This window comes from Papio anubis, chromosome 9, assembly GCF_008728515.1.
Source record: "Papio anubis isolate 15944 chromosome 9, Panubis1.0, whole genome shotgun sequence".
In the NCBI taxonomy this organism is placed as follows: domain Eukaryota; kingdom Metazoa; phylum Chordata; class Mammalia; order Primates; family Cercopithecidae; genus Papio; species Papio anubis.
Window position 1 is genome coordinate 15489897 of NC_044984.1, and position 144179 is coordinate 15634075.

The 144179-nt window shown below is 36.5% G+C and overlaps 1 protein-coding gene, 1 long non-coding RNA gene and 1 pseudogene across 11 annotated transcripts in view; 2 read left to right on the forward strand and 1 right to left on the reverse strand.

The window, feature by feature from the left end:
• The first annotated feature begins 32415 nt into the window (after window positions 1-32415).
• On the forward strand, window positions 32416-81682 carry LOC103875644. 2 transcript variants are annotated; one of them, XR_001892524.3, is made up of 3 exons: window positions 32416-32764; window positions 70988-71174; window positions 81190-81682. It is a non-coding gene; the product is annotated as an uncharacterized LOC103875644 (long non-coding RNA). The 2 variants fall into 2 exon arrangements; XR_002515568.2 differs by lacking the exon at window positions 32416-32764 and adding an exon at window positions 52054-52807.
• Window positions 77435-79662, forward strand: LOC101024604 (annotated as a pseudogene).
• A 29427-nt stretch (window positions 81683-111109) lies between the features above and the next one.
• The window catches only part of LMO3 (LIM domain only 3), a 62491-nt gene continuing 29421 nt past the window's right edge, over window positions 111110-144179 (reverse strand). For all 9 annotated transcript variants that reach the window (XM_021922088.2, XM_021922087.2, XM_021922083.2 and 6 more), the window contains 2 exons: window positions 122757-122882; window positions 111110-114272 (listed from right to left, as the gene is read on the reverse strand). In XM_021922088.2, the coding sequence (XP_021777780.1) occupies window positions 114167-114272; window positions 122757-122882 (232 nt within the window). In that variant the 3' untranslated portion in view covers window positions 111110-114166. The remainder of the gene's footprint in view (window positions 114273-122756; window positions 122883-144179) is intronic.

A 144179-nucleotide genomic window follows, 5' to 3' on the forward strand; every position in this document is an offset into this window, starting at 1 on the left:
GAAAGAACATAAACAATGAAAGGTGAAGGAGAAGCGACATTTTTAGTTCACTTAACCTGGTAGGTTTGTGTAACTCTTTCATTGCTAATTTTAAATTTATCTGAAATTCTTTTAAAAATTTATCTCATAAGAATATTCATCTTTTAAACAAGGAGTTTATTTTTTTAAAACATTCATTTCATGTTTATTGAACAACTGCTATATGCCAATGTACCAGGCATTCTTCTAGGACCTGGGATACATCTAACATAAAAACATTTCACAGCACATTCTTGTTATTTATTCTTAACTTTATTTTGATTTTATTTCTTTATCTCACTTAAATGTACAAATGAAGCATAAAAAGAGAAAAGAAAAAATACAAATGAATGTATATTGATATGGCCCAGGTACATTAATGAATTATTCACAATTTCCCCAGATTTCTACTTACAGCTTACAGCCAGCACTTCTGCAGTATTAGTACTAAGCATTTTCTTTTTCATTGATTCCAGGAAAATATGCCTAAAACAAATGTGCACTTCTAATTTTATCATCTAAACTTGATTTTCTTCAATTCATGGCTGAAAGATACATCATTTCAATCAAATTATTGCTATGAATTTTTATTTATTTACATTGAAAACACTTCTATCAAATAACTTTTTCTTTGTCATCATTCTGAGTATTCACAGAAGAAAATTTTCATCCATTCAACATTCAACAAATATTTATTGATCTTCTCTTACATGCTGAGTGCTAGAGATAGGGTAATAAAAAGACAAGATGTATAATCAAATCAGAGCTATAATTCTAAAAGTTGTGAAAAGACTTGTAACCCTAGACTTCTAAGAAGATTAATAAGTGACAAACAATGCAGGCTCAAGTGTAGAAAATTAAAAGTTATACATGATTGTGTTGTTTACTAGCTTATAATAAAATATAGAATCTAATGTTGTCTTGTACTTAGTGACATTATTCCTTCAGATGCTACCCTAGGGATATTTCAGAATAGCCTTGAATTTTCAATAGCCCCTGAGTCATAAGATCTATGTAGGAAAATTCAAAATATGGAGTCTGTATGATATCTTTTAAAGAAGTTATTTCCACCCTGCTGCAAATACACACACACATACATAACACCTTCTTAAAATGGACCTGATGGTTTCTTGGTTCCGCTAAAATTATTTGAGCTTCTAATCAGTGTAACTATAAACTCTGAGTTCCCAAAGTCTGGGAACTCAGCCTCTTTCAATAAGAAAAAGGCATTTCGAATAGAACAAGCAATTTGCTCTTCTTGATATTTGCACTGAAGAAATGATGACCAATAAGAAGAAATCTATCAAATGTTTACTCAGTGTTTACAATATAAAAAGCACTCTTGTAGGTACTGTGCGTGATAAAACAGACAAGGCAGGCCCTGTCCTCAAGCATTTTATTATCTAGTTAGGCAAGCTGTGATATATGATGTGCCTCATTCAGAGGAGGTTTTCCAGAAAAACTTGATCAAAGAGCTGAAACAGGGTGTTCTTACAGGATAGGTACTCTTCATACTCTTAAGTTCATTGAGGGAAGGAAATACATTGCATACGTCTTTCTATTTCCCTGTTGCAGAGAACAGTGCTTGGCACTCAATAGAAACTCAACAGATATTTTCTAACTAAGCCTAATAAAACAGCAAAGGAAAAACATTAAAAGGAAGTATTTCAGGAAAATATGTGAATAAATAAAAGATAATGATAACAATTATTGTTAAAGCTCACATTTATTAGTTGCTGTTTTAAGTTTTTGAATGTATTGGCTTATTTAACTTTCACAGGGGCCTTATTGAAATAACTGCTATCATGATGCCAATGGTGTACAGAAGGAGAAACAAAGGCATAAAAAAGTTAACTACCTTGTCCGCAGTCATGCAGCTAGCTAGTAGCTGAGGCAGGGCTTAATCCCAGGAAATCTGGCTTCAGCATCTATGCTCTTAACCGGTCCGCAATAATGTTTCTCAAAGCACTGTGACTAATAAAAAAAGATACGACATGATCATTGCCTTCAAAGAGCTTAAACAGTAACTGGAGAAAATTGTGTAAGTTCTGGCCATTTAAGTAGCCAAGTAGTAATAAAAACGTTAAAATTAAAGCTGTTGCCACTAATCTTGAAATGAAGAGCAAGGGCATAAATGATCCAATTAGAGAAAGACAAGATGACTGAAGCCTGGATTACTCTGGGGAGACTTGCTGGAGGAAGAGGAACTCACATTAGTCCTGGGAATATTGGTAAGATGAGAACAGTCAGAAAGAAAGCATATTCCGAATAGAAGAAATGCTATGAACTAAAGGAGGGTGACTCTAATCAACAAAAGGTTATGCTCTGGAGAAAATTTATAGACCAGATTGTCAGGAATAATGCTTCTCTATTGAGAATATTGGTTCTTTGTCAAAAAAGAAAGACTGAAGCATATGGTAGAGGGGCCTGACTGAGAAGCTGAAACTTTGGCCTTTCTTGATTTTTCAGATCTAGTGGCACTTGAATCTTTGGCACGACAAGGAGCCCCTGTACCCAGGGTTCAGTGGCTTCCAAGAATTATTCCCAGAATAAACCTCAACATTCTGCAGTCTTATCTTCATGGGTGCTGGCCCAAGTGGCTTTTCAAGTTCTTCATACTCTATTGACCTCGGACTTCTCAGCCCGAGGAAAACAGCTTCCTCTTCCTCCTGGCCGTCCTCCAAGACATACCATTCTCTTCTCTCCTTGTCCAGGGTGCTTAGCATGGTCGCTTCCAAAAGCTTATGCATTTTCAAAAGAAAATGGAAACATCTTTCTATGCTGTTGCAAACGTGCTCTGAGGTAAGATATCACAAAGACTCTTTGGAAAACAGGAACAAGTGACTGCAGGAATGACAGAAAGTGAAACAGAATAAATGAAAATTAACCCCTCACAGATGTACTTATTCACACATTTTATCATAAGGTGACTTGTTGGCAGTCACATAAAAAGTAGAAAAGAAACATAACAACTCTGAATCAAATATTTTAAAGCATCCCTGGGTATGTTTCCTGTAAGTCTCAGATTATCCACACAGGGTTCACGTAGTTTTAAGAACAGTTGGCATGCCTGGGTTTACCTGTGTGGGACAGTAAATTTTTTTTAAAACAGCTTTTGCCTGCTCTTGGAAGACAATATTATGTTAAATATAGTGCAGTGCTCCACAGCTTGTAAAATCAACTACGTGGCACAAATCTGAAGACGTCTTCAAAAGATACATGGCAAGAAAGGTATGTTGTCGGCTTTAGTCATTCTTGCCATTTCTCTTACAAAATTTCACTATAGTGGCTGGACATGTGCAACCCACATTCTGTCTGGCCTTAATGTGATTTTTCTATGAAAGGAGAGGAGGACAAAAGGAAAAACAAAATATGCTTTGCAATGAAAAATGCAACCCTTGGCCACTGGGATAAAATTACTTTGACAGTGGGGGAGTTATTTTCTTCCTTCGAAGAACAATGTTTGATGTTCCAACTAGACTCTATGGTAATGAAGCTCATGATTTGGGAGCTGAATCAGATTCGAATTTAGGAAAGGGGTTTCAGACATTGCTTAGCAGGGTGATTTTGGGGGTTAACATATGAGTAGAGATTATATTATATCTCATCTGCCCTGTGTTTGTTGGACCGAGCTTCTATGACCTATTCCTGATGGTTGCTCCTAGAAAGATATTTAAATTCTGTAGTAATTCTTCCTTATAAAATCTGTGACATTCTAATAGCTAGAAAATGTTTAAATCTTGTCTGGTTTCTGCTTCATTTCCTTCTTTATGTTGATTTCTTCATTTCTTCCTATTTATCTCTTTTGTGCATCACACATATTTCACTGTAAACTCGATTTTTGTGTGTGAAAGGCCACAACTAACTGTTTGCATGTCTTATCTTTGCCCTAGAGAGTAGTAACTCACAAATGAGTTGGCTGCACCTACTGTACATAAAACAGCAACATCACTTTGATCTCTGCCTTAATGTGCTAGGTTTAGATTACTTTGTGAGCAAAGGGGGTGAAAGGTGGCAAGATACTATTTTAACTAACTACTGGGGGCAGTATTTATTCATGGTGCAGATTTTTAATGGGAAAGATGGAACATGAAAGCCTGTCAAATGTACAGCTCAAAGAGTCTGACAACACAGAATATTTTATAGATGAAAGGTGAAGAATCTCCAACTTCTTAGTGTAATATAAATTGTATGGGAAAAGTAAGACATGTAAAGAAAGCCAGACAGAAAACTATCTACATTCTGTTATGATTGCATAGAACCCTGTCACAAAACCAGAGGACTATTTTAGAGTTGCATTCATTGGATACAAAGTACGACATGGGGAACATTAAAAATGTAGACTTTTAGAAAGATTCTCATTGCATTTATAATTAATGTAATATTGTTTTATTAAGAATAGGTATTTCAGGAAGTATCTATTCCAATGTGGTAAGAAAATGGAAACCCGGAAAAAAATGTATCAGGAAAATATCTTCTATGTTTGGAGTAGTGGCTTTATCTTGAACTTCCAGACTCTAACTATGTTTAATTCAAAGGTTGCTTGAAAATTGTGCCCTTACCTTTGTTGAGGTCTTCAGCTGTTCTTTCTTGATTCACCATAGCCTTGCCCTAGAGCATTGATTTTCAATCTTTCTTTTTGTCCCCAAACACTGGCAGTGCCTGATATACTCCTGTCACTTATAGTGGCTCCTTATGATAATATTTCTCAAAGAGGAGGGGTAGAAGGTGAACCTGAGAACTTTTAGAGTAACTTATGTGTTTTAAAGAACTCTCCAAGCTAATTTTGATGTACCCACAATTTTCCAACATGGATCTAGGAATCATTACTGTTAAATTATTTAGCCCTTTGTAATCTGGCCATAACCTGCTTCATTAATGAAATCAGCCATTAGAAACCTTACTTATATTTTCTGTATATTATTTCATCTATTTGGAATATCAAGTCCCACCCCACCTGCCCTTAACTCCCTCTCCAGCACTCTTCTATTTCATTTTAACATCAAAGCTCAAAATTGGTTCATCAGCAAAGCCTTTTCCATCAGCTCCCAGAAAATGTAGTTGTTTTCACCCTGGATATTTCCACAGCAACATTAAAATGACTCTGGAGGTGCATTTGTGGTGTGATGTTCTAACTTTTCTGGTTAAATAGCTGTCTTCTTAACCATTAGACTGGGGGTTAGGATATTTATTCATCTTTGTAATTCCTAATTTTAATATAGTAGAAGTTCAGATACAATGGTGAACACATTGTAAGTGATGAATAAATGATTGCTTGTATGCATGTGTATTTTTCATGTTATATTAAGAAATGTGTTCACACACACACATGCACACACACACAGTAAAGCATATAAACCTTGGGTATAGACTTCAATAATTTTTATATTTGGATACTCCATGTGACAGCCACGCAATAATTCCAACTTCTTAGAGGTTTCCTCATGCTCCTGCCTAGCCAATACCTTCTTCCTGCCACTAGAGGTAACTTCTATTCTGATTTTCTTGGAATAAATTAGTTTTGCTGGTCCTGAACTCCATTTGGACTCTATAAATGGAGTCACATAGCATTTATTCTTTTTTATCTAACTCAACGTAATGTTTTTGAGATGCATGTATCAGTACTTCATTCTTTTGCATTCTGGTGTAGAATTCCATTGCACAAATATGCCATAATTTATTTATCCATTCTCTTCTTCATGAACACAAAAGCTATTCAGTTTTCAATGATTAGGAATAAGTTACTACCAATATTTGTGTACTTATTATTGTTTGTGGACTTTTACATTATTTTTTCTTGAGTATATACCTAAGCATTGGACTGTTGAGTTATATAATTGGTTTTTATTTACTAAAAGTGGCTGGGCCAATTTGTATACTCAAAAGCTAAATGTGAGAGTTCTAGCTTCTCCATATCATCACCAAAAATTGTTATTGTTTGCCACAATTTTTAGCCATTCTGGTGGTTATATAGTAGTATCTCATTATAGATTGAATTTGCTTTAATAAATAATAATGTTCAGCAAATTAGTCATTATTAGCTATATGGATATCATCTTTTGCAAATCATCTCTTTAATTCTTTTGCATACTTTTACATTTTTCCTACTAATTTGTTGGAAATCTATATATTTGGATACAATTCCTTTGACACTTGTATAAACTACACATATATATTTTCTCAGGTTTGCCTTTCTTTCTCTTTTAAAATTTACTTTAGTTTTTAGAGCAGTTTTAGATTCACGGCAAAATTGAGTGGAAGATAAACAGATTTCTCATATACACCCTACTCCCACCCAGGCATAGCCTCCCCTGCTATCAACATCCTACACCTGAATGATACATTTGTTACAATCTATGAATCTCCAACGACAGGTCCTTATCACCCAAAGTCTACAGTTTACAGTGGGATTCACTCTTGGTGGTGTATAGTCTATGGGTTTTGACAAATGTGTAATGATATCTATTCACTATTATGGTATAGTAAATAATAGTTTTGCCACTTAAAAAATCCTCTGTGCTCTGCCTATTCATATCTGCCCCTCCCATTGCTAGCAACCATTGATTTTTTACTGTCTCCATGGTTTTGTTGTTTCCAGGATGTCATATAGTTGAAATCACACAGTATGTAGACTTTTCAAATCAGCTTCTTTCACTTAGTGGTATGCATATAAGTGTCCTCCGTGTCTTTTCATGGCTTGATAGCTCATTTCTTTTTAGTGCTGAACAATACTCCGTTTTCTTGGTATATCATCACAGTTCATTTATCTGTTCACCTACTGAAGAACGTTTTGGTTTATTCCAAGTTCTGGCAATCGTGAATAATCCTGCTTTAAATATCCATACGCAAGTTTTTGTGTAAACATAAGTTTTCAACTCCTTTGGGAGAAGGATTGCAGGATCAGATCATAAGGGTGTCTTTAGCATTGTTAGAAACTGCTAAACTGTCTTGCAAAGTGGCTGTACCATTTAGCATCTCCACCAGCAATGGTGGAGCTCCTATTGCTCCACATCCCCAGCAGCATTTGGTGCTGTCGGTGTTCTGGATTTTGGGCACTCTATTAAGTGTGTGGTGGAATTTCGTTGTTTTTGAAGTTTGCATTTCTCAGATAACACATAATATGGAGCACCTTTTCATATACTTATTTTCCATCTCTCTTTTTTCCTTGGTAAGGTGTCCATTCAGATCTTTTGCCCATTTTTTTTATAGGGTTGTTCATTTTCTTATTGTTGAGCTTTAAGTTTTCATTGTATCTTTTGGAAAACAGTTTGTTACTAGATGTATCTTTTGCAAATATTTTCTCACAGAGCATGGCTTGTCTTTTCATTCTCTTAACTCTGTCTTTCATAGAGCAGAAGTTTTCAATTTTAATGAAGTTTGGATTACCAATTATTTCTTTCATGAATTGTGCCTTTCGTGTTGTATCTAAAATGCCATCACCATACCCAAGGTCATCTAGATTGTCTCCTATGTTATCTTCTAGGAGGTTTACAGCTTTGTGGTTTGCATTTACATCTGTGACCAATTTTCATTTTTTTGTGTGTGTGAAGGATTTAAGGTCTTTGTCTTTATTTATTTATGTTTTGCATGTGGATGTCCATTTGTTCCAGAACTTTGTGTCGAAAAGACTATATTTTCTCTATGTATTGCCTTTGCTCTTTTATTAAAGATCAGCTGGGATCTGGGCTCTTTATTCTGTTCCACTGATCTACTTGTCTGTTCTTTTACCAATACCACAATATCTTGACTATTGTAGCTTTATAATAAGTCTTGAAGTAGGGTAGTGTCAGTCCTCTGACTTTGTTCTTCTCTTTCAATGCTGTGTTGGCTATTCTGGGTCTGCCTTATTGATTCTTCTTTTGGTCTGTTTGTTTTTATCAGTTATTGGGACAATTGAGTTAAAATACTATAGTGTTTTATACACATCAATTAAATCAATTTGATGTGTCATATTGTTGTAATCTTTTATATCCTTACTGATTTTTTACTTGCTTATACACCCAGTTACTGAGAAAAGTGTGTTAAAATGTCCAATTGTAACTACATATATGTCTGTCTATTTTAGTTTTGTTAATTCTTGCTTTATACATTCTGAAACTATACTATTAGAGCCATACAAGTTTAAGGTTATATATCTTCTTGTTTATGACCCTTTTATCTCTATGACATGTCTCTTTCTTGTGCTACTTCTTGCCTTCGATGAAATTATGTCCAATATTAATTTAGCAATTGCATCTTTCTTATGCTAAGTATTTACTTAGAATGTCTTTTTTCAATTATTTTCAGCTTACCTTATATTTATGTTTAAAGTATGTTTTTTGAAAATAGCATATAATTTGACCTTTTAAAATATATCTAAATCTTGTGTTTTAGTAGGAATGTTTAGTCAGTTTACATATAATGTAATTATGACATAGTTAGGTATAGGTCTAAAATCTCACTTTTTGTTTTTTATCATCCCATCTGCTCATTCTTCCTTAATTTTTTTCCTGCTCTGTTGTGTTAGTTAAATATTTTTGTTTCTTTATTTTATCTCCTCTATTAGCTCTTTTTTTTAAATTATAACTTTTAGTATCATTGTTTTGTGGTTACTCTTGAAATTCTTAACTTATTACAGTATACATTAAATTAGTATTTTTATAACATCGTAAACAATGCAAACTGTTTCTACTAGTTGTACTCCATTGAATATCTCTCATCGTTTTGTTTGTTGTTCATTTTACTATTATTTCATGCATTTAATTATAAGGGAAGAAAATAACTCCCAAAATGTTACAATTGTGACTCTAATTGGCCAACAGTCTCATATGTATCCATATATTTGTCCATTCCAGAGCACTTTATTTCTCTTGGTCTCTATTCTTTCATCTTGAATTATTTTAATCGTTACACCTGTGAATTAGACATTCTGCAAACCCACAGATAATCGTACTGACTGAAGCTCTGCAGGCAGAATTCAAATCCATAACAAGAAAAGCGTCACCGCCCTTTTAAGATAGGAGGATCCAAAAGTTGTAAACTTGCCACTAAATGGTTGTATTCTCCCTGAGAAACAGAGCTATAGTTTGTGTCTGTGTTGTCATTGGCTGATCGGTCAGATAGCAACAGCCAGATTAGCCTTAGTGAGTAGTATTCCATGACGTTGAGCTCATACTCTCAATATCTGCCACTCTGATCAATCCTTGTTTGCTCATTGGACCAGCACTGAAGTGGATGATAACAAAGGTTGACGTGTCAATTGGCTGATTTTTTTTTTTCTACTTGGTTTTTTAGTGCATCTTCCATGGTTGGAGGTTTCTGTGGGTATTAAGTTATAAAGATCTTTATACTTTATACCAAATCTTATATATCCACATACATGCCTTTACTCCAGACCACTTTGTCTCTGATCTTTCAATCCACTTTCATCGTCCCTTGATCAGCTGGCCAAGCCTTTTGTCTCTGCCCATGAATTCATTACATATCCTCAACTCAGAATAATTTTTCTTTTGCCAAAGTGTGCATAGACATAAGCAGCTCAGAAAGCTTCACTTATTGGGAAGATTTTTTGTCTCAACAATATCTTTCAAAGTAACCCCTATGCGTGACTTCTATACAGACATCATCATTTTCAGCTTATCCTCACACACCAAGTCAATCCATCCATAATCCAAGCTTGGACTTTTTCTTCCCTCCTTCAGCTGGTTATATAGAATGTTTCACATGGCCATAGGCTTAAGCTGAATTGGGAGTGCTGGTACAACAGTAGTGAGTGACACATGGTTTGGACAACCTGCTCATGCAATTTACTTATGTCTTTTGTTCCTGCTTAGGGTACATAATTCCAATTTATCATGGATTGCTGCAGGGCCCACCTGACTTTATGACTTGATGAGTCTAACAGAAGTGAGCTCATGGGCAGTTTCAGACAGACTCATGGTTAAGCCATGGGTCCAAGTAGCATATTAGAAGCTGTTTTTCTAAGGACATGTAGTGTTTTGTTTTGTGTAGATGGCATGGCTTTCCCAAGTGACTTGAATTGTGATTTTTCCCACTGAGACTTGTCATAAACTCCATACTGTATTTTTTTAACACTGCTGAAACCTCCACAGTCATAAGGCTTGCTTGATTTTGAGTAGAAAACTGCAGGGATTTTTTGTACAGCATCCGGGGCTTGCTATATAGCCCTTTTCTGCTCTAGGCCCCATCCGAGATCAGCTCACTAAGTCACATACTTTATTAGGACAGAGCAATGTTCTTAGGTGTGGAATGTGTTTTGTCTCTAAAATCCAAAAGGGTTACTAAGGATTGTAATTCCTTCACTGTGGCAGGGGATGTAAGATATAGCAATTAGCCTTTTGCTTTGGTGAGATTGTACTGGCATATCCCTTATGTTAGGCACTAGACACTGCTGAGCTGATAGGTCCTTGAAGAGATAATTTATCTTCTACCCTCCAGGTCTCATGTGCTTTACCAAATCCTCCAGCATGCTAACTGTCTCTCGTTCACCTTGCATTCTAAGAATGACAAGATGTTGTTAATGCAATTGACCAATGTGATCTTCTATGTAAAATCCAGACCTCTTTATATTTATGAGAAAAAGTAGGAGAGTTAACGCAGCTCTCGGGCAAAACTGTTGATGTATATTGTCCATTCCACGTAAATGAAAACTATTTTGGTCCTCTTTCTTGATTAACATAGTGAAGAATTCATTTGCTATATCAATGCTCCCATGCCAGGTACCTGAGGTCATTTTATTCTGTTCTCACAAAGATGTTACAGTCACATGGCAGCTATAATTAGGGCTACTACTTGTTTGAATTGGTGGTAACCTGAAGTTATTCCCCCAGGATCTATCTAGTTTGGGCAAGGACTACTTATGGCAGGATACACCAAACCTGAAATCTTTAAGGATGACACTAATATCCTTTATATCCTCAGAAGTATAATATTAGCTTCAATTTACTAACTTGGCATAGGTATTAGTTTCAGATCTTTCTACTCGGTCTACTCTTTCTAACTTTTACCTCCACATGCCAAGGTAATAATGTGAAAGTTACCCTAATTGCCATGTATGTCAAAACCAATTACACATTTGGGATTTGGGGAACTCACCAACGTATGGTTTTGTGGACCTAGTGGAACCACTTAATCCAGTCTGACCAGAGCACCATTTACTTTATACGCCCTCTGTGTGACTCCACTCTAACTTTGACATTTTGGGTCTCCAAATATCAATATCAAATTAGTGCCCATGTCTAAATGACCAATAGCAATATCTGGATGTTCTGCTTTGCCCAGCGATAATTATCCAAACTAATAGCTAGAGGTCCAGTTGCAGAGTGACTAAGGAAATTATTTCAATATATGTTTGTCCAGGTGTTGCAGTCTCTTCTTCTGGGGATATAGTCATCTTTTCACTTAACAGGTTATAGGTCTGAAACCTCCAGGAAATGGAGAAATGCCCTTGACTTTTTAAAATCAAGGTAGCCATCTTCAGCCTCTTGAGGAGTCATTCCTGCATTCTTTTGACTATATAACTTAAGGATATGTTTTGGCTGTTCATTTTTTTTGTATTTAGAGATGCTGCATTCTATTAACTATCTCCACAACTCCCAGAAAATCATGTCTCCTTCCTTATCACTCCAACCTTACCAGTCCTGTATTAATTGAGACTCCCATGCCCCTGCTGGTTAAATGCTGCTACCTAGCCTTTATTGATTCCAGTTGTTCTGTGGCAAACAAAATCTCTGTGACAGCCCCTCCTATCATCCATTGTGGCTTGGGGAACAGAGCCACCACTGAACTTCTTGTTGATTCTGGTGTCCCTGAGCCTTGTACACTCCTGATGGCCTTCTTAAATGGTACTTCCTCTAGGCCTTCCCAGGGAACAATATAATCCTCTGTGGGTCTTCTAACCTCACATCATATAGTCTTTCCAGCATGCCTATTCCCTTAAGCCTCTCTATTCCTTTCTCCACAGTCTGCCATAGCAACTCAAGTAATGCAACTTTACTCAGCATGGACCATCACTTTCTCCAGACTTCTAAGAGATGCCATAGCAGAAAATTTATGCCTTTCCCTGCGGTCCTTGTCAAGTGTTAAATCCCATGTTCTGATATCCTAAGAGAATGGCTCTAAGTCAATAAATTCTCCTTTATCTAATTTCATGTCCTGCCTCCTTGATCAAAACTCTTAAAACCACTTGTTTATCCAAATATGCTGGCTCTTTCCCAAATACGCTGGCTAATCATTGAAGCTCTTTTGGGAGTATAGTCTCTTTCCTCACCACTCAGGTCTGGTATAACCTTGAGTCGCTTTTGATATAATTTAACCCAAATTTGGGGCCTGACATTCAGGAGATGAGATGAGGGAAAATCCTGAAGGTGACCCTGTTGCCTTGTGGGAGAGAGGACTCTGCAGTGTTATCCCACATGCAAGAAGGGTAGCTGTGAAAAAGGAAGGATGCACTATCTCTGCAGGATCTAAGGATTTGGAAAACTTCAGAGAACCCAAATTTTTGGGTGAATAGGTGCATCTGACTGATCTCATATGTCGAGATGCCAGGGATTCCTAACAAGAGCCCCAAGCCTGGCATAATAGATTTGACTTAGTTGAACATTCTATATACTTTCACAGTAGCTGCTTTCAGCCAGGCATCCTGGAGGCTCTCCTGGCACTTGTGCAGCTCAGATATGCAAGGTCCTGGTGGAAGATTATGGTGCTCACCATGGGCCTCCCCTTTTTCATGGGCTGTAGGCCTCAGTTGCTATCTAAAGCCTACAAAGGGTTCCTTTATATTTTTTCCAGATTTTCTAATTTCTTATGGTGAAAACTTAATTTCAAAACTAGTAACTGTATCAAGGTCTCAATAAATGATTGCTGAATAAATAAATTTGTTGCATTTGAGATGCATCTGGACATCTGGTATGTCCTGATGAATACACTGAGTAGGCATTGGGAGTCACCTATATATAGTACTAGTTGAAAGACACTGTACAAGTTGTCACGATATCCAATGAAGCTTATAAAAAGGCCAAAAAAAGAAAAATGTTAAACATTTTAAATTTTAAAATGAGAGAAGAGCAATATTGAAAGGACAATGAATGAGACAATTCAGAAAAGACAAAAAAAGAAGAAAAGTAAATATTTTATTAAACATTCTCTATTGTGCTTCAAATTAACAAATACTTGCTGAATTTCTCCTATAATTTGTATAATTAACAAGGAAGAGATTGTATGGATTTGAGGGTGAGTCAAGAATTAGGGTTCAATGAGGAAGAATTTTTGAAAGAGTGGAAGTGTTGGGTTTCAGACTAACTGGTTAAAACATAAAACAGGATAGATCTGGAGGATAGGGTTAATTCAGCCATCAGCTAAGCAAGGGCAGGCTTAAGACTTTGCTGCTATGATGCACATGAGAATATCAATTCAAAAAATATCAGGGTAGAAGAAAAACAGTAATGATTCCAGGATTTTTATAGTGATGGAGATTTGGGGCAAAAATATGGTTGAAAGCAAATTCAGAAGACTTGTCTGGAGGTGGCATTTCTCCGTAAACACACTTTTAAAATTTAAAGTCTGTGTTATAGATAAATAAAAATAATCAGATTGATGATTTCAAACACATGTTGGCTGACTCTATTCTTATTGACATAATTATAGTAATTGTTGAAATTGGGATGGTTTTGGGAAGTAGAGGATTTTGGAGGACCTTTATTTCTCTCCAACTCCACCCCAAGCTATCCATATCCTGCAAATGCAATGCATGACTGTGTTAATGAAAGAGGAGGCTGGGAGATTCCACATGAAAGAGTGAAGTAGGAAACATTATCCCAGTTGGCCTGAAAGGCATATATTTACTTTAAGAGATATCATTTATAAGAAGAAAGGGGGCAGGTTAGATGTTTAAAAGTTGAGCTAACTATGACAAGAATAGTCCATAAAAATACTGGTAATTTCAATCCTAATGAAACAGGAAGAATAATGGTGCTGTGCAGTCTTAATTGAACTCTATGTAACTTTAGTTGTTGTATTAGGCCATTCTTTTGCATTGCCATAAAGAAACACCTGAGGCTAGGCAGTCTGTAAAGAAAAGAGGTTTAATTGGCTCACAGTTCTGCAGCCTGTACAGGAAGCATGTTGCCAGCATTTGCTTCTAGTGAGGATCTCAGAGGACTTACAATCATGGCAGAATGTAAATGGGAGGTCAGCGTATCGCATGGCAAGAGCAGAGCAAGAGAGAGAGAGTAGAGAGGTGCCATACACTTTTAAACAACCCTATCTCAAGTGAACCCACTAATCACCAAGGGGATGGTGCTAAATCATTCATGAAGGATCTGCCCCATAACCCAAACACTTCCCACCAGGCCCCACCTCCAACACTGGGCATTACATTTGAACATTTAAGACAGGACACACGCTCAAACCATATCAGTTGTTAAGGTGAGTATACATTAATACATGTCGAGGTGGATATGCTTCATAATTAGTGAAAGGTGTACAATTGGATGAAGAAAAATCCATGGCCATCTGTCTCTCTGTGACATAATAAATGCTCCATGTAATTGTTCATCAAAATAGAGTGGCAATAAGCAAGATCAACTATATTATGATGCCAATAGGGGACCCTGTGGCTTTGTGATAAAATTGTACTCGTTTATTCAAATTTTGCCCCAAAAGAACCATGTAATTAGCTCCATTAATAAACAATTGAGTCCTTCCACTCATCCATCTAGCCCTCCATTCTTCCACTCTCCCATTTAGCACCATTCACCTTCATTCTTCATTAGTTAACAGTGAGAATACTCAAAAGGCAAAAAGCTCTGCAGTTTTCTCTCCACCTCATTGGAATTGTGGGAACTTTTATTGAGTGGTGAGGGTTAGGGTAATGAAACTTGGAAAACTGCCATCCTAGGATCCCTCTGTGCTACCAATATGCAAATAATTTAATAGTAATGCAGTCAAGAGTTCCCTGAGTAAAGACTCTCCATTTTCATCACTGTTGGTAAGTGCCAAGAGGGACAGATGAGAATAAGTTATAGCCACATTGTGACACGTAATAAATCTTCCAAAAGAGGTTTACGCGTACTCAGCTCTTTGGCTTTTATCCTGTGTATGAGACTTCTGTTTGCTTTGCATCTAAGCAACAGAAAATAATCAGCTGCTAAGAACTTAATTATTGGTTGCACGGATAACCCTTAGGGTGTCTGTGTCCAGTCACTTGGGTCTCCTTCTACATCTCTCATCACATAAAGCAAAATGCTTCCCTGAGTTCCTGCCTCTCTGGAAAGCATGGTGGTTCATTTCTCTTTCAAGAGGAAGACAAAGGGCTGCTGAAACAACAAAATACAATGAAATCGCTGTTCCTTGGGAAAATTAGCCACTAATAGTTCTTGATGACTGAAACAAAGGAAGAGTCCTAGGGCTAGAAATCACTCAAGAGCAGAGCCTTGATAACAGTCAGAAGCTGAGAGGTAGAAAGTGTAAGGAATTCTAGGGAGAGGAGTGAGAAAATACTGTAACAGGCTTGCAAAATCCAACTCAGAATCACACTAGTGTATTAATGAGACAAGTTAAACCAGTCACACTCCCACCTCTTAACCAAACTGTTAACACAATTTAACACACTTTCAAAGGGGCACCCCTAGGATGTGCTAATGAAGTCACTTTCTTCCCAGCATGAGTGAATGGGCTTTTCCCTCTTTGTTGAGCTCTGTTTGATCAGGAAGACAAAATATTCAACTATCTTGTGAATCTAGGAGGTGGTTAGGATGGTTTTCAAATATATGTATTCCGTGTGTGTGTGTGTGTGTGTGTGTGTGTGTGTATTTGTGTGTGTCTGACACACGGAAACTGAGACATAAAGGACCACATCTATAGCTCAAAGTTGGTGGTTATCTGAATTTGAATTGGTTTTCTGCTTCAGCTTTTCCCTACTGTTATTTAAATGCTGTGAGATTAATAAATACTGTTTAGGAATTTTCTCTTTTAGGATTATAAGTAACCTGGAAAAATAACAATAACTGAAATGCTCTGTGATTTGTAAGCAGTCAACAGATGTATAAGTATCATTTTAGTTTTCAAAATTACATTGTAAATTGTTTGAATTGGACTTTGAAACAATTTTTCTTTTAACAATAGGTTAAAATAGGTGGTGGATACATTCTAGAAACTTGTATCTTAAAGCAATCAAGCAATTTAATTATTTTCAGTATAACTTCAAAATTAAAGCAATCTCCGAATAGGTATTGTTTCACTTAGATAGCTCCAAAGACAAAAACTAGGTCCCATGAGGCTAAAACAGAGGTATGCATAGGGGGGTTTATTTTTACTGTCCTTTAAACTGTCCACATACAATATTATATACGTGCAAAGATATACAAAATACACTTTTTATGTATTACATATTTCAAAATAAAAAGGAATTCTCAAAAAGACTGTGTTCCATAGCAGAAATCTTAAAATACATTGAGTAGAGGAAATGCATTTAACATTCTTAAAAGTTTCTTGAAAGATTTTATTGAAAAACTGACCATTATTCTAGTTGACAACAGTTATATGAATTAAAAAAAAAAGACAACCTGTAAAAAACAAAAAAGGTCTTTTAACTAAACTATCTGATATACAGATCACTACCTATATTTTTTTATGAGCATCTAAATTTTGGTGGAAAAGGTTTTAAAATTTCTTATTGCTCTTATAAACCTTTGTGGTTATCTGACAATGATTCATGTAATATTATTGCATAGCTGACTTTGGCAGTTACCCAGTACACCATGTTAACATATTTCAATAAGTAATCAATTTGGTTTTCCAGTACCCTGATTTAATACAGGTTTCATTATTCGCCTAGTATTTATTTTTTAGGCATGTTGTCCATCTTAGTCTAGGACTGCCCTTTTTGCATTAGCCATTTTAGGATAAAATACTTAATAAGATTTGCATTTAAAAAATGAACTTGAGGAACTGGACCCCCTCCAGCCAGAGCAAGTAATTATGTCATTTGTATTGCAAAGCAGGAGTGGCTATGAAGCAATGGTATACTTTTTTAAAGATTGATAACCTTAAGCAGTATTATATTACGCATAAAATGGCAGGTCTGACAGAGGAACTAAACGTGGGCAGTGTATAAAATTCTGAGAACTGTAGAGAGTTGCAAAGTCTTTACTTTGTCTTTCTATAAGACAGTCAATTAGAATGAACTGATTATGGCCAATATCCTTATTTCCTATACCATCTGTTTCATATATTGGTCTTGTCCTAAGAGAACCCTAAGTTTTTTGTAGATAGCAAGATTGCCACATCATATACTAGTGGATGCTCTCAAATTCACTTCTTTGTATTCAGAGGCTCAAATTAGATTGTGTCTATAGGAAGTGGCCAAATAAAATGGAAACTGTTTAGTTGCCATCATGATCACCCTATCCAACAAACTGAAATTTTCCATTGCTGATAAGAACTCATAGCTGGGCAATATTATTACTACTAAAGAATATAACAGATAACTTGTATTGAGCAGCCCAAAACTGTTTGAGATACTTGTATTGAGATACTCAAAACTATGTTCCAAGCACTGTGTTAAGTATCTGACAGTATTTATCCCATTAATCCTCACAACAACCTTGCAAGGTTGGTATTATTAGTCAAGATACCCAGTCTAGTTTAACTTTAGAAGTGATGTTTTTAATTACTATGGTAAATTTATTTAAGCTAAAAAATGTTTTAAAAAATGTTCTGAAGATAGATTCCAAACAGAAGCATCCATGAGTACGTTTCAGTGAATTACAGGAAATTAAAATGTTCTGACCTTAAACTGGGATCTTTTAAACTAATAGCAGTCCCAGTGGTTTTTAGAGGAAGGTTTTATAAAAAGATGTGCCTACATATACACCATGGAATACTATGCAGCCATAAAAAAGGACGAGTTCATGTCCTTTGTAAGGACATGGATGCAGCTGGAAACCATCATTCTCAGCAAACTATCGCAAGAACAGAAAACCAAACACCGCATGTTCTCACTCATAGGTGGGAATTGAACAATGAGAACACCTGGACACAGGAAGAGGAACATCACACACCGGGGCCTGTTGTGGGGTGTGGGGAGTGGGGAGGGATAGCATTAGGAGATACACCTAATGTAAATGACGAGTTAATGGGTGCAGCACACCAACATTGCACATGTATCCATATGTAACACACCTGCACGTTGTGTACATGTACCCTAGAACATGAAGTATCATAAAAAAAAATATAAAGATGTGCCTAAATTACCAATCACGGTCTTTCTTTAGGATAAAAAGATACATGCCAGGCTGTTTTTCAGGCATTGGACAACATATATTTTCTTAAATTTGATTAAAGTGTTTCCAGCCTTAATGTATCAGGGTTCACATCCTCATGAAGGAAAACACTAAAAGAAACGCAAAGCGATTGAGAAAAGTAGTCTTATAAGAAAAACAAAATTCCACAGAGGCAACAAGCCAGTGTGATATGAACCAAGAACACTGACGGGGAAAACTACTTTTCCCATGAGCTCAGTAAACCCATTTAGGGAGCTGTTAAAAACTGAGAGAGGCAATGTGGAGATAGCAACATCCTTTTAGACTTCAAAGAGAAGAAAATGTATTTAGGACCTTCCTGACATGGAAAGCTGTTAAATTCTGAAGCTTTTCCGTAACATTTATTCTCAATTTGAGACTCTAATGTTCAGTAATTGGATTCCATGTTTAATTGTTCCACATTTCAATCAACAGTCTACTGAAAACAAGAACTCAATCAAATGAATATTCTGGTAATGTTCTTTACATTATTTATGCATACGTACAAATACATAAATATGTATATACATTTATATAATAAAGAAAACTCAGCAATTTTAGTTAACTATGAAATAAGGTATATCATTTCTTAGGGCTGCTGTAACAAAGTATTATAGAATTGTTAGTTTAACAGAAACTCTGAAAGTTCTGGAAGATAAATGTTGAGATCAAGGTGTTGACAGAATTGGTTTCTTCTGAGGACAGTGAGGAAGTGTCTGTTCCATGCCTCTCCCCTGGCTGCTGGTGGTTTGCCAACAATCTTTGATGTTCCTTGACTTGTAGAAGCTTACCCCCATCTCTGCCTTCATCTTCGCCTGGCATTTTCCCCGTGTGTGTGTGTCTCCAAATTCCCTCCTTATAAGCGCATCAGTCATAGTGAATCAGGGACCTACGCAGCTCCAGAATGACCTCATGTTAACATTATATCTGCAACAAGTCATATTTCCAAGTAAGATTACCTTCTGACATGAGAGTTAGGACTTCAACATGTAGATTTTGGGGAGGACAAAATTCAACACAAAACATAAGGTCAACTTTGAAAGAAAAGGGATGTTTAACATAGAAAGTTAGAGTTGGTAGGAACTTTAGAAACCTATGTGACTTTCAGATGGGAATGTCCCAGCCCAGAGGAATCAGGTGACTTACCCGCTGATCACACAGCCAGTGGCAGAGCTAGGACCGGAATTCAGATTCCTAAGTGCAAACACAATACGCTTCCCACCACCTAGCTTTCAGCTCACTGATAATAGGGTACTTGTATAAATGATTTCATTTAGGAACTCTTTTTTCCTGGTAGGCAAATTACATTGTTAAATGAGATTTTAAGGTTTGGACTACATATTTCACATACTTTATGGGGAAATTCTGGATGCTTCTCAAGAACAAATATGTTAAATTATTAAAAAATAAGAATTTAATTTCTCTTTATTTCTTCTCTTTCTAGTGATCCTTAAATAATGAGGGTATTACGCAAAATGCTCTACTTGTACTATTTCCATTTATCTTTATTGAAATCTTAGAGAGTGGGTCTCATTATTCCCATTTTAAAGATGAGGAAGAAGAGAAAGATGTCAAATAAGTCTACCAAAGTCATCCAATAATAAGTTACATAGCTAGGATTCAGACTGGTTTATTTGACCGTAAAGTCTTTTTCCTTTCAACTGTGACAAGCTGTTTCACATTTTTGATTTCTGACATCACAGAATAACCTGTAGAAATGTAGAGGAAGAAGAAGTCAGAGATAAATCATTTTAGACATAATATTTCTACTGGAAAATATGTCAAGCATGTGAGTAGAAATGTTCCTGAGGTAGGGGTGGATAAAGGGAAAATTCAAGGCATCAAAATTGAACTGTCAATGAAACCTGTAATTAATGTAAAAAAATCATCAGTAAGTTTAAGAAGACAAAAAAAAAAAAAAAAAAAAAAAAAAAGTGGGGGGAAGGAGGTGCGAAGATCTGAGGAGAACCAGGGCAGGACAGTGTCAGATATCTCACATTAAGAAGAAAGTGAAGGAAGAGAGGCTATTGAACTAAATTGTGTACTGGAAACAAACCTTCCTCATTTTGTATCATTAGTACCTACTGTGCATTAAATAATTAACAAATATGTGTAGAAATGAACACTTTGGAATTGACAGTAGAAAACATTTTTAATAGAATTTTGAGGACAATGATAGAATGTAAGTCTATCAAATATGCCTAGTTTTCATAATAGTCTACCTACTGGTTTGAAAAATAATAGGCAGCATTAATTGAGCATATGCTATGTTTCAGGCTGTTCTAAATAGTTTGTAGGCAACATTGCATTACATTCTCTCAACAAATGGATGATATGAGTACTATTTTGATCTCCATTTATAAATGAAGAAAATGAGGTTTAGAAGCCACACAGTAAGGGGCCCACTAGATTATTAGGAGCAATCACTCTTAACCACTGATTTCACCAAGGAAGAAGAAATGTTATAAGAAGGAATTTAGTTCACTATTTTTTTTTTCACCTAGCACAGCACTTGGCAGGTATTTAATAAATGTTGGATAAAGTTTTAAGTTATGTTTTATTAAGGATTGGGTCCATGGAGATGCAGAATAGCACAGGGGAGTCTTCAGAGGATAAAGTAGATGATGCTAAAGAATGAAAAGAAACAGCAGAATCAAGAAGCCTCATCAAGTGAAAAATAGTCTGCGCCTGAGCATGGATAGACAAGGCAACTTTGTGTGAGAAATACTTCATTGTCTATTGCTATGGTTCATCACATCTCGAATTTCAGAAATCTGTGCAAGAAAGTTACATTTATAATGGCCATGAAACCCAAGAAAAAATTCCTTATTCCTAAAGTTTATGTTTTGCAATCACCTGTTTCAAAGAGGTTCAAATATGAATCATACTGTTAATAGTGTAAAACTATAAAATTTTCAACAGTAAGTTATTGAAAGTAGACGATGCGAGAATTACTTAGGAGTGTGTGTGTACGTGTGTGTGTAGGAAGAGTCATATTGAACTATTAAATGCAAAAATATTTTTGTTAAAATTGTTGGTTGCTAAAATATATATGCAATTGCCTTGATATAGTTGAGCAAGTGTCCACTTTCTATTTCAAATATAGGTACATGTTTATTTAATATTTATTGAGTTTCTATTACATGCCTGATATCGTGCCAGGCTCTGGGATGTCTCTATAATTTTAAAATAAAAAAATTAAAAACCTGCTAGTTACAGTTTGTTAAACTTTTTGTTTATAAACCCTGGATATATTTAGTGTCCCTATTTTTCCCCAATTGGAGAAAGTCGGTATCTAATTCTTGTAAATGAATATAAATTATTGTCAAATATTTTCTGAATGTTAGATAAAATACATTGTAGCCCCAAACCATCATTTATAATATTAATCATTAGTTGTCAGAAGCTGAATAAAAAATACAATTTATCTTAATTTTTGAAAAAAAAAATTTTAAATCTTAATTTAATTTTAAAATAGCTATATCATTAGGTCACAAAAATATTCTATCCAAGTACATAACATACCCTCTCAGACAATGGGCTTAACTCATGGACTGAATTAAAAGTAAGATAGGAATATGACAAACTTACTTAAGGAACATCAGTAGTTATTTCTACCATAAGTGTCTTTTTCAGTCACTACTATTCCAACAGAGGTTGAGGGCTCAGGAACATTAATCTAATTCAGATTTTGGAAATATTATAAATTAACACACAAACTGAGTCACCTCCCCTACATACTCCTTAGTTTATATTCTCTAACTCATAAAAAGCATCATCAACATTTGGGCTTTTTTAAAATGGCAACCTCAAGCTATTCTGAAGTCCTCATCCTTATTCTCTCGTCAGCCTATCAAATGTGAAACTCTGTCAATTCAGCTTCTGAAAACTGATAACCTGCATTTGTTTCTCCACTTCTTCATTAATTTGAATGTTCACCCTCTAACCCGGGCTAATGCAGAGTCACTAACAGCTGTCCCTCTCTCTGGTTCACTCTGTTCCTTCCAGTCCCTCCTGACTGCACACATGTCCTAAACCTGACTTGTCATTCCTTGCATAAAGGCATTTTAAGTTCCTCTACTGTTCAAAGAATTTGGACCATCCTTTTAACAGAATTCATATGGAGAGACTCATGGTTTCTGCGTGGGTCTTCTCATATCCAGGCATTAATAAAATAAATGACATCAGTTTAACTAAATATTTTACTACAAAATTCTTACTAATGCATACTTATTAAATATTTAGAATTACTCCAATTACAGTCCTAAACTCCTTTAGCAATATATATGTACATAAACATGTACGTTACATATATATGTATACATTTACATTTGATTTTGTTTTGAGAAACGGGAGTGTGCTCTAAATCGTCGTATTAATTCAAAGTTGGTCATCTTATTAGGCTGCAAAAAATGAGGCCTAAATACCCTAGTTTATAATTCAGCAAAGTGCTTGGAGGAGGCACAGTAGGAATGATGAATGGTAAAGATGGGATTATTACTCAAGTCTCATTTGTGACAGTTGACTTCCGTGATATTTATCTCACATTTTTCTTTTTGGCTGTGTGTGTGAGTGTAATACACTTTATATATTAGCATTGGTCCATCTATTATTATATTGGCAGCAGGAGATTTTCATTGATTAGTTTCTCTCTATTTGCTTTTTTCTTTCTCTAAACCTTCATGCTGTAATGCAGAAGATTTATTTTCAATGATTTATTAAAATGTAATTCTAAGGTGACTCCTTATCAAGGAAGTAATCTACAGGCTATCTTTGTTTAAACTTGCAACCTGCTTTGTCAAGGAAAACTGCCTATGAAATTTTCATTATAATAGACAGCTTTTCATAATGAATGAAAAACAGCTATTATGATTGAAAACAAATTGCTCTGAAACATATTCTTTGAAACAATGTGCTGCTTAATTGTATTTTGGAGGAGGGGGAGGTGAAGGCAATTCTATTTAATTGGTTACATTTTTCAGTTCTATAAATTAATTTGCACTACCCAATATCACTTAATTTTTCCCTAGGAAAGCTTTTGCTTGCCCTAGCAATATTATAACTGCTAATTCAATTACACTGAAATTGTTTAATAGAAAATATAATTGCTTATTCATACAGAATACCCATTAAAGAAGTGCAAAAGCGTGAACCCGAGGGTTACTGCATATTAATACGTTGGGAATAAAGATGGGAATGTTGTGCAGAGAAGGTGCCAGCTGATCTTTAATTGTTCATCACCTGCCTCCAAAATAATATGAATGGACCCAAACTAAATGACCACTCATTACAAGTTTCAATTTAGGAGCTTGGCTGGGGTCAGCAGATTGCTTATGCTGATCGCAATGATTTGAAGTTGTGATTACCATAAGCAATTTAAATTTTATTGATCTCTCCTTCTGAAAGTTGTAATTGAGCATAGATGTTGGACCCACAGCTCTCCAAACTAAATTGTACTCTGAAGCCCTTGCTGGATTCCTGCAAGAATCAATAAGCAGTCAGTCACATTAACAATGAAATAGGTCCATTAACATACGATGCTATTGGTGAAACTTTATTTAGGAAGGGTGTTAGTTCACTTCATTGTTTTATCAATGAATCTCGCCTGTACAAGGAAAAGTATTGCTTTAATATGTGTAATAAGCTTGTATGAAAATGAAATTATATATTATAAACATGTGGAATATCAGTAGGTAGGCAGTTGAGTCCTTATATGAACGTCATTGTGATTCATATCATCATTTTACTGTAAACAGAGGTTTCATATGACTGGAATTGCAGCTTGCCTGCTGCAGTGCTTTGCAGTTATTCGGAATTTTTATTCTTCTTTATTAGATACAAGCTTTCCCTCCATCAAGGTTAAGTACATCTTGAAGTCTCCATGTTCAGTGGTAAGTAGTGGCTTGTTAGGAAAGCTGTATGGCCTATCCTGCTGAGCTGAGAGCAGGGAATTCTTACAGAAATCTAAGTAGTTCCAAGCAATCTGAGGCAGAATTTCATACCCAGAGCACTACTGAGCCTTGTTAACAACTCTGGCCTACCTACAATCTTCAAATTAGAAAATGCTTAAAACGATAAAAGTCTATTAAAACTTTAAGATAAACAGGACATTGGGAATAAGATTTGTCCATTTTGAAGGCGATTAAAGACATTATTCTGTTTATTTTTCTAAATTTAATCAATTATTATTTGCTTCTTCCATTCACTTTCTTTCTACTTCCTAATAGAATGATGGATAGTAAACTCTTGACGATTCCCAACCTCCTGGCAATTTTAAATCTCAAGAAGTGTGGGGATAATAATATCATCACCTAAGAAACTTGCTGCTAATACCACAAGCTTCGAAGTCCCTAAATGACCTACGGCATGGGATTCTTTACCTTGGTACAATGTGGTGACCTTCTTGCAGAGTGGAAAAGGTTTAGGAGAAGATTCAGAGGAAGTCGTAGAATAAATGAGTGAAGTGGATGTTGAACACATTAAGAGAGAGACAAAATAGAGGTGATAAAGTAATAGAAACAACAACAAAGACTACAGAGTAGAGTGCTTTGCAGACAATTAAGTTAAGAGGATAATGGTTTATTTCAATAAATTGGAATATTGGAAGAGAATGCCCAAAGGAAAAAAAAAAGCACATCATAACATCATTGACCTTGTTCAAACACAGGCTGCCTAGGTTACTTATGGCATTAAAGATGCAAATTATTATTAATCCACAGATACCCTGAACACTAAGGGGATTTAAATTAACTATTTTTCTGCAGTTGACTTATATAATTATTCTATATTACTTAACTTCTAGATTTTATCAGGCTCACTAAGGTACATCATTCCAAACAGTTTATCAGACATGCACCCAGAATGGTTTTCCAAGTACTTCTTATGCTAACACGTGCCTACCAAAGAAGATCCTTCATGACTCTTTGATGTTTTAAAGCATTCAATTTATTATCCAGTCAATATTTTATCTTGGCACCAACGATATAAAAACTCTCTAGGAAAAATAGGTTCTTTGGGTAAGAGATTCTGTTTCCAAATAAGCATGAGAAGGGGTTCGAACCCATGAGGAAAAAACATTTCAACTCTCCTTGAAAAACACATGGGCTTTTCTTGCTTTCCAATTATTAGCAAAAAACAGAATATTAATACATGTCTCAATTAGCTCACAGGAACATTGACAGAATAATTGAAACAACCTGTACCCAGAACAACTGCCCAAAACAACGGGTTGTTTTTGGTGGTTATGACCTGAAAGGCACCATTATCGTCTTTATCATGTATTATCCCCAACCACCTTTGAATCTTACTTGGTTTACCAAGATGATTAGTTGGCTTACAGTAGCTATTTCTAACAATACAATATTACACTGAATTCCAGATATACCTTGTTTCATGTGATTTGAGGATATATGAGAAGCCTGTTTTCCCAAGGTCTCATCACCTACAGATAATCTCACTCTGAGGCTATGGATCTGAACAGCTGGAATAAAAACCTGTGACCAACAATCACACACTTTATGTTAATTAGCTCCCCATCTCACCTTAGATACTCTTTCATTATTAAAAATACATTTTCAGAAAATTGGGATACTGTATCTAGATACTCTTTCATTATTAAAAATACATTTTCAGAAAATTGGGATACTGGATCTACATATGTAGACATGAATATGTATAATTTCCTAGGTGTTTGGAGCTTTTGCAAGCATTTTGCATCAGTTAAATTTTTAAACTTCCAACTAACCTTCGGAGGAACAGGGTGAATATATTATCTCTAAACAGATGAGAAAGTTCTAGCAAAAAGTTGACTTTTATAAGGTTACAATAAGTCAATAGGGACCTTCCAGTTCTTGATCCATTAATATAATCTACAGAGTACAGCATTTGCTGTCATGTGTAACACTAGCAAGTACATAAAATAAATAATACATCAATGAACTCTGTTATAAGGCTTTATGAAACCCGTCTTTTTAGAATGTATAAATGCATTAATATTAGGGTTCATTAAAAGACACACTTTACCCAAAGAAAAACTAGGAAAAACCTTTGTTGAAAGTACAAACTACAAAATTTCGGAAATCACATTTTTTGCTGAGATAATGGAAAGAAACCTGGCAGAAGTTGTTCTAGATGCAGATTCAAATCAATTGTTTAGTTAATTATTAGATAAGATTATCTTGATTTGATCTTCATTTAGTGGCAGGGTAAGCATCATCTTTTTGTAAGGTAGAAAACTGAGATGCAAAGAAAAGGAAAGTGGTAACTTTCCCAAGATCACGTGATGGGTAACTATAAACTAGAAATAATACTCAGATCTTCTAGCTACAGATTTGGTGCTGTTTCTACTACATTTTAGGAAAGGGTGATGATATTTTATTCCTCTTATGGTAAAGCTTTGCTACTCTTTAACTTCCTTTGTGACTGATAACTTTGGCATATCTGATATACTGCTATAGACTAACATATATGTCTTCTTTGTTCTCTCCCACCCTTTCTCTCTCCCAAAGATCTTCTAATTTAAAACTTAAAGGGTAGTTGAGCAACACTTCATTTTTACTTGTACAATATATTTTTCAATGTTATGTTGTTTCTTAAAAAACTAAGCAAAAGGAAAGGCAGAAAATTAAGAGACTAACACTGCTTACCTCTTCCCTTACCTTACCTCAATGCCTAGTTTTCTCTTTTTAGAGATGAGGTTTTCTCTGTCAACCTAGAGTGCAGTGGTGCCATCATGGCTCAGCTCACTGTGGCCTCAAACTCCTGGGCTCAAGCCATCCTCCTGCCTCAGCCTCCCAGATAGCTAGGATTACAGGTGTGCATAACCATGTCCAGCTTCAGTTTTTTCTTAAGAGAAAGAGATTGGCAATAATTTTTAAAAGACTGGTGGGGGACATTTATTGTGAGGTGGTATATGCTCTGGGGGTGGGGGGAGGGAGAGCATCGGGAAGAATAGCTAATGGATGCTGGGCTTAATACCTAGGTGATAGGATGATCTGTGCGCTAAAACACCATGGCACACGTTTACCTCTGCAGCAAACCTGCACATCCGGCATATGTTCCCGTAACTTAAAATAAAAGTTGAGGAGAAGGAAGAAAAAAAGAAATAAGTGAGGCAGAGTTTTTTTAAGCAGAAAATATATTTTGCTCTTAAAAATAGATTCTACTTTGATCCTTTGGTCTATATGAAGACTGAGGCTTTACATTTGCTTCCACATTTTCTACCCTACATAGTGTGAAAAGAAGGCACAAGACACTCACTAATAAGCCTGTTTTGTTGTCTAAGTACAGCTCATCTTTGCTTCTGCCTCTTTATCAATACTGCCACAACATATTTGAAAAGAAAGATGACTTTAATGTTAAATGCTTTTTTGAATTTCAAAGTATCTTCTCTCTGATGATACGAAGTCATAATGTATACAACTGGCTATCACATCATCATCTTTGGAGGCCACAGGGCATGGTTATTAAGAAGCATATTTGGACTCAGTCGGCCTGGGTTTGAATGGCAGTTTCATTACTCATTGGCTATTGAAATGTGAGCCAGTTACTTGACTGTTATACTTCATCTGTGAAGTGGGTATACAAAGACTTTATAAGTCATGAGAATTATGTAAAATAATTTACATAAAAGATTCTTTTTAACAGATCCTGCACACAGTGAATGATCAACCACAGTTATTATGAAACACTAAATGTAGCAGGAACACAAAGTAACATTTATTTCATTACATTTCCCCGCCATTGCCATATTATCTAATGCTGAACATGGGCAAAACTTCCAAGCTTCATCTTTCTTTTCTCTGGCTGGTAGCAACTACAGAAAAAATTTTCTGTTGATTTTCTTCCTTTGAAAGGAATGGGTAGTTTTTGTGATTTCTTTCACCCTCACTGTGATTTAGTTTCAGATAATAATATAATTGAAAAATTTAAATCTAAGAGCCTATAATACATAATTGGCCATGGGCTGTGTGTGTTTTGCCAAAGGGCAAGTGTCACGTTCAACCAACAAGCTCTTAATTGTTGAAATCACAGAATAAAGCAAAATAGCCTTTTAGAACCATGTAGTAGTCCCTGGATTCCTATGCAAAGGTACTCACCTATATTACTATAACCAGTAACATCACAGTTTCAGTGACTTAACATAATAGACACATGTTTCCTCTTCAAGTGACAGTGAGCTCAATGTTCCTGAATGGCATGAGGCTTCATGTAATGATTCTGATAACTGAGATGCTTCCATCTCGTGGCTCCTCCATGCCCTAGGGCTTCATAGTCCTTTGCAATGCTTGTAACAAGCTTAAATAAATTTTTCAATAACTTCTACACATAACACCAGGGAAACTCTGAAAAACAAAGCCCTTTTGATTCCCCTCTGACTGCTTTCTACGGGCCCTCATTTCCCCTTGTGCACACATTTTTTACCTGACACAGTAGTGTGCCGTGTTGTTTATACTTGGAATAACACACTAGAAATACTGTACTTCTGTACCAACACTGTCTCTGAGAAGAGAAGTGTGTATGACCAGCCACTTCTCCAGATGTAACCTAGGTGTGAAACTAAAAGCCTTCTTTATTGACTTAAATTTCAGTAATGGCAAGAGGAGGGATCGTGGTATGGTTTGTGCTTATACAGGTCGTGGTATGGTTTGTGCTTGTACAGGTTCTCAGTTAACATATAGCTAATAACTCTTATTTTTCTTACGTTTTGGACTGTTTAGGCCTATCTGGATGTAAGAATGAAAATTCATTTAGTGGAAATACTTGCATATGTGTAAAGACCTAAATGGTGGTTCATTCAAGAAAATTAATCTGTGTAATAAACTGATTACTACAGCCATAAGATTTTCTTAAAGATACAACATTTCTGATATCTGCTCACATTCATTGGCAACTAGTCCCATGGCTGTATTGAACCTCGAAGGAGGCTGGCAAGCATAGTGTAACTTTGTGCCCTAGAAAGAGAAGAAATGGATTTGTGATTTGTGAAAGGGTCGGGATCTTCACCCCACCATCCCTCTCATAGGATTCTGAAATGTTTAAATAGCTGGTGAGGTCAAGGCTACTAATTCTGATGAAAAGTGAAGGATTCTACTGTGTACAGTTGAAGCTTGATAGGACACTTTTACACAAAATGTCACTACTGAAATGTGGCCATGACAAAGATGCTAACACAGCTTCCTTTTGTCATCTGGTCTTAGATTTAAAACCTTGATTTAATGAAAGTGTTGACACCACACCAAAGAAAGAAAGACTGATTTTTTGGGGTCATTAAATATGAGCCACTTGAATAAAGGAAGGATGGTCTTGGATAGGTAAAGTATTGTTTATATCAGCATGGGACAAAATGAGAAACTACAGAAGTCTACAAGAATCTCAGTGAGATATATTTTCTCTCCGGATAGAAACCAATAGCAAAAGTAAGGCAAGGGTTAAATAATTAACTCTCTATTTTTCTTTCTTTTAACACACTTTCTCTTTTGTGTCAGACACTAAAAAGTATGGCCTCAAACTTTGAACACTTTGAAATTTCCTCTCTTTTTTTCCCTAAAGATTTCACATTTTCCACAATTTTGTTGCCCTGATAATTATCACTCCCTTCCTTCCACTGATAATCCCAGTTTTATGTAACTTCTAAAAGGCAGTCTGACCCTGAGACTTCATAGCAGGTGGCAGATGGCTTTGGTGGATGCCTATGTCTGCTGTTAAAGTAAAAAGACAGGAAGCAACACAGAGAGGGTTCTTTTATTTTTATTTTTTAAAAATTGAGTTGTCACATGATATGAAACACAAATCTAAGAGCTTGCAGCAATCACAAACCTCATGTAGTGTGATTTTCACTAGAAGGGCAATGTAATACTACCTTCAAGGCTGCATGAAAGATGAATTGCATGACAGAAAAGATGGTGCTTTCTGGTCTACTACTTATACACGTAACAATTTATTATATAAAAATCAGAGTACAACCCGGACAACTTGTGACTGCTAATTGAAACTGCCAGGCAAAAATATGTTGTTCCGTGCCATATTAGCTTTTTCTGGTTTAGGCTTAGGCCAGCTGCTCTATTTGAATTAGGTTACATAAACCGTCACATTCAATATGTGAGTTTAACATGTATATTCAAATATTTTTCCTTTTAAAGTGGAACTATGACTCATATTATACAGAACTTATTCTGAATAAAGTAAAACTAGACAGACTTCAGTGTTTTCCCCCAGACATCTAAGAATTCTAAGAGCCCACAAACACAACAGTAAGAGTTTCAGGTTTGTTTTCAATAGTCAAATGCGTTGCTTATTCCACTTGTAAAAAGTTCATAGATCTCATTAATAATTTTGTATACCATAATCATTCACCTTGAACATTTGATATTGTGTTTAAAATATGACTTTACTTAATTATTTTCAACAAGCACTTTTACGGAGCAGCCACCAGGCAAAAACACCATTTCAAGTGCTCTGGAACCTTCTGCTTTCACATATTAATAATTCCCAAACAGAGTGTCTGCTTCAGACATTAGTTTCCGAAATAGAATTGAATCTTAATTAGCTCAAGAGAAACTCCTACTTAAGTAGTCTTAGAGAAAATGCACTCATTTCCCCCTCTAATATATCCTCCTGTTATTTGACTGTGATGAGAATGGTCTTTTAAAAGAGGCCTCAGGTGTGAAACCAACTGTTCAGGCTCATTGTCAGCTGCTGGTTTCTAGAGTATTAATTCAAAATTAGGGAAAATATAAGACTGTGTCTACATTGGCCAACTCTATTGCAAAACTGAGCAATTTTCAGTTAAGGGTGCAGCATCCTCTACAATGCCCTTGAGGAAGATTCAGAAGCTCATTCTATTTCCATCTGCTTCCGTCATTAGAGAATGCAATTGATTGATTCAACCTCTCTAACAATAAGAACGAATGCTGTTTAACTAAAAGGTGAGTATCTGCATCATATCTAGGTCAAAATGAATACAAATAAGCCTGCTATTTGTCAATTACATATATGTGAATACATATGCAGATTCCCAAGTATCTAGACAATTTTTCAAAGATAAACATTATGCTTTTTATGGTTTGAAGGCTGAAATGACTTCATTTGTGTCAGGTCTCATTGTTATTGGATGAAAAGCGCAAAAGAAGAATGAGCAAAAGAATGGCTGCTGTCTCCTCCAATCTTCCTATCAAGAAATAACACTGAGTACTCATCTCACACATCTTCCACATCACTCATTTAACACCAGATATAGTACATTATGATCAACATTATTATTAATATCATCATTGGAGGTCTTGAGTGTATATAGCTTATTTCATCAAAATATGGTGCTTGTGGGTAAAACGGATATATATATTTTAAATCCCAGTGGGGCCTGTTGGAGTGCTATATACAAAGTAGGCACTCAGAATATATTTGTTTTAGGATCGATTAATCAAACCTTTTATTAAATGCTTAAGATAAGACTGCTAATTGTCCCCTAGTATTTACTCACCCCTTTCTATAGGAATAGAAACTCCATCTCCACCCTCAGGTGTTAGAGCACATGGCTGTCTGGTTAGGGACTACATTTCTCAGTCTTGCTAGCAGCTAGATAATCTGGCCTGTATCCAGTTATTTCTTATGACACTGCTGTCCTCTACTTCTTTCACCTTTTCAGGGGTCGTGATGATCCAGCTTCACCCACAGTAGATGAGAAACTACTAGGGGATCGTAGAAAAACAAGGTAGAAGGAATTCAGATGGAGCAAAATTATTTATGTGTTTGAACCTCCCACCTATTACTGCACAGCTAAATGTGAGAGAAATAGAGATCCATTTTATTTGAGTGAGATTGCATTCTGTGATATCTTTGTTACTGTAGCTTGGTTAACACTATAAGTAACATAACATGCATAATGCTTTATTTTTTTTTTTTTGAGACAGAGTCTCACTCTGTTGCCCAGGCTGGAGTGCAGTGGCTCAGTCTTGGCTCTCACTGCAACCCCTGTCTCCAGGGTTCAAGCGATTCTCCTGCCTCAGGCTCCCAAGTAGCTGGGACTACAGGCATGTGCCACCATGCCCAGCTAATTTTTTTTTTTTTTTGTATTTTTAGCAGATACAGGGTTTCACCATGCTGACCAGACTGGTCTCGAACTCCTGACTTCAGATGATCTGCCTGCCTCGGTCTCCCAAAGTGTTGGGATTACAGGCGTGAGCCACCACGCCTGGTCATAATGCTTTATCCCATAGATGCCATTCTAGAATCCCATAGATCCACTGGTTATCCTCTACTAGGGCTGTGATAATCTGAGAAGCAGTCCGATCTGACTTAAAGGCATTTGTGACTATTGAAGACAAGAGAATCCATCTGTTACGGATGCCTGCTTTCAAGCTAAGTATGGGCAAAATTCACTAAGGCTGTGGTCTTCACTGTAAGAGAAGCCACTGTAAAATGAAATCAGAATTGCACAGATTATGAGAGTAAGCTGCCTTTTGTTGCGTATGTAATTTGCGATTGTCTTAAATAAATCTAACAGCGATTTTTTTAGGTTTTGTAAAGAACTAAAAATGAAGTGCAACTTAGCCTTGAATAATCAAAGCATTTTTTTCTAAATACTTCTATGCCTTAACACACACACACAAATGTAAGTAAATTGAGGAAAGAGACTTTTTCATATTTCTGTTTGCACAGAAATCATGTCTGTATACACAGCGAAACAGTGAACTCATCCTAAGTATTCATTGAGGCTTGTTGAATTGATTGTTCAGAATATAGAAGTTCAAAAATATTGTACATATTCTAGTGTCTGTGACTAATAATTGGAATAAGTTTCACAATAGTTTACTTATCTAAATATTATTTTCTCCAAATTGGTCATTGCTATACTGTTAGTAGTATAAAAATAAATATTTGGGGAACTTTCTACTTAAAAAAAAAAATCCAGTGATTGCTAGAGTTACTTGAGCTAATAACTATGTTTCATTTGGCATTTCCAGAGTATCTGCTGAAAACTTTATCCTGCAATTTAGATCAAGAAAGCAGGGTTTATTTTTGATCAGGGTTTATATATTTACAGAAAAGAGAAGAAAAATCTCTAGATTCCAATTAGGTTGAGTTTGCTTTTTTGAACAATAAATTCAGATGTCATAATAATGAAATATTTCTCCACCACACTGAGCCTTTGAGAGAACAGCTTTCTTACGGGAAAGTTGATCAGTTTGGTCTGGATAACAGGAGCTACGCACACAGCAATCGCTGGTTTGGGGAAGAAGGTTTTCTGTTATTTGTGTTGTGTTGATCCCCATCATAACAGGAGAGTAGTCATGGATGAGTAACTTTTATGTCTTGTACCAGTATAGATATGATGAAGCATTTCTAAGTACCTAATCTATCACCCAATTTTGAAGAGCTAATTGAATCATTATACATTTAAATACAGCCTTTTGAAGATTTTTAGCAATTGCTTCCAGAAAAACATGACTTGTGACATTTTTAAAAATTACCTTAAAAATAATATGAAAAAGTCAATAATGAACTCAAATAAAAAATAAGTTACTTAAGAGTTAACTACTTTTCCAAATTAAATTGCACATTAAGTTCTATAGTTTTTGAGATCATTTAAAACAAAATCTCTACCAACCTCCCTTTATTTGAGGATATTTTAAAACTAAAAACAATTAAGTTTTTGAGATCGATTTAATTTTTACTTCTTTTAAGTACCAGCATAAACATCTGCCATCTGGCATAGAAATGACTTCATATGGCGGGAGGAGAGATGAGATTTATTTAAAAGTTCTTCGTCTTTGATACTTTTCCCTGCTGCATTTTCCACTAGTGTAATTTGAACCTGACTGTATTTAAATAACCATTTATCGCCATAATGGAAGAGTGGACTTAAAAATACATAACTGCTGTCATTCCAGGAGACTGTATTAAGGAAACATAGAATTTGCCATTCTAGATCAGACCATTTGTCTGTCTTGTCTCACACTTGCCTGCGGCAGTGGCCAACGTTGAAGACAATGGAGAATAGCAGAAATATGCAATGTGGCCACAACCCATTTTGTAGGGAAATAATTGTTTTCTCCATTGGTATTCTTACACTATGGTATATCCGAATTGAATCACCCCCACCTGTTTATATTATTAATAATTTCATCAATCAATACACTAACCAGTTCTGCTAAAATTATTTTACTGAATTATGCTTAATGAGCTATGGTATTTCTATATAGGAAATACTCTTATGGGACTCACACTCAGGTTTTTAGTGCCTTAATTTTTAAATATAAGAAAGATATAGGGAAATTTAGGCTGTATAGCACAACAAAACAAAATGAAACCCTTTAATTTTTGCTTGTATTTTAAAGCCCAGAAAAATACATATTTACTACAAAAGTTCAGCTTGCAGGTCCAGAAGACAATCTAACATGATCTAGCTTTATACTAAATTTACTATTGATAGTAGCAGAATAATTCTATGCTGGGTGATTAATAGGCTGGCCAGAATGGAGGCCTACAAATTTTTATCTTCCTTGACAACTCACCAACGTTGTGGAAAAAATATTACAGCGACAAATTCATTTCATGATCTGTTTCTGAAGTTATAGGTGGGTACAATGAACAGAATACTTACCAAGTGTAGAGCTCACATACACACAGATACACACGCACACGCACACGCACACACACACACACAGACACGAATGCATGCACACATTGTCTGCTCCACATACTCACACATCTCCCCAGTGCTCCAGGCATTTTGAACTATTTGGTACTCCCTGTTCATTATTTGCCTTCACTTTGTCCTCTGCTAGTTCCTTCCTTACCTCTCCCTAGGCAAATATAAACTGTCCTCCATGATTACATAAATCATACCTATTCTTCTATAAGATTATTATAATCCCTCAAGGAATTATAAGTGCATACAATTTGCGTAATCTTTCAGCCAACTCCTTACTCGCCCCATAAAAAGTACTTATACAACAACTTTTTTCTTGTCTCCTTCACAAGCAGAAAAAAGACAAGTCTTTGTAAATTACTGTCAAATTACAAGTACCACTACTGGTGTGATCATTTTTTGGAATAATATGTTTGTAAACATATTTACTACAAAAATCAAGAGTTTTAAATAACTTGGGTAAACGCCTGCCCACCTGGTTACTCAGTTGAGTAGGGCCTTACTTCTGTTTTTTTTTTTTTTTTTTAAGTCCTCTGTTGGTGTGACTATTAATGCCAAATCATTTTGAAAGTTCAGCAAAATGTTTTCAGTTTTGAGCTGAAAAATGGTATTAGTGGCTGGAGATGGTATCACATGATGTTTCCAGCCTCCAGAGTGATAATGTGTTGTCTGACGATTTAATAAACTCTCTTTCTACAATTGTTAGTATCTTCAGAGATACCTTTTCAGTATTTGTTTTTATGTATATTGAGCAATAACACAATCACACATGGTCATGGATGACTAAAAATATTCAAATTGGGATACTTAGGTAGTGAATGAGTTTTAAAAGTACTCTTTAAATAGGTAAGCAGTTGAAAATGATTTATTTCAATTGGCGTTTTACTGAACTGGCAGCAAAAGGAGAGGCAGGGAAAAAAATCCTCATCCCTTCCTAAAATAAGAGAAAGAATTTTAACTTTGAGCCAAGCTCTAAAGGCATCTGGAAATCCTTGCATCGGTTTCTTAGCTTCTTGCATTTTGTAGCCTAGCCTTTCCACGAAGGCAAAAAGAACTTTCTTAGAATAAACACTTCTTCCAGCTAAGATCAATCCCTACCTTTCAGATGTAGCCTGCCTATCAAAAATAAAGCTTGGCAAGATTTTATCTATAATGCTACTTGATAACTTTTAAATCTGTTGGCCAGATTCTTCACTTTAGCATGAGACAGGTTAAGATATCCCTCTATCTCCATGGTTTTCAATGGAAGCAATTTTTGGCTCCACATCCCCTCCATCCCCAGGATACTTGGCAAAGTCTGGAGACATTTCTATTGTCAACACTGTGGGGTTGGTACAGGCATATAGGAGATAGTGGCCTGAGATGCTGGTAAACATCCTACAATGCACAGGACCAACGCACCAACAAAGAATTGTCTTGCCCAAAATATCAATCGTGCTGAGATTAAGTAACTCAGCTCTAAATGAAGAGTATTAAAAACACAATCACAGACAGTATTGAAATATCTGACTGCCCACTCTGGAATGAGAATTATATATGGTTTACTATGAATTAAATTAAGAATAACCATATACAATTGTCAAAGAAATATACTAGGCTTCTAATAGCCTTTATTTTACTTTATTTTATTTTATTTTATTTTATTTTATTTTTTTAGTTCTCCTCTCTAAGGAACTAGAAATCATCTTTCTATTTATTTTTGGCTGGTTTCTCAATTTTCTACTGATGCTGGCATTCATCTGTCTCTGACACCATTCTTGACTATGCTGTTTGTGTTTTGAATGGTCATTTCCGTGTATAATGATTTGCATTGCTGTTTGCAAATAAGTCTAATCACTGGCTGTGTGCAACAGTTCACACCTGTAATTCCAGCACGTTGGGAGGCCAATGTGGGAGGACTGTTTAAGCCTAGAAACTCAAGACCAACCTGGGTAACACTGAGAGACCCCGATTCCACAAAGATTTTTAAAAATTAGCTGTGCACAGTGGCTCACGCCTGTAGTCCCAGCTACTTGGGAGGCTGAGGCAGGAGGATGACTTGGGCCTGGGAGGTTGAAGTTGCAGTGAGCCGTGACTGTACCACTGCACTCCAGACTGGGTGACACAGCAAGACCCTGTCTCAAAATAAATAAATAAATAAATAAATAAATAAATAAATAAATAAAATGTAAAAAAGTCTAATCACTGAGAATAGAAAGGCCTCAAGTTAATTTTAAGTAGCACTCTTTGTCATCTTATTTCTATAGGGACTTCGCTTGTGTCCCTATAGAAGTTATATGTCTAACCAGGGTATTCTATGCTATACTGGAACAGGCTGAACAATTTGTGCTACAACCTTTGAGTTTCAGTTGGAATAGCTCCCATTACTAACTGTGAATGTAGACATGATGATATTCCTTGTGTAATACCCGTAAACGTCCACTTGTTTTTCTCACCGTACTTGTTGTAGCTGCTTAACGTTTTCTTTTATTCTGTGTTTCTATTTAAACATTCCATACCCAATAGCAAGAAGGCAAAAATGTCATGAAATTGACAGAACCTGTAAAAGTGTGTTTGCAGCTTCAGATGAAGAATTACAAGGAAAAATTTTAATTTTACATTTCACTGGGGAAAAAGGTACATGATCAATTCTGATACTTCTAAAAAATTAGAACAACATATTAGAAAACCTTTGTCCTTGTTGGATTTCATGCAAATTTGCCAAGACTCTTGGATATCAATACCAAAGCAGACTTTCAAAATTTCTCTACCCCAAAACTGAACACATATCTCCAATGTATTCTCAAATGATGAAGGTTGCAAATGGGCATTATCTTAGGCCAGGTGGCTGGGCTGATTTTCCACAGCATTGCTCTACTCCCTACTGAACACACAAATTCATATAACCTTCTTGATCCCCTTTCTCCCTCTGTCCTTCCCTTACTGCCACTTTTATGTCTTGACCATTCCACAAGAAATGACAAATGGTTATCTTGAGGTCATTTTTGAACGAGAGCAATAACAATAATATTGATAATAAAATCCAAATTCAGAGAAGACCTGCGTTTGATTCAGAAGCTAGTGTGTTTGTGCATGGTGTTAAAGGTGTACTAAGTAGGTATTAATCTTATTTTCTCCTTTCATTTTACATGAAAGCTGTCATTATTGGGATAAGAATAAAATGAACATAAGTATGATAAATGATAAGTGCACATGGGAGTCAATATACCACTCAGAGAGAGCACTGCTAATCAACCGGTGCAGTAGGCTAATGCACCATCTGAGCAGGCATCTCAGGGAGAGTCTAAATTTGTAACTCAGGGAAGCTTGGCATTTAGCTTGAGCTGCTTTTGGCTTAAGGTGAAACAAAGGGTACAATCATGTGTGGATTACAGCAGCAAATCATGTTTCAGAAGGTGCCTTTGCAAGACCATGTAAAACACAGAACCAATTCTATATCCCTAACAAGGCCCAGCATATACATGAGTTGTTTAATGAATGTTAAATAATGTTAATAAAAATTGGGGGTGAGAGAGTACTGTACTTATTTTTTTTAATGAACAGTGAAAAGAAAGAGTAAGAGAATCAATTAGTTCTCAGTTTGAAAGCTCTGCCTTATATATTAAAGCTGATGAACACAATTTTAAAAATGCAAGTGCTGGAGTCTCTATGCTATTGGGAATCTGTCATCTTCTAAAACATACTTTTTAAACTTGATTCTTAATTATTAATAGATTAATGATTCCCGTTGCTTTTGATGATCTCAAGATCTCTTACATAGCTTCTTTGTTAACAGCGATACCATTTCTGTTTCCCTTATTCCAGTTAGCCAAGAGGCTGGGGAAGTAGCAGGTTTGTGGTTCTGTTATTTCAATTAAAATGCATTTCTTATACCCTTAAGAGAGGAGTGGAATAGATAGCAGTTGAACTGCATAGAAATATGGTTGGCTGGGCTCATGTTGGCTAAAGAAACTGTTGGAAGTAGCCGTTCTATTGCTGATTCTTGGAATGGTTAGTGGCGCTTAGTGACACAAGTCACCTTGGCTCTTACTTCTGGTATTTTAGAAGTGTCCCTGTTGCACTCCCTTCCCAGGCGGTTGATGAATTAATGATTATTTACTGAGCATCTACTATGTGCCTGATTCATTGTTAGTTACCTTGAGAGCAACAAAGAAAATGAGACAGTGAAATAGAAAACCCATGCTTAACTAGCAAACACTACTTTCTGGCTGACAGTTCAGGAAAGAGTTAGAGACTGAAAAGAAAAAAAAATACATGATCGTGACTAGAAAGAGGAAGTAGATTAGATTCCTCAGTTTCCATTTTCCTGTCTACCACCACAAGCCCCTACTCTCATATTCTTGTTCTAGACCCAATGAGGACTTGGTAATAGGTACGCAACTGCTGAAGAACCTTATGAAGAGTGGAAAGGAGAATAACCATAGGGAATACAGCTAGAGACTAAGAATGGTGGATGTAGTGAGAGTGCAAATAAGACTTCTTACATCTTCAACATCGTAAGCTAGCTGACAGACATCAAACACTAAGCAGCAAAAATAAGAAGACAGCAGTGGTTGTGAGGTAGTTGCTAGCTTTATTGACCACCAACTAAATCAATATTGCGCTCTTTTACTTAAACTTACATTACTACAAGTATGTAATTATAGTTCTTGGTCTATATGCCATGTATTCCCATCACTACTGAGCAAGAACAATGTATCAGTATGGTAATATACTGCCACCCTCTCACAGCAAGCATTCATCTTCACCGTCTACTATTTCAGGCCCTTTGTAGGTGCCGGATAAACAAAAATGACCAAGACATGTTCCCTGCCCTCAAAGAGGACAGATTATCTGGAATGTTCTTTTAAAATGTGCTGATATTGTTGCTACACCAGAGTCAAGGTCATAGTTGGTTAAATATATTGGTTAAATATATTTAACCAATTTGTTGGTAAGCCAACAAAATTTGAACTGCTTTAGATAATAATTTTTGATAAGGTCAGACCTGAAGGAAGGATTTGAATAGATCACAGAGATAAAAAACATTCCAGATTGATGGAAATATGTAAGTAAAAAAGGATCCAGTCTTTGAAAGATAGCATGGCACCCACCTGTACTGACAGAGGTCAAGATAATTGACTGAAATAAGGTGAGAAGGAAGAGTATTTCTGCATTGCAGATAGTGTAAATAAAGTCCTTGGAAAGAGAGTTGGCCCTGAAGTCAGGAGATCTGGGTTTAATTTTGTAATCTTGAGCCAATCAATCTTAGTCTATCATCTTTTAATTCTCCTATTCATAGAAATGAGGATGAGAATACATATTTGTCTATACTGTAATTCACAATTTCACAGAATGGTTTCTAGTCTGAATAAGAACCTAAAGCAAATTGCTTTGAGCTGTTAGAAGAAAGATACTATTCAAATCCAAGGAAGTATTTTAAGATCTTATATTCACTCACTTTTATATGTGGTTTTGCTAAAATAGAAAGATTAGTTTGAAGTTCATCCTGCTGTTTTGGTAACATCAGTAAAAATGTCTTCCTGATTTTTTTCTGAGTGTAAGATAAAATTTATTGCTCTCAGCTAAGTAGATTATCAGCCATTTTCTTTGAATACCCATATTTTAAAAGTAGAATCTCTTTTATTTATATATAAACTAGGAAATGACATGTGAACTTATAAAATTTCATGTAAAATGAAGTACGTTAAATGCATGTGACAGTTTTTAGTCCTGAGTTTGTTATTCCTTTCTACGTAATACAAATAGAATCTTCCCTAACTTAAATTTTAGTAGTTTCAAAAAGAATTAATGCTAGTTTCTTTCAAGCATATATTTTAGGTTTTTTTTTTTTAAAAATAAAATCATTATCTTACTTGTATACTACTCAACTGTATTTGAACAATGATGTTTGTAGAATAGGTAGATGGAAACTTCTTCATTTTCATCCTACACCTAACTAATGCTCAGCTATCAGTTGAGGTCATACTGCCTCTTAAATCTAAGGAAGATTAACTTGATTCCTTACTTTAAGTCTTGAGATTTCAGCTCCTTCTACAGTAGGTTAGATCATGTATCATTTTGCTATTTTGTTCATTCTGTCCCTATTCTGCCATATTGTCTCAGAGGTGGAAGCCATCTTGTTTACCTGCTTTTAACAGATAAATGTCTTACAAAGAACTTTTTAATATTAGCTGAGTTTAATGATAGTTTGGGGAAATGGAATGGGTTCACAGTGCAGCGTTGTAAACGTGAAAAATACATTTTAGACATCTCGGTCCTTTAAAAACGTCCATCTGTAGATATTTTTGAAAATCAGGCTCTAGCCTTTCTCTGTGTTATTTATTTATTTATTTATTTATTTATTTATTTATTTTTGAGGCGGAATCTCACTCTGTCGCCAGGCTGGAGTGCAGTACCGCCATCTTGGCTCACTGCAACCTCTGCCTCTTGAGTTCAAGCGATTCTCCTGCCTCAGCCTTCCAAGTAGCTCAGACTACAGGCACGCGCCACCACACCCAGCTAATTTTTGTATTTTTGGGAGAGACGGGGTTTCACCATGTTGGTCAAGATGATCTTGATCTCTTGACCTCGTGATCCGCCCGCCTCAGCTTCCCAAAGTGCTGGGATTACAGGCGTGAGCTGTGTGTTTTTAGAGCCTCCCTCTCCTCTCATTCTCTTGAAAGCCAAACCCAAAATGAAATTAAAATAAATTCTTCTTATTTTTATAACACAGAAAATTTGGAATCTCTCTCCATTCTTCTTGACTCATGACTTTGTAGTGATACTTTGCATCGCCACTTTTCCAAACCTATGTGATTCTCTCACTGTGAAGGCTTGATGTTACACTAATTTTTTAATGTTATTAAATATTCTATGTCAAATATATTTCAGACTGATTAAACCACAAAATTACTAGAAGAAAATTTTGGTGAATTTTTTTTAATTTCAGAAAGTGGAAGGACATTATAAACATAAAGTAGATAATAAATTACAATATTTAAAAATTTATAGATTGGACTACATGACATTTATTTTGTCCTTACACTTCAAAAAAAAGAAAATAATTAAACTTACAAGGATTTCATCCTTGAGTCTCTTAAATTTTTTTTCAATTTATCCACATGAAATTCACATAACATAAAATCATGTGAAATTGAACAATTCAATAGCATTTAGTACATTCACAGTGTTGTACACTGCCTCTATCTAGTTTCAAAACATTTCGTTGTTCCAAAAATAAAACATATCACTAAACAGTTTCTCCCCATTGCCCCTTCCCCTAGCCCCTGGCAAGCCCCAATCTGCATTCTGTCTTTATTAATTTACCCATTCTGGATATTTAATAGAAATGAAATCATATAGCACGTGATGTGTCTGGTTTCTATCACTTAGCTTGTTTTTGAGGTTCATCTACAGTACGGTATAGGAGTATATATCTACTATACATATTAAAGTATGTTTCTGTGCTTCATCCCTTTTTATGCTTGATAATATTCCACTGTACATATATACCACATATTTTTAATAGACTTTATCTTTTTTTTTTTTTTTTTTTTGAGACAGGGTCTTGCACTGTGGCCCATGCTGTGGTATGGTGACACACACATGGCTCACTGCAGGTTCAACCTTCTGGGCTCAAGCCGTCTGGCTGGGACTACAGTGCATGCCATCATACATGATTAATTTTTAAAATTTTTTTTGTAGAGATGGGGGTCTTACTATGTTGCCTGGGCTGGTCTCAAACACCGAGCCTCAAGTGACACTCCTGCCTTGGCCTCCCAAAGTGCTGGGGTTATAGGTGTGAGCCACTGCATCTGTATCTTTTAGAGTAGTTGTAGGTTCACAGCAAAACACAGCAGAGGGTACAGAGATTGTCCAGATATGCCCCACCACGTAACATTTTAAAACACCTGTAAGCCTCCACAATTATATTTAAACATCAAGAGTCAAGAAATGGATTATAAAGTAAATATAAGTTAAAACCATAACACTTCTAGAATAAAACATAAGAATAAATCTTTATAACATTGGGTTAGACAATGATCCCTTGGATAATACATGAAAAGCACAAACCGTAAAAGAAAAAATTGATAAATTGGATTTCATTAAAATAAATTTTTTTTTTTTTTTTTTGAGACAGAGTCTCACCATATCACCCAGGCTGGAGTGTAGTGGCGTGATCTCGGCTCACTGCAACCTCCACATCCTGGGTTCAAGCAATTATTCTGCCTCAGCCTCCTGAGTAGCTGGGACTATAGCCATGCACCACCACGCCCAGCTAATTTTTGTAGTTTTAGTAGAGACAGGATTTCACCATGTTGGCCAGGATGGTCTCAATCTCTTGACCTCGTGATCTGCCCACCTCAGCCTCCCAAAGTGCTGGGATTATAGGCATGAGCCACCACGTTTGGCCAAAAATTTGCTTTTTTAAAGACACAGTTGAGAAAATCAGCATACAAACCAGAGATAAAATATTTGCAAAACACATATCTGATGAAGGACTTGTATACAGAATGCATAAAGAACTCTTAAAAGTCAATAATAAAAGGGCTAACAAGTCAACTGAAGAAATAGGTAAAAGATTTGTCAGGTCATCTAAACCTGACGAAATGTCCTTGACCTATCTGCTAGCTAAGAAAAAAAAAGCCAGGGATTGGTGAATGTTTTCTGTAAGGGATCGGTTAGTAAATATTTTAGGCTTTATGGGCCACACACGGTTTCTCTAACATATTTTTGTTTGTTTGTTTGATTAAACCACCCTTTGGCTAGGCCTGGTAGCTCCCACCTGTAATCCCAGTGCTTTGGGAGGCCCAGGGAGGAGGATCATTTGAGGCCAGTTTGAGATCATTCTAGGCAACATAGCCAGAGCCTATCTCTACCAAAAAAAAAAAAAAAAAAAAAAAAAAAAGGAGAAGAAAAGAAAAAATTAATTTAACAACACTTGAAAATGTTTTAAAAAGTTTTTAAAAAATAACTCACAGGCTATACAAAAATAGGCTGTGGGCAAGATATAGTCCTAGGATTATAGTTTTCTGACCTCTAGCCTAGGCTTCAAGTAGAACAAAGAAAAAAAACCAACGATGCCCCATCCTGGAAAAAAAAAACAAAAAGAAAGAAAGAAAGAGAGAGAGAGAGAAAGAAAGAAAGACCTCACCAAAACAAACAAACAGAAAAAGCCCTCACTTACTGAGAATTAATAATAACATCTCTGTCCTTAAATGTGTTTATGTTTCCAATTTTCAGTATCTACATGATCCAGGAAATCCCAAGCCAAGATATGCAATTAAAGTAGATCTGGGTAGGTAATGCTGATAGATGCTCAGGGGAAGCAAAAACATAATTTCTGGAAAGCAGTCTCTCAAATTAGATTTAGAGGAGCAATGCATGACTCAAACTAAATATTTTAAAATGGAAAAGAAAAACCCCAAAGAATTTCTCTGTTGGAAATGTCAAATATTTAAAATGTTGAAAGAGAAAACAAAATTTAAGATATGTCTAGGATCCTCAATTGTCTTGAGGTGTTCAAAAAAAAAAAAAAAAGATGTGTAAGATATAAAAAATAATAAGATGAACCAGTATATTTGGAAAATATTCGAACAAAATTTATAATAATTAACACTACAATAACTGAAATTGGAAACAGTGGACCAGTCAAAGAGTACCTTGGACACGGCTGAAGAAATAATTAGTTATCTAGAAGGTAGATCTAAAGAACATACAAAATGTAGCACAAAGAGAAAAAGAGATTGAAAATATAAAATAATGATTATCAAATACAATGGCTGGAGTTAGATGGGCTAAAATAATTTGATCATAGTTTCAGATAGAAAAGAATACAGGGAGGTATGAGGGGGTAATATTCAAGGTGAAATACTGAGAATTTTTCAGAATTGAAGAAAGTCCCCAAGCTTCATATTGTGAATGCATAATGAATTCCTGACAGGAAAAATTGTTAAACTTAAAGTTATATGGTAGTAAAATTGCAGAACACCACAGTAAAGGAGAGTTTAAAATGGACTAGAGAGAAAAGACATTTTACATAGAAAGGAATAATAAGCAGATTGACAATGTAAGCTAAGGCATCTAAAATAATAACATTCAGGTACTGAAAATATGATAGTCAACACAGAATTATATTCTAGCTAAATTTTATTTAAAATGCTGAAGGAAAATCAAGATATTTTCATGAAAACAAAAGCAAATTACCACCAGTAGACCTGCAAACCCTGAACTTCTGGCAGGAGGAAAATTATCTCAGATGGAAAGTCAAGAGAGGCTTATAAGTAAAGATGCTCAGAAATATGTGAATAAATTTAAAATAGATTTATCTGTGAGAAAAAGAAAAGGAATGTTTGACTTGAAGTATTAAAAAAAGGGCAAGGGCCAGGTGCAGTGGCTCACGCCTGTAATCTTAGCACTTTAGGAGGCCAAGACGGGTGGATCACAAGGGCAGGAGTTCGAGATCAGCCTGGCCAAAAGGGTGAAACCCCGTCTCTACTAAAAATACAAAAATTAGCCAGGTGCGGTGACGGGTACCTGTCATTCTAGGTACTCGGGAGGCTGAGGCAGGAGAATTGCTTGAACCCGGGAGGCGGAGATTGCAGTGAGCCAAGATCACGCCACTGCACTCTAGCCTGGGTTACAGAGCAAGACTTTGTCTTGAAGAAAAAAAAACAAAAACCAAAGAGCGAGAACATGTAAAAATGCAAGCAAGATGATTGTTCTAGAGAAAGGTATGTTCTGGAGAAGGGAAAAGATAACGGCTGAGATATGCAAAGGATTAGACTATCACGTCAGATACACGTAAATCAGAGACCTTACTCAGTGTCAAGCTTGACTAATCATTTCAACAATACAGCAATCAGGAGTCCTAGGCAGAGTGGGTTCAAGGTCTTCAACCACCAGTGCAGCTCCTTTATTGCAACTTCATGTCGTGTGCTCTGGCTCAAATAATTCATGAGGTCTCCAAGTAAGAGTAATGTAGGCAAGAATGTTACTTTTGGAAGGGATCCATTCTGTCATAAAAACAACTTTATTTTATGTAGATAGCTACATAGCTTATTTAACATTTAAATGCCCTATATGCCCATAGATTCCAGGTTTGTTTCCCGTAAGCAGGCACAGTCTGCTAAAATCATTCATTCTACAGATAAGGACTACTGCTAGCAAACCATTAGTATGTCAATATCACATTTATTAAGAGATTTTTTCACATTGCCTCATTGTTTCTTGGGGATGACCCTTACTCCTCAAAAGGGGAATAAATAGATCCTGATGTGCCTCTTAATAATTTTCTTCCCGATTATTAACTTTAGACATTAAGTTAAATATGTATGATAAAATCATAATGTTAACTCTAAAAACATATACAATAATAAAACATGCAACTTCCAACCAGTGGTGTGAAAATACTTGGAATCAAATGTAATAACCCTTGCTTAATCCAATGGCAAAACAAGCAAGGCAAATAGAGCATAAAATAAGACATTGGAAATGATTTCAAATATGTTAACAACCATATTCTAACCGAAAGAAAGTTGACATAGATATATATCACACAAAATAGAAATGAAGGCAAAACATATTATTAGAGACTCTAAAAATCAACCTAATTGATAAAAGGTTTCTCTTTACCAGTTTCAGTTCACTGGTAATATAGAACCATTTTAAACAAATATGTACCAATAACATAACCTTAAGACATACAAAGCAAAAATGGATGACTAAAAAGTAGATATTGTCAATTCCATTATCATAGTGGGAGATGTTAATACATTTCTCTCATAAAAATTAATAAGAATATGGAAGATTTGGGTGCTATAATATTCCTGCTGGATCCAATGGATATTTCTAGAAACTTGTACACCCAAATTAGATTACACATAATATACATAGTATCTTCTTGAGAACACACAAAATATTTACAAAAACTGGCCATATTCTAGGCATAAAACAAATATAAACATATTTCAAAAAAGTAATATCATATTGCACATACTCTCTGACTACAGTGGGACCAAATTAGAGACCAATAACAGAAAGACAACTACATATGCCCCCATATCTGCAATTAAAAATATCCTCAAAGCAAAAATAACCCTTGCCAGACTCCCTTGCAGCTAGTCCTCTGGATGGGTTTAGTTTGCAATGATCGTAAGCACTCTTCAGAGTCTGAAATTTGGAACTGAGCTGGAGAAAGAGGTAGAGCAAGAGGCAGCTGTTTTGTTGGTGTGAATTGTAGCAGAAATAACAAGGTTTAGGAGCTAATATCTATAGCTAGGATTTACTAACATGATTGATGAAGTTCTGATTGCCCCAGGAACAGAAGATTCATTGGAGTACAGCTTTGCTTGGAGGGCTTTGGAAATTTTCCCAGAGGCATGATAAAGAATCTGTTTTTTTGTTCGTGTGCGTATTTTTTTTATTTTCTGTTTTAGTCCATTCTCACACTGCTCTAAATAAATACCTGAAACTGGGTAAATGGGTAATTTGTAAATAAAAGGGGTTTAATTGGCTCACAGTTCTACAGGCTATACAAGAAGCACAACTAGGGAGGTCTCAGGAAACTTATAATCATAGCGGAAGGTAAGGGGGAAGCAGGTATGTCTCAAATGGCTGGAGCAGGAGGAAGAGAGCAAAGCGGCAGTTGCTACACATTTTTAAACAACCAGATCTCATGAGAACTTACTCGGTGTCATGAGGAGTGTCATGAGAACAGCAAGGGGGAAACCATCCCCTTGATTCAATCACCTCCCACCAGGCCTGTCCTCCAACACTGGGGATTACAATGTGACATGAGATTTGAGTGGGGACATAAATCCAAACCATATCACTTCCCAGTGATTTTGTAAGATATGATGCATGTTATAAATTTTTAAATTCTCTTGCACTTAGATGAGTAAAAGTAGATTGTACCTAAACCCTGATCAATATGCCCACTATATTCATTTATTCATATCTCACTTACTTTTCAATCCACTCCAACCTGACCTTGCCCGTCATTACTCCAAAATTGTTCTTGCTACAGTTAACAATATTCTGTATAGAACTCAATCCCATAGTTGTTTTCAAACATTATTGTATTCCCTCAGTTACAATTTACTCTGTTGACCACCTTCCCCCTCTTAAAACCCTATCTGCTCTTGGATTCTGTGAATGCACATTCTATGGATATTGTTCTTGCCTTGTACCTCCTTGACAGCTTCTTAGTCTTTTGCAGGTTCATCATCTTCTACTTGGCCATCAAATGCTCGTCTCAAGGTTTAGTCCTAGGCTATCTTGTAGGCTCACTTAAGAAGTGTGACGTTCAGTGTAATAGCCACTAGCTGTGGATATTTATGTTTAAATTAATTAAAATTACATACAATTTAAAATTCAGTTCCTCTGCTTGAGCTAGTCACTTTATTCAAGTACTCACCCATTACACATAGCTCAGTAATAATTAATACAAATATGAAAGATTTGACCACATTGGGATGTGAACTATGTTTTAATCCGTTTTGGATTCATTACCGAATTTGAGGATTATCATCTTTCAAAATATCCATAAAATCTTCAGACATTATGTATTCAAATATTATCTTTTACCAATCTCACTATTGTTTCCTTCTGGAACTCCAATAATTAATTTACCTACCCACATATCTACAGGCAAACAATTTATGGACAAAAGACAACATTTAAATGTACATTAGAATATTATTAGAACAAAATGATAAAAATAAAACACAAAATGCATGTCATGGAACAAAGCTACATGTTTTGAGGGAGATCTGTAGTCCCAAGTACTTACATTAGTGAAGAGGAAAACCTAAAAATTTTTGTGCTAAGCATTCAATTCAAGAACATATTAAAAGCAACATCAAAATAAATTCAAAGAAAGTAGAAAAACAGAAATAACAAAGTAAAAGCAAAAATCTCCTTCTTGTTTAATTTTCTCTTTTGCTAGCTCCATTCCAACCACACAAGGGGCCTCGATGACCTTTGAACGTGCCAAGCGTTGCCCTTGCCTTGCCAGATGCTGATGTCTCTGCTTCTAATGCTTTCCCTCCTGAAACCCACATGGCTTGCTCCCCACTCTTACTCAGGCCTTTGCCCAAATGGGACCTTGCTGAGGCCTTTCCTGACCCTCTGATACAAAATTACATTCCTGTTCCCACACTTCATAACTACTCTACCTTGACAGAGTTTTTCCATTGGATAGATCACATTTAACACAGAACATATTCTTAACACAATTATTTGTATGTCTCTTTACATTCAATTTAAATTTCATCAGATAAGGGAGTTTTAAACTTTTTGCCTGTAGCACCTAGAAGAATGCTCAGCTATTAATTGAAAATCGATGACTATTTGTTAGATAACTAACACTGATGAATATAGAAACAAAGAACAATAATAGAAAAATAAAGTTAAAAATGCTTCTTTGAAAAATGTATAAAATAATTGGCAAATTTATTTTTTAAGTAAGATTTTAAAAGTAATTCGGATAGTAAGTGCTGTTTTATCTCAATATATTTGATAAAGTAGATGAAATGAATACATTTATTACAGAATGCTGGTTAGAAAAAGAAAATGACTTAAGAAGAAATAGAAAATCCAAGAGGTAAGTGTCAATTTGTCCAAGACTGAATTCCCACAGGCTGGCTTTCCGGGAAAAGGAGTTGGGCTTATGAAGAATTCCGTGAAAACTGGCCAGAGCCTAGTGCTTCATATGATCAATCCTGGAAGAAGGTTCACAGAGCAGATCAAGCCACTAACCAATCATGTCATGTAGCTGAATTACAAGTGTTGGGACTTCAGCAGGAAAAGGACTGGTGCTCCCCAATTCTGAAAAGCTAAGGTAGTCAAAAAACAGTGGGTACAGGGTTCTACTTGATTGTATTGTTGTAATCGCAGGACTTGCATTACAGTTCTTGATCACATCAGAGTGCTCTTCCAGGCCACGACTGCTTAAGAGCCTGCCATACGCCATCCCTGATTTCACCAGAGAAGAACCTAATCATACAGGTTAAAAAACCTGCAGCTCAATGGCCAGAATTTCTCCTATAGGAATCTGATGCTCAGCCTTGCAAGATCCTGTGGGCTGCTCTAGAGTCCATTAGGCAATGGTGGAACTTCAGGCCATGTACTGCTCCTGCCTCTGTTGTCTCTCAAAAAAATATTTTCCAGAATAACTGTTGTGTGTCCTCTCTAGACGTTCACATTCCATTGGGCAAGTAAACCCCAAAGAGATTTTCAATAAAAGAAATCACATCAGTTGTTGCAAAACAAACAAACCTAGAAAACTTTATAGTTGAATTCTACAAAGTATTCTGGGAACAAATAATTTTTTCAATCTTACATAAATTCTTCCAGAGATGAGAAAAAGAAGAAAGACTTTCCAATTAACTTTTTTAACAGATGAGCATATTTTGATATCAAAACTGTACAGGAGCGATGCAGGCCAGAATGGCCAATATTACTGGTGCACATAGATGTTTAAGTGGTAAAGAAATACAGAGGGAGATAAAGTGGAGGCAAGAGGAAGAAACGAGTAAGGACACTAATATCGTCTTAATATATTAATAATAGGAACACTACCTGAGAAATAATATCTATACCTTCTAGATCAAGTGATAGAGACTTTTTTTTTAAGAGACAGGGTCTTGCACTGTTGCCCAGGCTGGAGTGCAGTGCCTTGATCATAGCTCACTGCAGTCTCAAACTCTTGGGCTTAAGAGATCCTCCCACCTCAGCCTCCTGGTAACTGGGACTACAGGTGCGCAGAACCACACCTGGATAATTTTTTAATGTTCTTTTGTTTTGCAGAGATGGGTCTCACTATGTTGCCCAGGCTTGTGGGCTTAAGCGTATTATTTACAGTTACAAAAGGAATGATAAAAGCATTTAAACAATAATTTAAAAACTGGCTGGTGAATAGGCTAAAGAACGGTGAAAAACTTGAATTACATACCCATCTGTAGTATAAGAAAGTTGAAATATATATTTTATTGCTAATGGATTAAAAATAAAGAATTGATCAAGTTATTTAGAGCTATTGCAGTAACCATTAGAAAAATGAAATATTAAATGTTAAAACATGGTTTCCTCTGGAGAGAGGATCTAGGAGAATGTGAAGTTGAAGTAGGACAATATTGCTTTACTTTGTAAATCTTCTGAACAATTTAATTTCTAACCAATACAGTGCTTTGATGAAAAAATAAAATTTGATTAATCCAAGCCCCCGTTTAAATTTAGTTAATAGCTTCACACTACTTGAGTAGTGATAGATACTTAGAGCATGTAAGACCCTTCGGAATGGGGCCTCAGTCCACCCTCCCTCATCTCTTTCCCCTCTCTGCACTAGACACAGTGATCTTCCAGTTCCTCAGTGTCATACTCTCTGGCGCCTCAAAGTCTTGATATCTTGATGTTCTCTCTGTCCAAGATACTTTTCCTCCTCCCCATTGCCTTAGTCCATGGAACTCAGGTAGTTTTCAAATCTCAGATCAAAATCACTTATTCTGAGAAGTCTTTCTTGTCTACCTTCCTCCCTAGTCTGCCAAGTTTCTTTTTCATATACTTCCCTAGAATTATATTCTATAGCACATTTTTATTTTGAAATTACAAGTGATTAATGTAATTAATACATATTATTTTAATGTACATATTAATATGTAATTTCAAAATAAAATAACATTATATGATTAATATTGGTCTCCTTGATTAGATACTAAAGGCCATAAGGTCTTGAGTGTGCGTTTTTCTCATCACTATTTCTCCACTGCTTATATGGACACAAAACAGCTGGACCAGTCATAGTGGTACACACCTGTAGTCCCAGCTGCTCCAGAGGCTGAGGCAGCAGAATTGTTTGAGGCCAGAAGTTTGAGATGGGCAATATAGTAAGATCCCATCTCTACAAAAATTTTTAAAAATATTATCTGTGAGTGGTGGCACATGCCTGTAGTCCCAGCTACTCAGAAGGCTGAGGTGGGAGGATCCTCTGAGCCCAGGAGTTTGAGGGTGCAGTGAGCTACGATCATGTCACTGCACTCCAGCCTGGGTGACAGAGCAAGATCACCATCTCAAAACAAATAAATAGGTAAAAAATTATTGAACAAATAAATGAGTCATTGATTGAATAATGAAGGATGAGGAAACCATTTGGGGCCATTATAAATAAATGACAGTTTCCAATTAATTTTTTCCTTTCATCTTAAGATGCTACTGGGGTTTATGATTTCTGTTGGAAGATCTCTAGTTCATGTTTGTTTTTGCTGAAGTTCAGCAAGTTGGACTTGGTTTTTGAGATATTCTTAGTGGTACATAGCATTAACATTGCCTTCACACTCCCCGAGGGAACCCTCCTGATTGATAGCGCACAGAGCTCATAATGGGATATCTGGGTTGCCTGTGTTCCCTTGTTTACAACCCAGGTCAACAGCTGGTCAGCCTTCCAAAGTATTCATCACTGTTTTGGATTTCCACAATGGCAAGTTCTTCAGGGGCAGAAACTTTTTTCTCCTTATTTCTGTTATTCATTACAAGGATTTATTTGAATTGCTTTGCATCATTTAATGCTTACAACAATGTTGTTATAGATGAGGAGTCTAATATTTAGAGATTAAATGTCTTGTCGAACATCATATAGTTAGTAGAGGTAGAGCAGGCAGAGACACTTTTTCAGACTCTTTGTAAAGTGCTCTTTATGTCTCTTCTTTCTTCTCTTGTTAAAGAATCACCAACTATGCTAGAATTGAATTGTTACGCCCAATTATTTTCTACCTTTATGAAAGAGACTTCTACATTCTCACCTGTCATCATGCAATTCCATTGTCTCCCTGAGGGAAGAACTACTTTCCGACTTGGATATGTGAGTTACTTTGGTCAAAAAAAATGTGAGGGGGAGTGACATATGCTATGTCTACACAAAAACTTTAGGCTGAGCATGGTGGCTTATGTGTGTAATCCCAGCACTTTGGGAGGCCTAGGTGGGAAAATCATTTGCGCTGAAGAGTTCAAGACCAGCCCAGGCAATGTAGTAGATCCTATCTCTACAGAAGAGAAAAACAAAAAGTAGCTGGGCATGATAGCATGTGCCTGTAGTCCTAGCTACTCAGGAGGCTGAGATGGCAGGATCACTTGAGCCCAGGAGGTTGACACTGCAGTGAACTAAAATGATGCCCCTGCACTCCATCCTGGGCAACAGAGAGAGACCCTGTCTCAAAAAATAAAACCAAACAAAATGTAAGATCCATTGGTTGTAGTCATTGCTCTTTTCCTTCTACCATGAGAACAGCATGTTTCATATATGGGCTACTCTTTCAACCTAGATCCCAGAATGAGGAAGAAATGCAATAGAGCTAAGACAAAGCTGACCTATAGCTGACATGTAATATGAACAAGAAATAAATATTTGTATTTCTAAGCTACTAATATTTGCAGATTGTTTTTTTGCAAAGCATAACTCAGCAAATGCTGTCTGCTATACTAACTTAGCAATTACTGTATGCTTGGCAGAATATTTATTCTATACTGTATGTCAAGTAGTATATGCTTGGCAGAATAGTAAGCATTTTGCATATAATGATATCATTTGATCTTTATACAAACCTATGATGCTGGTATAACTATCCTATCTTCCATATAAAGAAAGCAAAGCTTAGGAAGGTCATGTAAAGAATGGTAGATTCAGGATTGAAAATCAAGCTGTATGACACCTGAGCATGGTTAATTAACTCCTCCATCAAAATCCCTCCATCCATCCCAGGACACATGAGACCCAATACTTTAATGGACTAAACTTCAAGTTTTTAAAGACTTTGAAACATAAAATGACATGATTTATTAAGTACTTTCAAGATCTGAATTACTCAAATGGGTAGAATTAGCACAATAGGAGATGTGTCCATTTATTGCTTCTAGGCTCAAGAAACCAAGTCATGCAGAGAATCTTACTCTGTGACCTATGCATTGGGGAACATATTTGGTAATATAAGATTTAATCAAATTCTCTCTCTATAATTATTTATATGTTTTGCTTTTAGCTTCTATGTTTATGGTTCAAGCTCAGCTAGGGGTATAATTATTTTGAAAGGCAGCAGAAAGAAAAATCACCTAACGTTAAGTAGATCTGATGTATGGTCATCCTTTCAAAACCAACTAGATATTTAATATTTGACATATCACCCTGATCCCAATTACCTTATGTGTAAAATGGAGCTGAAAATACTTCACAGCTTATTGACTGGGAGCTGAAAATAAATGATCTCTGCAGGAATTATATAACTCTGAGCATGATGATTAATTGTTCTATGTTAGGCCACAGCCTAATGGCTGAGACATAGAAAAAGAATGGTATAGTGGAACAAGAACTGGTTTGGAATGCAAGACCTGTATTCTGCTTCTACTTCTGCTGCCAGTTTCTTTTATGTTTCTCAGCAAATCATTCATATTATCTGGACTTTGTTTGACCATTTTATTGTCCATTTTCCTCTCTTAAATAATGAGAGGATAGGAGAATATGTTCTCTTTTGCCTGTTAGCTTGAAAAGGCACTGATTTTAAACTGAATAAATGTAAGTACTTTACATTTAGTGTTTCAAATGGAACTATAGGATGAGCTTACTACAACATACACCATGTCATCAAGTTCAAGGTGATGTGAACATTTCTTATAGATAGAATTATATTTAGCTATATTTGTTCTAATGAATGTTTCTCTTTTTTTCTTGCACACTTGTATTTAATACAGATTCTTTCATGAAATAAGTGATCAGTAACTTTTTCTTTTTGATGATGACCTTTTTCCAGTTTCTAATATTTTGAAAGCTGGTGTTTTAGTAGTCATTTTCTGTAAGGCCACATTAGTCTATGAAGCAAAGTTTCAGTTTAGAATATCAAGGTAGCACCAACTGCCCTTCATCTACATTGATGGCTTTCTATATTGTTAGACTGGTTCAATTCTCTTATTCTCATTATTTAAAGTACATAGTTATATGGACTATACTTGATAAAGGTATGTATGAAAAGTATAAGTATGTATGCCAGTGTGATTTTAAATGTCATCCTTCAATGCTCATATGAAAAAAGTGGAATGGTATGTGAGATGGTAGATTCAAATTAGATTTCTCACCTAACATTTTTAATATTTGGTTTCTTATTAAGCAGATAAAATAGGTGATAATGTATTAAAATCTTGCATCTGAAAAACAGTCATTCTGTGAATGGCTGACAGCACTTTAGGGTAGCATTAAAGTCACCATGTTTTCCTGTATCTGGGGAGCACTGTCACAGTGCTTGATTACTTCACCTAACAGGCTCTCAGAAAGATGGACCCCGATGTGGCAGCTTGTAGCTATACATTAGCGCGGTTTGTGTTACAGCCAATTGCCGTCTGACCTCTCCTCCCAGCAGAGGCAGTGTAGCGCCATCTGTACATCTTTTCGTCACATTAAATCATGTCATTTAAAGGGCTTCTGAATGTGAACAAGTTTACCTTATGCTTAGGAGAGAAATTAGTCAAACTGCTGAACTGCAAGTCCATGTTCATTCGCACTCACCAATTTTCACATTGTTTTACTCTTTTCTGGAGTGATAATAATACTGTCAGAGACTGCTATCTGTTCAAAATTGGCTACGGTCATAGCTAGAATATCACTAAAGATTTTTTTTTTAAAAGGTCATTAAGGTAATTTGAACTTTATATGTCAACTAAATCCCAAGGTTGGAGTCTGAACTACCTTCCCAATCGGGATATGGATTTTTCAGACATAATTTGGCCCAGGGGCTTCCATGCCAATGTATATTTACATGAAAGACCAAGGAATTTCATAAGATACAAGCTAGAGATAATTGAAATGACCAAGTCTATTGAAGGAACACCTTCTGAGCCCATGGGCATGGATATGGCCTAGGCCTGCACAATCAAAATACGTCATTACCCTAGGCACAGTAATTTTCTCCCCCGAGGAATGCACATGTGAGTAGGTTAAGGCCAGTCAGAACTCTCCCCAGGATTTTCTTTGCAGAGAACAGGGTAAGATTGTCTCTTTGAGATGAACTTGCTAAACTTGAAGAATATGATTATGGTTGTGCCAGTGACTATCTTAATGGAACAGAGAGTAAATCTGCTTTATAACTGGGAAGACAAAGTTCTCATTACAGTACTTAAGCTTATTTCTTTATGCCAGCCAGACTGGAGCAGAAGTAGGATTTCTGGCCCTTTGGACTTCAAAATTGCATAAGCCTTTTTTTGTTTGTTTTTACTTGCTTGTTCAAGTCGATGTTTCTCAAAGTGTGATCTCTGTAGCAGCAGCATTAACGTGAGCTGAGAACTGGTTAGAAATGCTCATTCTAGGGCCCTATCCCATACTTTCTAAATCAGAACCTCTGGGAATAGGGAAGAAGTATAACAGACTCTCCAAGTAATTCTGATGCATTAAAGGTTGAAAAATACTGGTTTAAGTTATTTTCAATCAAGTTTCTAGCCATCTTCAATTGACCAAGTCCTGATACAGCAGTGACAAATAAGAACTTTCGTAACAGTGCTAATAGTAATCAGAATCAGAGAAGTATTTTGGTTAGAAAGTGTTCTTACTTCACCATTTCAGAGACCTAGTTTTGAATAAGAAGACTCTCTCGGGAGACTCCTGGAGTATCTGTTCTTAGTTTAGCCCCATAGCAACGTAGCCTCAAGTGGAGTCACAGGCCACTGGGAGATAAACATTGAAGAATCTGTTCCATCTAGGACTTCAAATTATTAGAATTTTAAAATTGTGGAGATATGGATAGGAATCTTCTCTGCAACTTTATGTCAGCTTGAACACATTCTATTTAAAAGAACTGCTTAATTTTAATTTCAATATCTGCGTTTAGAAGAGAACCTTTATATTGTCTCAAGGGGAAGATGTAGTCCCTCAATCTAAATATCTCTGCCTTTGATCCAAATCATTCCAATTTACTTTAACATAAGAGGGTGTGTTTTTCCAACTGGCTTAATGCTGGATACTGTGTCATCAAGGTAAAAATATAGTCAGAAATCTCTCGTGAGCTAATGGCATAATAGCAGTATGTTCCCTGATTAATAATTAAAATATAAAGTGTATGCTTCTAAGAAGTATTGCATCCTTGATCAAAAAAAATTAACAAAAACCACCGTCCTTCACATGCTTATGAATGCAGAATATACCATGTGGAAAGCACTGAATTTCCTTTAGTGTTATTTTTAAATATTTAGACATCTCTGTGATGCATGTTGATGAGTTGGCATATTTAATTCCCATGATACCTTCTTTCAAGAGGATTTATGCTTTGGAACATATGTAAGATCTGAAAAATTATTGCCTTAATTACAAAAATAGTGTCTTTTTGTACACTTTGTGTATTTCGTAAGTTTGAGTATAACTACTAGTAATTACTTATTAATTGTAAGACCTGGACTAACAAACAGAAATATGTTAATCTCTAAAATTCTTTGCAAGGATATTGACAAAATTGACAAAATGTTTAATTAACATTTCGTTATATTTAGAGGTTATATTATGTAAAGTTGCCTTTTGCAAGCTATGATTGTCTCCACAGTTCAGAGGCCTTGCATGAATGGGACCTATATGACTATTAATGGAAACAAGTTTCCTGTTGGAAGTATGTGTTAGTATTTTGCATAGAGGCTTCTTTTCCAAGACCCAAGTAGTCTCAAAAATTCCATGGGTACATATCAGCATTTTAAAGAAAACTATTTCTGATTTTTAGGGCAAACGTGAAAATCATCATTAAAACAGAAAACCAGATTGTTCTCGGTCCTTAGTAATAGTCTCCTAAACCACTGAAACAGAATTCAGCCAACTCATGGAAAATTCTTATATCAATTTTTACTGTATATATATTTATTGCCTTTTTAAAGCCAGTGTAATAGCAACAAACAGGCATAAACTTTGAGGTCAAACAAACATTTGTTAAAATTCTGATTGTGCCAAATACGTACCAGCTGTACGGAGTTAGGCAATATACTTTTGTGAAGCTTTGTTTCTTTAATATAAAATGAAGATAATTAATACCAATATTCCTAACACCATGTCCTATAACATCCAGGATAACAAACCTCCCCACTCATCTTTTGAAATGTGGCAACATGGATACAACTGGAAGCCATTATCTTAAAGCCGATTAATACAGGACCAGAAAACCAAATACTGTGTTTTCTCACTTATAAGTGGGAGCTAAACATTGGGTCTTCAAGGACACAAAGGTGGCAACAGTGGAAACTGGGGACAAACAGAAGGGGAGGTAGGTGAAGAGGGTTGAAAAACGAACTATTGAGTACTATGCTGAGTACTCAAATGACGGGATTATTCCTACCCCAAACATCAGTATCGCACAATATACCCAGGAAACAAACCTGCGCATGTACCCTCTGCATCGAAAATAAATGTTGAAGAAAAGAATAGAATTCAAAGAAATAATTACCAATAAAATAAAATGCAAGGCGATTTGGAACTTTGATACTCATGGTATATGTAGGTTTATAAGCGTGATTACCAGCAATGCATTTTCAGTGTAAGAGGATAAATTTTCCAAGCAGAAAATGGCCATTTTCAGTCAAGAATCTAGTAAGTGTACTTACTTTTTCATCCCTCAGGGTCACTTTTTTTTCCAGAAAACTTGCCCTGATTCTACTAGTCTGGACTATATGATTTACCTTTGTGCGTCTCCAAAACTGTATTCATTCTGCTATCGACAGCTTTTAGAATATACTGACTTCTGTCTCTCTTATCCATTATAATGCATGCTCCCTGAACACTGAATTGATGTATCATTTGCTTTGAAATTTCACCATCTACTTTAAGGTAAAGCATTTGTCACAGTCAGTAAGAGCTGTTGATTAATTATAGTCCCCTTTTCTTTATATACTGTTTATGTATTTATATGACAAAAATATGAAATTAGAAAACTGGATAAAATATAATGTTGCAGGGATATGGATGTATAGCAAGTCTCCTGTGCTACAGGTGCATGTGAATTGGAGCAACCTTTCTGGAAAGCTGTCCGTCATACTTAGCCAAATCAAATATATACTCACCTACAGTCCAGCAATTCTGCTCCTAGGCATGTACCATAGAGAAATACTCAGAGAGGTGTGTAAGGGGATTTGTTAAATGATGCTAATGTTAGTGTTATTTCTGGTGGCAGAGAATTGGAGGCAATCGAAGTGTCTAATTCTAGGGGAGTGGACAGATCTAGTGTGGTTGGCAGCATGTATTACACACTGTACTCTGCAGCATTCAGTAATAATGGAACCAGATAGGTAATAATGGAACCAGATAGGTGAATATCCAGAAACATGTGTGAATCTTTAAAATATAACGCTGAGTGCAAAGATAAGAACAGTAAACTATAACACAATGCCATTTAAAGTTTATGCACACAAAACAGCAATGCACATTTTAATTTTTTGAAATAATTTAAACTTTTATTTTAGAATCAGGGGCATTTTGTTACCTGAATCTTTGTATGTTGCATGATGCTGAGGTTTGGGGTACAACTGATCCTGTCACCCGCGAAGTGAGCATAGTATCCAGTAGTTAGTTTTTCAACCTTGAACTCCTTCTCTCCCTCTCTCTTCTAGTAGTGCCCCATGTCTATTGTCATCTTTATGTCCACAAATACCTAATGTTTAGCTCCCATTTATAAGTGAGAACATGCGGTATTTGGTTTTCTGTTCTAAAGCAAATATTTTCAGGAACACCTAAGACCAAAATAATGTATGTCAAATGCATTGGAATGGTTGCTTTGGTAGGAGAATGAAAATGATAATGCTGAATGCCTATAAAAGGAAAAAATAAAAAGAAAAAGAAAAGAAAATGTATGGAAGTTAAAAGAGACACAAACAAGAAGTCCTATAAGACCTTTTACAAAATCTGTATAATGGAAAAGCACTGACAAACCACAAAGATTTCTAAAGCTTAGCAGCTATTAATTGGCACTGCTAAAAGAGGAAGAAGTTATAGATTATAGAAAGGGAATAACTTAGATGCTCTTATCTAAGAATAAGTTTTGTCTTCTTAGAAGAGAAAGAAATATTTAATCCTATACCAGAAGGGGAAAGATGAGAACCACTGAACCTTCATCCTTTGCTGTTGGAATCAAATGTTTGGCATTTTAGGAAATTTCTTCTCAAGGGCTAGTCTTGAAATCAGATCCCACTATTCACAGGCTTTTCCTTTTTTAACCAAAAATAAGAAACAGAAATTGATAGGCATCGAGAGAAACAGAAGACTCATGGAACAAATAATAGTTCTTTTTAATCATGGAAATGGGGTAGTGTTAATCAAGTAAAAACAAGCTAGGGAAGCAGCAGCAGCAAATGGAAAAGGAACGAAAAGCTCATTACAGCAATGATCTGAAATCAAGACGTACATTCTCACACCGCATCATGGTAAAGTGAAAAGAGAAAGCAGAGTTTGGTGAGAAAAGAATCTCTTCAGTTATGTGTACACAAATATTTCAATTTCTGTAAATTTTATTTCATATTTTATGTCTCAGTGCAATCAAAGTTTTTCTAATTGCTTTCTGAATTTTTAGAAAAGGGAGTTTTAACTAGGTTGTGGACCAAAGACTTTCTTGAGAAAATTTAGCCAATTTTCTCTGCTTCCTTACCTATAACTGTTTTTCCCCTGTTAATAGTCCTGGTTGTAACCATTTTTACTGTAATTTAGCCACCTCTAAAGCCATGGTTCTCAAACTCTGTGTGCTGTTGTAAGAATTCCCTTGGTAATGTGTTAAAGTAGCACAGTCTTGGGACTTCTCTCCCCCAGAAATTCCGGTGTGGGGCTCAGGAATCTGCATTTCTACCAATTCTAGTCTAGATAATAATCTTTATAATCACATTTTATGGAATATCTCCAAAGGACTGATTTTGGATATTGGAAAATAATATACAGCTGCAAATGTCACATTCTTTAAAGCAAAGTAATCACATAAGTAAAAGTTAGAAGCTCTAGGCTATGATCCATAAAATGGGTGAATTTTTTCATCTTCCATCATATCATTGTGAAGGATTCCAATGTACTTTCAGATAAAAGGAAACACTACTTTGAGTGTACTTTTGAGTTATCGTTATTTCACTCATATTTAAGATATTTTTTTTAAAATCCAAAATTATGGGATAAGAAAATACTTTTGGCTGAGCTGAAATAGTCATAGTGGTTATTCTGAAACCTGTCCTAAATGGGAGCACTTCCTAGGATCTCTCCCTGGAACCCATCATCTGCCAGTAAACATGCATTTGCTCAGTTATCCAGGATGCTGTATTTTTTATAGCAGCACAGAGAGAAGAAAATTATTACCATTGTGATACCAAGAAACAAAAAGTTGAAAACATTGCTATTCCTGATTCTTCTTCCTCAACCCCTCCAAAACTCAATCCAGGCCATGTTCCTACGTGGATTTATGTAGCTAAGGCTGATACAGAGTGCTAGCCTTCCCAGGAAAAATGAGGTGGTACATCTCTTCTCAGGTGAAGTTTATGCCAGTGTCCTGTAACCCCTGTGGAAGGGCAGAGCATGTGAGGCTAATCATCTCGTTCTTTTGAAGAAATAGGTTGAGCCCTTGAAGAAAAAATATGCTATTTTATGCTCTAATAGGAGACCCGCTTTCCATGATCAAATGATATGTTAGAAAAGCCTAGAAGCAAGTAATTAAGTAGATTAAGTAGCGTAGCTCATACACCAACTAAGGAAAAAAGAAACAAGCCAAAATCTCTATAAACTGCTCATCTCTGTTTCAAATTGGGTGTTATACTATTGACGAGTGTTGAAGCAGCAATTTTAGAATATAGAACCATCTTTGACTTAAAAAGGAGACTCAGGTGATATAAAGAATGACTTGGGTTATGCTAAGATACAAAGGGCCTTTAGAAAAATGATCAGAGTTGCAATATGTCTCAATAATATTTCTAAATGTCCTCTTAAAATTTGTATTTAAAGGGAGCCTTTTAGGACAGATACTTCATGAACAGTAATTGAGTTACTGTTAGTAATTGGGGAATTTTATGGGAGCCTACAGTTTTGACATACAATCTCTCCCGTTTAAGTATTTTCTTTAACATAGGTACAACAACAGCATTTGCATTTGTTTTCATTATGCTGATGCAAAATTTACATGTTTCACCAGGTGTGTAAATGCATAAAATTATTCATTTCGAATAGCTATTTGCAATTTAATCAAGTAGGATGAAGTGACAGGTATTCCTTTCCTTATCGTTTTCTCTATAAAGAATATTTAATTTTTCAGGCAGCTCCTCTCTTCTTTTTAGATAAGTTTTGAGGTATCAGATCTAGAACATTTTACCAGCACTGTGTGGGGAGCTTCAGTTGCATCTGTGGGTGTTTTGTCCCCATTTGTTTCCCTCTTTTTTTGTAGAACTATGGCTCCTGTTAGTGTTTCAATCAGATTTGGGGGGAAAAAAGTTTCTCTGGCATGCCTTCATTCCTTCTTCTCATTTCAATGGGTGCCATTACCAATATCTGCACCGAACAAAGAGGCAGGAAACAGAGTTGTCATGTCTCAGTCCAAATTCTGAAACCCATAAGAGGTTTTTTTTCTTTCTCTCTACATCATTTGATTCACTTTCTTATAAAGTTAAAGGCAGGCTTGCTTTAGTTTTATCTTGTTTTCATTTGCTCAAGCTCCATTTCTCAGTTCCGGATGTTCTGAAGATTATGTGTAGAGATCTGACACCCATCTTTTCTTGGCTATGGAATCCTGGCAGATTAAACTACGAACACGATAGCACTGCATTCTTTTTAAGGCTACCAGAGAAATGCCTTCCACTCTGGCCCTTAGTTTAGTAATGCAGTTTTTTAAAACAAATCCGTCAAGTTTAAAAGGGATTTTTAATAATAAATGTTAAAGGTACAAGGAGATGAAAGAGTTTGGTGAGTCATTTCTGATCATTTTAAAGGACAGTCTTAGAATTTCAAGGAAGCTAAATTCCAGGGGATAGTTTCATAAGTATGTTAAAACTTTAGATATTTGTGAACAATTAATTATTTTTTTAAGATTACACTGCTGCCAGAGAAGTTTTCTTTTTTCCAAATTGAGTGTTTCCTTTTCTTCTATCTTAAGACTGTACTTTCAGCTTAATCTTTTAGCAGGTGCCTTTGTTTAAAGAAAATAATTAAAGATTATGCCATTAAAAACTGTGCCCAAAATGAAGCAAAGTGTAACTACAATAGTTGGAAAATATAAAATATTTGGCTGAGATACCTGACAGAAAACAAATAAACTGGAAAAAGGGAGGTTCTCATTATAACAACAGCTATTCCCAACCTTGCTATCCAAAGATTAATTAATCCTTCCCATTTCCTTCTTTGCCTCATATTCTTCCTCCTGCTTTTTGCTGTTATTGTAATGATCAGATTCTGCACTCTCTTCAGAGGCAGAGAAAAATCTTTATTTTGCTCTCCATCGTATTGCCATAGAATTTAAGCTAGACCCCTTGAAGGAATTTGTTCATGGCTATATTTCTGACCCTTAGCAAACATACAATAAGTATCTGTTGAAAGAATGAATAATTGAATGAATGAATGAATAAGATGTCATGTCCCCACTAATGTTGCCAGGTTTCCAACCGATGTAAATCCTGTCTTTTTATATTTTTCCTTAAGTGATAATTATAAGTTTATGTCATAATCAGCTTCATTTTTTTTTTTTGCATATGAAGGTTCTCAGATTTTGAAAGCCACCAAGTGAAACCATTCCTGTACTTTTCAATAGAATAAGAGACATGTCCATGTATTAATAACAAAACCAGAAAATATAACCACTGAAGTAATTTGGAATCAGACAAGGAGCCCCTAATTTTAGCTTGAATGAATGTTTTATATTTTAATTTATGAGGCTGCTTTGTAGACAGCCAAAACCAAAGGGCTGCTCCCAGGAGACCGCCGTAAAAGGAGATCATGCTACAGCCTCTTTTGGAAATGTTTCTTTATGTTTCACATGTTCTCCTTCCATACAACTAAATTTAAATTCCCTGAAGGTGTAAACTTTACTCTCATGTAATCCCAGGAAAAAGACATTACAACTGAATAACCACACATCTTTTATGCTGAAATTGAGTCACTCATCAAATTTCATTTAATGTTTTTTGTGATGCTTATTGACCATTGTAAAAAATATACTTATAGTTCTCTTCCGCATTTTTTTTCCCTGAGCTTGGTGAAATTTCCTAATTTTAAAAGGTTGAAGGAGAAATGGGTAAATGATTCTAAAGTCAGGTTTCAATTCATTTGTTTTCTTCTTCAGCTTCGTAGTAGTATTCTTGCCTATCTTCTTGCTAGCTTGATCCATTCAGGGACACATTTCAAGCAGTTTCAACTCTTTTAATTAGAACTTATTTTTAGATATTTATATTACATTACATTTAAGGTTTCATTTCATTTTGTAAAGTTTCATTTCAAAATGGAAAAGATACTTATTTTGTGTGCCAGACAGTCCTGTCCTTTGATGGTGGTGCTTACTCCCCGCTAAACCTCTACAGTTGTTACTTCAAAGATTTAGGGCAAAATTAACTTAGAGTCATTTTTGCCAAAGCAGAGACTTAGAAGGCCCTTGCCCAGGATGATGTTTACACATAGTAGTGCTCAATAAATATATGTGACTGATTGTGAAGGTCATCATTATCTATTAAATATTACTATTTTAAGGGCAAAATTGATAGGGAGAAAAATCAGTGCATCTATTCATCGTTCTTTTTGTTCAATGAAAATGTACTTAGAGGCCGGGCATGGTGGCTCATGCCTGTAATCCCAACACTTTGGGAGGCCAAGGCAGGTGGATCACAAGGTCAAGAGATCGAGACCATCCTGGCCAAAATCGTGAAACCCTGTCTCTACTAAAAATACAAAAAAAAAAAAAAATTAGCTGGGTGTGGTGGTGTGCACCTGTAGTCCCAGCTGCTCGGGAGGCTGAGACAGGAGAATCACTTGAACCTGGGAGGCAGAGGTTGCAGTGAGCCAAGATGGCAGCCACTGCCAGCCTGGCAACAGAGTGAGACTGCATCTCGAATAAAACAAAAAAGAAAGAAAGAAGGAAGGAGAGAGAGAGAGAGAGATAAAGAAAGAAAGAAAAAAGAAAGAAAGAAAGAAAGAAAGAAAGAAAGAAACAAAGAAAGAAAGAAAGAAAATGTACTTAGAGTAAATCACAAATATACAGATATACATTATACATTTTCTTTTAACCTGAACTTCCCTGTGACATGTAAATTGACTTGTTTATGTTAATAGCAGCCATTTAGGAGTAGATTTCTAAAGCACTGAATGATAATTAAATTGGGCATAATTCACAAACTGTAAGCTACTTTGAAAATGGGCTCCTTCAAAAAGGTAAAAGCTAGAACAGAATGTATACCTCACAACTGTCTCTGAACAGATTCTCATTACGTAAAACCGCACACACAGTGTGGCAAAGATAATGTCAGCACTTAATGTAGAAAAATAATGCAACATGTTCTTCTTTTGGTTCATTTACTGCCATATGTTACTTGAGTAATGAAAACCTATTTGGTGTAGAGACAGAAGTGGATGTACTCTGAAAACCCTAGTCAATAATGAAGGCTTATATTTGCTATTTCTGGATGACTACTAAGTAGTCAATTATGAAACATCCCTAGATTATTAGGAAATTTCATTTGATGTGTCCCCTATAAGGACTAGAGGAGGGCATTTAGTTTTCTTTCTTCATTATCCAGTTACTGTGTAATGAAAATTCTTCCAAATTTGGAAATGCCTAATAACTATGCAGTTCTAATAGTACCAAATTAATTAATATTTAAACATTTTTATCTCCATAAGATAATGCTATTAAAGAATTACTGGTTGCCCAAATACTCATATTTATCATTACTTTATATGATATCAAACAGAACTGTGAATTAAATATTAATTTAAATTATTCTAAAATGTATCAAAAATTCTATTAATTATCTAAATTATTCTAGGTTGTGGAAAAATCTGGAGTACAAATAATAAACTTTATCAATATTTAAACAAGTGAATTAAATAACTTATTTAATATTACTGAGAAGGAATGTCTACAGCTCAAATCTGAACAAATAAAAAACATGTTTTACTGTTTATTTTATATGATTGTCGAAGACAAATGAATTCCAAGGTACAAAAATAATCAGAAACACAAAGACAAATGATGGCAAATATTTTGTGAATTTGGCTTCTTAACTTTTCTGTTTGATTATGAAGAGATTTCTGCCAGGACAAAAAATAAACTGATCAATTTGTATAGAGTCATTCCATTAAGTTAGCAAATTTTTCAGACATTTCGGCTGACCTGGATCCAAACTACAAATTTATGGCTCTTAATCCAGTTTGAAATTAACTCCCCAAGTCTCTAATAAATAGTTGCAATTGTGTGGGATTATACTCTTTGCTTAAATTCACCTCAAAGATATTTTTTTGATGAAGTTTTAACTCACAAATTTTTAGTTTACCATTTACCATTTATTGAGACAGTATCACTCAATTTTGCATAGTATTCATATAAATTAAAACATAATGAAAAGTAGGTACTTCAACATAGCCCCTAAGGCCTCATGCAACTAAAAACAGTGGCTGATAAATTACAAAGAGAAAAATAAACCAGTTTACACTGGCACTTTGCTAATGCTGAATTTTAAGTACATATCAAAAAACACTGAAGTCAAACAAAGAAAATGTTTTACTAAATGGTTAGAAAACAAGCTGAATCCTTCCAAATAGAAACAGCACCCTCCTCTCTTGCTCCTCCCCCTCCCACATATGTTACACTAAGCATTGTCTTGTCTAAACATATATAAATTGCTTGTTTAGAACTTGGAAAGAATTTAAGGCAAAAACCATGTGACTATGGGAACAGAAACTTAGTACTTCAAATTCAGGGTATAGAAGCATGTCTTGCCACTTTCAATCCTAGTCATAGATTCTGGAACTCTTCCTACATGATGGCTGGAGGACGACGGGATTTCTTCAGCTTCAAACCACTGGTGTTGGTTCTAGGATTTTGAGGTAGAGCAGTATGGCATTAGGAGTAGAATATGAATGACAAGTCAAATAGAATCTCTGAGGGTGGAAGGTGCAGGGTGAGGTTTAAGTGGATGGTGTTAAGTAAGAATGAAGAAGGAAAGGGAAGAAGTTAAAATAGGAGTTTTTATGGGATGTGGTTTATCTTCCCCCCCCCAACCCCTTTTTGTTTCTTCTTTTATTGTTATTCCCCACAATAGTTTGGGCTGGACAAGCAATGGAAATACGGATGATTTCAAGGGAAGGAAAATAAGACAGAACTCGTGGTCAAATAGCATTTTTTTCTACTTTTTCCCTCATTCTTAGCTTTGCTTCACTCATAGATGTTATTTTTTCTTTTCTTTTGTTTTATTTCCAGTATTTGTTCTCTTACCCCAGGCTTGGGCAGGAGGTGGCAGAGGTGGTAATCAGTAAAAATCTAATCAAAGCACAAAGAAGACAGTCATTCTGTTGTCTTTCTTTCCTTTTAACTGCCTTTGTTGTTAGGATGAAGGCTAAAGGACATGATCATTTTCTGTTCACCACTCTATCTCTTCTCTACTATTGGCTTCATAATTGTACATCCTGTTTAGACAGGAGGCAGGACTTAATTCTGGAGGTGGGGCTTGGACCCCAGACAAAAAGGAGGGATAGTTGAAATAGGGATAGGGTGGTAGCAGTTTTCCATAAGACATGTCCAAGGGTGTGCCAGGTCAGTTTATCATTGCCATGGTAACACCTGGAAGTTACCACCCCTTTCCATGACAATGACCCAACGACCTGGAAGTTACCACCCTTTTTCTAGATATTTCTGCATAATTTACCCCTTAATTTGCATGTATTTAAAAGTGTAAATATGACTGCATAACTGCCTCAGAGCTGCCACTCTGGGCACACTGCCTATGGGGTAGCCCTGCTCTGCAAGGTGCAGTACCTCTGGTGCTGCTGTATGCAGCTGCTCTACACTGCTGCTTCAATCAAAGGTGCCGTCTAACACTTCCGGCTCACCCTTGAATTCATTCCTGGGAGAAACCAAAAGCCCTCCTGGACTAAGCCGCAATTATGGGGCTTGCCTCCCCTTTGTCACTGTCAGTCTAAGCACTGCTGCTGTCCTGCCCTGGGATTTGGAGAGGTTCTGGCATTGCTCTGACCTATAACCGTCTCACTTTTTTGTAACTCAAATAAACACTACAACCCCAAATGGCCCAGCCTAAATATTGTGTGATATTCAAAGAAACACAGTCCAGCAAACAATGTTAGTAAAATGTCACCCAAATCTTTAATTTCAGCTCTTGAAGAGCACAAAAGGAGATCCTGTTCAAAATTCACAGTACCACTTTATATCCATTTTTTGTAATTTCTCTTGCTTTACCACTTTCTCCCATGCCTAGATGCTTTGAAACCCCTTTTTCCTACTTCAAAACTTTCAGTTTTCTGATATAAGTTGCCTTTAGGAGGGACTTTTTTCCTTTTCTAGTTTTCTGTTTCCTTTTAATTTGTTCTATGTTCTCATTTCAGTAAACTACCCTTTCTGATACAAGTCTCCCAATCTCTTAGCTGATTTTTCCCCAACCCCCAATACCCTAATATGTCTGGTAAAACTAGCCGGGAGATTAGAATGTGGGGCATGGGGTGGGGAGAAGTAAAAATGTCAGAATTTCCTTAATAGGTAGGGGAATTTAAAGATGCTTGGAGGACTCACACATTAATATTCTTTGTCCTTGTTAGAACATCTTCAATTACCTTTCTCCTTAGTTGTCTCCCTTTTAATTACAAATATATTCAAGTTCTTTTATCCCCTAAATAATCCCCACAAACATGTTTAAAACTTAACCTTTCAACCTAATCCTCAGACAACCCATAAAAATAGCTTTCTTATGCTGCCTCTACTTTCTAATCTTCCTTTTTAAAAAATAAACAAAAAAATCCCACCAAAGCCTGGTTTCCATGCTTGCTATAGGTTACCAGTCGCTAAATTTAATGGCTTCTTTCCAGGCCTGCATCGTATGGATTTCTCTGAAGTCTTAACATTCTTTCTTGAAACTTCTGTTTCTGTCTCAACAAATTATTTTGTATTTATTTTTCTTGTGACTTTTTCTTAGTCTGCTTCCTTTATATTCTTACTATGGACACATCCCAGAGGACAATCTCAACTATTTTGTGGATAACTCTCACATCTAAAACTCCAAACTTTTTTCTGCAGAGTTACCACAGGTCCCTTTGAAAGTCTAATTAGAGGCAGCAACACTTTCCAGAAGAATAAAAAAAAAAAGCCTATTCAATAAGCATATAAGGTTTTATATTCTGGGTCTCAAGCTATATGGACTCCCTGAGGTTAATCCATGGACAACCTGCTCCAGAGCTAGACAGCACTGCGATTAACGTGTCTAACTGAATATCCTTTAGGCTCCTTCAGCTTGTCAGGTTCTTAGCCCTCCCTGTAAACTTCTCTTACTCCATCAAAATTTCATCAAGTTCCTCCCGATTTTACTTTCAACTATTGGCATCACTATCCAACAGATCATCCAAACTAAAAACCCTTACATAATTCAGTGTCCTTCTCTCTCCCAAGATATCCCAATATGGCACCAAGTTCTGACAATTTCATGGAATCATTTCCTATTTATCTACTCTACCTGCTGTTATATTAGTTGAGCCCTCTTCACATGTTTTTTTATACTCCAACATTTTATTCTAGATTTCTGTCACTGTAATTCATCTTCATATTGTCAATGACTCTGTGAAGCTATCTTTCTAAAGCACAAATCTAACCTAATTCCATGCCTAAATACATTTGCTGACACCTTATTGCTTCAAGCAGGGTCACAAACTCAAATGCCCTTAGAAGCCAGACAAGGAATATAAATCAGTGAAACAATGACTGGGCAGGAAACAGTCCAGAGGTGGGGGATCCCAGAGGCAGCTCCCACTCAGTCCTTGTCATTTGTTGCCATATAAAAACGCATGTCCAACGTTGCCAAATATTTTAGTTTTTCGAGAGAAGGTAACATTTAATTTTTTTTTGAGTAAAATCTCTTAATTTTAAATGATTAGCTCAAATTATTTAAAGTACGATGTAAGAAAAACTGTCAAGAACGCTGAAGCAGCTGACATTTTATGCTAATTGCAAGCTAAAAACTTGGCCTGTTGTAGTTTCATGGGTGTTGGCAGAAGACATGAAAGATAAAGAACTTTATTACTCATGGCAATAACAGTAGCCACTGTCAACATGTGCCTTCATTCCCTGAACCCGATTCCAACAGGGACGTGAAGGGGATCGGGAGACAGCGAGAGCTATACACACAGTGGTTTGTAGTACAGGAGAATTACCCTGAGTTTTGGGACCTGAATATTTTGTAATGGGCAGTAAGTCTGCCTACCATCTACTCTGGAAGGAGGCACTATTTTCCAGGTCTGTTCGCTACACAAACATCTCTGTAAAGACGGTATGGAAAAACAAAGGTAGTCAGTACTTCTGCTTGTAAGATACACAGAAACCTGAGAGACCCATAAAGAATTGTCTCTCTACAGCCAAAATGAAAATGCATTCGTAGAGCAGCTCTAACCTGTGGGATGTGAGATTGTGACCTATGGTATAGAGCTGAGGTCATCACACTACAGCATTCATACTGGCCATCTATTTTTGTAAATACAATTTTCCTGACCCTGGGCCATGCCAATTCATCTGCGTATACCTATGGCTGCTTTTGTGTACCATGGCAAGGTTGAATAGTTGTAACAGAGAGCAAGTTTAAAATATTTCCTATTTGACCCTTTAAGGAATAAAGACTACTTTTTCTTGACTGAACACTGGTATAGAGAATATAATTTTAGCATGTTATCTAGAATACTTTAAACGTTAGGATCAACAATTAATGAATGAATTAAGCAAATATGTTTTGAACAGTTACTGTTTGTCAGACAGGGTACAAACAAGATACTGATGCCGCTGTAACAATAACAACAAAAAATTCATTCCTTATTTTCTGGGGGCTCTAGGTCCAGTAAAGGACACAGACAACAGAACAGTGAAAATAATATAGCATAAACTTTCCTATACTTGCTGTAACCACATGGATTTGTGGGAGTGCATAGGAGGGAGCATCTACACAGCCTGGGAGAGCATGGAGGCTTTCTAAAGGAGAGTCTTCAAAGATGAAGATGTATTCCCTAGATACAGAAAAAGGTAAGGACATTCTACATACAGAAAGCAGAGGGTGCAAAACTTGGAGGTTGGGGAAAGAAGACAACATTGGGCCAATGTGTTTGGTAGAGAGAAAACATTAGGTACAAGAAAGGGCAGTGTGTATGTGGTGGGGAGGAGAAATGGGTGAAATGAGTAGGGGCAAGTTCATCAAAGCCTTTGAATGTCTTCCTGAGGAGTTTATTCTAAAATAATGAGAACTTTAAGGTAAGAATTGTATGGCATTTTTGGAAGTTAGTGAGGCTGAAGAGAGAGAGAGAAAAAAAGCCAGTTTGGATGTGGTTGCACTGACTCAGATATAAAATAATTAACACCAGAAGGAAGCAGTAGGGAATGAAGAGGAGGAATGTATTAGTTTGTTCTCACACTGCTATAAAGAACTACCTGAGACTGGGTAATTTATGAAGAAAAGAGGTTTAATGGATTCACAGTTCTGCAGGCTGTACAGGAAACATAGCTGGGAGGCCTTACAATTATGGCAGAAGGTGAAGGGGAGGCAAGCACATCTTTACATGGGAGCAGGAGAGAGAGAGAGAGAGAGAAGGGGAAAGTGCTACACTTTCAAACGATCAGATCTCGTGAGAGCTCACTTACTATCACGAGAACAACAGGGAGGAAATCTGCCCCCATGATTCAATCACCTCCCATTAGCCCCCTCCTCCAACATTAGGGATTCCAATTCAACATGATATTTGGGTGGGCACACAGAGCCAAACCATATTAAGGAATGAGCACTAGGAAAGAAGAGGAGATGGGATTAGGTATTCACATTCTTTCATGTGCCTTCTGCTCCAGCCACATCAAATTATGTACCTTTCCTTTAATTCAGCATGCTTTTTCATATGTGTGTGTGCACACATGTGTGTATTTTTTTCTGAGGTGAGGAAGAGGGGATCTCTTTATGTACTCTGGGTTTCAGTGCTTACCAGATTATAAGCAACCTGAGGGCAGGAACCATGCCTTGATTATCATTATACTCCTAAAACCCTATGACGAGCTCGGTACTAAATAGAGGTTTAGTACATTGCTGGTGAATCAATGAATCAATGAATCAATGAATCATTGGTGCAATAGGTGCAACTTCACCTTCTTTCCCACTCATTCATTAGAACTCAGCTCACAAAGAACTCCTCTTTATAAAGCTGAATTCCCTTTCTTTACTCTTGTTACTTTCCTCAGAGTACTGAGTTCCCAGAGAAGCCTGCATTATTACATGAAATCAAACTGAATAGCAGTGGTCTCTGTCAGCCCCAGGAGAATTTTAGAACCCACAGGGGAAGTCTTCTTCTTTATCCTATCTCTAGTGCCTGGTGCAGTACAGACAGTTTATAGTTGTTGCCTAATAAATGTTAGTAAAATGAACATGTACTTACACCTTACCAGGTTTATCTCTGATGAATCAATCATCTTTCTAAACAATTCGGACTGACTATTCATCATTCCATTTGGTAATCCAGTCCATGATCTGATCTTCAACTTTGATATATTTTTAGCCTTACAACAGTTTAATTGCTGGACCGTGCAGAGATGGTCACAGTCTCACTCTTTTTTGTGCCTGATCAAATGAGTGTATGTTTAATGTAGTGAAAACTTCAGACAACTTGGATGGCATCATGATGGCTAAGAACCATAAAAACGAAGAAGAGTATAAGCAGTTGCTTGCCTGTGTTCTAATTGTATAGGCACTGTTTTAGCTTACCATCTGCAAAACTAGAATGATATTAAGTTTATCCCGAGTGTAAAGTATGAATAGTAGGTGGTTAGGGGGTATTTTGGACTTACAGTATCCTTTGCCAGCAGTGGTTTGAAGATTCTTGATGCTGCTGCTATGTGCTTTTATCCCCTCTGAGAGCACTCCATTTGCCTCATTAACCATAGGACTTGAATTAATATGAATTATTGAAGCTATTTCTTGTTGTCTGCTTTTTAAAAAGCATTTGGCTAAACATCATTGTTCTTTTCACAGGAAATGTTGATTAACCCTTTAACATAATTGTTTAAAATAAGGAAAACATAATATTGCCAGTTTTTTTTAATGCCTTAAGAGAGTGTTAATAATGAAGTATAACATAGTTAATTATTATGACCCTGCTTCCCACTTCCACGGGGAGGAAAGAAGTGCTATGAATATACAAGCAATAGAATTTCAGTGGATTACCATATTGTCTTCTTCCTTTACGTCTATCTTTTGCACATCTCTTCTACTATTATCACACTTACAATGTCGCCATCAATCTTGGATTTTCATAGTGTTTAACATTAAAAAGAAACCACTGCATAGTCTTAGACATTCAGCTTCAAGAAGAGTTTAGTAAACACTATAGCTTTAGTCATGCACAACTAGGGAACTAGAAGACTAAAGAGCTCCTTCAGGTATCATTTGAGATAGATGTGTAAACTGGGTGGACCCCAAATGACAATTGTAATCAAGATTCATAAGTTCAGAGTGGACAAACCAGACAGATGGTGGACCTTACAAACCAATTCTGAAGTGTATTTATCCATGTTGAGTGTGCTGTCATTACACATCTGTTTATAGGAGCATGTAGTCTTCTGGAGTTAGTTGTGTTGACTATGTTGGTTTCTCATGCCTGAAATAATCTGTAGGGGAACAAGGATGAAAATCACTTCTCTGGGGTATATAGCCTTTCTCTGGATTTCTCAGCATGGATGCATTTTTGTAGGAGTGACTCAGAGCTTTGTGCCCAAACCTGGTCACAAGGAGATAGTATAATGAAATTAATCCTGACTCGAGTTATTATCTACCTAGACTTCAGACAAGCTAATGTAGCTCTCTTGATCCTTGATTTCCCCAACTATACCAGATGAAATTTTTAAAGAATTAAATAGGGTATTCTATGTAAAAGAGTTAAAACAGTGCTGGCATAGAGTAAGTCCTTAGTAAATTTTAGTTATTATTTTCTCATACAAACCTTAAAAGGAAGCTCAGATAATCCTGGCTTCTTCTTGCTGACTTGTATGTAGTGCAGTTGGGAAGACTCTGTCAGATGGCAGTGGCTCCCTGAGTCTTCCAGAATTTCCTGCTTTAGTCTGTAGGCATGACAGAAGATATGACCTTACTTAGACATTAAAGGGAAGAGGTGGGGAAGAAGGGAAAGGAAGAAGGGAAAGAGAGAGAACCAAAGAAAGGAAGGTGAGAAAGAAGAAATGAAAGGAGAAAAAAATAAAGGAGGAAAGAAATACCTTTTCCTCACAAACTTTGACAGTCTGTTATGAAGACAGCATTTGCTAATTAGCAAACTGTTTTAAAATTTGTACAAAAATAGTGATGGATGAAACAGAAAGCTATGCCTTAACACATTGTAATATTGAGTCATGTTTGTCTTTATTTCAGTTGATTCAACAGTTGGTATTGCCACCCATCACCTTATCAGTATGCAAAGCTTGGTTTTCCATTTTGAATTTGTATTTTAAAAATTTACATTAAACATTTTCCTGTGAATGGTATAAATTTCTCATGTTATGGTTGATGATAACTTTGCTTAATCCTGAAACCGTAGCCTTTCTCTAACACTGTAAACTCATTTTATGTCTTACTACATGCAAACAATGACAATTATACTAGAGCTGAAGGTAAAGGTAAGTTGTGGGTGCTTCTTCCTGGTTCTAAGGATGACTTAGTCAGGAAAGTTAATGACTGATATTTGGCTATGGAATAATTTAGAAGGGAAAGGCAACTGTGAGGCAAAAGTTATACTATTTTGTCTTAGCTTTGAATAAATAAATACTAAAATTCTATCTACAAAAGATAGGCCTAGTTGTATTTTACAAATGCCATGTTTGTATAGCATCTCATGGATGTAAGTCTACATTAAAAGTTAATAGGATTTTAAAATTGTTTCCATTTTTTAAGTTTTTTAGCAATTATCACAGCCGAGCTGAAAGTGTTAGGCAATGTTAAAGTAGGCACTGAGAAGACACTTTTTTATTCCTCCTGATAGTCATTGATATAATTAACTGCCAGCAGCAAAGTTAGATATATATTCCATGGCCTTGAATTTGAGGCTAGCTAACTGGCCCCTGTGGGGCTAATGCCCATGACTTTGGCCTTTTTTACTATACTTAATAGTACAGAAACATAGATTCATTTGGCTCCTGAAGGATTAGAGCTTTCTCCATCTAGCCTCCTCTTCGATACCTATGCTGAATTTTTTCTTTTTTCGCTTTCAAGGAGCTAAATTTGGCAATAATTGGTGAGTGCTGATTCTTAAACTTAAAAAAAAGTCGTATTGGCAATTTTTTTTTCTCTCTAGTCACAAAATAATAAAAACACCAAAGAGAAAAATGGAAATGTCCTAGCATTCCTAGAAGACACTGTTCTTTATGCTCCCTTTAGGCTAAGAAAAGAGGTGCTATTTCTTCTTCCTTGTTCTTAAAGAAGGGAGAGAATGCAAAGAATATTAGATCAGGAAAATGTTCTACTTTTTCAGTCTTATTAATATGCCCTTCCCACCAGTATCAGCCCCTCTCTTCTTTTCTTTTTTTCCCCCCTTCTCTCACTAGCAACAATTTCCTGAGGACACAGAGTCTGATAGTGCAAATAGGGTCACATTTGGAGACAGTTTGGTGATATATGCTAATATCCACTCTGGACTAGCTGAGATCACCAATTTCATTTCTCTTGTTATCTATAGACTATGAACTGCAGCCTTCAGGGCAAAATGTATTTAACCTGCAACGATACATTGCCCAGAAGCCATTCAGTGTTTATGTCAGTCTATACTTTTTATTTAGAAACAATTAGAGCTAGTTGGATTTCAAGAATTTTCTTGAGTTTCAGGTCAAAGTTTATTTTTTAAAAAAGAGAGAATAATCTACAACTTTATCAGCATGCAGCTAAAATAACAACTATAATTTCGGATTGCTAGCTCTTTTTTCCTCTGGCTGCATTTATCCCCTGCTGCCATAAGGTATGCACGGACATATACGCTGAGAGCCCACAGGGTGAAGGATGTGGGTATGGATGGCGGGAAAGATTTGTAAGAGATTTGTACTTGGTAGCAGTAAAAAATTTCCAATAAATACTGTTTTCATAGGATAATCTCATCTCTGGAGAACAACAGGTATTTAATTAAAATAAAAACACCCATTGATTGAATAACAAAACTTTTAGATAATCACAATTCTGATATGTTGCCAAGTTAGAAAATGTAGTAATGTTCTTTCTTATTTGGTACCAATGGCATTGACTCCCATTGAATTTTTTACTCATTTCGATATGTATTATCAATAAAACAGTGTAAAAACAACTGCAAATATAATTTTAAATGATTACAAATGTTCATCATGTTACATTATTTCTCACTTTACAATGATTTCTTTTCATCCCTAAAAATAAATACCTGAGGCCGGGCGCGGTGGCTCAAGCCTGTAATCCCAGCACTTTGGGAGGCCGAGACGGGCGGATCATGAGGTCAGGAGATCGAGACCATCCTGGCTAACACGGTGAAACCCCGTCTCTACTAAAAAATACAAAAAACTAGCCGGGCGAGGTGGCGGGCGCCTGTAGTCCCAGCTATTCCGGAGCAGAGCGAGACTCTGTCTCAAAAAAAAAAAAAAGAAAAAAGAAAAAAAACCCCTGAAAATATCATATCTTTACATAGGCATCACAGACAAAACATAAAATCTGTTCAAGTCAGGTCCCTTAATATGGACTGGGATAACCAGAAACCATGCCCATCATCAGTGCGCTTTTTCAAAAGGCTAGTCTATTACATAAATAAAACAATTACTTGCCAATGAGGGCAATTTGCATATAGCAGTGAGTTGTAGTATCTCTGTGTTTTCATTAGGCTGTTTTCCAAGAAGTGAGTAGAAATTTATCTGAGTTATGTATATAATGACACATTAAAATGATACGCTTGTGATAATCTCATGAGAATCAAGGGTTAGCCATTCAGCCATGTGGCCTGGCAGCCAGGACTCAGAGGGGAATGGGGTTTAGTAACTAGATACATCCCCAACCGTCTCTAGGGACCTCAGAGTAAGTGGTAACTAATCTGGTTTTCCACCCAGGCTACAAACAAAGATTAAAATTCTGCATATTTGCTTCTCTAGTTATCATTATCAAATAAATCATTCTTTCATGTGTATATATACAGATATATGTGTATATAAACATACATCTAACTTAATCCACTGCCTACTAATAGCTTGGATTTCTTCAGCTTAGTTTCCGCTTCTTCATAACTTCACCTTTTCATGAACTCTCTGGAATTCTCCCGTAACTTATTTCCTGTTTCAGCTCTCCCTGCTCACTCTGCTTCTCTCCACATTTCCCATTATAAATTCCTTAAAAAAGAGAATTTATGCTTGCCCTCCGCTCCGTCCTGCGGCTGCCCACTGCCCTCCTACGGTCCACCACGGCCCCTCTGCGCTCCAGGCGCGTCCTCTCCGGGATCGCCGCCGCCTTCCACCGGGGCTCGCCGCTGCGGCCCCTGCCAGAGCCAGCTCCTGGTGGACCCATGTGGAGATGGGACCACCAGATCAGATTCTGCGAGTCACCGAAGCCTTTAAAAGGGACACCAATAGCAAAAAGATGAATCCGGCAGTTAGTGCCTACCGGGACCACAACTGAAAGCCTTACGTGTTGCCTCGCGTCCGCAAGGCGGAGGCCCAGATTGCGGTCAAAAATTTGGACAAGGAATGCTTCCTCATTGGGGCGCTGGCTGAATTTTGCAAGGCATCTGCAGAAGTAGCCTTGGGCGAGAACCGCTAAGTCTTGAAAAGTGGCCGGTTTGTCACTGCGCAGACCATTTCTGGAACTGGTGCCTTAAGGACCACTGCCAGTTTCCTGCAAAGATTTCTTAAGTTCAGCCGAGATATCTTTCTGCCCAAACCGGCCTGGGGACATCACACAGCCATCTTCGGGGATACTGGCATGTGGCGACAAGGTTATCAGTGTCATGACTCCAAGACTTGCGGTTTTCACTTCACAGGCGCTGTGGAGGACGTTTCAAAAATACCGGAGCAAAGCCTTCTTCTTCTGCATACCTGCACCCATAATCCCACGGGCATGGACCCTGGTCCCAAGCAGTGGAAGGAAATAGCAACAGTCGTGAAGAAAAAGAATCTCTTTGCGCTCTTCGACATGGCCTACCAAGGCTTTGCCAGTGGCGATGGCTACAAGGATGCCTGGGCTGTGCGCCACTTCATCGAACAGGGGGGCGTTAATGTTTGTCTCTGCCAATCATACGCCAAGAACATGGGCTTATACAGTGAGGGTGTGGCAAGCTTCACTGCGGTTTGCAAAGACGCGGATGAAGCCACGAGGGTAGAGTCACAGTTGAAGATCTTGATCCTTCCATGTATTCCAACCCTCCCCTCAATGGGACCCGTTTGTTTCCACCATTCTGAACACTCCAGATTTGCGAAAACAATGGTTGCAAGAAGTTAACTGCAAGGCCGACCGCATCATTAGCATGCGGACTCAGCTGGCCTCCAGCCTCAAGAAGGAGGGTTCTACCCACAATTGGCCACACGTCACTGACCAGATTGACATGTTTTGTTTCACAGGCCTAAAGCCTGTGCAGGTGGAGCGGCTGACCAAGGAGTCCTCCATCTACCTGATAAAGGATGGCCGCATGTCTGTGGCAGGGGTCACCTCCAGCAACGTGGGCTACCTTGTCCATGCCGTTCACCAGGTCACCAAGTAATGACCCTGGTGCAAGAAAACAGAGACAACCTTTCTGTCTTCAGCCTCTGCTATTGGGAGCTTCACACAGAAAGAAAGAGGGTGGATGGTGGTGAGTGGGTTGTTTCTTTCAACTACAGTGTGTAACACTCAGCGACTGAATGTTTCTCAGAAAAGGACATGTAGTGACATAGAGCAGAGGCATCCGTGGCTGGCGTCTGGAACGTTGTGGCTCTAAACCAAACTCTCTCCTGTCCTTTTAATCCAACTTTTCTCCAAGAGTTTACATGTGCAAGAAAGTCATCACACCATGAAATCTGTCCATTATGCCATTGCAATATTTCAGAAACTTTAACTGATGTGTCATACACTGTTGGGTTCCTCTTGAGAAATAGCACACATTAGAGGGTTTAAGAGAAGACCTAGTTGTGTCATGAACATTTGGCTTCATGTCCGTCCTCCCATCATGGAGCAGCCTTATCAATAGACCATATTGCAGAAATTTATGTTTATGAAAACCAATGAGTCTGCTGCCACTACAGCAAGGAAAACATGCAGATTCCTGCCTTATTTAAGAAAACCAAAAGCCTCCCTTTTCTTCTTTGTCATTGCTGTTCTTTTCCTTACGCACAAAGCGTTTTAACCAATGTAAATTTTTATCCCATTCTACTGTGTGATTGACCAACAACCCTATCCTATAGGGATTTATTTAAGGATAAAGAGGCTGAGCGCAGTGGCTCTTGACTGTAATCCCAGCACTTTGGGGGGGTCACTTGAGGTAGAAGTTTGAGACTAGCCTGGCCAACATGGTGAAGCCCTGTCTCTACTAAAAATTAGCCAGGCATAGTAGCGGGAGCCTATAATCCCAGCTACTCGGGAGGCTGAGGCAGGAGAATCGCTTGAACTGGGGAGGCATAGGGTGCAGTGAGCCCAGATTGTGCTATTGCACACCACCCTGGGCAATGAGAATGAAACTCCATTTCAAAAAAGAAAAAAAAAAAAGAACATAACTTTCTGCTGATCCCATACCCTCACCCTCCTTGGCAAAGAATAATGGAGAGTAAGTAACCGCACTTTATCTCAGCATCCTCTTCAATGATTGTGTAATTTTCTCCTGTTGGGATGTCATCTCTGCCCAGTTGGACCTCCTCCCTTTGTTGAATGTGGTTGTGCGTTCGCTCATCTCACATCATGAGTCAGGCACACAAGCAAGTACCAAGAAAGAGGATATTCTAGGCTTTGTGTGCTACCAGCTGGGCTCAGGCTTCACCCATTGGAAAGAACCACTATCTGCTCTAATTATGTAGACTTATTGCAGCCTGCTTTCTCTGTAACAATAAAATTACTGTAAACCGCGCCCCCTCCGCCACCCCACGCCCTGCAAAGAAAGAGAATTTTATTTACTCATTTTTTAATGTCAGGCCTTAGCATCGGTTCCTAACCAGACTTGGGTTGTATGCCCATGCTGACTCAGTCAGTTCTGGTTTATGAGGTCTGTATTGTGCCACCTCTTTAACGTGAGCTGTAGGTCAGGGCACTTCACACAAAAGAGTCTGACATGTCTGGTACATCCTGCCTCAAGCTATTGTCACTTTAACTCACCGTGTTTTCTGAATTAGTCTTTCCAGTAGGTTATCTAAGGAAAGTAATATCTAGTCATTATTAGCCAAACAGCCCCAACATTGATTTTGTCAAATATGTTGATTATGCAGTCACCTGGCAAGGATCTGAGAGAACAGGTAACGTTGGCAAGATTTTATGGAATGGAAATTCAACTGGGCATCAGAAGACCTGGATATTAGCTCTCTGTGGCCATGAATTAGGTCTCAAAATCGGGCAAGTTGCTCAGTCTTTCAGACTTTCCATTCTACATCTGAAAGTTGGGGAGATCAGCTGTACAATTTATAGGGTGGTTCCCAGTCTGAAATTCTGTGGGTCCACATCTTGAGTCTTGAGGTCAGAATATATTTAGAATATGAAGAAGGCAATGAGCCTCTCAGGAGCTTCTAGGTGATAAAAGATCAGAATGAGGGCACTGCTTTTTTTAAAGGAAGAATATCCATCAGAAATGACTTCCCTGAGCTAATATGTACTTGCGGGTCTAGGATGGGTTATGGCAAACCCACTGACTGTAGTCCACATAACAAAATAGTTGGGGCAGGACTAAGACAATCAAAGTCTGAGAGAAATAGATACCACAGGAAGGAAGGAAGTCAATCTGTCAAATACTTTCAGAGATGACTTAACTTACAATTAGTGAGTGTGCCTGTTCTCTGATAGTCAGGAATGTCAACACTCACTTAATACATTATTTGATTTAGCTCTACATTTTTCTTATTCCAGCTGCTGACAGTTTTCGGTGGCTACAGGAAGCTGAACCCCCAAGAATCTAGACATGAATGAAATTGGAGTTACATTAAAAAAATCAATATGTAACCTGAGAAGAGATATGCAAAGTCATTGGAAGGAAGTGGAATGGCTCCCAGGCCAGCAAACTTCACAATCATCTGATTGAATATATGAGATCTAATGAAAGACTCTCTTAGAAGGCAGGTGCTATGATTTTAATGTGTCCTTCCAAGTTCATGTGTTGAAAACTTAACTCCCAATGCAATAGTGTCAAGAGGTGAAACCTTTAAAAGGTGATTAAGTCATAAGGCCTCTCCCCTTATGAATAGAATAATGCTGTTACCATAGGAGTGAATTTGTTATAAAAGTAAGTTTGGCTTCCTCTTGTTCTTTCTTTTGTCATGTGCTTCCTCCTGCCATGTTTTGACACAGCAAGAAGGCCCTTAGTAGATGAAGATCTGATCTTGGACTTGCCAGCCTCCAAAATCACGAGCCAAATAAAATTTTATTGTTTGTAAATTACCCAGTCTGTGCTATTTTACTATAGCAGCACAAAACAGAGACAGCAGGTATCAGTAATATTTCATTATAGTAGCATGAAATGAACCAAGACAGCAGGTAAGCTAATCATGGAACAATGGCCATGACAGAGTGTTGCGAGCCAGCTTGGCTCGTGCTCATCTAAGCACTGTTCACAGGGAAGAGAGTTTTAGCCAATGGTCTTCTGCTATTCCAGATTCATTAACAAAGTAGCGATAATTGCCAGTGGTGGTAGCAAGTGGACTTTGAGGGTTTTGGATTCTGATAATTTCTTATTGGAGATTAGTATATGGATTTTCTAGTTATATTAATACATAGATCCCTAAGTCCTTGATTAACGTATGTTTAGCCTTAAAGAGATGCATTGTCATTTGATGTGATCAAACAATCAAATGTTGTTCTTCAAACCCAAGGACCAGATACTAGGCAGTGATACATTCACCAAAATGATGGTGGTCATACTGAGGTGTTCAACCTGGAAAAATGTCCATAAATACAGACAGTCTTCCTATGGTGACCACAATGCATCCATGTGCCTTCAGGTCATTCTTATGCTCAATTTTTAAAAAATATTGACACATTTGCCCTCAGAGTAAAATCCCAACTCCTGACATGGCCTTATTCACTGCTACCTCATCTTCTCCAACTCTGCGCTTCAGTGACATCACTCAAGCCACACTTCCTCTCTTTCTGTGCTGCTAACTTATCAAGGTTGTCTCTGCCTTGGAGCCTCTCCATTCATTCTTCTCTTCACCTGGAAATTTCTTTCCCAGATATGTATGTGGCTTATTCCTGTTCAGCATTCAGGCCTTAATTAAAATAATGATAGAAGGCTTCTGTGACAATCCTGTCTAGTATAGTTCTCCTACCTCTACTTCATTCTATTTCATTTATTTTTGAAGAGTTTTATTTATTATAGCTAACAGTAGTCAAAATGATTGCACTTATTTGCTCCCTCTTTAAAAAAAATGTTTTCCTCACTAAAATATTTATTCTGTGACAGTAGGACCTTGCCTGTTACACCCATTGCTATATTCTTAGCAAACAGGAGACTATCTGAAACATATAGAAAGCTCAATCAGTGTCCTTTAAATGAACATAGCAGATTTTTACTCTGGCCATTATCTGATCAGCTTAAGCTTCCCATATTAGAGAACACGTACTGGTTTTGTTTTGGTCAGATGGTAGCATTCCCATGGGGCTCACCGAAAGACCCTGATTTTTAGAACAAAACTAAGTGGTTTAGGTTGTGCTTCTCTCCAGAACCTTAGCCCAAAGCGAATAGACATTTAGCATTACAGAAGATGTATTTCCTACTTGGAGGCCTGAAGACATTATCAGCTACACTGATAATATCAGAAGCAGAACTAAATAGGGAATTCTTTCATATGCTTCTAATTGGGTAGATAAGTTGTGTATGATTTATACCATGTGATTCAAGGTAAACTTTCCTAATTCTAGTGTCACTCCGTGTTTCAGGGATTGCGAAGACAGTGTGCCATAGTGGAAAGAGCTCAGGCTCTGGAACCAGTAGAGCTGGGTTTGCATTCCGCTTTATTGCTCACTAGACTTGTGTCCATAGACAAGCCCTTCCGACACTTGAGTCCCAGTCTTCTCATCTGTAAAGTGGCACTAGTAATATTTTCCAGAGTGGCTACAAAGCATGTAAATATTATGCATAAAATACTTGGCATGTCATAGACACTTATTGAGTTGTAACTGCCATTTTTATGAAGATGTCACATCCTATGTTGGTGTTGTGTTTTCATATTTTATTTTTTATCTGGCTGCAAGCTCTAGAAACTACTTCTGGGAACATGAAGTTATGGGTCATGGAAAGATGGCTATCTTGAGAGAAGAAAAGTATGAAACTCATACCATTGTTGAGTATCATCTGAACTGGCAGTGGCTCCAGGATAGCAGCGGGAACTGTAGTAGCTGGCATTCAAGCATATGCACTAGAGGACTCCAACATTCACATTGTCCGGTTGCTCTCCAAGCAGATATTTTCTTCTCCTTTTACTACTTGCTTAGTCTCTGTATATTGTGTATATCTTTTTATTACTTCATGCTTTTTGGTAACAAATAGACTATATTTTTTTACAGTTTCAACTGATTATAACTCTATGTCTCCATAACTCGTCCTTCCTCATTATGACCCATCCTCTGCTTCATACCTCTTGAGTCATATGTTCCGCTTCTACATTCTACTAACTTCCTGGTTCTTGGTTTGCTTCAGTACTTAGTTCTAAGAGGGTCTCATATTGGTCTTATTCAAGTTTTATGATCAAACCATGGCATCATTCTCTAGGTAGCCAGATATTAGTTTGACCCACTTGAAATCAACATCAATTTCATGTGGTACAATCAGATACATGTTGCCTCTGGTGAGGAACCATTGCTGGCACCAAGAGTAAGGTGGTTCCATTTAATAAGCAAATAAACAACAATAAAAGAAAGAGTTCTATTTCATGCCATTTAGAACCAGTTGTGGCTGGGGTGGGCATTGGATTGGCTTTTTGGCAAAATGGTTAATCATCTTCATTGCCTGAAATTTTTGACCCAGACATTTTAGACCTAAAATAAACACTTCATTGAATATTACCCTTTCACTTTAGAAATAAGGAAACCAGATCTCAAACAGATAAGTCCCATGTGACACATGAGCAATTAAAAGTTGGAAAACTAAATTGGTGAAAGAACGTTATAAATAGTTTTATTTGTGTCCAAAAGTCTGAGTGTACAAAAAAGACTAAGAGACAGACTATTCTATCAGAAATATCACAATCTAATCAGGAAGGAAAGATTAATTTTAATGTAATAAATGTTATAATAACTGTATGCACAGGGTGAGGCAGCCTAATGATGGAGTTCAGGGGAGGCTCAGGACAATTTTTCAAGAAGAGTAGATGTGTGGACTGAGACCTGAAGACTGAGTCAGTGTTGGGAGGCAGCTATGACTGTGAAGCGTGTTCCAGAGTGAGAATGGGGAAGATGTGTGAGTGTGTGGTACATGGTGTGGGAAACAATAGGGAGGCTGGGCCGCAGGTTTTCCCTGAGAAGTGTCCATGTCTCTCTCTCCTCCCCATCCCTATCCTCTGCCTTCTCTTCTCCCTCATCTCTATTATGTTCACCTCCAGCAACTCTTAAAATAAATTTGCATTGTATCTTCTGATCCAAATAGCACTGTGGAAAGGTTGTTTAAGAGCATTTAGAGTGTTGGAACGAAACTATTTGGAATTTGAAATTTATCATAATTAAATCATGAGTTGTAAGATGCCTGTTTCATTTGGGGTGCCCAATAAAACTTCTTCCTTACCCCCTCTTCTTAAGGAGGCTGTCATTTCCTTGGTGAAGGTCACTTTAAATGGTATTCAGGTCTTTTCAGGTGTTTGCAATCCAGCGAGTGTTGTCATTTTTGCACTTAATAAGCACACATTCAATTCCTTCATCCAGTCATGATGCCCTATAGTACACCACCCAATACATCCTCCTCCCCCAGGATGACAGCAGGCAATTGATTACCGCTCTTTGGGTACTCCCCTTTAGCTAGTTATGGGCCACCTTCTTCAGTATGGTTCTGATCATGTATTCTTAATGCAGTTGCTTTATTTTTCCCTGTATGAGTGACTGAGGTTCTAAGAAATGATTCATGTGAGAAAAATCAGTAGACTGTCTTGTCAGAATAGCCATACCACGAATAAAAATCCAGAAAGACCTTTGCCCTTTCCAAAAATGCAATTATAAAAGTACAATGTTTTGAACTTTCTACATAACAAAACCAAAAATGACCATTTATTGAAAAAGCAAGAATTTCACATAGGCATTTACATTTTCCACTTCCTCCTCATGTTATGGATTAAAAAGTAAATCTTTGCCAAAAATAAGACCTTATTTAGAGGCAGACAAGCAGGAAAAGCTGAATACTAAACATTGCTTAAGGCAGTAAAGAGTTTAATTCAATATATTTTACCCTAAATTTAACTACAGAGTTCAGCATTGAAATGTATTGAGAGATTCAGAATCCAATCTTAGGCAAAGTTTTCAAAAATCTACCAAAGCTTTTGTGTGTATGTGGTTTTTCTCTCATTTCGTTGCAATACAACTTCTTTTTTTTTTTGTCTTTTCCCTTTGACGATGAGAATTAACTTGCAAAGAAATTTAAATTAACATCAAAGTGAGAAGAGAGAGGAAGAATTTATGAGCTGAGATTAGCACTCCAAAGAAAGAAAACTGAAAATGCAGCAATAAGATAACACTCTTGGTAGGCTGTAAATGCTGCTCTGCTTTTAAAATTCCCTAACAAGGTGAGCGAAAACCATTCCGAGAACACTATTGTCAAGAGACACCTTTGAACTGATCTATCCTGAAGAATAACCCCCAGAAAGGTAGAAAAAAAAATAACTTTCATATGTTTGTGGCCACACAGTGCAGCTCTGACTTCTGAACATTTTTCCCCAATTATTTTTGTAAAGTATTGATCGCAATTTAATTTTGCAGTCCCAACATGAGAGGCGCTTCATGCTGAAATGTCTCACAGGAGATTGTAATCAGGGTCTAGCCTGAAGGTGAAGCGCTGGTACATAGGTTTTACTCTATTCCTCCACTCTTCATCAGCTCGGGGATTGGAGCAGAGGGCATTCTCAGGCAGATTAATTTTTGACGATGGGATCGATGGAAGATGTTTTTTTCCTCCTGACATTGAGTCATCTAATTTGCTGTTTATCTTTGGCTTATTGAGTTTTGAGCATTGTTAAATCATACCTTTCAGCTGTTTAATTTCATATGTGAATTTTGCATTCCCCTCTTGTACTTTGGCATAACTCTTTTACCTAAAATGAGCAGGATGATGGGCCTTTTTTGACACAGGGTTACTGCTTTTGAGTCTGTTAAGTACTCCAAGGTAATGTTATGGTACTTTCTAGCCTTTTTTTCTTTGCTTGTGGCCATAGATCAGTTCACCTCTAGGGAAATCATTACTTGCCATGATTATTATCCCCAGCACCTTCATCTATTCTTCCTTGTTTCCTGACTCCATGGCTTGATGAAGTGCCTAGATGTGCGAACACCTTATCTCAGGTCTCATAATTAACCCCTTCATAACACAGGCTGAGAAGATTATTTTTCCTGGGATAGACTCCATCTAGTTCAATATTTGGGACTCTTTATAGTAATCACAGCAGCTTTAACAGTTTCAACTCTGTTTCTGCAGTAAGATGTGAATTTTGTAAGTGTGCTGATGGCTAGAAGAAAAATGCTTTCCTCCTAGAGAAACTTGGCCTTATGTAACCTTTCTTTCTGTTTCCCTTAAAGGTAATCAAGCTGTATCTCAAGACAGCACCTCATCTACACAACTGAAAATTCCCCACAGTGGCAATATAGTATTAAATGTTAGTCATTCTATACATTTTTATGAGTGTAGTCATAATTATCTAGAAATTAATAAAATTCGAAGAGGGCTTTTTTTTTTTTTTAGTTTGAAAAACATATGACATATTTGCAAATAGACCTGAAAACAAAATAAAAGTAGAGATGTTGACAGAATGTACTTCTAGATTTGAATTTAACATTAAAACAATCTGTCAGTCCTATCAATTCAGTAAACTAGAACCATCCTATTTTATACACCAAACCACTTATGGGTTTGATTGAACAGAGAAGTGTTATTCCTGCTATCATGAAAAGAGCCCTGAACCAAGTCTTAGTAAATCCGATCCTTGCTCTGCTAACTAGTTGGATGTTTTTGAGAAAGTCGTAATGTATCTTTGACTCTCAAGTTTTCTCATCAGTACAACTGGGGAGTTTAAAAGACAGGATTTTTTCTAGGTGTAAAGGATATTATTTTACTCTGTAATGTTATGTACATATTCATCTGTCACCCAAGGCCTCACTCTCCTCCTACCTTCTCCAGGAAACTTTCCAGCCTGTTGCTGCTCACAGTGCAATCACTGACATATACTCACAGCCATTCACTTGTTGTTTTTATGTTCATTCTGGTGATGCTTTCTGGTACTTAAAAAAAAAATGCTTCATTGTGTGTTACAAGAAGGACTTATGATTCTGTTTTACATGCCATTCCAATATCTCTAAAAAATGACTATCGATTATTTGAGGCTGCATTTTATTTTTGGAAAAAGCCCAAATTTATCTGTCGGCATTCTTGTAAAGAAGGTGAATAATCAAGACTGAAAGCTTAGTTTTCAAGTGAATCTGTATATTGTTCAAATTTCTGAATTGAAACTGACCATGAACCCAACCAACTCCAAGAGAAGAGATCTGAGAATGCATTGCCTTATGGCAGCCTTGTTAGAATAAGCATTGTGTCCGGTGAAGTAACTACTTTGGAAAAACAGTTTCTAGTTTGATGCAATTTAATTTAATTGTTTTGTTAATTAGTTTTGTGCCCTTACAGCCACACATGATATGTCTTGTCCTACTAAGTTACCATTTCTTCCCAGGAAAGAAAATGGTGTTAATTGGTATACATTTGCCTTGTAAACATTTCAATTCTTTCCTCAGTTCAGACTTCAAGTTGCTATTAAAGAATCAATCAACTAAATTTGCCTGAGCGTGTTTGTATTTTATTAGCTGGTATCAGAGATGAGAATGAGCTAGCATTTTAAAAAAGGAGGAAGTAAACTTTCTGTGCCACAGGAGAATATATGAATTACACATGTAAATAAAAAATTACAGATTAATATTCATATCTATAAACATTAGTGTAGGTTAATGTCTTTATGAATCACATTAAAATACTTTGGCTCAGAACTTTTTTGTTAACTTATCAGCACGAAAAAAAAAATACTTCCAAACCTGTTTGTGAAAAGAAAGAGCTAGAAATACTCTATTTCTCCAATGCGTGCCTTTCTTGAGATCTGAATAAATTGTGCAGGTTCAAGGAAAATATTGGGCTTAGCAATGTTGGAGGCCAAGCAACCATATCCACCAATTATGTCTATAAAGAGAAGTTCCCCGGTAGTGCTGACCACATCAGTTTATCAAGTCCAAGTCCAGTCAGACACACACACACACACACACACAAGCAAGATTAGAGGGAACACCAAACCTGTTAGACTTGTTTGGCTGTTGTTGCATATTCATAAAATAGTAATGGTCACTTTGTTCAATCTAAGCTTCAAAGATACTTTAACTCCAATGTTCTGGTCTTCATTTTCAGTATATTTTGTACCTATTGTACGAACTCATCTATTATATACAGAGCTTACATATTTATGCGGTATAAGGTAACTATGACTATGTGGCATATTCTCACTGTAATCACATATTAGTCTTGAAATAAATAGCTAGGATACCTAATGAAATAATTATTGTAGAAGTCATTAATTTATAGAGCTTCTGTTAACATCCTTACAATAAACTCTGTGTTGAATATCATCTAATCCCCATTGCAACCCTATAGATGGCCACCATTATTGCCTTTATCTTATGGATGAGAAAATTTATTAAGAAGGGACCTTAAGTATCATGGAACCCATTCTTTAAGTAATAAGGCTAAGTCTCAGGGAGCTAAGTGGCCCACATAAAGCTACGTGGTCAAAACCCAGGTTAAAACAAAGCTCTCCAGACCTCATTGGAATGTTCTTACTACTCTACCTTCCAGACTCCTAGTGTGGTATGTTGCTGGGGAGATACAAACTTTCATTTGTGATTATCTTATTATCTCACTGAAAGAAATCAAACTGCATAAGAAATTTCCTGCAGAATATTGTTAAGATTTTTTTTCCTTTGGAAAAAAAATAAAATTCATATAAATGTGTTAAGGTTTTGACACTAAGCATATTTTTGTTACCAAGCTCTTGCCATAAAGGAACTTTGAGTCATAAGTATGAATTCATTCTATCACCATAAATTAAGTAAGGCATTTATAATACAAACCAGGTCTTGGGATGTAAGTCTGAAAGAGATAAATCCTAAAGTTGGTTTTAAAGAGGCTGTGAAAAGTGAGCCAGGAAGGGAGAAGCCCTATTTTGAATGCCAAAATCTGGAAAAAGTGAGTCATGATGACTGTAATCCTGGGTCAGAGTCAGGACTGCAGTAGTTGGTGTATTATTATAAAATCATGTTTTACTGTTGCTCCAAAACTCCCCCTCCTCCTGTGGACAAGAACTTAGGAACCAAAAGAGCTGGGATCATGATCTATGATAAGCTATTTCTGCTGTATCTATCATCGTCTACATCCATCCTGAGCAGAAGAATTCCTAGGCTGTGGCACCACTTAGCTCTAGGTTAGAGATGGGGGGAATAAACGGTGGCGCTTCATGTTTCAGTTAACTGCCCATCAATACAAATACCCACTTTGACCCATCTTAAGTGTCCAGTGTTGTTTGTTTCAGTCATTCTGCAGCATGAATTTCTTCCACTATCATATATCCGGTGTCTTTGCATGTATTAAATAATAATAATATTTTCAAAAGTACACCAAAAAAGAAAAAGAATAAATTCTAAAGCTCTAGACAATGTACAATTTCACAATGAGCTCTTTAATTATTTAGAGGTGATTTAGGATTCTGTAATTAATTTCAAATCATATAAACTTAATGGCCATTATGCCTTACATTAACATCATATTTTCAAAAAATCTTTGCACCTCTGATAGGATATAGGTATGTTGTATTAAAATTTTGAATAAGGCTAATAAATCACACATGGAATTAGTAGGTTGTGGAATTATGGATCAGGCAGGAGATTATAAAACAAGTTGTTAAATTTGGGTTATTTGGCCGTACATAACCATTTCCCATCACTCCATTTCCTAGCCTAAAATGGTACAAAAGGTATGTCTTATAAAAGGAGTCTGAGGTTCTGGAGTCTTTTGGCTTGGTCAGTGCTTTTGCTCTATTAGATTGCTAAGACTACCAAACTTCAAGTGTACATCATGGGGAATAATAATAATAAGTCATCAGGAAGCCATATCCCATTCTATCTTCAGATATTTTTCATCTTACTTACACACCTTGCATGGAGTCTTTGTTGTGGTTGCTAATCCTGGAAACTGAAGTAGCCTTTGTTGTCTGGCCCAGAACAGTCAGCACATACGCCCCCTTATTTAATTTTTCTAAGCACTGTACAAGGTAGTCAGAGAAGGTGCTATTATCATCAACCTATAGAAAAAAAGAATATAAGGTTCAAGGAGGTATTTACCAAGTTTGCAGAGGCAATATGTGAAAATACATTTAAATCCAGATCTGTTGATTCTAATTCCTCTGTTCTGCTACTGCGCCTGTGAAAAAAGGTTGACAGAGGCGTATACTTTAGAATGGGCAGGTGGTGTAGACCTAGCTAGATGATGAATTAACAAAATAATTAATTCCAAATCATTTTGGCTTGTTTTCGTCAGGCGAAACAATGTCCGCCTTTTTCATTTTGTGGGGATAACCCATACATTTTCACTGACTGCATTGCCTGTTTCAGTGCCTGCTTTCCATAGTCAAACACACAGATATCATCGTAGGCTAAACATAACTCAAGATATGGTACTCTGGGGAGGATTCGGCAAGGGAAACATACATAAAGAGTTATTTTATAGAGTGCAAGGACATTAAGAATGAATATAAAAACAAACATTGGTTCAAATAAGTTAAAAACAAGACCTGTGCTCCTAAGAATATTATTATACAAGCAAGAGAAATATCCAATATTTATGAAGCATTGTTTTATTTTTCTTAATGCCATGTATCTAGGCAGTCAGATGTATGTCTGTTCTCCCAAGGAGTATTATCAATTTATGGTGGCATAATAGTCACACATGATGAATTTTGCTTTATAATCATATTGTCTTTGGTAAGTGGCAAGCCTAATGGAAAGTGCACTAGGTAAAAGGATGGTAGAGAGTATACAGTTTAGTGCTAGCACTATATTCTAGTCAACAATAACAATGAGGCCTACTATGTGAATCTACTCATCACTTAGCCTGGGAAGACTTCTATGCTTGAACAAATGCAGTAGTTTACCATAAAATATGTAAGTATGAAGCACCCAAGAAGAGTCCATGTGGATTGGGGATGCAGTGAGCCTGGCTAGAAGGGTGAATGCCATTTTACTTTAACATCTATCTGACAATGGGCCAATCTGAGAACTAATCAACCACTTGGCTAGGTCCTTGGGGATAATTAGGCTTACTTTGTTAGAAGATGAAAGTCAGTGAGAGCTCTTAGCCTTGATGATTCAGGGAGAGGAGAAGGGGCTTACATTGATTTGAATCCTAAACCATTCATTAATCCACTTAACCTCATTCATTTTAGATATGACTACTAATTTCAGGGCACTCTTGGCTTTTCTCTAGCTCTTTTCTCCTTTAGTGCTTCTCTACAAACAATTCCTTTCTTAGTTTTTCATTTTGTTTCTCTCTTGCTAACTCTTTCATTCTTGGGAAATGACTTTCTTCTTTCCTAGGATACCCAGACCATTGTAACTATGATGATTTGTTTCATTTCTGAGATTACCCAGTATGCTTTACAATTCCCTGGTATATTCATTATCCACCCAATGATAGCCTGTGAATTTAAGCGCCAAAAATCATTATTAACTTACTTTGTGCCTTCTCTGTAATCATATGTCAAGATTTGGTGAAAATGTTACATTTCAACAAGGTTGTCCATGATTCTAGCAGCAGAATTAAATACCACACCTTCATCTGTGAGTACCTGGTACACAAGTCTATCAACTATTTCATTGTCTTTTTAAATTTTTAATTTGCCTGTCTTTACAAATGGAATGGGAACTTCTTCAGGCAGGGGCCAAATCTTCCTTACTGATATTACCCTATCACCTTCCACTTAAGAGATGGTCAATGAATATTAGTTCGAAGAATTGTTTAAATGTCTTTTGTGAAATGATGAAAAAGGGAGAGCTGGGCCCAGTTATTCTTCTCTAGGCGAAGTGTTTGAGCTTGTGTTATTTGTTAGAACATAAATGAGTTGGCATTTACGCTTATGGAATAAGTTAGAAATCTATAATTGTAAATTCATGCTGATTTTAATGAAATCAAAACTCAAAGTGTGAAACCATCCAAATAAATATAATTTTCTCCAAACTGCTTTGATATGAAAAAGACTCTTTGGCATAGCTCCAATTAACTATCTTAGTCACCCACACAGAATCAAGAAGACTCCTTCCATCTGATTATAAGTTTCTGCAAATAGCAAAAACACTCAAAGCATTCCTGGTTGTTCTCTCTGTATGGAAATTTTCACAACCCAGAGCAAATAGAATGGACTGATTCTGTCATTTGTATAGACAGATCTGATCTATGTCTCACTTTTCAAGCTTTAAAAGTGCTACTGAATATGATTTTAGTAGTAAAAAGAAATGATATGAAACATTAAGAAAAATGATGTTTTTATACTTCATCTAGTATTTTATGGCCAAGGCACATATTCAAAGTTTAATTATAATAGATTAAGTTTTTATCATAATACTATTGGTGTGTTCTAGTCTGCAGTTCTTAAGTGTAGTATTTACCGGTCTTTGTTTTTTGAAAATGTCAAACTTTTGTTTTATATGCTTCCAACCTTTGCCCACTACTGGTATCTCTGCTTCTGTTAATTGTTCCAAACACCTGCTACAAACTCAGCCCCTGAACAAACAAAAACTACAGGGCACTTGACAGCCAAACAAATAAATACAGATATAGGAGTTTTATAGAACCTGCCCTCTGACTAAATCTGTAAACACTCAGGCTGAAAAACAAGATTGTCTGCAGATGTATCTGCTGGCAAATGGGGAAGAAGTGACCCACTGAGGCCAGTTTATGGAGGCGGTGAAGGCATGGTAAACATGTCTGCCTACCCCTTGATAAGTTGTTCCAGATGGTTCCATAGACACAAGACAGACTCAGTGAGCTGGCTCATTTCCACCATGAAGCGAAAGAAAGTAACTCTCCATCATGGGCCAGGGCAGGATATTTCACTGTCCCTGTGTGATACAACACGCAAGTAGTTTGGAAGGGACCCGCCCTTCACTATTTGAATGAAGGAACTTTTCCAGCACTGGACATATATCACATGTCTCCCCGCAAGATTAGAGCTTCACTAAAAGTAAGAGCATGGTCTTTGCCCATGAGGTAATAAATTTCCTGTGCTAGCAACATTGAAGACTTGGGAAGTGGCGAACAAAGAAATGTCTTGAAGCATCTCTTAGGCATGTCATGAAAGGGCACATTCAATATAACTCATATGAAAAAGTAATGTCTGATGGTGCTTGGGAAAGAGAGGGAGAGAATGGTGGTGCTTTCAGTAGTAATTCAGGAAGTAAGTTGCAGCAGATATGTTCATCACTGAATAGAAGCAAAGGAATTGTCTTCACCCTACCCCTGACCAAAAAAAAAAAAAAAAAAAAAATAGTAATGATCATGGTGAGTGGAGTGGGAAGGTCTATGATCCCTTCTAACCGAAGAACCTAATTTTGAAAACAAATTTAACACTGAAATAAAGAGACACAGGCTGGGCAATCTTTTTTTATTGAGATTATGTTTATTTCACAAACCAGGAAAAGTTAACATCAGTGTTTTGCTTTCTTTCATCTTTTTGTTCTTTTGTTGTTGCTACACAGTGAACACTAAAACGAGGGCCCTTTCCTGTATAGAGGTAGAGAGGAGAAAAAATAAAGGTTGAGAAAAAAATAGAGGTGCAAAGAAGAAATGAAATTTCAGAAAGAACATTGAAAAGAACCAGTACTCAGGAGGCTGAGGCAGAAGGATCCCTTGAGTCTAAGAGTTCGAGGCTGCAGTGAGCTGCGGTTGTGCCACTGCACTCCAGCCTGGACGACAGAGTGAGGCCCATCTCTAAAAAAGAACTATTAAATGAAACAAAAGGATTCCTTGAGTTTTTAGGGACTTAAATGTCCAGCAAGATCTTGCACTCAGAGAGACAGGTTGGTAAAGTGTGCTGAAGCTGAGTGTGACTTGGAAGAATGCCAGTGGGAATGCACAGAGGCGCTTCTTTGTGCGGTATTGTTTCTGTGGGTAAATGCCAAGACTGGCCCTGGGCTAATTGAAATGAGCAGCTGCGTGGGTCACATCAGTATAAGGAGCAAGTATTAACAGGTGCAGGAGGGGCCACAGGCTTTCCCTTTGTCAATACTGAAGTAAACAGGTAATGCTGTTCATTTGTCTTCTTAAAATGTAAAACTTCGGGCTCAAATTGAAAGCAGCCCTGGGCATCTCCTATGTGTCTGTCAATGAGTCTCGGTGCCTCCAGCTTCCCAAATTCAAAACCAGGCAGTTACTCATGTCCAGGAGGAAACAGAAGTTCAAGGGCTATATCTTCAGGTGTCGATGCTCAGGACAGACTGCAAAATCACAGGAACTTCTAGCAGGTGTCGAGTGTCTTTCTCCCAGATGTTACAGATGGCATCTTAAAGTTGTTTTTCTTCAAGAAGCCTCGTGTGGGGGGAGAAAACCTCTCTCCCATTTCTGATTCCATTCAGGGCCACTGTAATCTTATTCTTGTTTGCTTGCTTGGGGCATAAAAAGCACCAAGGCCAGTCCTGCTAAGTTGTTTTATTCCCTCTGAGTCTCTGTCAAAGAAATTGAACTAAAATGGTTGCTGGGAGTTAAAAAAAAATTAACATTGTCACCACAGAAACTTCAGCTTGGACCAAGGAAAGAATCTGTGAGCGGGGCTTAATGATCCATCGAAGGTATAGGGTTTAATTTTAGACCAGAAATAGTTTTCATTTATGTTTATTAATATGAGATTTTTCAACAGAGAAGGAAAGGGACCTGCAAGCTATAAAACAGAATCATAAACGGTTGATTTTATCATTAGGGACAATAGCCATTTTAACTACACTGAGTTGGAGTGTTCAGGGGTTCACAAAGCATTCGTCTCTTTCCCAGGTTCTTATTCCAAACAATCTGGAATTCTGCCATTTCCAGAAGGCAGACTGGGCAAATGTATTTTCCTTCTCTGCATTGCATACTACCTTAGCATTTTGACAAATGTGCTGTTTCACGTAATGCATTTTTTTTTTAAATTTTACATTCCTCATACAAAACAATACTGAAAGAACTAAAACATGTCTCTTTTGTCTTAATATTCAGAGTCACTTTTGTACCAAACTTATATAATAATATGTGGCTCACCCAGGACCTGCTCCAAATGCCAGGAGAGATTACTAATACAGCTAATAACAATTATCTTTTTGTTGACCCTCAGGTGAAGCTAAGGAAAACGTGTGAGCGTAGCTTGGGACGCTTCACCTTCACAGAATCTCCCTCTTCCTCCTGCCACTTGAAAACCAAAGCTGTTGAGTTGGGCTGGTTATACTTTCTTAACTAGTATTTAAAGAATCAAGGCTGGTTTTCTGGTTTTGCTTCATTTTGTTTTGTTTTAATGAAGAAAGAGTTGGTGTGTACAAGGCAGAGGACTCTCATTTTTGTCCATTTTACTAGAATTATGGATAATCTGGTATTCTACTTTAATATTCACGTGTCGGGGGAAAATGTTAAAGGTGAGGCTGTACACAGCTCATAGTAGCCTCTGGATGTGTTAAAGAGAGGCTGTACACCTTGATTTGTGGAATCAGTATTGCCTGTAGCCATATCATTTAGGCCAAGCAGCTGGGAGGCTCAGCCAACCATTTGTCTCTCTGGGCTCTCTGGAAACAGGAACATCTGCTTTTCTATGAGTTATACTGTAAATTGAGCCTTGCTTTATTTTTTCCTGTATTTTCTTCTTCAAGCTCATCAGGCTCTTTGGAACCTTTCTGAATAGTTCAGCCATAAATTACTTATCTGGAGATTCCAGGATCGTGTTCATATTCTAGGATGGTAAACTGCATTGTCCAACTGATTGATTAATCAAGCTTTTGTTAAGCACCCATTATGTGCCAGGTACTGTTATAGATCCTAGAGGAGTTTTAAGGCACTCACAGTCTAGTGGGGGATGCCAAAAAAAAAAAGTTTGTGATCAATTACTCACAGTAACGTGAGTGTGGTGGTAAAGGAACACCGACACGGGTGTATCTAACTCAGGCTTGCAGATTAGAGAAGTTTTCCCACAGCAATTTCCTTAGAGAAGGTACCTAGCAGGTGAGTTAATGTTTGCAGGAAGAGAAAAGAAACAGTTGGGATATTCCAGTCAGAGGGAACAGCATAGGTAGGAACAGGAGGCATCATAGAACACGGCTATTCAGAGATGAGGGGGAAATGCAGTGTGGCTGGAACATATGGTGTATTACGGTGAGGTGGAAGATGAGTCTGGAAAGGTAGATGAAGCCATGTATGTTATTTTGGGATTTGGAAAACTATAGAATCTTTTAACTGAAGGCAGTGGGATATCAACTCAAATTCAGACACTGTTTAGCTTACTGTTCCAAACAATCAAAAGTTATTGATAAAATAAGACAAAAGAATAACTATAAATGATGCATAAATACAATCAATAACCTTTATGTAGTAAATAAGGTAAGCTGGAGGAAAATACTATGAAACACATATATTTAATATGCACATTTGAGATAAAAGATATTTGTTAGACTATGATCTTTCCTCGCCAAATTCTTTGGCAGTACTCCCTTTTCTATAATGGGCATTTTCCTCCTCAACACAGCCACTGATTCAAACAAAACATCTGCAACCACCACTGGCTGGATTCCCACCACTAGGTGCATTTCTAATGTGCTTTTCATTTATCTTTTTATTGTGTATTCTAGGGGGCTGCATATAGTAAGGGATGGCATATGAAACACGGGGCTTAATGTTCCCTTATGTATTGTGTGTAGCAGGGATAAGGATGCCTGTTTAAAGAGCTAGAAAATGATCTTGACATATTTAAGAATATAGAGTCTGTAATTTTTAATCCCAGAAATAGACTTGCAGGACAATAAAAAGGGCTTTGGGTTTTTATTTTTCTAGGCAATAACCTTTTAAAAAAATTTTGAGATAGTGCTAGATTTGGTAGAAGCAATGGGTCGTGATAATGATTCTCAACTTGAACTTTCTTTTTTATTTGATCCTGTAATAACGTGCTAGGCAATCCATTGGGAAATGCATTTGTACCATCCAGGATTGATCTATTCTCCCAGGCCTTGTAAGCCAGGCTGCCATATCCTGAACACTACCAAACCTGATCAGAAAGCTAAGTCTACACTACTTGCAGGAGAGATGGTTCTCGGGTGCTCCTCTTCACCCATTTACCTTCATGTATTTTTGTTGTCCTTTCTTTGAAAACTGGATACCAGCTCATGACGTTGAGTGCAGTGCCTGCCTCTGGTCTCCTTAAGGTTTGACTCCCTTATAGGCTCCATTTCTGGTTCTTTTATTATCCAGCATTTTAAAAATTCTGCTTTCATCTTTTACTTTAGTCCCCCGAATGCCTTAATTAACTCCTCCTCTTATTAGCTTCTAGCCACTAGCCCACTCTCCAGTTTTACCAATTGCTCACCCTAGGGTGGGATCCAAAAGGACACAAAACTGAAAATTATACCGAAAGGGTGGTCATCAGTGAACAAGTGGCCTCCGCGAGAGGTAGCTGTGGACTCAATGTATAATATACACAGCTGGCTCACAAGAGAGAGCTTGCAAAACAGACCTGGGAAAAGTAATGATATTTAGCAATTTGGGGGACTTACTAAGAATTATAAAGAGTTTTAGTATAAGTAGAAGATACACCCACAATTATGCTGGATCAACTTCCAGCATGACAGATATGGACATTCATGTTTGCTTGTGACAAAAACAGAGACAGTCAAACTACACAAACACCATGGGGATTCCCCAGTTACATGCAGGAAAATACATATGCTCTGTAGTGGAACTATGCAAACTGTCAATGAATTAGTAAAGTTGCAGTTTTCATTAGAAAAAAGCATGATATTGATATACATGAAGCGGCAACAATATAAATCGTGGTCCTCATTAGCAATGGTTCTTAATATGTTTCCCACCAGGCAGACTACTCTGCCCACTTCTGAGATCCACAGCCAAAAATATGTGTGAAAAGCATCAAAAACGTTCAGAAGAAAGCCTCCAAGATTATGTAAGTTTTGGAAAAGAATACCTTTGAGGAAAGGTCAAAGATTGGGGATTATTCTGGATAAGAAACGATTTTGAGATTATCTATGAGTATTTTAAGTTTCTTATTCAGAGAACAGTTGATAAGCATTTTTTATCTACCACCACTAAAAGCTAAAAGTGAAACACAAAGGGTTTAGGACTGAAAAGAGAAATGCTGGGTGAAGAGGGCTGTCAACCATTGGAAGGGTTATTTAGTCTCCTCCTAAAGCCTGAGTAGAATTTCAGTAACTTGGGGTGTGTGTGTGTGTGTGTGTGTGTGTGTGTGTGTGTGTGTGTATGACAGGGGAGGAGGAGTAGGGGGGGTTGTTGTCTAAAGGCTAGGAATACACTAGCTGTTTCTCTTATTAGGAAGTCTCTGAGATATAATTGAAAGAGTTAAAAAATTATTTTAACCATTTAGGTTTATACACTGACTTTGAAGCGGGACAATAAGTAATCTGTAACACTGATACATTACCATCTGTCATTGAATTTCATGTGGTTCACTGTGTGTGAAAAACGGATGCGTGGATAAATGAAATAACATATTTCAGAATTATCAATTCTATCTAGCTGTAGCCCCAGTAGTCTCTTTGAAGGACAAGTAGAAGAAATGGTTTTGAGGGAAGTAAAGACAGTAAACAATAGTACTTGAAATCATTTACAACTGAAAGAAATGTTGGTAATTCTGGTTAGAATTCTGTTTCGGCACTAAGTAAAAAGGCAACCTTGAAATGACAATGTATTTGTCCATTTTCATGCTGCTGACAATGACATACCCAAGACTGGGGGAAGAAGAGGTTTAATTGGACTTACAGTTCCATATGGCTAGGAGGCCTCTGAATCATGGCGGGAGGTGAGAGGCACTTCTTACATGGTGGTGGCAGAGAAAACAAGGAAGATGCAAAAGCAGAAACCCCTAATAAAACCATCAGATCTCGTGAGACTTGTTCACTACCCTGGAACAGTATGGGGGAAACCATGCTCATGATTCAAATTATCTTCTACTGGGTCCCTCCCACAACATGTGGGAATTATGGGAATACAATTCAAGATGAGATTTGGGTGGGGACACAGAGTCAAGCCATATCATTCTACCCCTAGCCCCTCCAAATCTCATGTCCTCACATTTCAAAACCAATCGTGCCTTCCCAACAGTCCCCCAAAGGCTGAACTCATTTTGGCATTAACCCAAACGTCCACAGTCCAAAGTCTCATCTGAGACAAGGCAAGTCCCTTCTGCCTATGAGCCTGTAAAATCAAAAGCAAGGTAGTTACTTCCTAGATACAATGGGGATACAGGTATTTGGTAAATACAGCCATTCCAAATGGGAGAAATTGGCCAAAACAAAGGGGTTACAGAGTCCATCCAAGTCTAAAAATCCAGTGGGGCAGTCAAGTTTTAAAGTTCCAAAATTATTTCCTTTGACTCCATGTCTCACATCCAGGTTACGCTGACGCAAGAGGTAGGTTCCCATAGTCTTGGGCAACTCCCCCTCTATGGCTTTGCAGGGTACAGCCCCTCTCCTGGCTGCTTTCATGGGCTGACTTTGAGTATCTGTGGCTTTTCCAATAGCATGGTGCAAGCTGTAGGTAGGTGGATCTACCATTCTGGGATCTGGAGGATGGTGGCCCTCTTCTCACAGCTCCAGTAGGAGGTGTCCCAGTATGGACTCCGTGTGGGGGCACCAACCCCACATTTCCCTTCTGCACTGCCCTAGCAGAGATTCTCCATGAGGGCCCCGCCTCTGCAGCACACTTTTGCCTGGGCATCCAGGCATTTCCACGCATATTCTGAAATCTAGGTGGAGGTTCCCAAACCTCAATTCTTGACTTCTGCATACCTGCAGACTCAACAACATGTGGAAGGTGCCAAGGTTTGGGGCTTGCATCCTCTGAAACCATGAGCTGAGCTGTACCTTGGCCACTTTTAACAACAGCTGGAGCAGCTGGGACACAGGGCACCAAGTCCCTATGCTGCACACAGGATGGGGATCCTGGGCCCAGCCCAGGAAACCATTTTTTCCTATTAGGCTTCCAGGTCTGTGATGGGAGGGTCTGCTATGAAGACCTATTACATGCCCTGGGCACATTTTCCCCTTTGTCTTGGAGATTAGCACATGGCTCTTTGTTACTTATGCAAATTTCTGCAGCCAGCTTGAATTTCTTCTCAAAAACATGGGTTGTTCTTTTCTACTGCATCATCAGGCTACAAATTTTCCAAACTCTTATGCTCTTTTTTTCCCTTTTAAAATGGAATGCTTTTACCAGCATCCAAGTCACCTCTTGAATCCTTTGCTACTTAGAAATTTCTTCTGCCAGATACCCTAAATTATCTCTCTCAAGTTAAAAATTTTGCAAATCAGTAGTGCAGGGGCATAATGCCACCATTCTCTTTGCTAAAACACAGCAAGAGTCACCTTTGCTCCAGTTCCCAAGTTCCTCATCTTCATATGAGACCACCTCAGCCTGGCCCTTATTGTTCATATCACTAGCATCATTTTTGTCAAAGCCATTCAACAAGTCTCTAGGAGGTTCTAAACTTTCCCACATTTTCCTGTCTTCTGAGCCCTCCAAACTCTTCCAACCTCTGCCTGTTACCCAGTTCCAAAGTCACCTCCACATTCTCAGGTATCTTGTCAGGAACGTCCCACTCTACTGGTACCAATTTACTATATTAGTCCATTTTCACACTGCTGATAAACACATACCTGAGACTAGGAAGAAAAAGACGTTTAATTGGACTTACAGTTCCATATGGCTGGGGAGGCTTCAGAATCATGGCGAGCAGTGAAAGGCGCTTCTTACATGGCAGTGGCAAGAGAAAATGAGGATGATACAAAAGCAGAAACTGCTGATAAAACCATCAGATCTCATGAGATTTATTCACTACCATGAGAACAGTATGGGGGAACCACCCCCATGATTCGAATTATCTCCCACCAGGTCTCTTCTACAACATGTGGGAATTATGGGAGTACAATTCAAGATGATATTTGGGTGGGGACACAGAGCCAAACCATATCAGACAGCTTTATTGAAATCAATATGGTGGGTTAGGGTAACATATAATCTATCACTCTGAACTCCTTAATTTCTTAATCTTTCTTTCCCATCAACTTCGGATTAAATTTAAGATTTTAAATAAGATTTTTACATTTGAGAAAGTAAAATGTACCCTACGATTTTAACAGGTTGTCTGAGTAATACAATTTAAAAAGTAAGAGGGTATTACCTTTACCACCCAGGTACACAGATACTTAATTTCCATGGTATCCTAATCATAAATTTTCTTTTATATTATAAATACTTGTAATTCCATGTTCTATCCCAAGACAATTTCAATGCAATGAGTCTAAAACTCATCTTCTTCCCCAACAAATGACCACCTCCTCCCATATTGACTGCCTCATAAGTGTCGTAGAAGTGTACCTTATCTCTAATTCTACTTCTCTATTTGTTTAAGTATACCTATATTTGCCAATTGTTCAGCTGGTCCCCACCATATAATGTCTGCTGACTCTACCCCTGCTTTCATAAGGCCACCAGACTGAACTTCCTAAAATGTAAACCTGATCATGCCTTCCCCCGTGTTGTAAGTTTTCACAGGCTCCTCATCTTCTGTGTCAGTGGTCTTCATATCTGATTGTTTTTCACTTATATGGAGCTCAGGGCATGACAACATACCAACTGAATCAAAATACACACATACATATATTTTTAAAGATTTGGAGACTACTATTTTATAAAGTAAACAAGGCCCTTCATCACTGGATTTTAATCTGCAACTCCTCTACATACTAGTTTAAGTTCCTTTAATGTACAGAAACCTCTCATACTTAGAAGTCTTTGTGTGTGTTTGGAATGACTTTCCTTCGTTTCCCTAACCCACTGGAAGCACCATTTTTTACTGCTCAAGACTCAGCTGCTTTTCTCAGAATATATAGCTGACACTCTTAAAGTTGAGCACGCCCTCCTCCCTGCTCCAGGGTATCCATTCCAGACTTTAACAGCATCACTTTGCAGTGGAGCTGTTTTGCCTTTGCTTTCCCCACAGACTGTGAGCTACTTGATCTTGGAGACTTGGTATTTCTTTCCTCTTTCTTCTCCACCCTTTTCTTTCCATGCTCCTGGATTTGCGCAGTGATTGGCATAATTTATTTTATTTTTTAGAGCCAGGGTCTTGCTCTGTTACCCAGGCTGGAGTGCAGAGCTGTGATCATGGCTCACTGAAGACTTGACCTCCTGGGCTCAAGTGACCCTCTCACTTCAGCTTCCCGAGTACCTGGGATTATAGGTGCACACCACTACGACCAGCTGGTGATTGGTGTATAAAAGGAACTGAACATGTATTCTTAGAAGCATAAGAAAGAAGAAAAGAGGATGAGATGAAATAGTCTTGAGATGATGCTTTGGAAGTTTGCGAATTATTAAATTATCTTCTCTATAGACAGAGGAAGCTATAGCACTTGGCACCTGGACAGAGTGACATTTAAGATTGGATTGGCAGTTTGTTATAAAATAAAATATTGTATTTGAGGCAAGGCATGGTGGCTTATGCCTGTAATGCCAGCACTTTGGGAGCCTGAGGCGAGAGGATCACTTGAGGCCAGGAGTTCCAGATCAGCCTGGGCAAAATGGTGAAACCCCATCTCTACTATAGATACAAAAATTAGCTGGGCATGCTGGCATACACCTGTAATCCCATGAGAATTGCTTGAACCCAGAAGGCGGAGGTTGCAGCAAAGCGAGATCGCGCCACTGCACTCTAGCCTGAGGGACGGAGCAAGACTCTCTCTCAAAAACATAAAAATAAAAATAAAGAAATTTTATTTGAGGGGCACAAGGTTAAAACCTGATTTTGGATTCACAACCAATAAAACCAAATTAATTGATTTCACAAATTTGTTATGCTTATTTTAATGCACAATATATTTAATAGGGAAAAGAATGAAGTGGCAGACTGTTTATTTCTCCATGTAATATTTTAAAAACTACACCTATTATTGAAAATCACAATACTTTCATTAAAAAGTCTATTTGTATACCAAGACAAACAGGAAAAGTAAATATCAAATTAAGTAACTTTTTTTTTTAGTAAATACAGCTGAGTAAATATATGTAAATATTGTCTTTGTTTTTCTTTTTTTTCCCCTGCAAAGAGAGGAAAAACTTCGTAGATCAGAAATGATCTTCAGATAGGATTTGGAAAATAGACAGAAAGACTTTCAAAACTTCTTTTATATCCAAGGCAAGGATCTGACATTATCTCCTCAAGGTGAAATAACCTTGAATGGCCTGACATTTGCACAATGGCTTTCTTTTTGATCTGTCTGTAGTTCTAACTAATTACTTGAAAATACCTTTGCTATTTCTCTGCATCCTTCTTCCTATATTGTTTTATGACAATCTAATAAGAACTAAGCCTTCCCCACAAACCATACGTAAAATTAGATAAATTGTAACATTCTAATGGAAATACTAACTTTACGTCAAAAAGGGTAGAGTTTTGGGATTATGCAAGATCAGAGAGAAGCTAAGACACAAACACTAGAAACTATTCTTGAATCTCCTTTTTTCAAGGATTATGGTTTCTCATGTGATGGGAGGGAGTCAAATTGGAAGGAGAAGTGACAAAATCATACTGTGGGCTCTTATAATGGACTCTGCAAAATTTCCCTTCTTCAAATCAAGCTAAGTATGAATATCACAATACAACGTATCAATAAAATTCCTAAGTTTCTGTAAGGCAAGTATATCAATAAAGGGTTGCTTTTGACTACGTGTAACAGAAACCCAACCAGAGTAACAAAAGTAAGTCAACCACGGTGACAAGATGCCCAGAGATAGCCTAGACAGCTCAAGTTCAAGTCTGTTGAAGCATGCCCTACTGCAGTGGCCCCCAAATCATCAGTGGACCCTTTGAGTTTATGATTTCATTCTCTTGGTCATCTGTGCTTTGGAAGGTTGGTCCACCTCTAGTTCCCATTTGCATTTTTCAGGCAAGAGGAAGGAAACAATAGCAAAGAGAGGATAATTCCTACATCCGGAAAGACTTAGAAATCCTCTACTGATTAATTTTCATCATCAAAGTGGTGTGAAATGGCTATTCCTGGATGCAAGAAAGAAAGCTATGAAATAGAAACCCTTTGATTAGGCACAACACTGGTCCATATGCTGTTAGTAAGAATAAAAGAAAGAAAATATATTGAGTGGACAACTAGCAAGTTCTGCCACTCCGATCAAAAGCATTTATTTATGTCATATTTGTCCTTAAAAGCCTAAAGAATTTTTGAAACAGGATACAACTGCATTTTCACTTGATATATGGCATTCTTCATATCCAGGGAGTCATCAAAGAGCATACATTTCTTACTCCCTCTTTCGTAAGTCTGTTTGCTACATTAGCTATAATAATTTAGGGTAAAATTCTCAAATCTCAGAGTCATATTTGACCCTTCTCCATTGTTCCTTTCACGTTCGGTCAATTACCATTTTTGGTATTTTGGAAACACCATTGCTGTTTCAAATTCTTTTCATTCTCTAATGGCTACTATGCAATGTGGATGCTTAACTCTTTCTTTGATTTTTACTAAGCTATCTTGACTAAACTGTCAACATCCTCTCGTGTCTCTCCCTGAGTTCACCCTGTATATTCCTGCTGGAGTAAATCTTCTTGAACTTTGGCATTAATTATGCTGTATATCTGTTCAGTATCTCTGATGGCTTTCTCTCTGTCAGGTAGATGAGTCACCATGAAACTAATTGCTAGTAAACTTAGATTAGGGATGGTCTCTGTACAAACACCCACATTCCCTCAATCCTCTGATGGTTCTTCAATACTAAAGGTAAATGTCGATTGTGAAGCCTTTTCTAAATCTTTAAAAATATATGTGTGTATGTATTTTGATTCAGTTTGTATGTTGTCATGCCCTAAGCTCCATATAAGTGAAAAACAATCAGACATGAAGACCACTGACACAAAAGATGAGGAGCCTGTGAAAACTTACAATACAGGGGAAGGCATGATCAGGTTTGCATTTTAGGAAGTTCAGTCTGGTGGCCTTATGAAAGCAGGGGTAGAGTCAGCAGACATTGTACAGCAGGGACCAGCTGATAGAGTTGACAAATATGGGCATACTTAAACAAATACAGTAGTAGAATTAGAGATAAGGTACACTTCCACAACACTTAGGAGCACCCTCCTGGGTGCTCCCCAAGTGCTTTGTAGATATCTCTACTTTCTCAGTTATTACCTGTTACCTTCTGTGTTAACAGTTGTTTGCCTGTCTTCCTTAAGTGCAGCGACTATTCATTATATTCCTCACAGAACATGGCAGAGAATCTGACATGCAGAAGGTGCCCAATAAATGTCTGTATGACTCACTACATGAATATAGTGATTACTGAGTTCATCTTACTAAATATCAGAAGCAGAGGCTTCCGTAGTATAAATGCTAGACACATACATGGAACTCAAAACAATTTTTTTTGAGACCAAAAGAAGGCAATTAAAAAAATGCCTTACCCTCCAGTATCTCTGACTATGGCCCGAATCCCCAATTTCCTGTCCTCTTTGAATCTCAGTATTTCACTTAGAAGAAACGTCCTTGTTTGCTTGTTGAGTGCTCATCTGTAATTGTTATTATTTGGCCCACGTCTACCTAATGGAACATAAACCATGCCTGATGCTCATCCAAGGCAGATTAGCCACATAAATGACTCTTAGAGAATTTGAGATAAAAAAAAAATAACACTAGTACTAATAACTTGAACGCTATGTATCAGACATTATGTTAAATGCTTGCCTTAGATTGTTTCATTTAATCTGCAATAAAACTCTGTAAAGTAGGTATTGCCTCCGTTTTACAGATGAGAAAACTGTTACTAATATAAAGCTAAGTCATATTTTCAAGATCATTTTCTGCCTGATGGCGAAGCCGATGTTGCTAACCAAGATGTTCATAGTCTCAAACAGTTTCAATGGGAAAAGTGTAAGGGTGAATTGAGACGAAGAAAATTGTGTTTTGAGTTAAACAGTAATCAAGCTAAGCTTAACAATAATAACTAAAATATTGTCTTGTCAAATATCCTTAATTAAGACTGGAGATAAATTTTTAAGTCATCATCTCAGCTCTTGACTTCTTCTTCTGTTTCTTTATTGACATCTCAGTGTCCAACTAGTGTAAAACACTGATACTCTTCCTAAGTGTAAGCAGGCGATTTCTTATACTGCTGCGTTATACACATTTGTTTGGTTGCTGCAGTTTTCAGGTTGAGTATTCCTTTCTGGAACAGTTCACAGCATCTTGGTGTGCTGCACTCTGCGTTTTTCTCATGCCTTTTATTTTTGGATTTCTGGTTTTCTAAGGTATTGTCTCTCAAAACAAACTTTTTAAATTGACACCTTAAGTAAGAACTACACACACACACACACACACACACACACACACCCAAACACACAAAACATAACCTACTAGTCAATCTGCCTGCATTGCATCAGGGTCTGTAAAAGCTATGGGTTCCCAATTGTACTCAAAAGGGGAAGAGTTAATGTAATGTATGCAAAAGAATTGTCATACAAAAGAGAAAAAGCTAAATACGGTCTATGTGGCTTGTTTCTTCTATTGAATGTGTATTTACTTATATAGCATCAATTTGTATTCATCTCTATTTTCTAAGTAGAAAAGATTAAATGTAAATGTAGAGAATTAAGTCAAACCATGCCAAGAACACGAAGTGCTAATCAATACAATTGGGAATGCATGATAATCAGTTCAGAAGTGGGTCCAATAATTTGTGTGAGACAAAGAATTAGCCAAATATCCTAATAGGAAATATGACTACATAGGTTCAAGTCCTTATTTCTGAGGGGACAGAAATCTCAAAATAATCCTATAGCTTATAATGAGACACTAAAATTGCATACATACGATTCCAGTTGATTTGGGGAAAAAGCATTGAGTTATGAAAAATTATAACCTATAAGAAAGACTTGGAATTATGAAAGTTCCATTGATGTGATAGAGAGGATGACTATGAAATTATTGGCTAACTTGATATGCACTGGCTGAAGTTTGCATCATTTTGGACAGCATAGCTAGTTCTTGTGCCCAACCAAAGTTCGTATAGTCAATACCACAGATCCTGTAAGTTTAGTAAACACAATATTTTCTACATTTTTAAAGGAATTACTATTAATGTAACCTTAGAAAGACATAAAACAAAGTATAGAAATTTTAAATTACATAATATTTTTGTTACAGCTTTAAGTATATTTAAAACAATATGTTTGACCCATGGTGAGAATTTTTGTCTGTTTTTAAAGTACTTGAAACTTTATTACATGGGATTTTATTAAAATGTTCAGAAGAATTTGACTAAGATTCTAATCAATGTTTAAATGGTTGAATCTGATTTCTTTAATTTACAAGTTTTGCTTTATTAGCTGCTTAAATGGTGTTCAAATGTTGAGATAAATTGTATTTATTAGAGCTGTATGTTTAATAAATTGGGCATTAAACAAAGAATAAGTAGCAGCAAACATTATATTTTATGTCTCTCAGGGAAATAAAAGTTAAAGAAGACTGGTATGCTGCTACACCAGGGTGGGTGCCCAGAGTTCTGACATACATAGTTTTTCTAGGGCCTTTAATTTTGTTTTTATCTCATCTTCTGGAAGTTTTAAAATATCAAAGACAACATACTCATTCTGGAAGTAATACCAAAGACAAATAATATACTTGTTGTATTATCTTGATTCTGAGACTGTAGCCTCACATTATCACGGCATATTTATCCTGATGCTGAAACTTGCAGCTTTTTACTTCAATGTACCCTCACGTTGATGCTGACCACCTCTTGTTTTCATTACTGCTATGCGAAGAATCCTCTATTCTTGGTACCCTAGATTTACAGGCTCAAATAAATGCCTGCATGATATGGTTGAAAGAAAGAGCTCCCAAACAGACTGAATCTAGGAAAATATAATCACCCTCATGCCCAATTTTTATCTTTAAAGATAGTATTAACTCTGATATGTTTGGAATTTTTGCTCAAGCATAAATAACTCCTAGTTCTTGACTATTCCCAGGAGCTAGAAAAAATAATAGTGACACTAATAATGACAACCCTATAAAAGATGATATGGTAGATTGAAAAGCACTAGACCTAGAAAACTTGCGTTTAAATCTCAGGCCCACTACTTTCTGACTGTACGACCTTGGGCAAGTTAAGTAACCTGTCCGTGCTTTCATTTTAATAGTACCTATGTCACAGGGGTGTTGTGGGAATTACATGGGTGTGCAGAACTACCTGATACATGGCAATTGTTTGGTAAATATTCACTATTATTACTAAAAGTTATTGAAGATGGGTCATATGAAAACGTTACATGCTTCAAATGAACTGTTTTACTTTAGGTGATTTAAACTCTTCTCCAGGGGCAGGGTGAAAAAAGATTTTGATAACGTATTATCTGAATGTCTCTTGTTCCCATTTTAATTTGTACTGTGTCCACTAAATTTGGCATAGTTAATGCCAACCACTTTGCCCATGAAGCCAAAATATTCTGTAATCATCCCTGTGATACCAATTTCGAGTATTCAGCTTCTGAGTCCAGAATACCAACTGTGTAAAAAGTGCGGATAATTCCAATTCACTTTTGAATGTAATGATCTGAACCAAACACAAAACCTAGTTGATCCAAGATGATTTGGTCTTTATAATTTTGTGCATTACGTGGTCTGCACACCCAAAACAGGAGTATCTTTGAATTTAATATATTTTCCTTTTCAGAAAACAGAATTCTTTTAATTAAAAACATTTTTAAAAAGTTCAGTGTGTGTAATTGTTAACACCTGCTATGTGTTACCAACAGATGTTTCTTACTTACCTAAGGGAACTGTTATAATTATTCTATAAGCTTATTGGAATGGCATTTACCAAGATAGTCGGGGAAGTTTAGTTGGTGACTTTTTATGTCATGTTTGGTATTTTTAAAAATCCCTTCCCCTACTGCTGTCAATACCCACAAACCTACCCCAACCAAGCCTGCCAAAAGCAAAAATGTCATTTTGGGGTACCAAAATGCAAAACTGGCAATCATCATGCATATTTTAGTCTTCATGAAAAGTTACTGAAATTAAATCATGTGTACACTAAAGCGTTGTAAAATTTACTCAAATTTACACAGCTATTCTTTGTGCTGTTCAACATGGAAGTCTTACATCTTGATGATAAAAGTAAAAATATACCTTTCCAAATGATAATACCCTTCTAATAGCGTGGCCTCAAAGGAAGCTCCAGTAAAAATGAGAGTTTTCTTTATTTTTCTGGCCGTTGATAAAGTCTTATAAACCCTAGGCATTCTGAAATCTTCATTTATGAAACTAATCACACAATTACCTACAGGCATGTGTTAAATTTGACACCGGTTTCAGCCAAATAATGGACCAACTGCAAACAATGAATAAAGAGAGGCAGCTTCATTTATAACTGCTATTTCCACAGAGCTCTATTGTAATCAGAGCAATCTGAGGGTGACTCATTAATTAATTGATGTTCTTTTTTATTATGTGCTATTGAGTTAATGAGTAATTTGTGTGAGATAATTCTCTGAACACATTGATTACTTGAGATATTTTCTGGGGCTTTCATATCAATGACATGCTGGATAGGTAGAAGATGCTATTCGCTTTTGTGTGCTCATTATAAGCAGGTTGAGATGAGCACGAACCAGTGCAAAGACACGTTAAAGTTAATTGATATAGGCCAACCCTAAGTCTGCCCAACGGGAGGCTGAATGCTCAAGGAGAGGCCTGTCACATAGTAGGTGCTCAATAAATGTCAATTGAACTAATGGCTATTAAATCTCTGCTTTCTATTACCTCAAATTACATTAAAACCACATCTTAAAAACATCTATAATAATATTTTTAAGAAAAAGTAATGATCAAAAAGACTTTCGCTAAAATTGTATTTTGTGCCAATGGCCTATTACAATAAACATGCAGATTGTTTTTGCAACTTACTGAAGTGAACACTAAACATGTTTGGCCTACATAATTTCTATGAAATTGTTTAAGTGACGATTCAGAGAGTGGTTTGCCTAAAGTGATAGTTGAAAGGAAAATACTTTTGTATGGCATGTTTTACTACAGATATAATTTTCAGTGCCCTGTTTCAGTTAAGGTGCAACATCTCTTCTGCAAAAATGTAGAATTGAGTTTCCTGTTTTAATTCATTATACAGAATAGAAAATTTGAAATTTAATCTGACAACAGCAACAGAGTTGCTTTCAGAAAGATCACTTAAAATTTGTATAAATGCGCAAAATTACACCCAGCAATCGCTACCTTCATGTTTGAGAGTTTTATTTTCCCCATAAAAATAAACAGCAGGAAACGACCTAGCTCAGAGATCCTAAACGTAACATTCAGAGAAACATTTGGGGTGCTTTGTCTATGTTTGTTATGACTTAGCTTTAGAAAGTAAATGTCCTCACACACCTTTTTTTCTTTTCATGGACTTAACATATGCTTTCTAGAGATCACCTTAAATTTTGCCGATTAAGTGCAATCAAATAGTATAACACCCCTTTTATTAAAAACATAAATCCAAATGTAAAAAAGTGAATGAAAGAATCCAGCAGATATTTATTAAGCAAGATGAAAGTGAAATTACAAACACAGGTCAGCTTTAAACTCAGCACTCTGTTGGAGTGGAGGTGCACGGTCCTTCATCATAGGCAGCCTATGCGAGATGCATCTTAGGAAGGGAGCTTTCGCTAAGCTCCATCAAAGGTGTCCTACTGGAGGCATCAGACAACAAGCTAAATGACGTTAGGGCTACACAACACAAAGGAGAAAGTTGACAACAATTCAGGGGCTTTGAGTAGTCAAGACAATTAGCTTAGTACTTCAGGTCAATAAATGCTACAATTTATGGGCAATTAGCTGTAAAACGGCCTATAGCTGAAACATTATTCCTGTCTTGTTTCACAATTTCATGGAGATTAAAGATAATCTAAACAGATTAAGGCCTTAATCTTTAATCCAGGTGAGTAATTTTGTTTGTAGTAAAAAGCATCAGAAATATTTCTCAGCATATTATGTGAAAGAAAAAGTGAAAACCTTGTTTGGTCTTCCAATGGCAAGGATAGTTGAACAGCTTCAAGAAGCTGAGAGAAGTTTTTTTCCCAATTTACAAGTATTTTGACATATAGATAAACAAAAGCAAAACCAGCTAAACCTTAAAAGATCATCTGAATAAGATACTGACAATTATAATTTTACATCCACGTGAATTTCAAGCAATTGTTAATGGGGACCAGCAGGGCTGCATTAAGAAAGCCACTTTTCACTTCTCTCTCCCCCACACATTTTTAATGTGTCTTGCTTTGTTTATTTTGGTTATGCAAGTCCTTTCTCTTCATGAAACAAGTGTAAGGCTCTAAGGCTAAAATAATAGTTATTTTTGTAGGCCCCAAATAGCTATTTTTGAATTTCTTTCTTTAGTATATCTCAAATCTGGGGAACATGGGACTTGAAGATTCCTAACCATGAAGCATTTGTAAAAATACATATCATTCACTTTTCACAGAACCATTTTCTTAAAAATAAGAGGCAATATCCAGATTCACATGCATGTTCATAATAAAGCTTTGTTTTAAAACAAATCCACACCAGCATTATTTTCAGCTTAATATTTTGGCCCCAACCCAAGAATCCAGGTATAACATTTAATTTTCATCTGTAATGCATATATTGTAAGGACAAAATATATATGCAAATAACACTGGAAAATATTGTTTCCTATACAAGTGATCGAGAAAAAACAAAGAAAAAGCAAACCCATAGCACTAAGTTTGCTGTAGTGAAAATACGGTTAATGGTGCCGTGTAGAATTAGATTTGTTGAAAAGTAGTTCTATTACAAGGAGCAAAAGCAAAGAAGCAAGTTTGTGGGCAGCCCAGAAGAGGGGATCATATTCTCATTTCCTTAATTGTAATTTAAATAATCATTCTCCATAATTTCTGTTTCTAGAGCTTTCTTCTTTGTATGCTATCATGTAAGGTAGTACTATTTCACCTTAAAAAATGGAAAGACAAATTTCAGCCTAAGAGTGATGTATTCTGAGTTGGTAATTACTTAAAACAGTGAGAGAGTAAAACACATCAAACTTAATGCGTTTACTTTTTGAACATTAAAATAAATGTCAGGTAAATACAAAAAAATATATAATCACTAGCTCTCAGCTTTTTATCAATCCCTTTGTTTCTCTTCTTCTAGAAGATTCTATGAGCATTATGTTGCTCTGATCAAAAGTAACCTCACCACTCAAATACCATCACAGCTTCAATGTGCATTATAGTGATTTCAGTAGATTCACACTCAAATCTTTTCAGTGTCATACATTTATTAAGCCATAAAGTTATTAAACCCTCAGCTCTTGTGGAGAGATCTGGGCAGAATTTATACAACAAGTTTAATTTATCGCTTAAAGATTATCTCATAATTGTGGTAACAGATTTTTAAAGTAACCCTTTGGAAAAAATTTTACATGATACCCAAAGGCACTAGTTCACATAAGGGGTGTGGCTGAAAAAGCAAAAGAAAGCCATTGTGTAGGTAAAGAGCACACAAAAAAAGGATATTAAAAGGAAACCTGTTAAGCTTTAAAGTTATTCTAAAAATGGCACTTTTCACGTTGGTATAAAATGAAAGTGCTTTAAGATGAAATTTTTATGTATTTTTTAAAGCTTATTTTTAACCCCCTGAAAATAGGGGGTTATAACAAGAACACTGATAGACTCTAACTTATAGCGGCAATAAGTAGCGGATGTCACTAAAATGCTCTGTGTGTGTCTTTATTTTTTAGTATTTTTAATGTTGATAGACTTGCTTTATCTATCTGTGTATCATTAGTGAGATTTGCTTTTCAATTCTTTACTAGAAAGTTACAGCTCATTTAAAATAGCTGGTAAATACAGAAAGCATAAATATACAGTAAGTTTAAACACTGATTGTACTAAATGCAACAATACAAAGAAGCAAACGGAACACAAATGGTAACACAATAAAACTGTATTACATTTGTGCTTCAAATATTACAATACATTATATACAATAGTCCAAAATAAACATCTCATGCCAAGTGACACAAAAACGAATAGCAAGCAAAAAAATCCAGCAATATGTACATTACTTTTTTCTTTAATAATAAACATTCAACTCTGAACTGGGGCAATTTCACTACATACAGATGCAGTCCGCCTTTTATTCCATATAACCATCCTGCCTTCCTATATCTACGCTATTCAGTAGGTTCCTGTGTCGATTCTTATATACATGTGGAGCAAAAAAGATAAAAGAATGTAGTGCTTTGTATTCTTAATGGGGTGATGTTGATAGATCAGCGAACCTGGGGTGCATAACCTTCTTTCATTAAACCTTCCTCGTAGTCCGTCTGGCAAAGGATCATGTTATTCTTTAGGAAAAATTTGTCTCCAACACAAAATCTGAAAATATTTTAAACAATAAAATGTGGTTAAGACCATTTCATTTGGATCTATAAATATGAAGATTTATTTTCCTAATAATAGTTTCACAAGGTAATTCTCTGAATCTGAAAAACTGGCTTAGACAGTTGTCTTCATGATCAGAATTAAACCATTTACCATTTACTTCATTTAATGAAATGTTGCACACATTTGAAATCTTGCCTTTGCATGCAAAAATTGTAAGGATATTGAGATATACACTTTGGGCACCCAAGATGACTTGCTTTTTTTTTTTTCTTTCCCACATTGGAAATAAAAAAAATAAAAGGAACTGATCTGTATTTACACCCATTAAAATAAAAGAAAGAATGGTAATAATGTTTCACTGCAGTAATTATGGATGATTTCATCTCTGGCCATTTAGGCACTTAATAAAAAAGGAAAAGGCATTAAAATGAATCAAACAATTAGAAAATAGCCCATTTTAAAGCTTCCCATTTAAAGCTTTCTTTTACTCTGTTATTAAAATGTGATTAAATTTTAGTAATCTAGAAGTAATCATTCTGAAGTGAGAGTTGCTCTAGCATTAGACTCTGATGCTGAGCCATATTCCTTTGTTTGTGGCAAGTTCACTAACATGAAATAGTAGATGTCATTTCTTAGAGCACTTCCAATTTAACCAAAGGGAGTAACCTAAATGAACTACTTAATATTGATGTGATAAATTAAACGAGTTTCCAATAGCTAATTATGCATTTTATTTTATAAAGCATTGTTTAATGTGCAAGCCTGTAATGTTTTTAATAAATGTTCTTTTTGTATGATTTCCCCATGGTGACACGTTGGACACAATTAAGGTCAGAAATAAATGCTTTTTCTGTTTCCGGTACATTTAACAATAAAGTAACTCTGGGGAGATCTGTATATATATTTAATTGTAACAATTTAACCTTCAAACAGTGGTGTCTGGTAGAGTTGACCCAGTAAAACTACTTGTAATTATACAAGTTGACCTCTCTGACCTTTGATAGTAGTCTCTCTTTATCAGATAGTCAATTTCAAATGATGTTCCAGCAGAAACCTTAGTGGATAGATTAAATTGTGTAGTGAAAACCACCCTTTAATGTTTTGTGAAGTTGAAGGTTTAAATGAGGAGCAGTTGGACTGATTTACATTTGCAAAGATTGGAATGCTAGACAAACAGTGAACTTATTATTTTTTCCAACTGGGTAGCTTTGGAAATTTATCCTTACACTAGCTAAGTAGATAGAGGGGAAAATAGTGTAATAAAAAAAAAAGTAGATTGAAAAGAATTAGCTTTCCTCTTAAAGGAAAATTGGTCTGTTTATTTGTGGAATTTACTTTTTTTCCCCAGGATTACTGCCTGCTGATGGTGTTGATTGAAAGCACAGACTATGCACTGATCTTGAAATCCTAGGGCTGTTTGTGGTCAAAGCTACTGGATACAATAAATAATTCAAGTTTGGGGCTTTAAGTATATTTTCCTTGTATTAGTTGTAACCTGTATCCTTTAAATGTTGCCCTTCAATAATGATGTACAAACCGGTTTGACAATATCCTGATGACTAGGATATGCTGAATAAAAGGAAATATTTCTCTTGTTGAATAGACCTAAGTAGTCAAACTGATAGCTTATTTTTTATGTGAAATTATACAAAATAGCCATGTAGAATATGTTTACTGTTCAAAGTTATAAATTTATATTACTGTTGAAATTAATTTCGACTAATATGCAAATAATAAAATGTCACCAAAAACAAGTAGATTCAATAAAACACTCTTGTGTTCCAGCTGATATTACTGAATCATTTTTTCTAAAAACCATTTAATCCGGAAATACTCTCTTTTAACTCCATATTGTTTAAAATTTTGCTTTACTTCTTTAGTAAGCCCTAAAATTCTACTAGCCATCAAATAAAAACGTTTTCTTTGTCATGTTCCCATGTTATGTCATGCCGTTCGTACCTTTAGAGGCCTTCACGTTTAGAAAATTTGTATTTGTAGAATAATAAATTCAAGGTAATTATAGTGAGAAAACACAAAACCAAGAGCCTGGGGATCTGTCTTGAATCCTGCCTCTATCACCTACCCGTTGCAAGACCTGGGTACAGTTCAGACCATCCCTGGCTCAGTTCCCCATGTGTAAGAGAAAAAGAGCCCTGTAACTAGATTATAGAGAGGTTCAAATGAAAAGTGTCTGAAAGGTGGAGAGGTATAGTGCAACCAGTAGGGTCCAAACTCTACCTTCCCACTTTCGATAATTGAAACTAAAACTTTGGTTTTTAATACCTGTGACATCAGTCGCCTTTGTAGGCTTGTGGCAAGGAGTAGAAATGAAATATCTAAAATCTTACCTCAGTGTTTGGACTATAGGTAAAATAGCCACCTTTTAATACTTACCATGTGCTAAATGCTAAGCATGTATGTTCATGATCACATTTATTCCCTACATCCAACCTAGAAAGTAAGCATTATCATGGCTTTTTACAGAAGAAAAACCTAAGATTCCATTCCAGAATTTAAAAACCCTGCCCAAGATTCTATAGTTAGAACGTATGTAATAAGGGAAGGAAAATAACCCACGTCTTTTTGGATTCAAGACTCAAGCTTTTACCTGAGGGCAGTAAAGCATGCAGGCTACAAGAATAATGTGAAGATTAAACGGCAATACAGGGTATAGCTGGGTTCTTTGTAGGACTACTATTCTTTTGCATAACTTTTCTTTTCTTTCTTTCTTTCTTTCTTTTTTTTTTAGATGGAGTCCTGCTCTGTCGCCCAGACTGGAGTGCAGTGGCGCAACCTCGGCTCACTGCAAGCTCCGCCTCCCGAGTTCACGCCATTCTCCTGCCTCAGCCTCTCTTTTGCGTAACTTTAAAAAAGTCTGCCTACTATTCAATTAGGTGGTATATATACAGCAACAGAGGGGGAGAGAGAGAGAGAGAGAGAGGGACAGAGAACTTTTCTAAAATATCCTTACCTGACACATTTTACTACTAATACGCTATCAACTGGATAAACTGCATTTTATACGCATTTCAATTTATACTTAAAGGTCAAGATGAAACAGAACATGGATGAGGGATGTCACATTTGCACATGTGACTCAAACAAAACAGCCTTGAAAGCTGTGGTTAAGAGCAGATTATGATTGGTATGCAATTAAGGTTGATACCCTCTTTAAAAAATGCTTCATATATACATATAAAGAAATTTGAGGGACAGCAATACAGAGTACGTATTTAACACATTAATCTGTAACTGTGATTTTGTAAGAAATGCTAATTTCTAGTGTTATTTAACCAACTTCTTACGAGATTCAGCATTTGCAGGAAAAAAAAAAAAAAGCATTATGAAAGGAGTGATAGCCAGAGGATACCGCAAGTATATTAACAGGCTACAATTACTAAAAATAAACATAATCCTTCTTATAATCTGACCCTAATTACTTGTAGTATGCTCAGTTCAATTAGTTTTACCCTCATTTAAAAAAAATTATGGTAAGGAATAAGAAGATGCCCAATCGGATTATTAAACCATCTGATTCTGATGTTTTGGAATATTAGATTTAATTTCTAGATATTTTTGAGTGCTTCTTCATATAGTCTTAGAGACTTGAGAAGTATATGAAACAAGCACAACTAGTAAATCATCCTTATAAAATATAGTGCTTAATTTAAGCAGGTTATCAAAAGCCTATGCTAAGAAGCCTCCACTGGTAACATCCCTTTTAAGAAATAAAAATGTTAGCCTAGCCATCTTCTTTTCCTAAAGTTAGTGACTGACAATTATGATTAATTTCTATCTCACAACACTTAGATAACAAGGGAGATCCAATCCATATTTCTAGTGTCTATACTTTCCTATTCCACATCTTCAGTTAACTGTAAGTTAGAGATTTCCATACTATCCTGTTTTCAGTAAGAGTTCTGGGTTGTGTACTCTATTCCACCACTATACACCTGTGAACAAATTTCCTGTCTTTCCCACTGACAATCCGGTTGCCATTCTGCATCTCACCGCTAACAACCCTTACTGTATCAAATTACACTGCCCGCACCCCAAATCTTGCTATACATGATTCAAAGTTTACCTTACCTTAACTCCACTATATCGACTCACATTTATATGCTCTTAGTCAGACAATAAAATACCTCTGTTGAAATGAACCTGACTCCAGAGAGGGAGACCAGATTCCTTGGGTTTAAATCTTGAGTCTACCATTTTCTTCTTACTGTAATCTTGGGCAAGTGACTTACATTTATTATACTTTACTTTCCTCATCTGTCAAATGAAGCTAGTAACTACCTATTTATGGGATATTTTGAGTATTAAATGAGTGAGTACATGTAAAATTCTCAGAACAGTGTTGGGTGTTTGACTAATACTTTATCAGAATTCGCTATCATTACTATTTGGTAATGATAATCTTTTCACCTTTACTTAAGGTGTTCCCCAGCAATAAATATTGCTCCCCTTTTTCTGTCTACTTAAATTCTAACAATGCTTGAGTTCCCATTCGCTCCATCAACATCCTCTGACCATGTAAATTTGCTTATTCTGCTCTCTCCCAAAGCACTTATTTATTGGTGTACTGTTTATTTTGGTGTTTCAAAATTTCTCATGAAAGTGTAACTGGTTTCCCATTATAGTCAGCAGTTCTGCGGGAAACGACCACGAGTGATATTTCTTTTGAACCCTTTGCAGAACCATCATAAACTGTACTACCACTTAAGGTGTGTGGTCAATAAAAATTGGTTAAGGTAGATTTATTCCAGAAACCAATAGCTTTAAATAACAAATGCATTTTAGATGACTAGTTTAAATTTGTATTCATTTTGACTTTTATTTAATGGCTTTTCAAAGACTAAGTTTACAATTTCATTTCCTCTAGGTGCTTGCTCTCTTTCTACTCCTCCATATGCCTACCAAACCGCTTCTCTAATCTCTGAACATACTGAGCTGCTTTTCATTTCCTAAACCCGTCAAATGCTTTCACATCTGCATGCCTTTGCACGTTGCTCAATTTGCTGAAAATTCCTTTCCTCACTGCTCCCCGGCTCCCTCATCTTCCCCAACCCCCAGCAGACACACTTCCTATAAGTCAACCAGTTCTAGGGAGTTCTTTTTGTTAAGACTCAGCACATCAGGCTTTTGATGCTTCCCTAACACTTCAAGAAGGATGGCTCTCTCTTCCTTCAGTATAGATCTATTTAGCATCGATTACACTCTTCTGTGAGTCTTTGATGTCCTGTGTCTCCCATAGCTCTGGACACCTCTAAGAAATAAACTAGATTTTATCAACCTCAGCTTCCACAGAGCCTAGCACAGTGCTTTATTCTGAAAAAAAAGAAAATTAATTGTTACATAATTTTACTTATTTGGGAAAATCTCATCACAAGCTTTTTTTTTTTTTTTCCTTTTCTTACAAAACTATCATTTAGTTTTACTGAGTTTTCTAAGGGACTGATTCACCTTTAAGAAATTAACCAGTTATATAGAATCTTCCAATTCTGAATGAGATTCAAGATACCATAAAACAAGCTTAAATAACCCTCCTGCGGTACCTTTTAAAATAGAGAAACTAGCAGAATTTTAATGCAGGATTCACATTTTAGCTATACTCCTCTAAAAGGGGCAGAGAAGATCTATATATAAGGAACAATCAATCCTGAAAGGTTATTATTACTGTTACTTTTTGAAATGCTTTGGATCTTAATGATACTTTGATTTAAAAGTTAAGATGAAATGACTGCTGAATACAATTCACAAACCTGTGTAATTCCACAACTTCAGAAGTCAATAAAGTTTGCTTAAGGGAAAATGCCTATGAATTACCTATTTGCCTTGTGTTTCACTTGAAAAAGTGCAATATTGTGACAACGATTTGGCTACTGGAAGTGGGATACGGGTTTCCTAGAGGGGACTGAAGCAAACTTCAGAGTAAAAGGAGAATCTCCTCTATTAAAGCCTTCTGTATCCTGGGTAACAAAATTTGTCTGCTTTGCTTGACTGATGAAGATTAGCTGACTTCTTGCATTAAAGAAGTTTGTCTTGTAAGGGCTGAAGTGACACGACAATAACTAAGTGCTAATTGTGCATAACCAGCACTAAAGATATGCAGTCCCATTATGGCATGTAATAAATGAAGCGAAGACAGAAATATATTAGGTACTTTAATAATGATACTAGAATAGTATTTTGCAGCAATAAGAATGTGAACAGTTTTAGAGTCAAAATTTAGGAGTGTTTGTCTTACTTGACTGAGTTCTCCTGAGGAGACAGACTTAATCGTGAATGCAACTTTTTATTTCAATGGTGAAATAAAATTGATATATGATTTGTAAATAGCATTAACAACCTACAATTACTTTGCATCATAATAGAATTTAGGCTGGGTTTAGCACTTGAATGATGTTTTTATTTTCTATGTAGAACATGGATAAAAAAGGTAAGCCTACTTAATAGAAAAAAATGGACAAAGGACATAAACTGCCTACTTCTTTAAAAGAAGGAATACCAAAGGACCACCAGGAATCAAATAAATGCCAATTAGAAATTATAGTTAGAAATCATCACTCAAGGTGGCAAGGATTTTTTTTTAAAAAAACATAATTCCTAGAGTGAATGTGAGGGAATGCGTAGTTTTATAGATTTCTGCCAGGAGGGTAACTGGTATAACTTTCCTGGAGATCATTTAGCAATGTATAGCATATGCCTTCAAACTGTTATACACCTTATTTAATAAATTATGCTCCCATGAATTTAACCAGATAGAGATATGAGCATTTGTTTTTTATGCAATCTGAATATCTACATTTAGCAAGAAGCACTATTGTGATATAATGTCTTGTGGGAAAGTCAAGGTAGCGGAATATTACTTGGTAAATTACAAAAATAACTAACTTCTGAGAGCCTGTTGTGTTCCCGACATTTAATATAAATTATTTCATTTAAGTTTCAAACTCTGCAAGAGAGGTATTAGTGTTTCTATTTTATGGGTGTGGGAATCACATTCAGAGAGATTAAGTAACATACTCAAGATCACACAGCTAATACATTCGCTAATATATGGCAGTGCTGAAATGTGAATCCCGTTCTCACTGTAAATGTCACATTCTTTCTACTGTTCTACAGGGTCTCATGAGAAGATTCTGCATCAAATAGTGCCTTTCAGAGTAAATTACAGTAACTGAGAACTTGATGCAACTAATACTTATCGATTCTATACTCCATTCAGGTGTTCTCACAGAAACTCAGTGAATTCATTTTCATTAAAATCTATCAAGTGTCCTAATTTTTGAAATGTTGTATTTTTAATATGTATATTTTAATATTCTAAAATCCTCTCCATTTATCACATAAAATAGGTGCCAGTAGTATATAGTTTTCACAGAAATAAAAAAATATAACTTTCAATAAGAAAAAAATGGAATTAAGTGATAATACTTTCGAGCTGAAAGAATTCTCTGAGATGAACTAATTCAGCTTCATACGTTACAAATGAAAAACCTGAGGTCCAGAGAGGGAAAGTTTTGGTTTAAGATCACACAGCTTATTAGTGGCAGAGCCCATATTAGAATTTAGGTATCCAGATTCCCTGTTCAACACTTTTTCAAATGCTCCTCTCTAATGATGATAATTGTTTAATTATTAGCTATATCTGGCCTGATTCTCAAAGATAACTGAAATAACTGCAAAAGTACATATAGCACAGGGTTAAAATTTAAGGTAAACATCTACAGTGGGTGGGGGTGGAGGCTCATGCCTATAATCCCCACACTTTGGGAGGCTGAGGTGGGAGGACTGCTTGAGGCCAGGAGTTTGAGACCAGCCTGGGTAACATAGTGATACTCCGTCTCTATAAAAAATGAAAAAAAAAATTAGCCAGGCATGGTAGTGCACACCTGTACTCCCAGCTACTTGGGAGGCTGAAGCAGGAGGATTGCTTGAGCACAGAAATTGAGGCTGCATGACCCATGTTAGCGCCACTGCACTCCAGGCTGGGTGACAGAACCAGACCTTGTGTTAAAAAAACAAAAACAAAAACACGAGAGATAAGGAAATTAAAATATAAAAAATAAGAAGAATACAAAATGCCCGCAACAAATTCCTGTATATTTGCTTCACTGACAATTTATTTGCTCACATAAGTCGTACAATAAAGGAGATATTTAAAAGTACTTTTTAAAAGACAGGAAAATAATAAAAGAAAGGAATGAGTAAAAGAAGTCAAAGTTTACAGAAGTGTTTCCATTTTCTGTTATGTGCTCTTATATGATGCTTTTCTTTCAGGTAGAAGTAAGTCTTAAAACCTTTCTTCTCCTTAGTGGTTTGTTTCTGGCATAGGATTAAAGTTTACAGAACATAAAAAATGCTGAGATTAATTGCTTTAAATGTATGAATATAATTTCCACCTATTAAATCAATAGTCAGCACAGAGAGGCTTACCATTTTTTAGAGACCAAAAAGAGATCTGCTTACCTCTGATTACAAAGCTGACATGCAAAGCAGTCCAGGTGGTAAACATTGTCCTTGGCACGCATCACCATCTCAAAGGCAGGGATGAGCTTACTACAGGCAGCACAGTTTCCCGTTACACCGAAGAGCCTAGAATAAGAAACATTTTTTTTTTTTTAGAAACTCTTACAGAGAAATCTGAGATTGTGAAGAGAGATGATGCTAATACACCCTGTAAAGCTATCAATACACAATGCCTTATGATGTACACAAGTGGGTTTTATCCTAGGTGTATGCATAAATATTCTTCTGCAATATATTCTCCGTTGACCTTCCTTGATGAAAATCACATCTTGTTTGAGAAGAAAAGGAAAAGACAAATACATTAGGAAGCTTACATAACTACACATCAACAGAAGTCAATGGGGGTGAATTCATAGCAAAAATCTTCTCTGGGTTAGAGTATACAGAAAATATAAAAGCAATGTAACTTTGATCTTAATGTTATATATTAAACATTTCAGTTGGGAAAGGAACCAACTAATGAATGACTCATTATTTTTTGACATTTAGTTACTAAAAGGTTTGCTGTTATTATTAAAAATACATTTATGAACAAGCCATTTAAATAGTCAAAAAACATAGAGGCACATACATGCACCTTATGGCTCTATACCACAGTTATAGCTACGATTATGTTATTCAAGTAGCACATTAAAGTAAATGAGGCTGTAAACTATATACAGCTAGGCCAGAAATTGAAGCATAATATACTGTTAGAACCACTGGAATTGTCTAGGATTTCAAAAAATTCCTATTTGCTGCAGATTCCTGAGAATCGTTCTTGTAATGACCTAAAAATACGTACAAAATAAAATGTCTTTCATTTCATAATGTGAGGAAATATTTTATCCATTTGCACTGGCAATATTTAAACCAAGTTTCTTTAAAGTTGATAGTGGTGGGAAAGAATTATTATAAATAATATTCCATGCATAGTAGTTAATGCACTTTTTTTTTTTTTTAACTAGGAAGCAAACTAGATGAAAAACACCACATCTGCCAGTTTTCTTTTTTTCTCCAGCGTCAGGCTGACAGGAGGAAAATATAATAGCTCTCATGGGAAAGACCAAATTAAAAGCAGTTCTAAACTAATGAATTCAAAGGTGCTATACAGAAAACTCATTTTGGTTATAAAAATGTACTTTTAAAAAACGTAGCCTTTCATTTTATTGAATTTCAGGATTAGGCACAAATGTGCTGAAGTCTGTTATGACTTTCTATAGACTCCAAAGGGAAGCCTTTTCTTAAGGCTTGCATATTCATTTTCAAGTTTATCACTATTTCCTTTTACCAGCATAATGACAGTTGTTGGAAACAGTTGTGAGGACGGTTTCTAAGTGTCTGGCAAAATGTGCCATAAATGTTTACGCTCATATTTTTATTGGATGGTCTCTTGAAGAGCATAAGCGCCTTGAAGGGAGAAACAATAAATGCATTTTAAAGACTTTGTTAACACAGTCTGTGCACTTGATAAAAAGTAAGCGAAGTTTACATTCCAGAAGATCAAATTCATAATTGTTAAACACTTATTTTCCTTCACGAATTTAAAAATACTTTAGTATGCTTATTTTAAGGAATATAACACAAATAACCTTCATGTTCTCAGTTTGTAATCCGTATTTTGATAAATAATATTTCTTTAAAAAGAACTTCCTCGAAAATGGAATACCTTACATCTCCTACTGGCATCATCAAAAAATAAAACCATCACAAACTAAAGCTTTCATCCTATTCATTTGTAAGAAGAATTTTTTTAGTTCATTCTAACATTTCATATTTATTTTTCAGTGTACTTAACATGACCTACTTAGGAGGCACATCACTTACAAGTGCCGTCGTTTCTACTGTTCTTTATTATTTTTGAGAAATAAGAAAAACTTAAAAGTTCTTTATTCAATGAATATAGATATACTTGTGTATATAAAATCTGGTTAACATGCGATAAAGCCGTTTTTAAGAATTATTCAGTTTGCTCATATCTAATAAACATACACACACAATGCCATTTTGAAATTCTGGACATAGTTTCCCCCAATTTCAATTGCTCTCGCTAGCTGAGCATTTATCAGCTACCTGATTAGAATTTGTTTCCACACAAACCATTGATCATCAGCCTATTACTAGGCAAATGACAGTTAATTACCCACTACATTAACCACTGGGACCTGAGACCTGCTTCTGCTGCCATCAGTCAACATGATAAATGTGGCAAGTTCAGTAATGCATGGCCAGCCCTGAGCTGCCTGCTATACTGTGAACAACCCTCAATCTCACTTCCAGGCCCAGGAAAATCTATGGCAATCTGCATAATTACAAGCTCTGGGTTAATAACAGACAAATGATTTGTTGCATCTAAACAAAGTCCTTGGAATGGTCCGCGTCTCTGATGGCTGCCCGTACGGCGCACTGCCACGAGTGTACTTTCCACTACAATGTGCACAAAACAGTTCTCTGACGTTATAGCCTTCCAATTTGTTGCCCTCCAATTTATGGATTCTGCATATGTGATTTTTAATCATTAAAGGACTCTTGAAGCAATATTATCTTAATTATTCTCTGCTGTAACCAGGGAATTAGGCTTCAGATAAAATTTTCTTCTTCCACGCACTTTCCCTGCCTCGCTGGAGGCTCCATCAGTTTCCATCTACACCTGGACTCTGATATCCTAATGATGAATTATTGCCCCTTTTCCTAAGAGGGCGAACCTTACAAGGGAACATTTTACTGAACTGTCAGCTCACAGACTGAGTGCGGAGATGCGGAAATCTGATCTAATTTACTGCAAAGCGATGCATTTGTTAGACTTTTTCCTCAGTTTTGTCCAAGGATCAAGAGATCATTCTACAGCTACATTCGAGTTCTCTTTTTTCTCAGTGGGACAAACCCAAGATTCTCTGGGAAAAGAGACAAAGTATTCTTTTATGAAATGGGGTTTTCAAATGTATAATGTTATCCTTTGGTTTCCAAACATGACATCTGGGTTTCGAGGCAAAAGAATTTTCATATATGTCAATTAAGCATAAGACATGCATAGTTCTCATTTGTAAGATTTTTTTTTCAGACTGTGCCTAGGAAATATTTAAAAACAGTCTCTTAACTATCTAATTCATTTTGAGTACTCATAATCCTGAAAATTCTTGTAACCTCTTCCTCTGCACCCTTTACTCCCACACTCGTTTATAAAGGTATCATAGATCCACTTTTCCATTTAAGCTGGAGATCCCTGTAAATTCTTGTTTGTAGTGCTTATACAGTCTCATCCCCTACATAAGAGGGCCTAAGAGCTCTTAGTCGTACACTGAGATAGACAAAGCATTATTTTAAAAAGGAAGTCATTGTGAAATTTTGATCTAAATTAATCACAGCATAGCAGCTTATACATTTATGGTAAGGAAAAAAAAATAAGTTCAATGATCCATTTTGCTCATTTTAAGATGTCTTATAGATTATTAAATCACGGTACATGGTAATTTGCCAATTTATGGGCTAGATTTTTTTCCCTATCATTTATGTTCATAGTAGGCCTTAAGCAATATGACCTTTATCTTCTTTCTGACACACTTCCAAAAGTGGGATTATAATGTAAAAGGTGACAAGTACCGGCTTTACAATATCAGTGCATATAACTATTAATATCTGTTGAAATCCCAAAGATGTTTCTGTTCCCTTTCTATTCCATTTTTTTTTTTTGCTTTCACTACCTCGTTTTGTCTGTATAAAAACAGACATGAATATAAAAACCTAACAGATAACTTTCTAACTTTCCTATGGGTAAGAACTCAGCCTACCTGTATGCTGTATTACACCTGCCACACTGTAGTGAGCATGCACAGAGAAATATTTAATAACTTTTGTGTATGGGTGGCATTGCAAGAACTAAGACAAAACAAGTTTAGATGTTTTTAAAGGCACCAGAACATTTTGCATTTTTACTAAATGTTCAACAGCTTCGGCAACATTGCCATAAATCAAGCAAACTCTTTATGGTTTAGTGTATACCCATTTCTTTTTTTTTTTTTTTGATCTTTTTTTTTTTGAGATGGAGTCTCGCTCTGTTGCCCAGGCTGGAGTGCAGTGGCCGGATCTCAGCTCACTGCAAGCTTGGCCTCCCGGGTTCACGCCATTCTCCTGCCTCAGCCTCTCAAGTAGCTGGGACTACAGGCACCCGCCACCTCGCCCGGCTAGCTTTTTGTACTTTTTTAGTAGAGACGGGGGTTTCACCATGTTAGCCAGGATGGTCTCGATCTCCTGACCTCGTGATCCGCCCGTCTCGGCCTCCCAAAGTGCTGGGATTACAGGCTTGAGCCACCGCGCCCGGCCGTGTATATCCATTTCTAAAGTTCCTGCGGACTGGGGGTAGGGAAAAACTCAAGACATATAATCATTTAACATAGCAATAATGAATATGGTTTATACAGGCATCAGGGGGAAATGAGTGTTCATTGTATTAGTGTCTTTTATTTCACAGCACCAGATGTATGTATAGATTTTTTTAACCAGGTCAGTGGCTCCAGTCACCAAATCAAATTCCTCCAAGCTATGGGAAGCATAGTATTTGACTCAAATTAATTTAATATTTGAGGAAAGTGCACAAATATGTCACTGCAGTAAACCCTGATTCTGAATAAAGATCAGATCAGTAGTCAAGCAATCCTCATTTAATGAGATAAATATGCATACATTTAGAAGTTATTTTATTTTATTTTAGATAGAGTCTCACTCTGTCACCTAGGCTGGAATGTAGTGGTATGAACACGAGTCACTGCAGACTTGACCTCCTAGCTTAAGTGATCTTCCTGCCTCAGCTTCCCAAGTAGCTGGGACCACAGGTGCATACCAACACACTTGGCGAATTTTTAAAAAAAATTTTGTAGAGATGGGGTCTCTCTATGTTGCCCAGGCTGAACTCACACTCTTAGGCTGAAGCAATCCTCCCAACTTTTCCTCCCAAAGTGCTCAAATTATAGGTGTGAGCCACTATACCTGGTCTAATATTTGTTAAAATATTAAAGATAAGACTAGTTTAGTTATAATCCTATCTAAAATAAAACTATAGAATAACTACAGATGAACAGAGAAAGGAAAGTTTGGCTTTCAAATAATATGAAATTGTAATCCATTGGAAAGATTTTTAACTTTTGACTGTTGGATGGAAAAATTTTACTGAATGTGTTTTGCGGGAAGGAATGAACATTTTTACAGATTGAGAAGGACAATTGCTTTTTTGTCTATGACAAACATGCTTCTCATCTACTTTCCTCTTTTTCAACTAAGGAAGGTAATGATAGAAAATGAAAACACTTTAGGCCGTGCGTGGTGGCTCACGCCTGTAATCCCAGCACTTTGGGAGGCCTAGGCTGGCAGATCACGAGGTCAGGAGATCGAGACCATACTGGCCAACACGGTGAAACCCCGTCTCTACTAAAACAAACAAACAAACAAACAAACAAACAAACAAACAAACAAAAATTAGCCAGGCGTGGTGGCGGGCACCTGTAGTCCCAGCTACTCAGGAGGCTGAGGCAGAATGGCATGAACCCAGGAGGCAGAGGTTGCAGTGAGCCAAGATTGCGCCACTGCACTCCAGCCTGGGCAACAGAGCCAGACTCTGTCCAAAAAAAAAAAAAAAAAAAAAAAGAAAATGAAAACACTTTCAACATTCAATTCTTTTGTTTTGTTTTAAACTTAAAAAGTTAACCCATTACAGGCCATAGAGAGTTGAGAGTTGAGTCTATTGTTCTTTCTCTTTTTGGGTTCTCAGCCTGTGCTCCACTGTCATAGAGATAAACGTATTATGACAGTTAAAGAAAAGTAAAAAAGAAAACGCTGAACATTTTAGAATGTACAAATAAAAACATAAATGTTTAATATTATTTTGAACAATGTTTCTAATTGTTGCAGTTAGGTCTACCCCATATTAAATATTTTCATTGATGATTTTGAATTTTCCTGAAGTTAAGATTAAAAGGTTGAAAAAAGGAACACTGACACTGTTGGTGAGATTGCAAATGAGTGCAACCATTATAGAAAACAGTATGGAGATTCCTCAAATAATTAAAAACAGAACTACCACATGACCCAGCAATCCCACTACTGGATTAAAATGAAATGAAATCAGTATGTTGAAGAGATATCTGCACTCTCACGTTTATTACAGCACTATTTACAGTAGTCAAGCTATGGAATCAACCTACCTGCCCATCAATGGATGAATGGATGAACCTACCTGCGCATATATATATATGCGCCACATTATATGTACATGTATACATATATATACACACAATGGCATATATATATATATATATAAAAAAATAAATATACACAATGGAGTACTATTCAGCCATAAAAAAGAATGAAATCCTGTCATTTGTGACCACCTGGATGAACCTGGAGGGCAACATGTTAAATGAAATAAACCAGGCATAGATGGAAAAATATCTCATGCTCTCAGTCATGTGGAAGCTAAAATAAAAAGTCGACATCATAGAAGGAGAAAGTAGCATAGTGGTTACCAGAGACTGGGAAAGGGAGCAGAGAGGGGAGGAGGAAGGGGAGAAATTGGTCAATGGGGCCAAAATGACAGGAGAAATAAGTTCTGGTGTTCTATTGCACAGTAGGGTGACTATGGTCAACAGTAAAGCACTGTATATTATAAAATAGATAGAAGAGAGGCTTTTGAATGTTTTCAACACAAAAAAATATGATAAATAATGTATGATGCGATGGGTATTTGAACTACCCTAATTAGATCATTACACAACATATATATGCATTGAAACATCAAACTGTACCCTATAAATACATACCATTATAATATGCTAATTAAAAAAAGAAATTTTCAAAAAAGCTTAAAAGTTGACCATATATTAAAGACATTTTCTATTTTAAAACTTTAGAGATTATTTCATAACTAATTCTATAATATTAATTCTAATTTAGCTTATTTAGTTCAGCCTTTTTAAATAACATTTTTCTTTATTAACATATATAGATCATGCTAAAACAGAAACATAAAAGCCATTTGCTGAAAGTTTAACATATAAATATATACATGTATAGTACATATATATATTCATTCTCTCTCCAAACATGCACATACACACATAATAGGTAGGTATTACACTGAATGAAAAGGAAAGAGAAGAAAAATTAAGTTAAACTTACTAAGTGCCTAATTAAAATTTCAGTAAAAAACTACCAAAAGCCCATGCTACAATGTCATATATATGTTAAAAACTACAACTTGGCACTTGAGGTCAGGAGTTCGGGACCAGCCTGGCCAATATGGCAAAACCCCGTCTCTTACTAAAGATACGAAAAATCAGCTGGGCTTGGCGGAGGGCGCCTGTAATTCCAGCTACTCAGGAGGCTGAGCCAGGTGAATCACTTGAACCTGCGAGGTAGAGGTTGCAGTGAGCCAAGATTGTGCCACTGCACTCCAGCCTGGGCAATAAGAGCGAAACTCCACCTCAAAACAAACAAACAAAAAACTGTAACTTGGTACCTGAAATCCCAGCAATAATTCATGGTACCGAGAAAAAGCTGAGGTTCAATGAACCTTTTTTAATGACAGTAGATGCCTACTATGTGCTAGGTACTTGGTGGGAAATGTTCAGATGACTATGGGTGTGTGTTGCCAGGCAACCAGTGAGAAGCACAACCCAGGGATAGAATACGAGAAGTGCTCTGCAATAAAGGGGAGGATGGCACATCACTTGGTAGACTTGTGCTGGAGGACCAGGGAAGACAAACCAGCTGAAGCAGGACTTGAATGACAGATGGCATTTCACAAGTAGAGAACTGTGGGGAGCTGGAAGAAGGTCATTGTGGGATGATGTTAGAGGGTGAGCAGAAGCCTCTATCTGGTCAAGTTCAGGGTTTATTTAAAGACTGTTTTTTTAAACTGACCAGTATGGTGGTAGTCTGCTTGGCAGAGTTTAGGTGGAGTAGGTAGAGAAACCTACACAGCCTGGATGGGTGATGACAGCTTGGATGATAGAAGCTTCATGTTTGGTGAGTTGGTATTTTAAGAGAATCCTCAGAATATCATACCTCTCCTACACTCAGGCAAAACTCCACACTTCCTTCCATCAGGCAGCACACCACCAGGCAGCAGTGGGCGCTCAAGCCCACTCAGAGGGCTTGCTAGTCACTCCTAAGATCTGGCAACCACTAGTTGGATTTACTGAGTAGCGATCATGATCGGACCCATTTAAACAACATGATGGGGGCAATAAAATTACAGGTAAAAATTATCCCTGAATAGGAGGGAGAAAGAATCTTTAACTTTTTGATTTTTTGGAATTCTTGAGATCTAGACTTAGTACTACACTGACAACAATAGAAAATTAAAAAGGAATACTAAAGGTGAAGAAAGAGATCTTGGTGAAAGTTATTGTCATCTGTTTCTCTGGGTATTGTATGTTAATGACACCTGATTTCCCATTAGAACTACACGAGACTTGTAAGAACCTAGCATTACAGAAGAATCAAGTCAAGCTCTATGAATAATCTGTATAAAGTACCTGCCATAAACAATTACAGAATCCATTCCAATTTGAAGGTTGTGATTCAAAATAGATTGTTTTAGATTTGAGATACTCAGGGAAACATAGAAAAGAGAAGGGCGAAAATCTCCATACTCTGGATGTGGGCCTTTCAGTTCCAGCAAACAGCTGGTTTCTCCCCCACCTCCAATCCACTCATAATCCAAGCTAAGTACCCCTTCACTTACTGTCTATTGCTGTGCTGACCGGCATTTTAGCCACTAGCCACATGTGACTATCAACTACTTGACATGTAGTGAGTTTGAATTGAGATGCTCTCAGTGGGGCATATGTACCAGATTCCAAAGCTTAGCACAAAAGAGAAAAATATTTCATGAATAATTTCTGAAAATACTGATTACACATTGAGATGATAATCTTTGGATACATTGTATTAAATATGTTGTTTAAAAAACTAATTTCACCTTTAAAACACTTTCCTTGGTACTTTGGCTATAGAAATATTAAAATGAATATGTGGATCATATTCTATTTCTATTGGACAGTGGTGGTCTATAGCTTCAGCTTTCTTTACATCCCTGGATATATGACAATTATAATTTTCAAACAAATGGAGACCCAAAATTTTCTAACTGAAATCCATCCTAGAAATCTCTCTTGTAATGTTCTGAGCTGAAAGATGAGAAAAAATACAAGCCAGAGACATTTTTTTTTCTAACTTGAAACTTAAAAATATGTATGCTAATAGTGTGAATCATTATAGCTCACTCATAATCTGAAATAGATGACAATGCCCCACCTATTGTTCCAGTTTCAGGCTTACTCAGTGTTAATTCCTTTCTAAACTTGCCATTTTCTGCTCCGTGAAGACAGCAACAGAACAATATGTAAAGAAAAATGGGTTGATGCTTGGGCTAATTGGCCCTGTCTTAGCTCTGCTACAGAAAGCAGAAAATATCCCATGTCTACACACGAAACCTTACACAATTATTTAGTGTCAGAGCTAGCATGAGAACCTATATCCCTTATCCAAATTTGTTTTTCCTTCTCACTATACTTCTTTGTTTTTCCCTGCAAAAATGGGGCAAGAAGGGGTTGCTCTGAATAAAAGTCTCTAGGTTTCCGGCCTGACAGAGGGTAATGGCTGATCTACACAGAATCATCATGTCTCTTTCTACACCTGACTCTTAAAAGTTGCAAGCGGTGTTTAAACATTAAACTTTCACTTTCAACAAATAATTGTCAATTTCTTCTCATACCCATTTTCCAAAGCCTTACGAGCAGGTGTTACTGCTATTTATGATCAGCACAGCAGCCTACTGGGAGAAACTATGCAGAGAAAAGTAAAAATAGAATGCTTTTCCCTTAACATTTGATGAGAATAATATTTCCAGGCAAATATGGCAGTTGTACCAACATTTCATAGAATCACAAAATCTTAGATCTGAAAAGAATCTTTTGTTGCTAGAACAAAAGAAATGTGTCAAGCTTGCTATTTATTGTTTTGATATTTAAAAGACAGGATTTTTCAAACTTTTAGACATAGTTATGGAAAGAACTAGAATATTAAAAGGGAGAAGGGAAAAAGAAACAGTAAAATAAAAGATAACACATATGTACTAAAACAGAAATATTTTAACTAGATTTTTAAAGTAGTAGAAACAGATACTTTATCTAATCACTATAGCTCCTTGTTCTAATTTTAAGGTAAGTTTATAATGAAGGGAAGGCCAATCAGCCACAATTATACGAACATAAAAATCTACAACTATTTTAGATATCGTGGGCAATTTAGGTACTACACATCTCTCCCTTGATATAGCTCAGGAAGCTGCTGGTTTCAGCCACAGTACAATTAATGCTAATTGGAATATGCTTTATACAATTTCATAATAAAAGCTTTTAAGAATTTTTTGTGACAGTCTATTCTATAATGAGTTTCAGAAAGCTTTGTCTACTTAAAATTGAATAGGGTTTTCTAGGTGAAACTTTTTAAGTAAGTAATACTTTCCTAAAATTCAGCATTGAAGTCTTCTGATATCTTTACAGACTTCTTAGAGACTCATAATTACCTTCTTTTTTATCTTTCTTTTTCATCCTTTTCTTTCCATACACTATATATAAAAGTGAACAAGAAATTAAGTGGAGAGGTATCTGGTTAGAAAATATTTTTTTTTACTCATCTTATAATTAAGGCACTTCAAATACTGAAATTTTCAACAGAAAAGAAAAATAAAATGAAAAGAAGCATTACAGGAAAATGATCACGGTCATTTTGTGAACAGTTGGGAAATAATCCTGGGAAGGACCTTTTCTTAGATCTTTGTCAAATAAGTCATTTAATGTTTTCATGTGTCAATTTCACCATCTTTCCAAGAGTCACTTATTCACTCAGGCACTAACACAGGCTCAGCAAAGCTCCACTGGGAAACATGAACTAGTGACTGGTGTAATCTGGACTGCAATGCAAAACTCAACTGTTCTGATGTAAAGGATATCTTTTATATGCAGAGACTGTGATTTAGTGACAGTAGTCACCTGATTATTCATAAAAAGTTAACAAATCACTTACCTTGAATAGGTAAGGCATTATTTAATTCTTGCAGCTAGCCAGTAAAATTTCAGATGATCAAACATTTCTTCTAGGGTTAATTATTGTGACTTACTTCAAAGAAAAAGTGATATGTAGGAGAATAACGACAACCTATATAAGAATCTATTATCTAGAGTTTAGTTTGAAATTTTATTTAATATTTTATCTTACCTCTTTGAAGAAACAACCTAATTACTAACGTTTTCTTTTAAGGTAAGTAGCAGGGTTTGGGGCATTGTGTCACCTATTTTATAAGTTAAATTTTCCAAAGAAAAGGGATGCAAAAAAGTGTTATCATAGATATTCATCCTTGTATTTAACTAAGGATATTATGTTATGAAGGCATCAGTATTTCATTGTACTGAATTTCTTTGACATAATCACCTAAGATTCATGAAGCATATTCTATTTGGTCACTTTTATTAAAGTACTTTCTGCAAAGCAAATTTAATACCTAACACCATTTATTTCATTTGTATAAATAGTATAAATATTTGTTTTCAAATTCTTTAAATATTTGTTTTCAAATTCTTTAAGAAGAATTCTAAAGAAATTCTTTAAGAAATGCTCTAAATACAATCATTTGAAAAAAATACATAGATTTAATATCTCTAACAGCAAGGTTATTCATATGTCACAATTTTTCTAGGACAATCCTGGATATAAACCTGTTGCCTAGTCTATATACTCATATTATCTTTATTAAAAATGTCCTGGGTTGGGTAGAAAATTATATGGCAATCCTAATAATGGCCAAAGATCAACGAGAACTCAAAGGTTTCAAAATGTCTGTTCTTTTGTTCCTTCATTGACTCAAATATGCAGATTGAATTAAATACCCTTTCAAGATATTTATATAATTATAAAATTCTGTGATTCTTCATTCTAATCAAAGTGTAACTAAATCATTCAGATAAAACTAATTTAGAAAATCTGACAGTTTTCAGACTGAACTTGTAACATTGTCTTAAAACTGATTGAAAAGGGAAGTTATATAACTTTTATTTAATATAAGCTAGTATTTAAAATACATACACATTTTTTAAATTTGTGAATCCTTAAAAGGATTTTTGCATTGCCTCAAAGTGGGATTTAAGAGAAAAATCCCACGTTATCAAAATAAAGCCAAGAAAGCAATTATTTGCAGGATTAGATGAACTCCTTTTTGGAATAAGAAATTAACAAAAGGAAAGAGATTCAAAAAGACAAAATGGCTTTCTGGAAGAAAAAGGTACAATTCATTAGTATTAATTTGTTAAAACTTGATGCTTTCCATAATAAATTACCACGACTCTCAATACAGTATTAAGGAGAAATATTAAAGTTGTACTTTTATGTGGTAAAGCTCTACAGAAAGAATTACAATAAAACCTGTAGATTACGTATTTATATGTTCACATATAATATTGTTCATAAACATTTTCTATGTTTTCTGCATAGTGGTCCAAACTCTTTTTTTTTTTTTTTTTTTTTGTAAACAGCTGTTTCTACAGTGCTGACTTTAACGATTTGGGAATGTGTTACTTTCTTTATTTAAAAAAATAGAGCTACTAAGCTATTTCCTTTATTGTGTCACCTTTAGGACTTATTATTTGAAGTACTTCTTAGAAGCTGCTATGCCAAAGTGCCTAGAATTTTAACTGTTCCTTAAACAGATCTAAAACTGGATGTCAAACCCTTCATAAACAGAGTATGTATTAGGGTGTGTAACATCTACTTATATCCAACTTCCAACTTATAAAATATACTTAAGTCAGTTACCTCTAGAACCACACACATATTATAAACCATATAATGCTCTGCTCACTGTCAATAAACTAAATATTTTTGTAAGACACAGAGACCAACCACTTTGGGAAAACCTGTTCACGAAATATAGGTAAAAGTAATTTGCTCTAAGGATACTACATTAACATCACACCTGCCAAGATGCTTTATATTAATTTATTCATCTACTTTTTAACAGTATGATAGCAGCAAGTGGATATAAAATTGATCATCAAACTAGAAAATTATAAATATGAAATCCACAATGCTTGAAAATAGAGATTTTTTAAAGTAGTACAATTCTCAAAATTTTCCTGTTTTTATTATGTGTTTCTCTATCCAGATACATTTTATAAAAGGAAAGAAAAATACCTTTTTTTTTTTCTATGAAAGTTAGGAATAAGCCACTCAGTCAAATCTCAGATAGAAAAAAACATTAAATAAATACATTTCAATGTCTATTCATAAGTGCCCCGGACAAAACCCTCATATTAACATATTATTCATATAAATACTATTTGGGGGTTTAGAGAGAATATTGAATAAGGCAGGTCCAATTTAAAATCATTAGCGAATAAAGTCAGATATAGTTGAAACAAAGATTTTGAACTCAGACATATTGAATATTAAAAGCATGAGGTACTGGAATCATTTGACAGCTGATATTCAGTAGTAACCAGCGGTCCTGAAAAGACAACTTAAAAGATATTTGAACGCGTGTGTGTGTGTCTTTCTATGTGCTTGTGTGTCCACACGTATAAATAAAGTACTAACCTACTAGTTATCTCTTTTTACTCTCAGCCTGTCAAAAAAACCTGTCAGCTGCAAAGGCGATAAGGGGGGCAGTTAAAAGAAGATACTGGAGCCTTAAGCTTCTTAATGTGCCAAGAATCAATCCCATGAAAGCAAGCAACTTGAAAAAGGGTTATATGTATTTAGGAAATCTCTGAGGCTCCCTTCCTGCTCTGCTCGAGCTGGAGCGAGTGCTCAAGTTTTCTCACCCTAATGACCCCTGAAGCAGCCCTGAGGGATTGCAAAACAAGGCCGTTACACAAGGCAGCTTGCTAATTGAGAAGTTGATCGGGGGTAGAGAAATCCTGCTTTACCACGTTAAGTGTCGAAATCAAGCATGACTAGATTGACGTCGCCAAATCACCGTCAGGAGGCCACTCCACGCCAGGAGCAGCAGGGCTTTTCACACCTGATAGGCCCTCACTCTATCTACATCAAGTCACATTAAGAAAGGAATGTATTACGGAACTGGAGTCCGTGCCCCTCAGAGCATTACTCCACTGCCTAATTGCTGCTTCTCCACTTCCCCGAAGTAACAAATGTGTCCACGTGGACCTGCAGCTTACCTGATCCCTTTGGAAAACCAACCTTCCTCCACCTACTCTGCCGATTTGCTCCATTATAAAAATGCACCACCACCAAGACCCAGAGTAAGTTAGAGGAAGACAGTAGGGTTAGAAATTTTGTATTACATATCTCAATCACATTGATTTAAATCACAGGGACCTTGGAACAATGTATAAACGATGGCTCTTTAAACCTCTTATTTTTAAAGGAAGTTGCAGATGCAGGATGTCTGATGAAAACGCCTGTCTCTCGGATAGTGATTTAGACACCACACGGTGTGTAGAGAGGACGGACCTTCTGCTTTTGAACTTTGAGTCCCCAGTCACGGATTTGCTGCTCTCCAACCTAAAATCTCCTGTGACAGATGGCATAATAGATATTCCCAACAGCCCAGACTAGCAGGCTGATATTACTCGGTATTTTTTTCCTATACTCTTTCTGACAGATTCAAAGCACTTAACCAATGTTGTGTTTTAGGTAGGGGATAAAAGGTGACTTAGGAACTTTGCCCCTATATGTACCACTTTTTAAATTTTAAATCTCAGTTTTCTTACTGACACAATGGAGCTAATTCCTCTCTGTGCTCTGTTAACTACAAGGCACAGAGAGAAGAAAAATGGCTTGTTTCCAACTGCAAAGGATTTATTTGCCATTAGAAAAGAAAGTCTATAAATCTGTAATAGAAAAATTAATCCTTACCATACATTGTGAGAGGTGGTAGGTGGCATCCATTCTGTGAATGGGGAAACAGAAGTATAGAGGTAGCAGTGACATGTCTAAGATCTCATAACCATTAACAGCAGTGATAGAAATCTGGCCGAGTCTATGTGTTCTGATACCTAGAAGGGGGGTCCCTACATAAGGTACCTCCTTTCTTACCCTCAACTGAATTATGATACATAGTATGACAAACTAGTAACAAAAAGAAACAAACACAAAACACACGAAAGAAAAGGTGTTTTTTTGTTCGTTTTTTTGTTTTTGTTTTACCTAGCGAAACATAACAGAGCAATCTACGGTATTATGTAACCTAGTACTGACTTCCAAGTTATAATCTAAACTTAACATTATGATGTCTGTCATGTTTTTATAAAAAGCTCCATATTCTCTTTTGCAGCTCAGAATTCATATATAAGCCCATATGAATAAAACCCCACTAAAATGGAAGCTTTGTTGATCTTCAAAAATATAGGCATGAGGTCAGTTTCCACACACTAAACGTAATACTGTCTGCGAAGCATTTTTAATGGAAAAAGCAACTAAAAGTCCAAGTCCGCTCTGATAACGATACCTCTGCAAATTAGACAAATTAGTCCAAAGATTTCCCTCTGCTTACATTTTAAAGAAACATCTGAAATCAATATCAATATGAAATTTGGTCAATTATGTAAGGGCTTAGTGTATAAGAGCTAATGTTTATTGAGCCCTGTCTCTGTACCAGACACTGTTTTAAGCATTTCACATAGGTTATCTCATTAATCCTCAGGACAACTGAATGAGGCAGGTGGCAGTTTATTCTTCCATTTTATGGATGAGGAAAATGAGGCATGCAGAATTATGTAAACACCCAGAGTCACATACATAGGTAATAGGAGAGCTGGACTCCACACACAGAGCCATTTAGGATTTCCCCTCTTGTCTCAAGAGAACAGAAGGAACCTCAGAAGCTATTCACTACTACCTCTTAAAGATCGCTTTTCATGTCCTGACCTGTAGGAAGTGCTTATACATAAAGCTAAATTCTTCAGACTTTCTACTCACCAGGACCTTACAGAGTAAGTCTAGTTCTCCCTACACACAACATCCTTCTCTTCTGCAGACTACATTACCCTCCCTCTCCCCATGTTCAAATGCACATAGAAATGAATGTCGGAACATTTGCAAGTCCCTTGAGCCAGGGGTCTTGAACTCACCTTTGAATTTGTCTCCTCTCCTCAGACCCCCACATCCAGCCCTGCTGCTGTGTTAAAAGGGGATCTGTCCTCTTTTGTCTCAGTAAGCTACTTCTAGTGCGCATCATGGCTTCTCCCTTGCACTCATGCTACAACCTCCCAGCTGAACATCTTTCCACCAGCCTGCCCTGCCCTGCTCTCTGCCTTCCACTCTGCAGCCAGTAGCCTTCTTATAACACAGATCCAACCCATTGATCCTGCTTACAACCTTCCATAGCTCCCCGACTGTATGCAGGATAAATGCAGGGAAGCATGAAAGGTCCATGCTGTCTGTCTTCTTTTCTGTCTTCTATCCCACCACTGAGCCTCACCCCCAACGTGCTCTCTCCTCCCTGGACTCAGCATCTACTTTCACACCTGACGTCCTACCACTCCTGCCTGCTAAGTTCCTACTAAATCTATTCTTTCTGGAAGACTACTGCTGCTTTTCTTCGTATTCAGATCAAATGTCAATGGATCTATGAAGCCTCTCTGATTTCCTTGAGGCAGAATAAATAACACACTTCTTCAGACATTCAAGCACTTGTTTTCACATACTACTTCATCTTTCAGAATCTCTATCAGTTATGTACCTGTTTGTCTCTTTCTCACTAGATAATAAGCTTCCTGAAAACTTGCGTTCTCCTTTAAGCTGCACCTAACACATGTGATGTTCATATGCTCCATAACTGCTGAATTAGAATGTAGGGATATAAATGGAAATTAACAGTCTTGCATTGTCCAACTGCATAGACTGCATACAGGGATTTTACTTGTGACCCCTAGATTAGAACCACTTATTTTTAAATGCCATTTTAAATTCAGTGTACAATGGACATAAGACCTGTAGGTGGAAGTCAAAAATAAATTACTTAAAAGCTGTTACAAAGAAATGACTATACCACCTTCCCCATGTTCTTTCTTGAACTATCTATTTTAGAAATAACCCAATAAGGGCAAAGCTGTATGAGTAAAACTACACTGGAAGCTTGCTAGGCAACATCAGAATCTACTTGCTGAAACTCAGCACCAATTCCATCTGTCTTTGATCATACTCAAGATGGCTTAGGTGCCAACACATCAGAATTCTATTATTAGCAGTTGCAGAAAACTTGTGACTGGTAACATCTGTATCCATCAAATCTAGTAATATTTCTTTACCATCATTACCCCATTACTCTAAAGAGTTAACAAACAGCATGATGTTATATGCCTAACTTAGGCAGGCAGCTCAGAAGGTGCACCAACATCCACCTGAATTCTGTGAGGAAGCAAACTTTCTTCTTTTTAGGATCATCTCCTAAATTTCCTTTCAGCTTCCAGGTCCATGTCTTATCACAATTCTTCCATGAAGGCCTCCTAAGTAGGCTCAGTTATTAAAATCACATTTTCCTAAGTAGTAGGCAATCATTCTTCATTATTTTCATCATAAAGGTTATCATCTTATTGCATTTATTTCAGCATTCCTAAATATATTATTCTACCCCCTCCCTCCCCCTACCCTCCAGTCAATATTTATTGAGTACCTAGTATCAGCCAGATTGTCTACTAGATGTTGGATATAATAAAACAAATAAGAACTTTCCCTGTTCACAAAACGTTTGTGATATAGTTTTGGAAGAGAAAGACGAGTAAGAATAATAACAAACAAACAGAAAGGACATTCTCATCTCATAACAAATCATTCCGCACACATCTAGAGGGAATTTTTTTTCCTTAAGGCACTGATTTCCTCATTTCACTCATCTGTTCAGTAACTTACAATGACTCCATCTCACCAACATAATAATATTCAGGTTGCCCATGATGGTTCTCTGGATCAATTTAACAGGGCCACAGTTCTTTCTAACTTTCTTCTAAATGTGCCACCTAATCATGGTTGCCAGATCTAGGATCGCCAAATATTTCGTGTGACATTTTTAGACTAAAACAATAATCCATTATTTATCAGAAATTTGAGTTTACCTGGGTATCCTGTATTTTATCTGGCAACACTACATCTAATTCCACCATCTCATTTGGAATTAGATGTCCAATGGACTCCAGTCCTCAGTAGGCTACTACTTTCATCAGAAATATATTCTCTCCTCATCATGGCAATCTCATCTCCTCCCAAAAGTCTTCCCAGGCAACAGAGACTAAGCTTTTCTTTAAACTCATAGTTTCATGAAACTTAGAAAATGTTAAGCAACTACCTAAAGTGGCAGTACTGAAATTTTCTCAAATTCATCTATAATGAATGTTTAGGGGAATTCTAAGAGAATGTTTTTCTTCCAAGGCTTGTATAAACTACTCAAGTTTGAGAAAAATTGTATTTTACTTAGCTCTCCTGAACAATATAAATTAAAAATAACTTCCTACTTTTAACTTTTAAACATTCATTGTACATGAATTTGAAAAAATTTCAGTACTGTCACATTTTCTAAGTTTCATGAAACTATGAGTTTAGATGGGGTGGTGGGAGATAGGGGAGAGGTCAGGTAGAAAGGATGGAGAAGCAGGGAAGAGAAGAAGTAGTTGCGTTCTCTTTGGAGTAGACGGTCTCTGGCTGGCCCATGCTCAGGTCTGACCTTAGGTCTAAAAGTTTCAAAGTGCTAAAATAAAAATCACATTAAGCTAGGCATCGTGGCTGATGCCTGTAATCCCAGCACTTTGGGAGGCTGAGGCGGGTGGATCGCTTGAGGTCAGGAGTTCGAGACCAGCCTGGCCAACATGGTGAAACCCCATCTCTACTAAAAATACAAAAATTAGTCAGGAGTGGTAGCATGCACCTGTAATCCCAGTTTCCTGGGAGGTTGAGGCAAGAGAATCCCTTGAACCCAGGAGGCGGAGGTTGCAGTGTGCCGTGATCGAGCCACTGCACTCCAGCCTCGGTGACGAAGCAAGACTCTGTCTCAAACAAAACAAAACAAAACAAAACAAACAAACAAAAAAATTAATTCACTAGAAGAATACATTCAAGGATAAATAATTCATAGTTATATACTTAACAAAGTCTCACTTAAAAAGCAAAAGAAAAAGCTTTTTATTTTAACGAAATATATTGCATTATTAAGGTCTAGTATATTACATTTATACACACTCTTGACAGACTATATCATTGCAAACAGGTGACCTTTTCCAGCCCAAACACTCTCTAGAGCCTAGTTTTTTAAAAAGGCATTGATTATAAAGGTCATAAACTTCCACAGGGATTTTTTTTTTTTTAAGAGAACAACATGTTTTCTCTTCTAGCATTAAATTATATATATATATGATTTATTTATATATAATTTATATATTATATATATTTATAAAACATAAATATATATAATATATTATATATTAAATTATACATATATTCCCTTAGATACACATAATTTAGATATTTAGGGTCACCTTCATTAAACGGTTTGGCTGTTTTCCAGTAGAATTAGGAAACCAAGAACAAGAATTGTCCAAATTTGTTCAGATAATTGAAGAGACCATAAAAATTTTCCTCTAAAATCTTTCACCTTCTTCATTGGGTTGGTTGCATCCTTGTGGTGTCTTTGCTCTTGTTCCTTCTATTCCTAGTGCTCTCAGTAAAATAGAAGTTGCTTTAAAGCATTGATAAAATTCAGATATTGCCAGAAGCAGTGGCATGCACCTGTAGTCTCAGCTACTATGGAGATTGAGATGGGAGGACCACTTGAGCCCAGGAGTTGGAGGCCAGCCTGGACAACATACAGAGATCCCATCTCCATTAAAAAATAAAAATAACATAGCTGTATATTTTGTTTTAGAATACATGATAAATGATGTGATATTGTATAATATCAGGAGATACATAATATCTGTTATCTCACTATTTGTGACACTTAAATTGATCATGAGATGATAAACTGAACCTGCTTTTGTACAGTTACACCTTTCTCATTGTGACCAGAAAGTGCCCTGTGCAATGTTACTTAAATACCAACAGATGCCTGGTCCTCTGTTGGCAATTAAACCTAGTGGGTATAAATAATAATGGATAATCATTATCTCCACCAGTACAGGTTGAAAAATTAGATTATCATGCTATCACTTCTACATTGATTAGCTGGTATTTTTCTGTAAAGTATAGCATTCACTTGGTCACTTGGGATCTCTCTATGTTGCCCAGGCTGGCCTCCAACTCCTGGGCTCCAGTGGTCCTCCCATCTCAATATCCATAGTAGCTGAGACCTCAGGTGCATGCCACTGTTTCTGGCAATATCTGAATTTTATCAGTGCTTTAAAGCAACTTCTATTTTACTGGGAGCACTAGGAATAGAAGGAACAAGAGCAACGATGCCACAAGGATGCAACCAACCAAATGAAGAAGGTGAAAGATTTTAGAGGAAAACTTCTATGGTCTCTTTAAAAAGTGAATGTCATGAAAAATGACAATGTTCAAGACTAAGAGAAACTTATAAACATAACAATCAGATGTAAAGTGAAATCTTGGATTGGATCTTGAGTTGGAAAACCTTTGGAGGACTTTTCTGGGGACAACTAGAGAAATCTGAACAAGGATCAGGTAGTAGATTATATAAAATTCACTAGCCTGGAAAAATGTAGATCATAGTCTAAAAAATTAGGTTACAAAACAGTATATAAATACAACCTCAATTTGATAAAAATACATACATGTGCATAAATACAGGTAGAAAAAGATTTGGAATGATGAATAATTAGAGCAAACATTAGTAGGTTCTGGTAGAATCATGGTGCTTTTGTTACTGCATTTTTGCTAATCTCTATTGTTAAAATTTTCACGATGTTCTTATAGTACTTTTGCAATAAAAACTTTTATTAAATTTAATTATACAAAGAAACAGAATTGACCACCAAGAATTGACCACTGTTAACACTTTGTTTTATTTGTTTTAAATCTATTATGAATAAGTATATTGTGTATTAGACACACTATATACAACACAGACATTCACTCATCCCTCAAGTTTATGTTTGCTGTGCCATAACTAATGTTTTGATGAAATTGTAGCCTCTAACACATTTTTTCTAATCTATAATTAATCAACATTATAAATAGGTACAAGAAAACCATTGGTTATCTGGAGAGAAACAAAGAAAGTCCATCACTGCTTGAGTTTGAATGATTGAAAATTCAATTAGGGATGACAGGCCCAATTTATGGGGACCTGGGAGTAAGTCCCTGAAGCCATGTCCTCAGTCACTAAACACTAGAGTACAACTCATGAGGATGGGTTCTGGAGTC